The sequence below is a fragment of the Myotis daubentonii genome, chromosome 10 (genome assembly GCF_963259705.1).
Source record: "Myotis daubentonii chromosome 10, mMyoDau2.1, whole genome shotgun sequence".
Classification (NCBI taxonomy): domain Eukaryota; kingdom Metazoa; phylum Chordata; class Mammalia; order Chiroptera; family Vespertilionidae; genus Myotis; species Myotis daubentonii.
The window spans coordinates 63,814,517-63,957,668 of record NC_081849.1 but is presented as its reverse complement, the minus strand read 5'-3'; the positions used below and the strand labels follow the sequence as shown (position 1 = coordinate 63,957,668).

The 143,152-nt window shown below is 44.0% G+C and overlaps 4 protein-coding genes, 1 long non-coding RNA gene and 2 other non-coding genes across 31 annotated transcripts in view; 3 read left to right on the top strand and 4 right to left on the bottom strand.

The window, feature by feature from the left end:
• Positions 1–41,280, bottom strand: part of SNX10 (sorting nexin 10) — a 53,694-nt gene extending 12,414 nt beyond the window's left edge. The window contains exons 1-4 of one of the 6 annotated variants that reach the window (XM_059712613.1): positions 41,054–41,280; positions 23,326–23,381; positions 17,731–17,775; positions 1,042–1,128 (exon numbers count right to left, since the gene is read on the bottom strand). In XM_059712613.1, the coding sequence (XP_059568596.1) occupies positions 1,042–1,128; positions 17,731–17,775; positions 23,326–23,370 (177 nt within the window). In that variant the 5' untranslated portion in view covers positions 23,371–23,381; positions 41,054–41,280. Of the gene's footprint in view, positions 1–1,041; positions 1,129–13,827; positions 13,980–17,730; positions 17,776–23,325; positions 23,382–41,053 lie in introns of those variants that run through there. The other 5 variants (XM_059712614.1, XM_059712615.1, XM_059712616.1 and 2 more) reach the window with 5 other exon arrangements.
• Positions 41,281–55,462: 14,182 nt separating this feature from the next.
• LOC132211671 (U6 spliceosomal RNA) lies at positions 55,463–55,566 on the bottom strand. The gene has a single exon (XR_009447556.1). It is a non-coding gene; the product is annotated as a U6 spliceosomal RNA (small nuclear RNA).
• A 7,473-nt stretch (positions 55,567–63,039) lies between these two features.
• CBX3 (chromobox 3) lies at positions 63,040–75,435 on the bottom strand. 6 transcript variants are annotated; one of them, XM_059712608.1, is made up of 6 exons: positions 75,313–75,435; positions 73,360–73,411; positions 69,964–70,106; positions 67,281–67,443; positions 64,869–64,963; positions 63,040–64,323 (listed from the first exon to the last, which is right to left on the bottom strand). In XM_059712608.1, exons 2-6 carry the CDS (start codon positions 73,381–73,383, stop codon positions 64,197–64,199), a joined length of 552 nt encoding a protein of 183 aa, XP_059568591.1. In that variant the 5' UTR covers positions 73,384–73,411; positions 75,313–75,435; the 3' UTR covers positions 63,040–64,196. The 6 variants fall into 6 exon arrangements, with proteins under 6 accessions (XP_059568591.1, XP_059568593.1, XP_059568590.1 ...); XM_059712610.1 differs by lacking the exon at positions 75,313–75,435 and adding an exon at positions 74,462–74,644 and having other exon boundaries at positions 73,360–73,405; XM_059712607.1 differs by lacking the exon at positions 75,313–75,435 and adding an exon at positions 74,462–74,643.
• HNRNPA2B1 (heterogeneous nuclear ribonucleoprotein A2/B1) lies at positions 74,837–86,106 on the top strand. Of its 14 annotated transcripts, XR_009454772.1 has the most exons (14): positions 75,544–75,757; positions 78,525–78,560; positions 78,658–78,768; positions 79,107–79,253; positions 79,541–79,751; positions 79,911–80,012; positions 80,091–80,171; positions 80,825–80,887; positions 82,058–82,177; positions 82,416–82,538; positions 83,446–83,528; positions 84,379–84,607; positions 84,906–85,038; positions 85,568–86,106. XR_009454772.1 is itself a non-coding variant. In XM_059712596.1 (13 exons), exons 2-12 carry the CDS (start codon positions 75,752–75,754, stop codon positions 83,505–83,507), a joined length of 1,062 nt encoding a protein of 353 aa, XP_059568579.1. In that variant the 5' UTR covers positions 74,837–74,942; positions 75,640–75,751; the 3' UTR covers positions 83,508–83,528; positions 83,686–84,178. The 14 variants fall into 14 exon arrangements, 11 of the variants coding, with proteins under 11 accessions (XP_059568579.1, XP_059568583.1, XP_059568580.1 ...); XM_059712596.1 differs by lacking the exons at positions 84,379–84,607; positions 84,906–85,038; positions 85,568–86,106 and adding exons at positions 74,837–74,942; positions 83,686–84,178 and having other exon boundaries at positions 75,640–75,757; XM_059712597.1 differs by lacking the exons at positions 84,379–84,607; positions 84,906–85,038; positions 85,568–86,106 and adding exons at positions 74,959–75,058; positions 83,686–84,178 and having other exon boundaries at positions 75,640–75,757.
• Positions 86,107–89,495: 3,389 nt separating this feature from the next.
• On the bottom strand, positions 89,496–110,408 carry NFE2L3 (NFE2 like bZIP transcription factor 3). 2 transcript variants are annotated; one of them, XM_059712594.1, is made up of 4 exons: positions 109,608–110,404; positions 97,759–97,926; positions 92,204–92,287; positions 89,496–91,230 (listed from the first exon to the last, which is right to left on the bottom strand). In XM_059712594.1, exons 1-4 carry the CDS (start codon positions 110,172–110,174, stop codon positions 89,977–89,979), a joined length of 2,073 nt encoding a protein of 690 aa, XP_059568577.1. In that variant the 5' UTR covers positions 110,175–110,404; the 3' UTR covers positions 89,496–89,976. The 2 variants fall into 2 exon arrangements, with proteins under 2 accessions (XP_059568577.1, XP_059568578.1); XM_059712595.1 differs by lacking the exon at positions 92,204–92,287 and having other exon boundaries at positions 109,608–110,408.
• On the top strand, positions 99,429–104,144 carry LOC132243051 (uncharacterized). The gene is made up of 2 exons (XR_009454774.1): positions 99,429–102,070; positions 102,242–104,144. It is a non-coding gene; the product is annotated as an uncharacterized LOC132243051 (long non-coding RNA).
• On the top strand, positions 104,010–104,099 carry LOC132211623 (small Cajal body-specific RNA 11). Its single transcript, XR_009447523.1, has one exon. It is a non-coding gene; the product is annotated as a small Cajal body-specific RNA 11 (non-coding RNA).
• Positions 110,409–143,152: the final 32,744 nt, after the last annotated feature.

Sequence of the window (143,152 nt, the reverse complement as noted above, 5' to 3'; positions counted from 1 at the left end):
AAATATCCTTGGATGAGGATTAAAAAGAAATAAAATAAGAGTGTTTACTTTGTTTTTCTAAGTTGGAAAAACTTGGAAAGAAGGAAGGTGTATGGCCAGTGACTGCATGTCCAATACAGCATACCAACTCAGTTACTTGCAATGGGAAGACTGAAGGTGGCTAAAGGTTACTTCACTTGTGCTATGTCCTCACAGATACACCTGGGCCTGTTGCTATGCCCCCGAGGAAAGCCCCAACGAAATCAGGTGGGGAAAGTGACTAATTCATGATCAGGACCATAAAACTCTAACATGTGGGCCACGTCTGGCCGGCCACTGATCTTCACACAGAGTGTCACTGGAACACAGCTGCACTCATTCATTCATGCCTTGTTTGAGGCGGCTTCCCTCCAAGAGCAGAATCGAGGAGTGTCGAGGGAGACAGCGGAGCCCACGGAGCTGAACATATGTACCGCCTGCCCTTCACAGGGAACGTTTGCTGACCCAGCTCAAGAGGGTCCCAGAAGGCCACACGCCCAGGACATTGCTCAAGAGACTATGACAGAGCATTACTTCCAAATAAAGAACATCACTGCCAGTTACTGTGTTGATTACTCGGAATCTAGACTAAGGCAAATTAATTGCACATACCCAGTTCCGACGTTCTTACTCTACATATGAAACACTGCGCATCTCCTCTCCAGAGAACTCTACATCCTCTCAAAACAGATTTATCGGGCGATATACTTATTACCTGGAAATATGCTATCACAGATCATAAATACCATTAATGAGGTATAAATAGTCTTTAACTGTGAATTTTAGAAATATTCACATCTTCATGAAATATTAATATTAACAAAGGTATAATAAGGAATTCAAATAAGAAATATCTCAACTTTAGGAACCATCTTATTGCTTCCTTGAAGGTACAAGCATTAGCTGTGATCATTAAAATTCAGTTCTTTGAATTCAGAAGGCTTTACAAATGTCCACTGTAAGTATATCGAAGTATCCCATCAAACATATGCGACTGACAATGACTACTGACTGCATACTCACATGAATACAGATTTCATAGTCGATGTAGGAATGCCAGAAGTCCTCCTTCTGAATCCGAGGATCCCGCACCCAGACACTCACGAACTCCTGTAAGGGCGTCATAAACAAACGCGTTTCAGAACTGCAAGGAGGACTGGGGAGGGAGGAGAGGAGTGACTGTACGAGGACAAAGAGGAAATGAGCTCTGACCAACGTGGTTATGACCCTCTAAAAAAGAAGAAGTTAATGAATCGGGCACCACAGAAACTCCAAAAAAAGAACTATTTTGCCATAAAACGTAGTTTTTTAAATAATGCAATACCAAGCTGGCTGCGCGGCTGCAGAGTCTCAAAGATTATGGGAAGGCAGTTAAGAAAATATACCCTTGGGGGGGAGGTTGGGGGTTAATGGGGGGGATGAGGACACATTTGTAACACCTTAACTAATAAAAAATAAAAAAAATAAAAAAAGAAAATATACCTTAAAACAGATTCTTGATTTTTAATCTGCAGAACAGGTTCACGTTTTTCTCCAGTTTTTTGCTTTCTTCATCTCTCACAATTAAAAGTCTCTAGGCCCTGCCTGACCTGTCACTTCCCAGAACACAGGTCAGAAAGAGCAGCAAAGGTCATGTGAAGAGCAAGCCCTGAGAGTTGACAATGAGTTTGTGTACGCACCCCAGCTTCATGAGGATAAACTTCATTTAAAAATTTGATAATGTTGCCTGGCCGGTGTGGCTCAGTAGTTGAGCATCGACCTATGAATCAGATCACAGTTCCATTCCCGGTCAGGGCACATGCCCGGGTTGTGGGCTCAATCCCAGTGTGGGGCATGCAAGAGGCAGCCAATCAATGTTTCTCTCTCATCATTGATGTTTCTATCTCTCTCTTCCTCTCCCTTCCTCTCTGAAATAAGTAAAAATATATTTTAAAAATATATAATGTAAAACAAAAATGTATTATGTTTGGCATGATACATTTTAAAGTATAATTTTTCACTTGGTGATTATAAATTTGTTCATGGAATTTAATTTTCAATATTTTAACTTTTGGGCTAGAAAAGGGGAGCTCCAAGGCTGAAACTTATGCCATTTCTTACTGCTTTGCTTCGGCACGTCTGAGAGGCAGGCAGAAGCCAAGCGGTAAACACACCAGAGCAGAAGCAGAAGCAAGACTGTGGGGTTTTCTGGACAGAGCACCTCCGTCCTATTGTGCAAATACTAAAGTGAGAATTTCCACACAGAGGATTCTAGAAAGAAGAAACAGTCCACGTTCCCTGAAAATAACCTTCGCCACCTATCGAGCTTCACCTTCTGAGACAACGCGCCCTCTGCTCCTGCACTTGAGACCTCTGCCCGCCCCGTGTCCTCAGTAGATAAGGACTCTGAGTTAATGTTCCAAAAGGTCTTATTTTAACATGTTTTCGTGTGTTTTTAGTGTCATTCAGAAGACAGGCAATAACAACAAGGTCACAATATAGTGATGCTCTAAGTGTGTTGGCTATTATTTCTTAAAAGCACTTTCTAAACTGTTAGGGGCCCTACAGAAACAACTGTTAAAGCAAATTGTTAAAGCAATCGCCCCCGCTCCAGAGTGTGAATGGGTCGAGACAGAGGACCTCCTGCCCAGAGATGGGAACGGAAACAAAACCCAGGAAGCTGGCCCTCCGGCTGTCCACATTTCACGTGTGAGTGAGTGTGTGTGTGTGTGAGAGAGAGAGAGAAAGAGAGAGAGAGAGAGAGAGAGAGAGAAGACTGACTCATTGTCCTGGAGTACTTTTCACACATCCACAGTCTTGGAGGAATGAATCGATCATCAGTGAACCGATGCACACAAGGACAAACAGGCTGGGAAAAGAAGACCAGAGCATTTACCCCTCCAAACACCCCACACTCAGGGCTACATTCTGACGTTCATGGGCCCGTCTCCAAAAAAAATATTCAAAATCAGACTTTATGACTTCACTGGCATAAAGATGGATATATTACTATTATATATGAAAACCTTTTCTTTGACCTAAAAGTTCATTTTATTTTACTGATTAAAAAAAAAGAAATTTTAAAACAGCCCTGCCAGCATGACTCAGTGGTTGAGCTTCAATCTAGGAACCAGGAGATCATGGTTCGATTCCCAGTCAGGGCACATGCCCAGGTTGCGGGCTCAATCCCCAGTGTGGGGCATGCAGGAGGCAGCCGATCAATGATTCTCTCTCATCACTGATGTTTCTCTCTTTCTCCCTCTCCCTTATTCTCTGAAGTTAATAAAATGTGTATTTTTAAGTGATAAAAAAAATAAAGTGAAGCCATTTCCATGGGCTCCGAAAAGCACTGTGGGCCCAGGGCACTGTGCCTGATGGAGAGGTGGGCAGAGCCTGCCCTCTGAGCAAGGCAGAAGGCTGCCCACGGCTGACAAGGTGATGACCCCCCTTTGAACCAGGGGATCCTAGTCATCAGGTCACATGTGAGCCACACTCCCTCTCAGGGTGCTGGCAGCTGTTTTTCCGCTGGAGAGGCAGGAGTCCTTAAATAGACCCAAAGGGAAATTAAATATTTCCAGCAGCTCGATGTTCCACATTAACAGGAGCCGTGCGCCTGTCGCTGAGTCAGTGGCCTTTACGCAGATCAAACAAAAACTAGGAAAACACACTTGTCAATTGGCTACAAATTTGTGATTTTTTAAAAAAAAATGTTTCTGAACTTAAGCTTTTTAAATCCATAGCATCTCATACCTCTGACCACTCAGCATACTAGCAGGTGACGAAGGATGACTAAGCGTTCTGGAAAAAATCAGGGCTTATTGTCCCTATTGGTTTGCTACTTCCAGTCGTTAACATATAAGCATTGAGTAACATGTCCCCCACCGTGGGGAGAGCCCTGAAATGATGGTCGCAAGACTAGGGGGAAATTCTGTCACCCACTTCCTAAATTATGAACGTATTCACCGAGCCTCTGTTTCCACATCTGGAAAAGGGGAATAATGGCTGTCCATCCTACCTCAGCTGTCTACGAGGAGAATCAAATTATAAAATACTGGTGAGAACACGGGGAAATTTTTCATTAAGTGCTGCATGAATAGAAAGCAGTAGTATACTTTTCTACGTAAAGTATTATTACATAGAGAGGGAAACATCTGTAAATAGAGTCAACAATAAAAAAAGAAAAAGAAGAAAGGGAAATGCTTACAAACCCAAAGCACCGAGGTCTTCATACAAACATTGGCAATAAGAAAAGGTTAACCACATGTGTATGTGTTTGTTTGTTTTTAAGTAAAAATGATTAAGAACCCAACAGCAAACGCTCTAACACTGTAATTTTTCAGCAAAATGTGGAGTGACCTAAAAATTCCCTAGTACTTATTGGGGGCAAGGCCTTCCTTACTTGTAAAAGGGATGGGCAGCACAGATTTGTAAAGGATCGCCCCGCTGCCTCTCAGTGGGTTGGGATTCTCAGACTCTGCCATGATGGCTACTCATTAAGTCTAATCTTTAATCTTTTGGGAGAAGGGTGCATTGAAGGCATACATTAAAACCATGCTGGGGGGAAATGAATTCTAAAAACACCACGATGCATTTAAATGCACACTCAAATTTAACGATGGTGCTAAGGCTCCAACCATCTTTTCAATCCTGAAAAGCTTTAACTTGGTTAGGGCGCTAGATATCACTCTTCTTCTGTGGATGGCGAACTTTCTTCCTCCTTGTCCTCTTAAACGCTGCTGTGGCCCCCAGAGCCGTCCAGGCTGCTCCCTCTGCACACGCTGTTGCCATTCCAGGGTGACCTCAACCGAACACGGGTTCGAGCCCCAGCATGAGCTGATGATTCTACCGCCATCCCAGGCCAGGCCTCTCTCCATGCATCCAGCCTCCCGCCTACATGGCTCTGCTTCGAAGTCCCACCCTTCCCACATCACCCTGTTCCCCGTCTCACCCCCAGCGACCCCAGCCAAAAACCCAGTTACCCCAGACTTCTCTCTCTAAATCACCGCCCCAGTCCACACTGACCAAGGCCTCCACACCCACCTCCTTTGATCCCACACCCTACTCCCTTCTGCTACTACTTCGGGTGGAGTGCCGCTTGCCCAACATGACTGCAAGGGCTGCTAACTGATCTCTGGGCCGGAATCCAACTCATTCCCCACACCAAGGCGAGAATGGCTCCTCGGCACACGTCCGATGATGTCATCTTCCTGCTGAACATCCTCCAAAACCAGCCTGATAACCTTCGAGACCAACTTCCAACTCCTTGGCTAGCACCGTAGAGCCTTTCATGATCTTCATCTGCTGATCTCCAAGGCGAGGCTCAGGTACCCATCCCCAACACGATGGTGCTAAGGCTCCAACCATCTTTCCAATCCTGAAAAGCTTTAACTTGGTTAGGGCGCTAGATATCAATGGTGCAACACGCCATTGCACGCCTGCATGGCTTTGGGCAAGCTGTTCTTTCCGCCTGGACAGCTGTCCCCACCCCACTTCCTGCTTTTTCTTCCTCATTATCTTCTTCCTTTTATTTTCCAATTCATTGTTCAAAGTGCAACTCAGTCTCTGGAAATCCTCCGGTTCATCCACTCCATCCTCTGAACCCCGCCCGCCCCCCCCCCCCCCCCCCCCGCCTCTGGGCAGACCTCGAGCACCGTCCCACTCACCACAGCAATTACCCGGAGGCCTCCTCCATCAGATGCTAGCTCCTTTAGGGTAGCTTAGGCTGTCTTGTAGGACTTGAATGCCTGGCATATCCGAATGATTCTATTAATATCACTTAACGAATAAATAAATGCCTGCAGCAATGAATGAATGAATTGCCTTCAGGAGAAAAAAAAATGAGCTCAAACTTTGAAATAAAAACCTCAGCCACTTGGGCTCCTGGAGGTCATGAATAGTGGTAAGTTACTGAGCAGCTGGTCTAAAGTTTATCTTAATTGAACAAACCCCTTCCCGTAAGGGTGTGCCAATTAACGGCAGGCGCTGCAGGAGCAATGTTTAAGATCTATGCGAACTAACTGCTTCCCGGCGCCCTGAAGAACTCCAGAAGCACCTATTTACATAGAAATAATTGAAAATCATTCTGATAGCTCCAATAACTTGGGTCCCCGAAGACTGGTACCAGACAACAATTTGTTTGCTTCGTTGGAGTTAAAATACGGACTGAGAAGTAATAAAAAGTACACTTATTTTAAAATATTCTATCGTTCGGAGGAGCCGCCCCTCCCCCACCCAGCAATTAGAAGGAATTAGTGAAGTTCCTCCCTGCTTCCAGCTACGCCCAGCACACCCAGGAAGCCAAGGTTCACCTATAATCTCTTAATTAGACGCATCCCTCACGGCGCTGCCCACCATCCTTCACAGGGATGTTGACAGCCTGTCAGCCACAGAGGACAGCTCTGCGCTCCATACCTCGAATCTTATGGATTTCCTATGAAAATTGCTTCGGCGGCAGCAGTTATTCAATTTAATAACCTTATTAAACACTTTAATGACTTTTGGGGCCTAATGACGATATCTAGTATGAAGGAAGAAGCCAGGCAGAGAATTAAAAATTTAAACTAACTGATCCCTACTGTTCTCCATGGGAAAACAGGAAATACCAGACTTCTTGAAAATCTAATCCCTATGTTCTCTTTTAATAATCACTCTTTGATTTTAATATCCTCTCTCTCCCTGCCCCCACCCCCAGTTCGACCTTTGTTCCTTCATCCACCTAACTTGTCATTTTTTTCCTTAGCTCAGATACTGAGATGAAATTAACAATAAAAATAGGTGTATTGTACAAGGCACTGATAGGTGCCAGGCACTGTGATAACTGTTTTACACATGTTTTGCTTTCATCTTTACAACGATCCTAAAAAGTCAGTAATATTAACATCCCATTTTACAGATAAGAAAAACAAGGCTTCTAACGCATAAGCAACTGGCCCCAAGTCAAATGGCCAATACGCTGAGCTAGGTTTCAAATTCAGGTTCACCTTGCTCCAAAGCCCAGCCTCGCAAACATTCTTTCTATCCAGTGGCTCTTTTAGCAACAATAAGTCCAAGTCACTTCAAATGTCACTGTAATTGCATTATTTTGAAGGGGAAAACATTATCTTCTTAGCTATTGGCTAAAACAGGGGTCCTCAAACTTTTTAAACAGGGGGCCAGTTCACTGTCCCTCAGACCGTTGGAGGGCCGGACTATAGTTTAAAAAAAAACTATGAACAAATTCCTATGCACACTGCACATAACTTATTTTGAAGTAAAAAAAACAAAATGGGAACAAATACAATATTTGTATTTGCATGTGGCCCGCGGGCCATAGTTTGAGGACCCCTGGGCTAAAACGTTGGCTGAAACCACCTGCTCTTCTGAAACTCATTGTATTTCATTTTTGTATTTCTAGCACCAAGTACAGTGTTAACACATAGTCAGTGCTCATGAAATGTTTGAGAATTAGATTACAAAAGAGATTCAAAAACCAAGAATGTACAGGTTCTTCTGTGCTGAAAATTATAAGATGCTATTGAAAGAAATCAAAGAAGCATATATTTCTTTGTTTATATCTATATGTGTCATGCCTCTACTGTGTTCATGTATTAAAAGACTCAACATAATAGACAAATTCTCCCCAAACCCATCTATAGCTTTAATGCAAGTTCTGTAAAAATCTCAGTAAGATTTTTTTTTGAAGGCATAGATTGTAAAATTTACATGGAAAGTAAAAGCAATTCTGAAAAAGAATAAAGTGGGAAGAATCCCTGTTGCTGAGGCCTATACAAATATGCCCAACTGATTTCTGCCAAAGGTGTGAAAATAATTCAATGGAGGAGGGATAGTCTGTCAACAAGTAGTTCTAGAACAACTGGACATCCACAGACCAAAAGCGGAACCTCAATCTACTCCTGGCAAGCACCTTTCACAAAAATTCATGCAAAATGGATCACAGAGTTAAATGTAAACATAATATTTAATTTTTAAAAATTTCTTAAAATTGATTTTTAGAGAGAGGGGAAGGGAAGAGAGAAAAACATCCATGTGAAAGTGAAACATCGATCGACTGCCTCCCCCACCGCCCCCACAGGGGATCCAGCCTGCAACCTGGGCATGTGCCCCAACTGGAACCGGCAACCCTTGGGTACACAGGATGATGCCCAAGCAACTGAGCCACACCAGCCAGGGCAAAACCATAAAACTTTTAGAAAGAAATATAAGAGAAAAACTTTGGGACCAGGACTAGATGAAGAGGACTTAGGCTTGAAACCACAAGGACAACCCATATAAGAAAAAGGTGATAAGTTGGATCTCACCAAAACCAACACCTTTGCTCTGCAAAAGACCCCATGAGGAAGCTGAAGACACATTACACAGACTGGAGGAAGTTATTTGCAAATCACACATCCCTCAAAGGACTTGTATCTAGAATATGTAAAAGAATGCACAAAACATTTTTGAAAAGCAAAGAAATCAATTAGAAACTAGGCAAAACACATGAAGAAACATTTCACCAAGGAGGACAGACAGACGGCAAACAAGCACATGAAAAGATGTTCAGCATCACTAGCCATCAGGGAAATGCAAATCAACGTCACAGTGGTTCATCACTACACAGTTTGTAGTGGTATTATCACTACTGTTTATTTTAGCACTAGAGGCCCGGTGCACAAAAATTCGTGCACTTGGGGAGGGGGGTCTCTCAGCCCAGCTTGCGCCCTCTCACACTCTGGGAGCCTCAGGGGATGTCCTACTGATGGCTCAGGCCTGCTCCCTGCTAAGCCGCAGTGTGGCCTCCCTCTGCGGGAGGTGACCAGGTGATCAGGGAAAGGCGCTGCGCCCATCACCCTGCCGCTGCTGCCACTGCCGGCCTCCCTCTGTGGGAGATGACCGGATGGCCGATTAGGGAACAGAGCTGGCTGGCAAGGCCCCGCCCCACCCTCCCCCATCGCTCCTCCTCTGCAGCCGCTGGTTGCTGCTGCCTCCCATCCCGCCCCCATCACTGTCCCCTCCCTCTGCCTGCTGGCACGTGCCTTGGTTGGCCTGGTGCCACCTGCTCACCAGCCCTGTTCCCCACCGACTAGTCATTCTGCTGTTTGATCAATTTGCATATTATGCTTTTATTATATTGGATTTTAATGGTTGTATCATTTAAAATTTCTACTGTAGTCTAGCTTAAATCTTTACAGTACATAACCGTGCTAACTGTAAAAACATTTACTCAGATTACCAAAAAAATGAGACAAAAGCTAACAAAGCAAAGTTTCTAGGTGTTAGTGAGCATTCATTTTTCATAGCCTCGGTGAGAATTCTCTATCACAAAAATAAAAGCTTGTTTCAATTTGTGCTCACTTTCTCAGGACATTTTTTTTCCTATTCCAATTTAAACTGAAGAGTCATTCCTTCATTCATCCATTCACACAATTGAAACATATTGAATACCAACTCTGTGCCACACAGCTGATGCTTACAGAATCTAATCAATATCTTATTCACCAGAATTCTATTCAGAACTTCCACACAACAATCTCAAAACTAAAATTTAGTGCCCCGGCCGGTGTGGTTCAGTTGGTTGGGCATCATCCCATGCACTGAAAGGTTGCCAGTTTGTTTCCTGGTCAGGGCTCATGCCCAAGTTTCAGGATTGAGCCCCTCGGTGGGGCATGCAGGAGGCAGTCAATAAATGGTTTGCTCTCACATCCATGTTTCTTTCTCTCTCTCTCTCTCTCTCTCTCTCTCTCTCTCAAAAATAAAGAAATAAGTAAATAATATATTATAATTATTTAAAAGCAAAACAAAGATGAATATTTAGTAGCCATTTTACATATTACATTCTTTACAACTAGCAGGCTTGAAAGACAGAAGGACTGTATCAAGTAACCTTCCTTTGTTTCCTAATAATCCTTCTGACACCCTAAAACACATGCTGCCAGGGGTGTTACTTGCCACTTTACAGCTTGGAGTGTGTTTAGTACCACAGCCTTGCAGGTTTGAATGATGACTTTTAAGAAAGCTCTTACTACTTCGGGATAAACTGTGGATAAGGTTCAGCTAGACCTGCCTTTTACAGAACTTAGAATAGTTCATGATATTGCAAGTTTCTTTACACGAGTCATGTCCAAAATTAAGGAACTGCCTTTCTGTCCAAAATTAAGGGATTACATTAGGAGAAGTGCGACGGAAACATTGGTCTTTCGCAGGTTGAAGTAAGTGCCAACCTATGTTAAACTGCACCACGAGGACCCAATCGATGGCAAAATCCTGAGTATGGAAACCTCCACGGGACAAAAGATGCAGGTCCTTTAACAAAGAAATTGCAAAAGGGGGAAAAGGCAGAATAATCGACTTCAAGCAGTATATTAACCAAATACGGTGTGGTCCTAATTTGGGTTCTGATTAGAACAAGCAAATACATTTTTTCCAACATAATCAGGAAAACTTGAACACTGACTGCAGAGTTGATGGCATGAAGGAACTAATGTTAATTATTTAAGGTGTGATAATGTGGTTTGTTTGTAAGAAGGGTCCATTGTTGACATGTGTACTGAAATATTTACAGATGAAATTCCAGAATGTCTAGACTTTGTTTCAATATAATTCACTGTGTGGTGGCAGGAGGAAATGGGTGGGGGCGGGAGGTAGCTTGGTCATGAATTAATAATGTATTAATTATTGAAACCTTAGGTACATAAGGGTTCATTATGTTATTCTCTCTGCTTTGTGTATGTTTAAAATGTTATAATGAAAAGTTAAAACCAGAAAAAATAAAAGAAAGGAGGAAGGAGAAACGAAGGGAAGCAAGGAGGGAGGGTGGAAGAAAGGGAAGGAAGGAGGAAGGGAGGAAGAGAGGGAGGGGAGGAGGGAGGGGGCCCCAGCAGACTGCTTTAGAAGAAGGAACAGAAGTGGTACTCGAAAGTGAAAGTAAGTCATAAACATGGATCTGAAAATGTTAACCATTCATATAACATGTATTGACACATTCACATAATGATATCCTAATACTTATTGACCTTTAAAAATAATATTTTTTCATTAAATAAATAAAACATGTATGTGGTTAAAGATATATTTGTGCCAAAACCGGTTTGGCTCAGTGGATAGAGCGTCGGCTTGCGGACTGAAAGGTCCCGGGTTCAATTCCGGTCAAGGGCATGTACCTGGGTTGCGGGCACATCCCCAGTAGGAGATGTGCAGGAGGCAGCTGATGGATGTTTCACTCTCATCAATGTTTCTAACTCTCTATCCCTCTCCCTGCCTCTCTGTAAAAAATCAATAAAATATATTTTTTAAAAAAAAGATATATTTGTATTCAAATACAGATGAGTAAACCATGAAAATGAAGTCCTGCCCTACCCAGTTTGGCTCAGTGGATAGAGCGTCGCCTCCAGACTAAAGGGTCCCGGGTTTGATTCCTGTCAAGGGCACATGCCCAGGTTGTGGGCTCGATCCCCAGTAGGGGACGTGCAGGAGGCAGCCAATCAATGATTCTTATCACTGATGTTTCTATCTCTGTCTCCCTCTCCCTTCTTCTCTGGAATCAATAAAAATATATTTTTTTAAAAAAAAGAAAGAAAAGAAAATGAAGTCCTCCTACTGGGCCCTCAGTTTCTTACGTACCTACTTAGGATTTTTATACATTTTTATATTATTTATATATATATATAACTGGCATATATGTATATGTAAAATGTTTAACACAAATGGAATATGCTATAAATACTGTTTTATACCTTGCTTTAGTCACTGCACAACCTTTTTACAATTCTTTATATTTGATCATATATAATAAAATGTTGTTTTAAACAGTTTGCTTCAGAACTGTTTTAGACGCACAGAAAAATTGTGACGATAGTAGAGAATTCCCACATACCCCACTTCCAGTTTCCCCTGTTATTATATCACATCTGATAGGCAGGGAGGGAGAACAACAAATTTCGTTTCAGGGAGTGGGAGAGTGTTTTGTCTTGTCTTGTCACTTCCCTTCAAAGTCCCCGGCATCACAGGACACCAGGTGGAAGCCTGCTTATGGGATATTCTTTAATGATATTCATTGGTTATAGCTCAGTCATTTTCTAATCAATTTCCCGATATCAAAACCATGCTTTCCTCGCGCAGGTCTCAAATGTTACCATCACTCAGCAGAATGTACCTGGAAGAGGTGTGTGTCAAGCCTGGAGCCAGCACACCCAACACAGAAACACGTCCCTCCCACCTGTCCCCGCAGGGCCTGTCTCCTCCCTCTGGCAGGGTCCTCATGTGCCTGGAACTCTCCGGCCACCAGGGTCTGCTCCACTCCGGCATCCGCTGCCGCAGAGCTGGCAGACTTATTGCCACGAAGGTGTCAGTAACTGATAACTGCCATTGTGTTCAGTATGAAGTATATACCCTTTGGAGAAGAAAAAAACAAACCCTTTCCTAACGGTATAAATCTCTAGAGTCTAGAGGTAGACTTCAGCCGTCATGATCCAGGAGAGGAGATACACACACAGGGAGAGGCACACACCCTTCCCGTCGCCTCACTGCGGTAGAACTGTCCTTTAAACATAAGGTATTTTTAAATGTTGTTATTGATTTCTTTTTCTAATACACATTTTTATTGATTTCAGAGGGGAAGGGAGATGGAGAGATTTAGAAACATCAATGATGAGAGAGAATCATTGATCAGCTGCCTCCTACACGCTCCCTACTGGGGATCAAGCCCACAACACAGGCATGTGCCCTGACCTCCTGGTCCATAGGTTGACGCTCAACCGCTGAGCCAGGCGGGCTGGGCAAGAATTCCGTCATTGTGAAATAAATAAAGCATGTAGGTGGTTAAAGATATATTTATAAGATTTTTTTCATTGTCCGTCTCCTTTACAGCAAGTGAGCCCTGGGCAGAGGAACGAATGCCCTGCCTTGGAGGGGCCAGCACGTCAGACTCGATGACACAGACTGTGCAGCAGGAGGGAGCTGCGCCCCTCACAGAGCGTGCGCGCCACGTGCTGGAGCCCCGGGTCTTAGTGACGCAGGAAAACCAAACGCTCCCTCTGGACACCAGACTATACAAGGAACAAGAATGCCTGACTCCACGAAAGACGCTGTCTGGGACGTGTTCCCTGTCACAGCCACCTGCCTTTTCATTAGGATTCTGGGTTCTGTCTCATTAAACAGAAGGGTTGATTCAGTTGGGTCCACCTAATTATTCTTATTAAAATATGTAACCATAATATTTTAATTGTAAATTAAAGCTCCATGCATGAACGAATCTGAATTCATTTTCATTTCACAATGGCCCAATGCCAAGGCCATTTTTATGGGGAAGATCCATCAGCTTGGATACTGCTCTCCTGGGAATTCAAACCCATGTGCACACGGAACGCGTTTAACTAACAAGGGAGACTCGCACTCCCTGTTCCCCTCTCTCTAGATTTATTACAGTAATAAAGCTATTTTATCATGAGAGACTGCATTTGGTTTCCCGTCCACCCCCAATCTTTACAAAAAAAATTACCAAACTTCTAGACTGGCATTACCGGGTGGGTAGAAGAACGGTGTCACTCGGGCTGTTTGAATCTTGAACGAGGATGGTACAAAGCTCTCAATTCACATGCCAGCCTCATGATTAATTAGTACAGTCTGCTGTGGGCGCCGTGAGCTCACACACACACTGCCCCTTGGTCGAGATTCAAGAACAATCAGTGGTATTGCATTCAGCCCTTCCATATGCAGTTAGGTGGGACCTGCATTATTTTCCGCTGAACGAACAACCAGCCACAAGGATATTCAAAGGCTCAGCCAAAACCTCCCCCACTTCTAACTGGTAAGGAGGACAGGGAGCTGCTGGGGTAGGCGGGGAGATAAAAATACCTTTATAATTGAGGCTTTCGGAACGCCTCTTCTTGACTTCTAAGCTTAGTCAGACAACCTGGTGTGCAGTCTGGGGGAAAGACTGTTCCAGGGGGTGGGGAAACATCTGTGAGAGCCCAGGGCCCAGAGTGCAGAGCAGGCAACACCCAACTAGCTCCGAACTGAGGAGTGAGAAGTGCAAAGGGGGTGGGGGGAGGGGCAGAAGATGAGCCTGGAGAAGGAAGCAGGGTCAGATCATAAAAGGCCTTAGCAACCTCATTTAGGAGTTCTGACTTTGCTCTAAGAGTGAAGCATTAGAAGCCTGATCATTCTGGCCACATGTAAAATCCATTTTCTATGGATTGATAAGTGATGAACGTATATTACAGAACATCCAGAATCTAGCCTTGTGGGGTTATTTCTTGGTGAGGGACTTACGTAAATTTCTAAGTATTATACCTCTTTCTCCCTACAGTATATTTTCTTTTTTTAAAATATGTTTTTATTGATTTCAGAGAGGAAGGGAGAGGGACAGAGATAGAAACAACAATGATGAGAAAGAATCATTGATTGGTTGCCTCCTGCACAGCCCCTTCTGGGGATTGAGCCTGCAGCCCGGGCATATGCTCTGATCAGGAATCGAACTGTGACTTCCTGGTTCATAAGTAGAGGCACTAACTCTGAGCCACGCCGGCCAGTCTACAGTCCTTTTTTCCTTTTCAGCTGAAGGACTCTCCAGTTTAAAATTCCTTAATGCTATAATATTACTAGTGGCCCGGTGAACGGATTCATGCACATTGAAAGGAAATTAATTAGAAGAAATATTTTAATATCGCTATTTGCCCTTTCTTTATAATAGAAGTGTCAGAGATGAAAGAAAATTAGTAAAATGCATGTGAAAATAATATATAAATTGATTAATAAACAATAACATGATATAACAATAAAGACATGATATAAAAACAACAAAAACATGATATAAAAACAACATTGATAAAAAACACAATGACTAATAAATTGATTAAACTTATTATAATATCTCCCTGTACACCACATTAAGAATAATCATTTTCAGAGTGCTTGACTAATTTCCCTTGTGATGAAGTATTCACAACTTTAACTTTAACATCACATGCTCTTCAAACTCGAGAAAAAGCAACATATAACTGACCATGTCTGAAAACAGGTTCAGGTAGGAATATTCCTACTTTGTCTAGATTGGCACCAGCAAGAGCTTTATATGTATCTCGCATGCGCGAGTCAACATTTATTTTTAAATTGCCAGGGTGCGTCATATGTACCAGCTGGTCGGATGGTTGGATGGACGGTCAGTCACTTAGCCTTTTATATATATAGATTACATAGTTATTTATAATAAAGGACGTTTATAAGGTCAATAAAATGCTTTATGTAATTGGTTAAAATTTGTGTCTCATTTCTATTCATTGAACCGAGTTCATAATAAAAATCAAGTGTTAAAACCAACACACACGCCCAGAGGTCAGCGGTTCAATTCTAGGTCAGGACACATTCCCAGGTGGCAGGCTCCTCCCCCCCAGTAGGGGTGTGTGCAAGAGACAGCTGATCAATGTTTCACTCTCTTTCGCTCTCTCTCCCTCCCCCTTCTTCCTTCCTCTCTTGCTAAAATTCAATAAAAACATATTTTAAAAATAATAATTACATATGCCTTTGGAATAGTGCTGGAGAAGGCCACGACCCTGCTCCCTTGGCACAGCCTGCCCAGTGGTCAGGCCAGGTGGAGAGTGAGGAAACACTGACCCAAAGGGAGGTCTGGCCTCTGCCCTCGGCTCCTGCGTGGTGCCCTCTAGGCCCCTGCAATGTCCTGCCTGAAAGGAGTGTTCTGGCCTTTGGTCACTGGACACCCTGAAGGTGCTTAGGTTATGACCTCTAAAGGAACTGGAGACTAAAGGTGTGAACTTGACCCCAGGAGGAGAGGAGACTAAAGGTCAACTACACAGTAAACACTGAGCCCAATAAAAGCTCTGGACACCAAGGCTGGGTGGGCTCCCTGGTGCACACTGTCACACACAGACGCCAGGAAGGTGGCTCCATCCGAGAGGACAGCAGGAGCTCCGCATCTGGACCCCTCCCCGCCTCTGCCCTACGTGTCTCTTCCTTGGACGGTTCCATTGGTATCCGTTCCCTGTAAAACACCGTAACCGTGGGTGTAATCGCTCTCAGCGGGTTCCCTGAGTTCTTCCTGTGAATTATCTAATCTGAGGGTGCCTGGGGAACCCTGGACCTTGCAACTGGTGTCAGAGGTGAGGGCAGTCGTGTGGGGCCTTGCAAATTGGCCACCTTCACAGAGAAGGTATTTCCGGACCCAGCAGCTCGGCCCCAGTATTGTGTAGAGAGGGCCAGGGAAAGTATACCTGGCCTGGTAAATTGGGGGCCTGACAGGAAAGGGACACAGGTGCCTTCTGCTAAAAGCATCTATACCCTGATCCAAGTGGTGGTTACACAGGTGTAAACACAAGAAAAACTCCACTGAGCTGTACACATAAGATCAGGGCATTTTATGCATTTTACTGGGCATGTGTTAGACCCAATTTTAAAAAGTTAAAAAACAAACAGACATCGCCTTTGAAAATGGGGGAGCCCAGCCTGGAATTAAAGGGTGAAGTGGGCTGGACTATTGAGGAGAACCTGAACACAAGGGAAGGGCTGATGTGAGATCTAGCAAAGAAGTTTGTGGATGGATTCCCTGAAGTGGATTGTTTGGTGCTTTATATTTGGACAAGGGGAACTAAGGGCCATGTGGTGTGTGACTGTGTGTGACTGTGCCTGGGGCAGGGGGGGGGGGGTCTGTTTGTGTGTGTGTGACTGTGCCTGAAGGGTGGGGGGAGGTCTGTGTGCGTGTGTGTGACTGTGGGGGGGGGGGTCTGCATGCATGTGTGTTACTGGGTCTGTGTGCATGTGTGTCTGTGTGGGTGTTGGTATGCGTGTGTGTGACTGTGTGCGCCTGTGTGTGCGTGTGTGTTGGTGTGGGTGTGTGTCTGTGTGCGGCTTTTCAGTTTCATTAGGCTCACCTAATGATGATGTGTGTGGTACACAGGAGGCAAGGTAGGACAAACAGGTACGTCTGAGGGGCGGCCACTCAGCAAAGGGCTGGTGTGGCAATGGACCTACCCTCCTCCTAGTTGAACGGGAGCTCAGGAAGCTGGGACTGGAGGCCTGAGAGGCCAGGCTGGGTTTGGGAAGGGACAGCCTTCCCTGCTCAGGTGGCACCAAGCCAAGAGATCCGAGAGGCGGCAAGCAGGACAAAACTGAAAGTAATGGCAGACAGTCGCCCTGGGCTGTTACCAGAGGTGGGGGAATTCGAGGATGAGGCAACAGAGGAGAAAACCGAGAGAGCGGGCTGGGGGGAGCTGTTCCAGCAAAGGTGGAGGCAGAGTCTGGAGAATTCTGAGTCATGGAAAAGATACTTAAACAAGAGTTTGGGGAGGGGGAGAGCGAGAAACCACTCAGTCCCTGGAACCAAAGAATGAGGGTCGCCGAAACCGGTTTGGCTCAGTGGATAGAGCGTCGGCCTGCGGACTGAAGGGTCCCAGGTTCGATTCCGGTCAAGGGCATGTACCTGGGTTGCGGGCATATCCCCAGTAGGAGATGTGCAGGAGGCAGCTGATCGATGTTTCTCTCTCATCGATGTTTCTAACTATCTCTCCCCCTTCCTCACTGTAAAAAATCAATAAAATATATTTAAAAAAAAAAAGAATGAGGGTCGGGGAGGCACCACTGCTGGCAGGGGCAGGGGGTCGTGCTCAATCCTTAGCCCTCCCCTAGGAAGCCCGACAGGATCTTGACCTTGGCTCTCCACCCCAGAGCTATGGTGAGTGGTGAAGAACCACCCAGCAGCGACACAACACGCACGGATTATTTACTTTCGGATTTGTGGTGACATACCTCTTTCTGTTCTTCTGGAAGCATCTTCAGCATAACAGGATGGATCTGAAAAATAAGATGCCAGCACTCGGTGACGTGGAACCTGGAGCAGAGAGGCCCCTCAGAGCCGCCACCCAAATCCCCCCAGAGCCTGCCCAGCGCAGTCTCTGGAAAGGACACCTCTGCCGCTCTCCCCCCTCTACCCCCGCCCCCCGCCCCGTCTGCTGCTGACCAGGACGTCAGTCCACACTGGGGATGGGGAGTTTGGGACGTGGAAAGTCCAAGGCAGCTGGATGATGACAGGCCCTCAAAGTGGACGGCCAGGCAGAGCCAGGCTGGAGTTGTGGCCTTGGTACTTAGAGGAGGCTGGAGACATGGGGTGCAGAGGGGTCCTGAGAAGGCTGGAGACGTAGGGTGTGGAGGGACCCTAAGGGACAAGGGGAAGCTGACTGGCAGTGAGATGGAGAGATGGAAAAAGATGTCCAAAGAGACCCACATCTGAGAGCAGCCCTGACGGTTCTGCCAGCAACCCAACCTTTCAAGGAACAGGTCATTCCTGTGACACCTAAACTACTCCAGCGTTCAGATAACAGATGGTGTGGCCTCACGAGAGACGAAGGTCAGGACCTGGATTCCGACCTTCCAGTCAGAGTCAGCCTCTCAGCTGATTCCAGGCCCTGCACATCCTGGGTTTGTCTATTGTTCTTTAAACCCCCATTTATTACAAAAGGTCGTTGGAGCTAGCATCTGCTCCCTGCAAAAAAAAAAATTGAAATCCCCAACCCCATGCACGGTCTATATTCTTACAACCGAAAGGTGGCAATGGCTACCTGGTCACTATTTGCCTTTATTTTGATCATAGTACTTAGTCTGACTCCATTGTTCAGATAATTATTATCACCCACAAATATTTCCATCTCTACTAATGGCCCTGGCGCGGTGAGGAACATGAGGAACAGGAGCTCCGGCCTCCAGTCCACGTGGTGCCAGGGAGGCGAAGACCCACAGCAGACGGAGGAAAGGAACTCCCGCGGAGGTGAGAGAAGCCCACCGCGAGCAGCAGGCGGGTTCCCGGGGGAATGGAGCTCCTTCCACCTGAGAGGGCAGGGCCCGCAGAGAAGGCAGGGGAGAATGAGAGAAAGTCGATGTTCACGGAAAGAAGAGGAACAGAGGTGTGATGACGGCATGCACAGAGGATGGAGAAAAGCACAATGGACAATAAAGAGATGGTGACCAGGCCAGATCAGCTGAGGGAAAGGTTCCTGGAGCGTGGAGTGGGCTGAATTGTTGCCACCAAAAAGGTATATCCATGTCCTCTGGGACCTGTGAAAGTGATCGTATTTGGGAAAAGGGTCTTTGCAGCGGGCGGGCTCTAAATCCAACAACAAATGTCCTTATAGAACACCCACACACAGAGGAGACGGCACGTGAAGATGGAGTCAGCGACTGGACTGATGAACACCTGGAGCTACCAGAAGCTGGAAGAGGCGAGGAGGAACCTCCCGCCTAGCCCGTTGAGCATTGACCTGCAGACCAGGAGGTCACAGTTCAATTCCCAGTTGGGGCACATGCTCAGGTTGTGGGCTCGATCCCCAGTGGGGGGCGTGCAGGAGGCAGGTGATCAATGATTCTCTCTTATCATTGATGTTTCTCTCTCTCTCTCCCTCTCCCAAACCAATAAATATATATATATATGTTGTTGTTTTTTTAAAGGATCCTCCCCTAGAACCTATAGAGCAGTGGTTCTCAACCTTCCTAATGCCGCGACCCTTTAATACAGTTCCTTATGTTGTGGTGACCCCCAATCATAAAATTATTTTAATTGCTACTTCATAACTGTAATTTTGCTAGTGTTATGAATCATAATGTAAATATTTGATATGCAGGATGTATTTTCATTGTTACAAATTGAACATAATTAAAGCATAGTGATTAATCACAAAAACAATATGTAATTATATGTGTTTTCCGATGGTCTTAGGCGACCCCTGTGAAAGGGTCGTTCGACCCCCAAAGGGGTCGTGACCCCCAGATTGAGAACCGCTGCTATAGAGGGCGCACATCCTGCCAACACCTTGCTTTCAGATTTCTGGCCTCCAGAATGATGAGAATAAATTTCTGTTGTTTACAGGCACCAAATTTGTGGTAATTTCTCATTGCAGCCACAGGACACAATACAAAGGTTTTTGGCTATCTATATATATAAAAGGCTAATATGCTAAGTGTCCAACCATCTGGGTAATACACCACGTAGCAACACCCAGCTTCCTCTCCCTAGTAACGACTAGCCTCCTTGCAGTTTCTTCAGCCCAGGAACACAACTTGCTTTATAGTCAGGTGCAAATATTTCACATTTAACCAAATGTCTGTGAAGCATTTTCCCATGCCTCATCTCATTTGATCCTCACAGAAGTCCTGGAGTAGGTAGATAGGAGACTCAGTAGAATCCTATTTTCTTTTCATTAGCCGGAAAACGGAGATTTAGAAAGTTTAGAAACTTGGCCCGACTGAAAAGAAGAAATGGTGGGCCTTGAAAATGACTTCAGGTTTTCTCACTGCACAGAATAGTCAAACACTGCTGCAGTTTAATATTTTACCCTTTGTTCTCCCTGCGTGATCTACAATAATAATCCGCTTCGTGTTGATATTTATTATTGCTGTGTTGCTGCACAAAGGAGAGAGCTCAAGTCCATTTTCAACTCAAGCCAGTCTGCTTTCCAACCCTGTCCTTCCATTGCCCAAGGCTGTTGCCATGACTGTGTGATAGGAACCAACGGTTCAGAGTTTGGGTCTTAATTCTCTCCAAAGGGCTTGAGCTTTTTCTACCCTGCTAGGGTGTTGGCCACCCTGAGATGCTACAGACCAAGTCAAATTGTGAAAGTAGGAAGCTGAAAAGTTTAAGCCAGTCCCAAAACATCCCAGAGACCCACACTGCCAACCTTACATATCTTAAATCTGGACAGTGGGATGGATGGCTGGTTAGAGGGAGAAATACTTTCATTTTTTTTACTCCATATATATCCATATTGTTTGAATTTTTCCAGTTCACGCAATTTTATACATTTTGAAGTAACAATTATTTAAAATAAATTAAACACCACAGTTCTATCAGAAGAAATAGTGACTCTAACATAAATCATGGAAGATTTTTACTTCATGTAAAATAAAAAGCAAATTCAGATTCATGAGGAGAGCATAAAATGATGTTTGGTACTGGGCCTTGCCGTGGCAACTACTGATGGGGACAGGAAATTAAATGATAGCACAATAGTGATGAATTGAGATAAAAGGTCAACTGTTATAATTTGGCAAACCAAAACTGCTCACCAGAAATCGCCCCCTGACAAAACTATGCCTTCCTGGTGGGTTGTAAAATTTTAGATTTGTTTAGATTTGCCCAGCCCATGTATCTGGAAGAATTCTTGCCTCACTGGAAGACTTTTAGGCCAATGAGTATGGAAATCTGCCTCCAGGTGACCATCAAAAGGCTGTCCCTAGAGCATTTTATCTCCCACGCACACCTGGATGGGTCACCCACTGCAATCCATTCTCCTTCCCAATTACTTTTCTCCAAGAATTATTAGATCTCACACCATTCCAGTCGACAGGGATGGTTTCTCACACCTGTTGTTCAGGTTGGAGTTGGGTACCCACAGACCACATGTGTGTGAGCACTGGGAAACACAGCAGCTATGGAAACTCCCCCGAGAGACTCAATGTGTGTCTTCACAATCCCATTACCACCAAAAGAGTGTGATTTGCCAAAACCAAAAACTGCCTCCATTCCCACCTCGGAATATTTTTCTTCTATAAAATACAAAATGTCTGTGAAACAAAGTTAAAATTCTATAGAGCAGGGGTCTGCAATGTTTTTCTATAAAGGGCCAGATGGCCAATATTTGAGGCTTGGCAGGTCATATGGTCTCTGTTGAAACTACTCACGTCTGCGGTTTACAGTGAGAAAACGCCCACAGAGGAGTAGTAATCAAATGAACAGGGCTGTGTTCCAGTAAAACTTTATCTACAAAAACAGGTGGCAGTAGTTTGCAGGCCCTACCTATGGAACATGAAATATTGTGCTTTCAATTCTATATATATAAAGCCCCTTATTAGATCAACAGGAAAAACCCCTGCAAAGCTAAACGTGGTCTGAATACTATGGGCGGCCTCCTCTCTGAGAAGCAACCTACTGACAGTGTTTGTAGACTCTGTGTGTGGGTGGAGTGAGAAAGGACTGCATACTTTTCCAATGGTGAAATAAGGAATAACAAGTATGGTTTATATTATTCTTTAAAATGAAAATAAAGGAGAGGTGTTAAGTAGCATAGTTTTGGGTTTTCCTACCATCCCAGGTCAAAGGCTGATTAACCCAACAAGCTTGATAATCATGAAATGAGATCTGAATAGACATCAATGCCACAAGGACATCCTAAACAGAACGAAACTGGTTTTAGCAAAAGTCTGCAGTTACTGACCCACTGTAATATACAATTTCATAAACCAAATAGGCATGTTTTTCTCTATTTCCAACACAGAGGCCAAGAGAAATCTCATGTGCTCCTAGAAAACAATGCGGGTGGATTCATAACTAGCCCCAGGAGAGACAGGGCCTTTCTAAGAGTGAGGAGAGAGAAGGGTATTTTATAAGGAAACTAGAGGCCCGTTGCATGAAGAGATTTGTGCAATAGGCCTTCCCTTCCCCTGGCTGCCGGCACCGATTTTCCTCCGGCACCCGGGACCCAGGCCTTCGCTCCAGCCAGAGCCTTCAGTCTTCGCCACTCCGCCGCTTCGAGCCTATGTATGCAAATTACCCGCCATCTTTGTTGGGTTAATTTGCATACTCTCCTGATTGGCTGGTGAGCATAGCGGAGGGACGGTCAATTTACATGTTTGTCTATTATTAGGTAAGATAACTTGTGTATCTTTTCTTTGCTGTGTCAGAAGGAATAGTCAACTCTTCAACAAAATACTCTTCTCGCTTCTGGAGGTGTGGCCAGGTTCCAAGAGCTTAAGGTGGAGACAGGCTTGAAAGCTGGTGTAAAACATGATAGAATACTCAGAATTGAAGGAAATAAGCCATAGAAAGCAGATGTGGGCGAGAGGAGCTAGCCACCAGACCAGCCAAGCAGGTAATACTGGACTTCCTAACTTGTGCTGTGACATCCTCTCCTCAAAACAATCCTAACTTCAAGATCAAATCTCAAAATATTTTCTACTGTTCCCAAATGGTCTCCTTCCTTTTTTGAGCTATTAAGGTTCTCCTGATTAGTGACTCATCTGGGCTATCCATTTTCCTCTTTTAGAAAAGCAGATAAATCTCAGAAGTTAGGGGAGAGGGTATTACTAATTTAAATATTAATGTGAATTATCCAGTCAAATTGCATTCCTATTAACCTAGAGCTATCTACCTTCAACTACTGACTCCCCTCCCCCAAGCCCTCACCACCTGGAGTTTTGATTAGAATGGGAAAGAGGGAAAATCACTGATACTTGAGTACAGCATTCTTGGCAGGCTGAGGTATCCCTCGGTGCCCAGTCACAGAAAATGCCCTGATCTTTCTTCCCTGTCAACAACTGGAGATGTTTTTCAACTCCCCGTTCACTCTACCCATTTACCTGGTAAGAGGACTTTGCAGAAGTACTACCACCATGACTTCTCATCAAAATGCCACCTGCAAAATGGCATGAAAAGAATAAAATACCTAGAATTAAATTTAATAAAGAAGTGTAAAAATATTACTCTGAAAACTACAAAACATTGTTGAAAGAAATTAAAGATCTAAATAAGTCCTGGCCAGTGTGACTCAGTTGGTTGGAGAATATCCCGTAAACCAAAAGGCTGTGGGTTCAATTCCCAATCAGTGCACATACCTAGGTTGTGGGATCATTCCTGGTGGGGGTGCTTAAAAGAGGCAACCAGTAGATTTTTCTCTTCTCTTTTCCTTCTCCTCCTCCTCCTCCTTCTCCTTCTCCTCTTCCTTGATCTACAGACTTGATGCAATCTCTATCAGAATCCCAGCTGACCTCTTTGTACAAATTGACAAGCTGATTCTAAAATTCATATCTACCTAAAAGCAACCCAGAATAGCCAAAACAATCCTGAAAATGAAGAACAAAGTAGGAGGACTCCCACTTCCTGATTTCAAAACTTACTACAAAGCAACAATACTCAAGACAGTGTGCAATTGGCCTGAGAATAAACAAATAGATCAATAGAACAGAATTGAGAGTCCAGAAATAAGCCCATATCTCTATGGGCAACTGATTTTCAACACAGGTGCCAAAACCATTCAATGGGAAAATAATCGTTTTTTCAATAAATGGTGCTGGGACAAGTGGATAGCCACATGCCAAAGAGTGAAGTTCGACCCCTACCTTATACCATATATGTAAAAGTTAACTCAAAATGAATCGAACACCTAAACATAAAAACAAAAACGATGAAACTCTTAAAAGAATACAGGCCTTTATATTTAGCAAACAATTCTTAGATATGACACCAAAGGCATGAGTAAAAAAAGAAAAAATAGAAAATTAGACTTCATGAAAATTAAAAATTTCGTGTTTCAAAGGATACCATCAAGAATGTGAAAGGACAATGCACAGAATGGGAGTAGATATTTGCAGATCCTATATCTGACAAGAGACCTGACTATAGCCAGGAAAGGTCCTCTGCTTTTAGGTACCCAGTGATTAGACTGAGCCCAGCTGGCAACCCAGCATAACCTCCCCATCTCTAGGCCCTTAACTTAACCACATTTGCAAAGTCCTTTCACCATCTAAGAAAACATGTCCACCGGTTCTGGGGATTAGGGCTCAGGCACCTTTGGGGGCCATTATTCTGCCTACCACAATCTTTGTATATAAACCCTGAACACAGTGGTCTCCTGACAACTATAGAACTGAATCCCCATCATAGTTCATCTGCACCAGCCCCTTCCACTGGCCTCTGATCGTCCTTTGTCCCCAAATTGTCCAAGAGCTCTTTGAAGGACTGTCTCCCCTTTCAATAGTCCTGAATTGTGACAGTGATCGTGCATGGTGGACACATAAAGATGTCTCATAATCTGAGGAAATCAAGCAAAATTTGTTTTATATTTAATTTTCTATTAATTTTTAAAATGTATCACCTATTACAAAATAAAATAATACAAAAGGGTATAAAATAAAAATGCCTCTTTCCTCTACCTCCTAGTCATTTCTTTTATCCTTCCAAAGACATTCTATGCATATGCAAGTATATACACATATTTATTATTTGTCCCCCTCCTTTTCTGTAAATAGTAGTATCACACACAGTCCTTCCTATGCCTCACTCTTTTTTTTAAATATATTTTTTATTGATTTCAGAGAGGAAAGGAGAGGGAGAGAGAGATGGGAACATCAATGATGAGCGAGATCATTGACTGGCTGCCTCCTGCATGCCCCCTACCGGGGATCGAGCCCACAACCCAGGCATGTGCCCTTGACAGGAATCAAACCCGGGACCTTTTAGTCCACAGGCCAATGCTCTATCCCAGCAGTTCTCAACCCGTGGGTCGCGACCCCTTTGGTGGTCGAACGACCCTTTCATAGGGGTCACCTAAAACCATCCTGCATATCAGGTATTTACATGACGATTCATAACAGTAGCAACATTACAGTTATGAAGTAGCAACGAAAGTAATTTTATGGTTGGGTCACAACATGAGGAACTGTATTTAAAGGGCCAGAAGGTTGAGAACCACTGCCACTGAGCCAAACTGGCTAGGGCTCACTCTTAACAATGGAGACTGCTCCACAGCTGTCCACAATGCTCTCGTTCTCTTTTTGTGGCTACGGACTATTCCACGCGGTGCAAACACAACGTAACTCATTCCACCAGCCCCCACAGAGAGACACTCTTTTGCTATCATAAACAGTGCTCATGGATGCCTATAAACTTCTGTAAGTGGTATTTCTGAGTCAAGTAAGACCACATGAATTATTAACTCTGACAGACACTGGCAAGATGCCCCCTGCGGAAAACTAATACGCATTCACCAAGCATGTATGTGTGAGTTCTGTTTGCCCACATCCTTCCTAACATGGATGGGCTTCACATTTTTTTTTATCTTCGCCAATCCCAGATCAGTGAAATTTCATTTAATTGAATTTTTTTTAAATGTGTTGCATGAATTTATTTTATATGGGTTGTCTGTTCATAGCCTTTGACCATTTCCCTACAGAGTTAGGTTCTTTTCCTTATGAGTTGTAGTTCCTTATGCATTAGGGAAATGAATCCTTAATATCTAACATGAAGCGAAAATATATTTTTCCAATTTGTAATCTGTCTTTTGTTCTGCTTTCAGGGCTTTTACTATGCTGACTCTTCTCAAGTAATGAATTTGATCAATCTTTTCCTTATGGCTTCTAGGTTTTGCACCACACTTAGAGCTCCCCTTCCTACTGCAAAGTTACAAAAAATATGCTCCTTTGGACTACTCTAGAGGCCAGTCATCTGTGAGCAGGGAGAAGCTCTCTTCTGTGGTCATGAATTACATCCTAGCCATCATATGCATATCGGCCATTATGTATGCAACCAAGATTTAATTTTTAAGTAACCCCCGACACTGCCTCTCTTAACAAAAGGATGACATCCACATGCATTAAGATCTTAAAGGACGTCTCCAAAGTTATGTGAACAATAACTTTTCTATTAAGACAACACAGTCTTTATTTAAGTGGGTCACACAGTGGTCCAATTAGTGACTCAACCTCAATGCCATGCCAATGTTCTCACCACCTGACAGAAGTCTGTGTTCCTACGGTGTGCCTATATCACCCTACAAAATGTAACTGAAAAGAGATGTATAAAGTACAACATAGGGAATAATATTGTAATAACTGTGTACAGGTGGGTGCTTGAAATATTAGGGGGACCACTTTGGAAAGGAGATGGTTGTCTAATCATTATGCCATACACCTGAAATTAATACAAAATAATATTGAATATCAACTATCGTTGAAAAATAAAATAAAGAAAAGAGAGCCCTAGCTGGTTTGGCTCAGTGGATAGAGCAACGTCTGAAGGGTCCCAGATTCGATTTCAGTCAAGGGCACATGCCCGAGTTGTGGGAGGATCCCCAGTAGGGGGTGTGCAGGAGGCAGCCAATCAATTATTCTCTCTCATCATTGATGTTTTTCTTTCTCCCTCTCCCTGCCTCTCTGAAATCAATAAAAATATATCCAAAAAAAAAAAAAAAAGGAAAGAAAAGAGATATAATGTTCCCAGATTTCAAGACTGGGTCAGTGGCTGGATCAGGAAGGGCAGTGCTTGTCAATGTGGGGAGCGGGGAGAAGGTGAGGTATGCCCAAATCAGGAGGGCTCATTTCAAATGATCACACATACCCAAGTCTTCCCCATCACCCGCACCCCAACAGTCCCACTCCAGGAGTGCTGCGCATGCCCCCTCAGGTGTACTGATAGAAAAATTGACAAAACCATCGTTCCAGCGTCTGTATTTGCACAACCCCTACGAACCACACTCCTCTGCCCTCCAACCAACGCTTTGTCTCTCTTCTGCCCACTCAGTGTCCACGCGCCCTAACCAGGTTAGCGCCACAACTCCCACCACAGGCCTCTTGTTCCTTCTGACCTTCGTCCCACCTCCCACACCCCACCCACCACGGTGGCTCCTTCCCATCCTTCAAGTCTTGGCTTAAATGCCACCTCCTTGAGGGGCCTTCCCTGACCACCCACTAAAGCAAACTCCCCCAGTACGGCTCTAGCTACCCTTTTATTTTCTCCTTAGATGTGATCATAGTTTTGTTTGTTTGTTTGTTTTTATCCTCACTTGAGGATATTTTCTCTGTTGATTTTATTTTAGAGAGAGTGGCGGGGGGAGGTAGAAGGGGGAGTGAAACAGTGACATGAGCGGGACACATCGATTGGTTGCCCCCTGCACACTCTGATGGGGGAGGGGATAGCAAGGGGGGGAGAGGATAAAACCTGCAACTGAGGTATGTGCCCCTGACTGGGAATCAAACCCAAGGCCCTTCAGTCCGTGGGCCAATGCTCTAACCACTGAGAAAAACAGGCCAGGGCGGTTCTTATTATTTTGTTCATCTATTTTCTTGTTTATCGTCTGTCTTCTCAAAAGTCCTATGAGGGCAGGGACCTAGTCCAAGTCATTATTCTTTATAACTCTAGCACTTAGCAGAGTGCCTGGCAGATAGCAGGTGCTCAATAAATACTGGGTCCATTAAATTTGATTGGATTAACCCCAGCCATTTTTCTCCATTTCTGCAGCACCATCAAGTTTCTAAGCAGCCAAGCCACATGGGCTGGGAGGATGGGCACAAGACCAACACCGGCCTCCCCTGCCAGCCCACCTCCTCCCACTCATGGTTAACCACGTGCCAGTGAAAAAAAAAAAAAAAAAGAAAGCTTTTTAGCCAGTAAGAACCCAGAGTGGAATGTCTTGAAGGCCACATATCCTCCTCTATTGTTTTCTATCTTTCCTCCTGACTTAACTCCACTGCATTGTGGAGGATGAGATTGGGGGAACAGTGTTAAAATTACACCATTAATAATCAAAAATAGCAATCAAACTAAAAATAACTGATTGTTGTCTACATGTCAGACACTGTGTGAAGCTTGCAATATGAATAATCACATCTAATCCTCAAGAAAGCCCCAAAACCACGTCTTATTATCCCAGTTTTACAAATACAGAAACAGTGCCCAAGGTCATACAGCTGGTTAAGTGAAGGAGCCAGGATCTGAACTCAGGAAAGCCATCACTCTTCTTTTTTCCCCATTTATCTGGGGGGGGGGGGGGCGCTTGTTGCTCTAACCATCCATGCACTCATTGGTTGGTTCCTGTATGTGCCCTGGCAGGGATCAAACCCGCAGTCATGGTGTATTGGCACAATGCTCTAACCAACTGAACCTATCCATCCAGGGCAGCCCTTACTCTTAGTAACCACAAGTACCACCACCACCTAACACCTAACACGGCATCCTCCTCAGAAATAAATACTTAAAAGATAGCACTTAGTGGAGAATACCAAGCTACAAATTGAATTACTAATGTCTCGAATGCCTTAGTGATGTGAAGTTGGGGTAGAGTTCTGCCCTTCTTATGAACCTGGGAACCAACAGCCAAAGATCTGGAAATGACCTCTCATCCTTGGAAAGGAGGTAATACCGGAGAAAGTGTAGTAAAGAACTGATGTGGCTCAGTGGTTGAGCATCAACCTTTGAACCAGGAGGTCACAATTCAATTCCTGGTCAAGGGCACATGCCTGGGGTTGCAGGCTAGATCCCCAGTAGGGAACGTGCAGGAGGCAGCTGATCAATTATTCCCATCTTTGATGTTTCTATCTCTCTCTCCCTCTCCTTTTCTCTCTGAAATCAATAACAATATTTTTAAAGAACTGTTTAAAAATAATAATAAATAAAAAGAACTATTTAGGTTCTTTAGCTATAAAGGATAACTAATGAATAACTAGACAATAATGACAAATCTATTCAGTAAGTAATCATCATTCCAGGTTTGGTCCTGGGAGGGGTACTGTTTTAACTCCGTGAGTTCCAAGACCTACAGATGTCCAGATGCAGATATGAAGCACATTCACTTGCAATGCAAAGCCCCCTGTGTGTGTCAAAGGAAATAACGGGAAATAAGGAGAACGGAGAGGGACGGGTTTCATGGGAGAGGGAGGGTTAAATGAGGCTTCGGGGCTTGTGTTAGGGCACGCGGGGTGAGTAAGAAGGAATACCACTTTCAGGCGATGGAGGGGCCCAAGCCTCCAGGAGTAGAGGGCCTGTGTTGCAGACTATTGCAAGGAAGTAATACTGCAAGAAGGTAATTTGGGGGACAGTGAAACTACTCTGTGGATATTATAATGGTGGACACATGTCATACGTTTGTCAAAACCCACAGAGTGTACAACACAATGAGTGAACCTTATTGTGATGTAAAGTGTGGACTTTGGAGGATGATGATACGTCAATGTAGGTTCACTGGTTGTAATAATATATGTACTGCTCTACTGCTGAGGCTGATAATGGGGGAGGGACGCAGGTAGTAGATAAGATCTCCCCTCCCTGTACTTTCCCTTAATTTTGCTGTGAACCTAAAACTGCTCAAGTCTATTTAAATATCACACACACACACACACACACACACACACATAAAGAAGAACTTGGACACAGCACAAGGGTGAAAAGGGCATCAAGGATGACTCACCAACGGGTGACTGGAAGAAGAATGGTGCCACTGGCAGAGGAGGAAGTTGGAAAGGGGGCTGTTCATTAGAGGTAAGAAGGAAAGAAGATGAGCTCAGCTCGGAACAAGGTGGGATGGTATTGGACATCCACACAGAACAGTCTTCAGGCATTTGGACAGCAGTTTGGGGCTGAGATAAGAAAAGGGTCCAGGCGCCAGGCCGGAGTGGCTCCATCGGTTGAGCATCCTCCTGTGCACCCAAAGGTTGCCGGTTTGATTCCCAGTCAGGGCGCATGCCTGGATTGCGGGTTAGATCCCTGGTTGGTGTGCGTGGGGAGGGCAGCCAATGGTTGTTTCTCTCTCATTCACATGGTTATTTCTCTTTCACATTGATATCTCTCTCTCTCTCTCTCTCTCTCTCTCTCTCTCTCTCTCTCTTCCTTCTCTCTAAGCATGTCCTGGGGTGAGGATTTAAAAAAATAAAAAGGGTATGCAAATTAGAGACAAAAGTCAGCATTAAATGTTCCTCTTTTCCACTGAGTGATAAATGCTGTTTCGAAAAGGAAGAGCATTGTGACACTCTGGAAATAACGATCTTCCACAAAGTCCAGAGTGGCAGCCTCCGTCGCAAAGAGCTGCCGCTGGGGAGGCAATTTTGGTTTCTGTGAGGACAGCAACACCAGGGCGCGTACTCACGGGTCAAGTTCAGGTCTTCCCAAAGTGACAACCCGTCCAGACATGGAGAACGGGCAAGTGGTCTGAGGAGCAAGCCGCAAGCAGATTTCAGTTTTGAGTAAGATTTTCATTTTGAGAAGGAGCAGGAAGGACACTATGACTGAGAAAGGCAGTAGATTCGTCCCACGCTAAACGGCCTCACCGTGAATTCTTATTCTGCCCTTCGCCAAGGGGAGTCAACTGCTCTGTGCCTCAGTTGCCCCATGAATGAAAAGGGGGTAACTGCCTGCTTCATGGATCTGCTCAGCAAAGATGAAGGTGTGTGCCTGGAGCTCACTGTCAGCGATGGTTACTCTCTATTATCCTTTCTAGACTTTTCCAAACCCCAGAGGGGAAAACTACTGAGGTCTCTTCCTTAGGATCCCAGAGCACTAATTCCTTTAAATAAAAATTCTCTCCAAGTATGTTTGTCAGATGGGATTGTGATGTTTACAGAAGCAGAACATTTTAAACCTTGACGCTCTGAAACCCAGCCCATGCATAGGAAACACACTTTCCGCCGCAGCAAATCATTTACGTCCACGGCCTGGCCTTGGCCCAAGAAGGCTACGCTAAGACATGAAGAAAGTCCTTTTAAAAGTAGGTAAAATGCCAAAGTTATTATTCCTTCAACCATTTGCCTGAAGTACTGCCTGTAATCCAAGGGCATTTGACACGTGTTATCTGCAGACTGTTTGGCAAACTTCTCCCAAAACAGGTCATAGTTTCCCAATGCTTTTCAACCATCAGGAAAATGAGCTGACTAGGAAAAGCCAGCATCTGGTCTGTACCTTGTAAATCATTAAGTTGATTTCCTGAGTTTTCATGTGTGTTTGGGCAGAAGGAGACGAGATCTCAGGTTCTGAGCATCCATAAATAGCTGTTTAACAGGCTCCGGTCTCCTACTCCGAGACACCGGAACCCAGAGCTATGGTGACACTCCCCAACCCCCAAACCCCCCAAGCAGTGACCTGGGGTGTCGTGGAAACAACTGCCTTCTCCCAGCCCTTCCAAATGCCTCTGTACAATAAGAAGAGCTGCTATGTCAGTAAGAAAAGAGAAGTTAATCATCGGTAATAGCAAACCCTTTTTTGTGTGTGTGTCTTTATAATTTCTAAGGAGCGTAAATTCCCTACATACAAAGCCCCTTGTTCTGCTCTGCACTTTGGACCCTTTGGGTTGTAAGTCTGAGAGAGGAGCTGGGAATATCCACAGCCATGGAGGGAAAAGACTCAGGAGCCTCTGGGAGAAACAGGGCTGTGGCAGAGAGAGGGACCCAGAAGACCCATGAGATGGTAGATCACTTATGTCATTTTTTATCATAGGCATGCTTAAGTATTTTTTTTTTTTGGTGCCCTTTTACTGGGAATTGAACTTGAGACCCTTCGGTCCACAGGCCAATGCTCTGAACAACCGGACAGGGCACCATTTTTCTTTTCTTTTCTTTTCTTTTCTTTTTTTTTTTTTAGTACTACATACTTATTATTCTTTTTTTTTTTAAATATATTTTATTGATTTTTTACAGAGAGGAAGGGAGAGGGATAGAGAGTTAGAAACATCTGTGAGAGAGAAACATCGATCAGCTGCCTCCCGCACACTCCCCACTGGATATGTGCCTGCAACCAAGGTATATGCCCTTGACCGGAATCGAACCCAGGATCCTTGAGTTCCCAGGCCGATGCTCTATCCACTGAGCCAAACTGGTTAGAGCCATACTTATTATTCTTAAAAATAAGAGGTTTATTATTTTAGTACTTTTTCTGTAAGTTTAAACTTATTTCAAAATTTAAAAGTTTAAAAGAAATAGGCTTCTATTGATGAAATCCTCCATGTTACCATTCCCTTCCTAATCCCACTCTCCAAAAGGCAACAACTATCTATAACTAGGACTATATCCTTTCAGAAATAATATTTTTTTTAAAAATGAGATCATACTATACCTATTGTTCTGCACGATGCTTTCATTACTTAAATATATAATGGATATTCTCCATATCAGCTCGTTTATAGCAACGTCCTCCTTTACCAAGCAGGCAAGTATTTCTGAGGGATAAAGTCCTAGAAATGGAACTGATGCATCAGAAAGAATGCAAAGTTTTTAATGTCCTAAACACTGCCAAAGTACCTTTCCAAAAGGTTGTACCAATTTAGACTCCCCACAAAAGTATATGGTGACAATCTATTTTCCCACACCCTGACCAACACTGGATGTGATCAACCTAAGCAAAATTGGTATCTTTGTTGTTTTTAATCCACACTTATCTGATTATTAATCAGGTTTAACATTTTAATATTCACATGTGAATGACCTATTAATAGCCTTGGCCTGTATTTCTATTGGATTTTTATCTATTGATTCCTCTAAGAGTCCCACTATACCTATTGCAACTATTTGCTTTACTACTTTGTCATCTGCCTTTTAACTTTATGACAGCTTTTTCCTTAGAGAAGTATGCTTCCTGAAGTTAGACCACTTTTTTCCTTTAGAGTTTCTGAGTTTTATTAAATTTGGTGAGGCCTTTCCTCCTCAGGTTATTTTTTTAAATCATCTTACATATGTATATGAGCATTTTAGTATCTATAATTTTAGTTTTGACATTTAATCTTTAATCTAAATGGAATTTACTTGTGTGAATGGTGTGAGGCATATCTCATTTTTCCCTAAATAGACAGCCAACTATCCCAAAGTCTTTACTACAGTCATTTTCATCATACACTCAATTCCTACCTTTACAATAGAACTGTTCTGGACTTCCTATTCCTGGTCCTACATGACATATTTTGATGTCTGGCTGAACAATACATTAAAAAATGTACTGCCTATTAGTACAGATCTATTTTTCCAGGTGAATTTGATCCGTTTGTAAAAATCAAATGAAGTTGAAAGGCCAGCCTAAACTAACACTTAAAGGTCTCACAACCTATTAGTCTTATTTAGTCATTAGAGCATCAATCTCTGGCCTGGAGGGCTGCTTTAGCTCACTGAAGAGTCAGAGAAAAGGGGGCCCTGGAGACAAAGTCAGGGGTACGTCCAGGACAAACTGGCTGCTGCCCACTGCTCCGTGGCTGCAAGTCTCATGGGGGCCCTTAGAACTTAGAGAGAGCCCTAGCCTGTGTGGCTTAGTTGGTTGGGCATCGTCCTGTGCACTGAAAGGTTACCAGGTTCGATTCCTGTCCGGGCACATGCCCAGGTTTCAGGCTCAATCCCCACGAGGAAGCATGCCGAGGCATCCGATCAATCAATGTGTTGCTCTCATATTGATGTCTCTCTCTCTCTCTCTCTCTCTCTCTCTCTCTCTCTCTCTCTCTCTCTCCCCTCCCCCCTTCCTCTCTCTCTAAAAATCAATACAAATAATTTTAAAAAAAACTTAGGGAAGAAAGGTAAAGGTAAAGATATAGGCCTGGGGAAGAAAGGCATGGGCATGCTCCAGAGAGCCTACCCTACCACAAGCTTTTAAAAATAACAGAGCACGCTTAATTCATATTTGACAAAGGAGGCAAGAGCATATAATGGAGTCAAGACAGTGTCTTCAATAAATGGTGTTGGGAAAATTGGTCAGATACATGCAAAAAAATGAAACTAGACCACCAACTTACACCATACACAAAAATAAACTCGAAATGGATAAAGAACTTAAACGTAAGACTGGAAACCATAAAAATCTTAGAAGAACCCACAGGCAGCAAAATATCAGACATATGTCATAGCAATATCGTCACCAATACAGCTACTAGGACAATAGAAACTAAGGAGAAAATAAACAAATGACTACATCAAAATAAAAAGCTTCTGCACAGCAAAAGAAACCATCAACAAAACAAGAAAACCCACTGCATGGGAGAACATATTTGCTAATGTTATATCCAATAAGGGTCTAATCTTCAAAATTTATAAGGAACTCATACAGCTTAACAAAAGGAAGATAAACAATCTAATTTAAAAAAAATGGGCAATGGAGCCCTACCTGCTTTGGCTCAGTGGATAGAGTGTCACCTATGGACTGAAGGGTCCCAGGTTCAATTCATGGTCAAGGGCACATGCCCAGGTTGCAGGCTCGATCCCCAGTGGGGGCCTGCAGGAGGCAGCCGATCAATGATTCTCTCTCATCATTGATGTATCTATCTCTCTTTCCCGCTCCCTTCCTCTCTGAAATCAATAAAAATATATTTTTTTAAAAAAAGAGTTGACCTTGAGCCCAGCCAGTGTTGCTCAGTGGTTGGGCCTCGGCCTAGGAACCAGAAGACCACAGTTCAATCCCGGTCAGGGCACATACCAGGGTTTCGGGTTCCATCCCCAATAAGGGGTTTGCAGGAAGTAGCTGGTCAATGTCTCTCTCTCTCTCTCATCAATGTTTCTCTCTCTAAAAAGAAAAAAATCAACAATAACATATTCAGAAAAAGAGCTGCCCTTGACTGAGGCCTGGCTAAGCCCTTTACCCACACTCACAGAGAATGGCTCAGAGTACCCACTGGAGGACCAGGCTGCCTAGTGCAAATCTTGGCTCCATCATTTACTACTTGTCTGACCTGGGCTCTGTGCCTCAGTTTCTTCACTTGTAAAATAAAGGTAGAGAGGCCAAAAACAGTACTTACCTCAAGGATTGTTACTATAGAGGTAGTTGAAACAGGGTCTGGCTGTTATAGAAATCTGGGACACATGTGTTGCGTGGTTAAAATTGTGAGCTGAAGAGTGTAGGGAAGTTATAAATATCATGATGCCTTAGTTTCCCCAGTTTAATATAGAATCTGCTTCATAAATTGGTTGTGAGGATTAATGAGACTGCCACATAAAAACTCTTCTCATAATCCCTAGCATATCACAAATGCTCAATAAATTTCAGCTATTATGAGTAACAATTCTGGGCGCAAGGATTATCATTACCTTAATGTAGTTCTGAATAAAATATAAACCAGACTTAGGTTAAGTGCCCCCCTGATTGCACCTCAGCTAGCAAATGGTTGTGCCAAGATTTCATCTCTGATGATTCTGAAAGCAGAAGTTGTAACCACTACCATGCACAGCCTCTTGTTTGAACAGAGCTTAGAGAACAAATAAAGGTGACTATTACCTCCTGGATTACTAAGAGAAAGAAAGAAAGAGATTGTGGTAACAGTTCAAACTTTGGGGTATTCTCCAAGGAGGTCAACCATGACTTTGAGCCAAAGCCTTTCTTTGCCATTCTTAGAAATGACAGACTGCTTCCCTGGCCGGGTAGCTCAGTTGGTTAGAGCATCATCCCAATAAGCCAAGGTTGAAGTTCAATCTCAGATCAGGACACATACAAAAGCAACCAATGAATGCATAAATAAGTGGAACAACAAAATGATGCTTCCCCCGCCCCCCTTTCTCTCTCTCTAAAAAAAGTCAATAAATTCTAAAGGAAAGATGCCAAACCAGCATGGCTCAGTGGCTAAGCTTTGACCTATGACCCAGGAGGTCGCAGTTTGATTTCCAGTGAGGGCGCATGCCTGGGTTTCGGGCTCCATCCCCAGTGGGGGGGCATGCAGAAGGCACCCAATCAATGATTCTCTCTCATCATTGATATCTCTCTCTCTCTCCTTCTCCCTCTCCCTCTCCCTTCCTCTCTAAAATCAATAAAAATATTTTTAGGAGAAACCGAGATGGCAGCATAGGTAAACACCAGAAATTGCTGCCTCCCACAACAACTTCAAAAATACAATGAAAAGACAAAACGGACATCATCCAGAACTACAGGAAGGCAGGCTGAGTGGAAACTCTACAACTAGAAGGAAACAGAAAAGCACACTGAGACTCAGAGGAGCTGCAGAAGTCAAGTGCAGAGGTACGGAGGCGCACGTGGAAAGGGCTGGCAGCTGAGGACGCGGCTGTCTTTTTGAATCGGGAGGGAGTCACAAGCCCACGACTGCTCTGAACTCCAGTTCCAGGAAGTCTCTGGGGACCCAGACTCATACAGGGAGAAACTGGACTGTCTGGCAGCAGGCAGAACTCGGAACTTGAGGGCGTCTTTACCTCAAAGGTGCTTGCAGCGATTACCTAGGGACACTGACAGGCAGGGACTCTTAGGGCAGGGCTGAGGATCAGCCATAGCTGTTTGCTCCGCCCTGTTGATTCCCTGAGACCCCGCCCCACCCAAGCTGCAGCAGAGGCTTTTGCATATGAATGCTCTGGCTCTTTGCAATCTGAAAATTACCTAACAAACTGCAGCTGGGCCAAACAGACCCAGAACTTCCAAGAGAAGGCCCAAGACCCCACAGCAGCTTGCATTGCTTCACAGCTAGGCCTCATCTAGGCACCTCCAAACCCCAAACAAGGAAGGGGAATCTGCAGATCTCTTCATAGCTCCTGCTGGGTAGCCTCAGGCAGAGGCTAAATTAGCACCTCCTTAGATCCAAGAGCCAGTGTACCCAGTGGTCAGAGGGGGACCATCCAGATTACAACTCCTCAGATCCATAAGGGACACACTCAGGGGGCAGACTCAGTGAGCACCAAAGCTCCACTGAAGCAAGTCTTGCCCCAGAAGGGTGTCTCCAGCTCAGAAGTTCTCCCACTGCAGACACAGCTGATTCTCACAGCCAATTGGCCTGGAGGTCAATTCGTCCCAGTGATACCTACAACAATCAAAGCTTAACAACAACAAGACTGTGCACAAAGCCCACAAAGGGGTGCACCAAGAGTGTCCACCTCAGGTAATTGCGGAGGCTGAGCAACTGGGCCCTACAGGACACCTAGCACACAAAGCCACTCTACCAACACAGGGAAGCATAAAAAATGCAGAGACAAAGAAACAGGTCACAAATGACAGAAATGGAGGAAAGCAAACTCCTGAATATAGAGTTCAAAACCACACTTTTAAGGTTTTTCAAGAATTTTCTAGAAACCGCCGATAAATTTAGTAAGAACCTGGAGGATATGAAAAAACACCAACTAGAAATTAAGCATACACTGACTGAAATAAAGAATAATATACAGAGATCCAACAGCAAACAAGAGGATCCCAAGAATCAAGTCAAAGATTTGAAATATGAAGAAGTGAAAAATACCCAACCAGAAAAGCAAAAAGAAAAAAGAATCCAAAAATATGAAGATAGTGTAAGGAGCCTCTGGGACAGCTTCAAGCTCACCAACATCTGAATTATAGGGGTGCCAGAAGAAGAGAGAGAGCAAGATATTGAAAACCTAATTGAAGAAATAATGACAGAAAAAAAAAATGAGAGAAAACTTCCCCTACCTGGTGAAAGAAATAGACTTACAAGTCCAGGAAGTGCAGAGAACCCCAAACAAAAGGAATCCAAAGAGGACCACACCAAGACACATCATAATTAAAATGCCAAGAGCAAAAGACAAAGAGAATCCTAAAAGCAGCAAAAGAAAGACAGGCAGTTACCTACAAGGGAGTACCCATACGACTGTCAGCTGATTTCTCAACAGAAACTTTGTAGGCCAGAAGGGGGTGGCAAGAAATATTCAAAGTGATGAATGCCAAGAATCTACAACCAAGATTACTTTATCTAGCAAAGTTATCATTCAGAATTGAAGGTCAGATAAAGAGCTTCACAGATAAGGAAAAGCTAAAGGAGTTCATCACCATCAAACCAGTATTATATGAAATGCCGAAAGGTATCCTTTAAGAAGAGGAAGAAGAAGAAAGAGGTAAAGATACAAATTATGAACAACAAATACACATCTATCAACAAGTGAATCTAAAAATCAAGTGAATAAATAATCTTGTGAACAGAATAAACTGATTATAATAGAATCAGGGGCATAGAAAGGGAGTGGACTGACTATTCTTGGGGGGAAAGGGGTGTTAGGGATGCGGGAAGAGACTGGACAAAAATCGTGCACCTATGGATGAGGACAGTGGGGGGGGGGGGTGAGGGTGGAGGGTGGCATGGGAACCAGGTGGAGGGGAGCTATGGGGGGAAAAAAGAGGAACAACTGTAATAATCTGAACAATAAAGATTTAATCAAAATAAAAATAAAAATAAATAAATAAAATAAAAAATAAAAATCAAGTGAATAAAAAATCTGATGAACAGAGTAAACTGGTGATTATAATAGAACCAGGGGCATGGAAAGGGAGTGGACTGACAATTCTTGGGGGGAAAGGGGCGTGGGGTTGCAGAAAGAGACTGGACAAAAATCGTACACCTATGGATGAGGACAGTGGGAGGGGTAAGGGCAGAGGGTGGGGTGGGAACTGGGTGGAGGAGAGCTATGGAGGGAAAAAAGAGGAACAACTGTAATAATCTGAACAATAATGATTTAATTTTAAAAAATAAATAAAAATATTTTTAAATAAATAAATAGAAAAGAAATGAAAGATTTCAAGGTAGGACCTAGCTCTCAGCCAGTTCTAAGCTCTTCACAAGTGGTTGTTAAACCACAGCCCCAAAAATAAACAAAAGTAAATAAATAAAAAGCCATTTCTCAAAATAGCTTACCTAACTAACCAAGTGAACCCTTCAAAAACGAAAGTAGAAATCTTAAGACTGAGGAAAGATATCAAGAGTGCCCGAAAGTCACGTCCCACCGCTGCTATGAAACACAAATGTTAGTCTTTAATTCAGACGCTTTTATTTGGAAAAAGAATGAAGGTGTTTATTTCCATTTTCCAGATACCAAGCTCCAGGAAGCCTTCCCATAAGTAAAACAAGAGGAAGTTCGCACCACAGCCCGTCGTGGTGGGGAGAGAAGCGGAGAGTGTCAGTCAAGAGAGCCCTGGCTGTCACCCCAATAAATTCAATAAAAGGGGGGAGGAGAGAGGTCCCTGGTGAGGAGCAGTGTCACCTGAACCAGTCCCCACTCTTCCAACACCGCTTTCCTCACCTCAGTGAAACAGTAACCTTGACAATGAGAAGGAAACAGACGGTCAGAAGAAACAGCATGATCCGGTAAAATACAAGTCAGTGCTAATCACGTGACTTCACATCTTCCTATATTTATTTCTTTATTCAAAACAGCCCATGCCTTCAAAAAAAAAAAAAAAGCCTTAGGAACAGGCATCATTGGAAGTAATGGCAGAAGTAGCAGGAGCACCTCACTTCATCTCTATTCTCAGACTGAGGAGACCCAGCTAAGCTTGGTCAGTGGATGGAGAAGTCAGTCCTCACTAGTGGCACCCACATCACCCCCTCTGACCCAGGGGAATAAAGGGAGATTAGACACCCCACGTTTACACCCACCCCTCGCCCCCAGGTGGGGAGAACCCTGCAGCAGGAGTCAGCAGCCCATGGGAACCTAGGCCTGCTCTACTCGGGTCTGGCTGAAGGACTGCCCTCCCAGGGCCTTCTGTACCCCTCCTTCAAAGGAAAGGTTAGAATGAAATCACATGAAATCTCCTGCCTGCTCTAACTTTTGACTTCCATGAGTCTTACATGTAAACATGTCTTGCCCAAATAAAAGCCCTTCATTTTGTGAAAGAAAGAGACAACAGGCCCCAAATGGAGTCACTTAGGCTAAGCTCCACATCACCAAACCAAGATAATTCCTAATTTAATTACCGTTCTGCCTCTACCGGGAGTAAAACCTTTAATCAGTCAATCTGCAATTCCCTGGTCAGTACTGGTGAGGTAACCTGCTGGACAGACCCCTGCCTTCCCCTAAGGAAGGTGACCTCCCACAACCAATCCGATGTTTGCTGGCATCACTTCCAGGTCCGCTCCCTTGTGCCTATGAAAGTCTTCCATCTTGTACGGCTCCTGGGAGCGCCTTTCTACCCGCTACCTGTCCGATTCATGAATCACTGAATAAAGTCAGTATCTTTAAAATGTACTCGGTTGAATTTTTTTGAAAAAAAACACTTTCAAGCCCCATGTTGCTCTGAATCCCGTGACCACTCCCGTCAACAACCTGTGCCTAACCTTAACATAAGCATGAGGCATCAGAACTGCAAACCAGGCTGTTGCTCGCCGGAGGCACCAAACCTGGTACTCGGGGTCAACGTGGATTCTCTCAATCCTACCATCCCACGGGGGGGGGGGGGGGGGGGAAGCAAAAACAAAAACCAAGCCTGCTATCCTTCCCAATGCCCAAACCCAAAGCTTCCCTTTCATGAATTAAAATAATACCCACCCACCCCGGCCTGGTGCAAGGTGCCACAGCACTTCATCTGGCATCCAGGTTTGCAGCTCTGCCCCACCCGCTCTTCTAGCGGAGAAGCCCTGGGTCCGGCCTCCCGCGCCCTCCCCCGGCGGACCACCGCGTCTTCCTCCCCCTCCTCACCTCCCCCGCCACCACCACCCCCGCACAGCTCAGCTGGGGAGCAGGCTGCTCCCCGCTCCAAACCCAGGAGACCCAAACCCTTCCCAGCCCGCGGGGAGCGGCACCTGGCGCACCGGGAAGGGCCCACGCCTCTGGAAAGGCGAGGGCGGTCGACTCGCCCCCCGGCCGTGGTCCCAACCCCGGCGGCGGCGGCGCTGGCGAGGCCCCCGGCAGGTGCCCTGTCACTTACCCGCGGCGGCTCCAGGCGGCCGCGCGGGGAGGCCGGCGCGCAGCGGAGTTTGCTGACTCAAAGGCGCGGCAGCGGCGGCGAACGCCCAGGAGCGCACGCGAGCGCAGCCCCGCGCTCCCCGCGCCCGCGCGCAGCCCCGCCGCCGGGCCACTGGCTTCCGCTGTCCGGGCCGCGGCCCCGCGCCGCCCAGACCAGGTGCGGCTCCGCGTCGCCGGCTGCGCTCCGCCCTCCCGCCCGCCCGCCCGCGGGAGACCAGGCGGCCCCGCGGCCCGCTGGGCTGCGGCGAGCGGTGCAGCCGCGGGGGGGCGCCGGCGCGCCGGAGCCTGGATTCTGCCTCCCGGGCTCCTGAAGTCAGACGAGGGAGGAAATACTTGAGGCAATGGCCTCACACTGGATAGCCACCTGGAGCTTGCTACCCTCGTCCCTTACTTAGGGGTAGGATTGATGAATGGGGAGAGGGATAGGTAGATTATGTGATAAACAAAAAGGATAGAACGCTAACCGTGGGATCTAGATGGAGGGCATACGGGAGTGTACCATAGTCTTTCAACTTTTCCATATGTTTAAGACCTTTCATAATAAAACTTTTGGAGGAAAAAACTGAGATCTGTCAATCATTTCCCAAATGGTACCTTGGGCTGCGTCTGACCACTTGTTTGCATGGAAAATAAATGACTATGTTACTAGTTTATGTATTTAATATATATACCCTTTATCATTATTTTAGAATGCACTCTTTTTACTTTAATAAAAAAAAAAAAGTTTGCTGCCGGGCTGGCGTGGCTCAGTGGTTTGAGCGTTTCCGTGAATCAGGAGGTCACCGGTTCAACTCCTGGTCAGGACACATGCTGGGGGGTTACTGGCTAGTAGTCCCCAGTGTGGGGTGTGCAGGAGGCAGCGATAATGATTCTCTCTCATCACTGATGTTTCTATCTCTCTCCTCCTCTCCCTTCCTCTCTGAAATCAATAAATACCTATATATTTTTTTAAAAGTTTGCTGTAAAACTATGCCGTGTTGCCTGCAGCAGCCTCATGCATCCGATTGCATCATTTTATCTTGTGCTGGATTTAATCTCCTGTTGTTTTGTACAGTAACATGCAATACAGGCCTGTAACCTTGGAGCTATAGGATACATCATATAGCCCAGAAGTGTAGTAGGTTTTACCATCTAGCTTTGTACACTATGACATTTGCACAACGATGAAATAATATAATGACACGTTTATCAGAATTATTTTCATCTTTAAGCGCTTTATAACTGTAATCACTGAAATTGCTAATTGGTGACTATGTGGCAGAATAATAAACATAGCCTAATATTTCATTTTTCAAGCATGAATTTCCTCCTTAAAATATGGCTGGCTGCTGATTATCATTCAGGGCCACTCCAGGCCCAACTGAAAATGTACCTGGCTGCCCTCCACACCCAAATCGATTTTGCATAACAAAACTCCGAAACCTGCAATATTATGTCTTAGGTTCTTGGATACTGAACTCGCATCGCTGAAATATGAATCAGGTATTTATTTTCCTGAAATTGCACCCAAGTCATAACACACAAGTGAATGTAATCATAATCACTTTTGAAAATAAAATTAAAGTCTGTTTTTCAAATTCTTGTCTCTATGCTCCACAAAGAAAAGCATTTTGACTGGAAAACAAAATGCAGCATGTGTCTAAGGTCCTACCTAAGAGATTTTGCAAAATTTAAAACATTTTGAATTTATTATCATCAAGAACACTACCTTACAACTGTGGACAGAGCAGCAAAAACCTTTGGCAAGTCTATCAAATCATTTAAATATGTTAGAATTATGGCCCTAAGGAAAGGAAGAATATGAAAAGAATTCAAAACAGAATGAAGCAATAATGGATTGTTTAAACCCATTCCATCAGTGTAGCAGCTGGGTGGGTAGTGTTTCTGGCTTAACAATTGTAATTGAACCTGAATCCAGTCACCTGAGCTAGGCCACTGCTACCTTTTTTAGGTTGCGACTTTTTGTTACACCATCAGTAAGCAAGTAAACTGGGATTGTCTGGTACTTAAGAAATCCTAGTGTATTAATGAAATCACCATTCAATTGCCCTTAAGAAATTATTTTTTTAATATATTTTGATTGATTTCAGAGAGGGAGAGAGAGAGAGAGAGAGAGAGAGAGAGAGAGAGAGAGATCAATGATGAGAGAGAATCATTGATCAGCTGCCTCCTGCATGCCCTGCACTAGGGATTGATCCCAAAACCCAGGCATGTGCCCTGACCTGGAATCCAACCCTGACCTCCTGGTTCATAGGTCAACCACTGAGCCATGCCGGCTGGGCAAGAAATTATTTTACCTGTCCAAATCCTGCCTCAACAAGTGACTTCTACATTTACTGGGTTCAAACCCAAGCTTCACCACCTCTCACTCTGTGATCCTGGGAAAATAACAAACTCTCTGGGCCTCATTTTCCCACCTGAAAAATGGGACGATAATGATAGCAGCACTAGCCTCATAGGGTTGTTGTGGGGATTAAGAGAAATAACTCAGGTGAAGCTCTTGGAACTGTGCTGAGTACATAGTGCGTGCTTGACAGATTTTTTTGTTATGATTATAACTTTGTTATTATAACTGTTTTTATACCTTGATCCTCTTTTCTAAAAGCTAAGTGCTCATAGACATATTAAGGAAAGCCACCTCCATTCCCTGCCTCTAACTCATAAGTCATTAAAAAGACACTGAGTCCTTCCTCCATCTCCTAGGAAAATTGCAAAATCCCCAGACAGTAAAAATGAAAGTTGTCTGGACTCAGTGATTGGAAATTATAATTAACTGACATGTTATATTTAAAACTCTAAATTTATGTGAATGGTCCTGCCTTCTTGAGAAACATTGCCATGGCAGATACTCATAATATACAGAAGATGGTTTTTATTATTCATTAAAACAATAATGAAAAGTGAGCAAAAAAATTAAACAAGTGACAAATAAGATGGATTTTGATTTCTGGTCATTACAAATATAATCTTTTTTCAAGAGTATAAAGACAGCTCTAGCTGGTTTGACTCAGTGGATAGAGCGTCAGCCTGTGGACTAAAGGGTCCCAGGTTCGATTTCGGACAAGGGCACATACCTGCATTATGGGCTCAATGCCCAGTAGGGGGCATGCAGGAGGCAGCTGATCAATTATTCTCTCTCATCATTGATGTTTCTATCTCTCTCCGCCCTCTCCCTTCCTCTCTGAAATCAATAAAAATAAAAATATTTTAAGAGTATAAAGACATACAGATTAATGTGGATAAAAATAACCATTCTTGATTATCAAACTAATGTGTTTTTTCAAAATACCTCTTATGCAGCCCTCCCCAAAGAAAGACTAGAAAAAAGTTCTGAGACTGGTTACCTGTTTATAAGATAAAGGGGTGCAGACTTCTAATCTATCTTCCCACCCCTCTGTCTTCCTTACTTTTGTTAGTGGACTACTGTTCTCACAGTTAACACTCCAGACCTACTAACTTTGGCGCTGCCTTTGACCTGCTCCCTTCCCCTGATCCACTCAGGTGCAAGTCACACACATTTCATGTGGGCAGATCTTGATGTTACTCACCTGCTTTCCATCCTCCTGCCAAACTCTGACTCTCAGAATCCTGCAGTCACCTCTTCACAGTGGTTTGATTTAGTGGTTTTCAAATGTTTTTAGCAATGGGATCCTTTCTTTAAGTAAACCCCATTTAGGAGAAACCCAGATGGCGGCATAGGTTAACTCCGGAGATTGCTGCCTCGAACAACCAATCAAAAATACAACTAAAAGACAGAACGGACATCATCCAGAACCACAGGAAGGCTGGCTGATTGGAAATTCTACAACTAGGAGGAAAGAGAATATCATACCCAGACTCAGAGGAGGCGCAGTGCTGAAGGAGCGGGCTGGCGGCAGAGGGCTCGGTGGTTGTTTTCAATCGGGAGGGAGTTTCAGACTCTGAGCTCCAGATCCGGGCGAGTCTCTAGGGACCCAGACTCAAACGGGAGAAGCGGGTCTGTCTGGCTTTTGTCGGAACTCGAAGGCAGCTTTCTCTCCAAGGTTTGCAGTGGTTGGTGGGATTCTGTGAGGCAGAGCCCCTAGGGACGGAACTGAGAGCAGCCATTACTGCTCGCCCCGCCTGCCCTGTAGATCCCCCGGGACCCGCCCCGCCCAAGCCCTGCCCAGAGCCATTTGCCGGATAGCCTCAGGCAAATGCTAGATTAGCACCGCCCTAGAGATCCAGCACAGAAGTTTTCCCACTGCAGACACAGCTGACTCTCATAGCCAGTTGGCCTGGAGGTCAAATCACCCCCAGTATTGCTGACAACAATCAAGGCTTAACTATAACAAGACTGTGCACAAAGACCACAAGGGGGTGCACCAAGAAAGCATAAAAAATGCGGAGACAAAGAAACATGACAGAAATGGAGGATATAGAGCTAAAAACCACAATTTTAAGGTCTTTCAATAATTTTCTAGAAACTGCCGATAAATGTAGTGAGATCCTCAAGAAATCTAATGAGACCCTCGATGTTGTGATAAAGAACCAACTAGAAATTAAGCATACACTGACTGAAATAAAGAATATTATACAGACACCCAACAGCAGACCAGAGGAGCGCAAGAATCAAGTCAAAGATTCGAAATGCGAAGAAGCAAAACACACCCAACTGGAAAAGCAAAATGAAAAAAGAATACGAAAATAGTGTAAGGAGCCTCTGGGACAGCTTCAAGCGTACCAACATCAGAATTATAGGGGTGCAAGAAGATGAGAGAGAGCAAGATATTGAAAACCTATTTGAAGAAATAATGACAGAAAACTTCCCCCACCTGGTGAAAGAAATAGACTTACAAGTCCAGGAAGCACAGAGAACCCCAAACAAAAGGAATCCAAAGAGGACCACACCAAGACACATCATAATTAAAATGCCACAAGCAAAAGACAAAGAGAGAATCTTAAAAGCAGGAAGAGAAAGAAACCCAGTTACCTACAAGGGAATACCCATACGACTGTCAGCTGATTTCTCAACAGAAACTTTGCAGGCCAGAAGGGAATGGCAAGAAATATTCAAAGTGATGAATACCAAGAACCTACAACCAAGATTACTTTATCCAGCAAAGCTATCATTCAGAAGTGAAGGTCAGATAAAGAGCTTCACAGATAAGGAAAAGCTAAAGGAGTTCATCACCACCAAACCAGTATTATATGAAATGCTGAAAGGTATCCTTTAAGAGGAAGAAGAAGAAAAAGGTAAAGATACAAATTATGAACAACAAATATGCATCTATCAACAAGTGAATCTAAGAATCAAGTGAACAAATAATCTGGTGATCATAATAGAATCAGGGACATAGAAAGGGAATGGACTGACTATTCTTGGGGGGGAAAGGGGTGTGGGAGATGCGGGAAGAGACTGGACAAAAATCGTGCACCTATGGATGAGGACAGTGGGTGGGGAGTGAGGGCGGAGGGTGGGGCGGGAACTGGGAGGATGGGAGTTATGGGGGGAAAAAAGAGGAACAAATGTAATAATCTGAACAATAAAGATTTAATTAAAAAAAATGTAAACCCCATTTATAAAATAGAAACTGTACTTTATTACTATACACTTGAAGAATTTGATTTTGTTTATCATAAAGAAATCCATGACCACCGGAAGCTGCTTTCTTGAACACCAACATTTGAAGCCAGGGGTTTGTTAATGATTGTTCGAATGTCCTATTAGGGTCAACATCCAATTTATTTCTCTATCTGATTGCTCAATATTGGGAAAAGTCTAATCTACTCCTAGAAGTCTTTCTAACATTTGTAAATAGTTGAAGATGTTCCTCAGTCTAAGCCATTCAGAAGTTTGAAAGAGAATAGTTGAATTTTTTTGTTTCAAAGATGAAGGGCTGGAGGCTATACTTTGGGTGGTGAGCACACAGCAGAGTGTACAGATGTCATGCTATAAAGTGGTACACCTGAAATTTATATAATGCTATTAACCAATGCTACCCCAATACATTTAACAAAAATAAATTTTAAAATAGGGGGAGAAGATGAAGCACTGGGATATCTAACACATCCTCATGCTCTATCACAAATAGAGAATGCTGGTAAGAAGACCAATAGTGACAATAAATGCTAACATGTCTATAATGGGAGTTACCGCCACACAACATGCGATGTGTTCAGTTGTCTTTGCACATCTGTATAAGAAAAAACTCCGGTGCTTCTCCTTTACTCTCACACTGCTACCACACTCTTAACATTTCTGACACCAAATGTGTGGGTTTTTTTTTTTTAAATATACGTACAAAATATCTCTAAAAGGATACACTTTAGTGGGTACTCTAAATCCTTCTGAGCCTTTCAAATATTATAGAGTGACTTCAAAAATATGTAATCAAAGTGAGACAAACACTAAAGATACGAACAGACAATTCACAAAACAGGAATTACCAAGAGCTAATAAGGCATGAAAGGAGAATCCATGCCTTAGTGTAGTCGATAATTTTTAATTGGCAGTATCTCATGTTGACTACAGGTATTTTCATGCTCTGTTCATGAGAGTATAAACTCAAGAAGCAATTTTGGAGACCAATGTGGTACTGTCTTATCAAAACTAAAATTGTATGTATCCTATAAGTTAGCAATACCACTTCTCAGTATGTCTCCTACAGAAACCCGTACATGTGTGCCTGGGGACATGCATGTACAAGGATGGGCACTGCAGCATTGTTTGTAACAGCAAAAACTGGAAGCAAGTTCAATGTCCACCAATATGGGAATCTATATAAAAGCCTAAGTGACCAAACGACCATAACGACCCTAACGACCAGTCGACCAGTTGCTATGATGCACACTGACCACCAAGGGGCAGACGCTCAATGCGGGAGCTGCCCCATGGTGGTCAGTGTGCTCCCACAGTCAACTTCCCACAGTCCCTACCCCCCCCAGCCGGCTGGCCCCCCCATAGGCCTCAATCACCAGCCAGGCTGAGGGACCCCATCTGTGCACGAATTCATGCACCGGGCCTTTAGTGTTTAAATAATCCATAATATATCCATGGCATAGAATACTGTGCATCAAATCAAAGAATGAAGGAAGTCTATGTGTATTGATGTTGAAAGATCTTCAAGACACACTCAATGAAAAAATAACACAAAAGAGAAGATAATACAGAGGGCTACTATTTATATGAGCAAAATTAGATTTAGATTAGCAAAACTAGTTTCATCCAGTGTTTTTGCTTTTTAATTTTTTTTTAAACTGATTTTTAGAGAGAGGAAAAAGGCAGAGGGAGAAAGAGAGAAACTTTGATGTGAGAGCAAAACACCAATCCCTGCCTGACCTGGGATCTAACTGGCAGCCTCTAAGTGCCCGAAACAATGCCCAAACAACTGAGGTCACACCAGCTAGGGCAGTTCCATTCAGCTTTCTAAGAACATTCTGTGTGAAAGACAAGAAAGGCATCTGTATTAGTATCTATTGCTGCATAACAAATTGCTGTAAAACTAGCAGCTTAAAACAAGAAGCATTTATTATCTCTCACAGTTTCTGAGAGTCAAGGATCCCGGAGTGGCTTACCAGTGGTTCTGAGAGTCTCTCACGACATTGCCGTAAAGCTGTTGGCTGGAGCTGCAATCATCTCCAGACTCAACTGTGGCCAGAGAATCTACCTCATGAGGTTGCCGGCAGCCCTCTCGGTTCCTCACTGGCTGTTGGCTGGAAACTTCAGTTCCTCACCCGACAGGCCTCTCCATGGGACTGCTCACCGCATGGCAGCTGGCTTACCCCAGAGTCAGCGATCTGTGGTCAGGGTTGGGGATGCAGAGCACCCAGACAGGCTGCAGTCTTTTCTAACCTGTCTTAGAGGTGACCTACCATCTTTTCTGCTGTATGCTTTTGGACACACAGACAAGGCTGATACAGTTGGGAGAGAACTACCTAAGGGCACGAAGACCGAGAGGCAGTCCCTGGGGGCCCTCTTGGTTGACTACCACAGCATCTGGACACTCCCTGCCTATACAGCCAGCTTGCCTCCTGAAGATCAGAAGAAACGGGAGCACAATTTCCTTTTTAGACAATGAATATCCCCTCAGTCACCCTGGGAATTGTAAGCTTACCCTGGTTTGCCAAGTCCTATGTGGTTTGTAGAGGCATATATGGCTGGGCGGGGGGTGGGGGGGGGTGGGGTGGGGGGGGCTGTAAATTGTCTTGTTCTCTTAGTGGTATTTAATTGGCATTTTGCCATATTTCCTGTTGTGCTTATCTGTCATCTAGACATTGTTTACAAGGCACTGTTGGTATTAGTTACTTCATGACAGCTCTCTATTTCCCTACTGAAGTAACTAACCATATATAACATTCCACCAGTTCTCTACCTATGAGATTACTGGTGCGCGTGTGTTTACATTAAATGTCTTTTCCCCCTGAAGGTTTCCAACTTTATTTTAATAATTATGACATTTTTTCTTAGAGCAGTGCTTCTCAACCTTCCTAAAGCCGTGACCCTTTAATACAGTTCCTCATGTTGTGGTGACCCCCAACCATAACATTATTTTCGTTGCTACTTCATAACTGTAATTTTGCTACTGTTATGAATTGTAATGTAAATATCTGATATGCAGGGTGTATTTTCATTGTTACAAATTGAACATAATTAAAGCATCGTGATTAATCACAAAAACAATATGTAATTATATATGTGTTTTCCGATGGTCTTAGGTGACCCCTGTGAAAGAATCATTCGACCCCCAAAGGGGTTGCGAACCACAGGTTGAGAACCATTGTCTTAGAGTCTTTGTTTTACTGTGGGTACATACTCCAGTGTATATTAGAGAAGAAACACATGTACGATCGTGGGCATTTGAATGCATATAAGAATGCAGCTATACAACTTACTCTTAAATCTGCGTTTGCCTAAATAAAAGCTTCTCGTAATGTACCTACAATTTTAAAATACTGTAAATTTAAGCGATTTGTCATTCCTCCTCCCAATTTGTTGTTTTTGAAGAGTGGATTTCTTTATATCTTCTTGGGCGTCCATCCCACACTTACTAGTAGAGATGATGATTCTTCCTGAACAATGGAATTCTGTATGTAGGAACAAATGGGCTATAAATTATTGATATGGAGTCAAAAAATAATCACACCAGTGTCTCCTTTGTTGCTATGATACAGTAATGAGACAGGCTAGTAAGCCAGGACAAGCAGAATAGGGAAACTGAGACCATTAGACAAGCAGTATGCAGCCATCTGGTAAATCCTATCTTCTCTAAACCAAGGACACTTACATGGCTTACGCCAGGGTGGGAGAGGACAATGGGGGAGAAATGGGGCATACGTAGTACATTCAACAATAAAGATTAAAAAAAAAAAAAGACAAGAGTAAATGGCTTTCACTTCTCCTACCCAACCAGAAGGTAAATAGCTTAAATCACCCTTCTCAGGGAGGTGGCAGAAATCCAATAGTGTCAATGGCCAACCACACCCACGGACAGATGAAGTTAAGGGAATAAATCTCATTTTGGCACATCAGCATAAAACTGAGGAATACTAGATTAAGATCCTCCTATAAGACCTCCCCTTCACGCCCTACCTTTAAAACCCCTCAAAAGGAAGGCCCCAGGACATGCTCTCTCACCCAGGGCAGGCCCATGCCTTTCCCTTCCCTCTCTTCTTCCCCCACAGGCATGCATCTCCTAAACTCAAAGTGACCCCATGAGGCTTTCATCCAGGGCAGCAATGGGCAGTGGCAGCTCCTCCAGGTGTCAGGTGGGAAGTTAGACATGAGCGGGTGGGGTGGGGTCATGAACAGGAGTTGGACCAGCATTGCCTTCAGACAGCCTCTTTGTGGTCTGAAGCCAGCAGACTGCCAGCAGGCAGGCTCAGAGGAAAACCTCAGTGTGACCTTTCTAGGGCCCTAATTATAATAAAAATTGCATTGTGGTTTTGACATTCTCCCTCCCCCCGTGGGTTTTTCTGTATGCATTATGGGCAAGGGCATGCGCAGAAGAAATCCCATCTAATAATAGACAAACATGGTAATTGACCGTACCTTCACTACGCCTCCTATCAGCTAATCAGTGCTATATGCAAATTAACTGCCAACAAAGATGGCGGCTAATTTGCATACTACAGGCAGGGCGGGACAGCCCCATCCCGCCTGCCCTGCCACCATCCAGGCCTGCTATCTGCGACCTGGGGTGGCTGGGCGGTGCAGCAGCAATCGGCCAGCTCGCCCTGTTGGGGTCCAGCCCCAGCAGGTACAGGGGTTCCCAAAGGTGTGGATGGAGTTGGTGAGGAATGAAGGAAATGGAGGCAGCGTTCAGTTGATCAGCATAGCGAGGTTCTTTTTTTTATTGTACTGTTACGTCTATATTTATACCATTTGATCCTATAAGCATGCCTCTATAATCACATCATGGTATGTTTTGGGTAACGTTCTACAGTTCCTTGTTTCTTATCTGACCTTTGCCAAAAATCCTGTCTCTATCTAGTTCTGTTGATTTTAATCTTGTCTAGGTTAATCTCTGTGTTCCATTACAAGGGCTATTCCAAGGTCGCTGCTCTACTGATAAGCTACAAGGAAGTGACTGAAGGAGATTATCCTACCCAGTAAAGGTTATGTCCTCCCAGCCTCGCTGCTTGCCTTCCCTGGACTGCCCTGTGTCGGTGGATCTCCAGGGGTATAGGCTTTGGTGCTTTCCCTGGTGGGCAGACCCCTGGGGATGTGGGCCCAATGAAGTATGGTAGCAATCATCTCAGGTAGAAACTATAGTTTAACTTTAACCCTGCTGTTTGGTTTCTGTACTTATTTGTTTGCTAAAATAATAGAAAAGTTATTATAATTTTCTGAATTATATAAATCACCCCATTCAATTGACTACCCTATTGATTGTACTGTGAATATCCCATTGGTTGTGGTCATACTGGTCTTAGAAAGCACATTTTCCTTTACCTGGGAAGGACAGCACAGTTATCCCAAGGTCAGAAGGCTCCAGTTGACGTGTCCCTGTTGACACAGTGTTCCGGAGACCAAAAAACTGTAATTTAGATAACATGCTTAAGTCTGACCAGGTTCCTCATTCCAGACCCGAGGGCTCTAGATAATGTATTTTTGTCAATTCAGTGATCCTGATACCCAAAACTATAATTTAGATAACATGCTGCTTCTGCTTCTGTAAACTGCTTTTTTTGCAAACCAGGTTCCTCATTCCAAACCTTGGGATGTAATCAATACCTTTGTGATCTTTGCTTGTATAAGTCTGGTTTTTCGGCCATCTTATTACTATGAGATTTGGGGAATGGCCCCTCATAGTCTCCGATTGCAATAAATGTGACTCTTTAATTCGACTTCTTGAGGTGTCCTCCTGTGATTCGTGGGGTACATTACACCACCAACAAGTCCCAAATTTATTGCCAACAGTCTTTGTCCAAGTTCTTCATAAGTAGTACATGGTATTTCTGTAACACTAAGGGGATTTACTGATTTTTTTTTTTCTTCTTTTGGATTTACTGATTTATTCTCTTCCTTAGTCCTGTTAATCCCTAACCTGGGGAAACAACCTTTCTCAGGGAGGTGGTCCTGTTTAAAACACATAGCGCTAAGAAGGGGAGCAAACCATATGCCATATACGCCAGGTCCCTTGAAACATAAGCTGTGCAGATGTTTCTTCCCTACAGTGACTGTGTCAAGCAGCAAGGGTGGTCCGGCTTCTGGCACTGCCTGACCTCCATCCGGGCATCCCGTGTGCAACCAGACCCGGGGCGGCGCCCCAACCCCCAGGTCAGCCCTGCCATGTGCGCGACCCAGGAAGGCGGGGCAGGCACCAAGGGATTGGGATTGCCATCTTCCACCCAAGGAGCGGGCCTAAGCCAGCAGGTGGTTATCTAGCAAGGGGTCCCAGGCTGTGAGAGGGACACCCCCCACCCTCCCTCCCCCGCCAGTGCACAAATTTTTGTGCACCGGGCCTCTAGTATAGTTATATAACCTTTTTCTGTCAATCATCCCTGAATGCAAATGAAAGTTTTCACCCAGAAAATCCCTCATTTAAATGCTATAACCCAGGAGTTAAGGGCCATTGTCTCTCTTGACTGGCTTGCTCTTTAATTTTATTTTTGTTGGCCTTAAAATCTTTTCTGCATGGATGAGAAGAACCAAGGTCCCAGCCCCTAACCCCAATAGGTAACACAGGGCTAACCCCTGAGCCTGTCCCCAAGGCCCCCTTTTCTCTGACTTCTTAGTCCCTCTCCTGTTATCCTAGGCCCTTCCTTGCTTCACTGTTCCCAGCTTTAGTAAACGTCTCCTAAAATTCACCTGGACTCGTGTTGTGAAATTTTTTCTACACCAAGAACCCACACCTGTTCAGGGCCAGACCCGCGTTCCAGGAACAGTAACACTATGTGATCTGGATGTACTGTTATACTAGAGATATTATTTGGAATAATATACCTACATGAACTACATCTGTCTAGGGCTGGAAATGTCTGGTTTGTGAAGTGAGTTGTACTTTTGGTCAATGGCCGGTAAGGACATTGGAAAGAATGAGCCTGTAAGTTTAGGTGAAAATGGCCTTAGGCTCGGCAAGCACGTGGATGTAAATTCAAGCAATTTGTCATTCATATGCACAAAGATATGAATAAAATCTCAACCAGTTGCCTGTTCAGGCACCTGTTCAAGCTCAAAAAGTGAACAAGACACAGCCCCTGTTCCCTAGGAGCTTGTCAGAGGAAGACAGGCAAATGCAGTTGCTGTTATGATACTGTGAGGGGAGGTATGCTGGGGTAGAGACAGGAAGCTCATGGCAGGGAGCCTAACTCATACATTTATTTTTTGGAGGAAATGTAAATTAGTAGGTAGAGGGTAGCTGAAGACAGAAAAAAGTAGGTAATGTGGAGGAAATGTGGGTTTCTATGGAAAGTAATCTCATAGGGTGACCTGACCATAAATTCCTAACTGGGCAGGTCATGTCAGGTAGTTACTCCCCAGGCATTTAACTTTTAATGAAAGGTTTATCTTTGTCTGAAGCACACCCGGTCCATTGTTTCTGTGCATCTAGATTAGCACAACTTTTAAATAAACCGAAACCATCCTCAAGTGAGCACATAATCTTGTTAACTATCCTGTAATCTAATCCCTGCCTTGCTTTCTCCCGCTTTCCTGTAATCTTCCTTACCTTCTCTCCTTAGTTTCAAATACAAAATGGTTACTGTTGGGAGCATTTGAGATCTTTTTCCCCTGCCATATGTGGTCAATTTTGGCTCAAATAAACTCTTATAGAAAGTATCAACAGGTTTGGATATTTCTTACGCTGACAGTAAGAAATGGAGCAGGTCAGTAAATGAAGGGAGAGATCGCAGGATGACAGGGCATGACTGAGACTGGACAGTGAAATTTTGTGTTTGAGTCTAAGGTAAAGATTCTTAATCATTCTTTTTTTAAAAAAATATTTTTATTGATTTCAGAGAGGAAGGTAGAGGGAGAGAAAGACAGAAACATCAATAATGAGAATCATCGATTGGCTGCCTCCTGCATGCCCCCTACTGGAGATCAAGCCCGAAACCCGGGCATGTGCCCCTGACTGGAATCGAACCTGGGATACCTCAGTCCACAGGCCGACACTCTTGTCTATTGAGCCAAACCAGCTAGGGCTTAACCATTCTTTTAGAGAATGTTTATCTCTATCACTGAATCCCGTAGATCAGGGATTGGCAAATTACAGCCTTTCAGGCCAGATCTGCCTGTCTTTCTGTGTCCCAAAAGCAAATAATGGTTTTTACATTTTCAAATGGTTGAAAAAAACAGGAAGAAAAATATGTCTATCTGAAATAGACTTGCGTCCAACACCTAGAACAGTACCAAGCAAGAACAGCAAATGGGCAGTACTTCTTTCATAGTAATTGTACCATTTTTAATTTGATCCTGTTTGTTGGAAGGGATGGTAGCAATTCCACCATGGATTTAATTCATCCCTGAAAATGAACATGTACTCATAATCTCTGATATCTTTTCACTGCTTTTCCTTTCCGGCCGGTGTGGCACAGTTGGTTGCTGGCTCAGTTCCTGGTCAGGGCACATGACCAGGTTGCTGGCTTGATCCCGGGTGGGGGGCGTACAGGAGGCAGCCAGTCGATGTTTTGCTCTCACATCATTGTTTCTCTCTCTCCCTCTCCCTTTCTATCTCTCTCTAAAAATCAATAAACTATTAAGAAAAAAAAAGAAAAGAAAAATAGGACCAATCCAGACCACTTTTCTTGGAATACATACACTAAATAGGGAATGCATATTTGCTACCACAGACATATACTTGTTTTTAGACAAGTGAGGAGTAATAGGAGAAATTATCAACAGTTCAGAAAACAATGATAAGCACAAGGGAGACTATTGCAGATCGTGTGGGCTAAATTATTATTTTTTTAAATACTGGAACGCTTCACGAATTTGTGTGTCATCCTTGTGCAGGGGCCATGCTAATCTCTGTATCGTTCCAATTTTAGTATATGTGCTGCTGAAGCGAGCACTGTGTGGGCTAAATTTAAAGCAGGCTTCAGGATTTCAGGGGTTGGGGGGGGGGGGAAGTGTACATTCCCAGGTCTATTTTATTAATTCAGGCACTTGGCTTATGCAAATTGCCACACTTGAAATTTAAAAATACATAATTTTGCCCTTTCCAGCCTTTAGGTGATCTATATAATTGAGCTTCCTTTAGTTTAGGGGTTTACTCTTCTTCTGGCAGATCCTTTTTGAGTTTTTGAATGTTAGAAATGCTATCTATTTCAAGACCAAATTTAAATCCAGAGCCCTTCCTTGAATCTATACCAGGTTCTCTTCTCTGAGCTAAGGATACAGCAGTGAAAAAGTCAGAAACTGGCTCCCCTGCGCTTACATTCTAGAAGAGGGAGAAAGCTTGGGTCCTCATCTGCCCTCATTTGCATAACCACATGTAGAGAGATGAGTCTCCTATTGATTTATGACTAGAGGCCTGATGCACGAAATTTGTGCAAGAGTAGGCCTTCGCAGCCTCGACTGCCCCATGGCCCCGCCCCCACCCACTGGTGGTTCTGAAAGGTCGCCTGGAAGGTTGTTCCACCGTCCGGTCTAATTAGCATATTAGCTCTTTATTATATAGGGTAATACAAGAGAGAAGTGCAATGTAGGAGTCCTCCCTGTTAGATGTAATGCTCTGGTGCTGGGACAGTGCTGAACTTGGCTTTCCGTGAGCTGGAGAACAAACTGCAAGAAAAGCGACAGCATCCCCTCTGCACAACGTCCAAACCGTTATCCTTGTCAGCCCATCACAGGTAAGTTTCCATCACTCAGAAAGTTTTCCTGGTGCAGAGGAATCAGATGTCCATGAAAGCTAAACAAAGAGGCTGGAGGAATAAGAAGGCACAAGAGGAAAGTCATTGTGACACTATTTGCTAGGAAGATGAATTAACTTTAAAGCGAGTCCATCTTGGGATCTAGTTAAAGGCATTCGGTTACTGAAATACCAAAAAGGCCTTGGGAAGTGGTGGCATGGATCCTGAATGTAAGATCTACCTTCTCCAATGCCCATTCTCATCTAGGCTTTTCCCCTGGAGATCTGCCCGTTTCTCTTCTCACTTGACTCTCTGCGACTGCTCATCAAAGTGGCTTTGGAACTCTGAAAATATTAGCTTAATAGTTTAACAGGACTGTGCTGTGCACTTGCAACTTGGTTAAGAATGACATCGTGTGTTATGTCTTTTCTTTTTTACCACAATAAAAACCATAATTAACAAAATAAATAATAAACATATTAGTTTACTGTTCCGGAATGACCAATTCAGAATATTAAATTAGGGCGTTATCACTATCCAATAAATGCACCAGGGGAATAGGTAAAAGTTGATGGATACCACCGAGCTTGATCCTTATAGTAGATACTAAAATTATTTTAAAAAAAAAAAGGTTGCTATAAAAGGTCACTTAATATTTAGCTTCTGTGTTTTTTTCTTTAAGAAGCTAAAATGCAGAACTTCTGAATAAGGATGAAAGTCTGAGCCTATGGTTTTATCTTTAAAAAGTGAAAATTATGCATTCATGGAATAATAAGAGTAGCTTTCAACATCAATGTTCTTTCTTTCTTTTTTAAAATGTATTTTATTGAATTTTTACAGAGAAGAAGGGAGAGGGATGGAGAGTTAGAAACATTGGTCAGCTACCTCCTGCACACCTCCTACTGGGGATGTGCCTGCAACCAAGGTACATGCCCTTGACCAGAATCGAACCTGGGACCTTTCAGTCTGCAGGCCGATGCTCTATCCACTGAGCCAAACTGGTTAGGGCTCAACATTAATGTTCTTGTCCCACACTCCCTAGTCAGTTTTTCCCCAGTACTTAAATTTAAGGAGAGGGACAGATTTGAATATTCACTGGAAAAGCAGAGTTGGTAGGAAGTTCTATGATGTACCAACAGTGAAAATATTCACATTAGTTTTCTAAAAAGCAAGGACAAAGGTTAATAAAGCATTTTCAAACTGGCTGAAATTATTTGCATTAGTTTTACATTTTTATTTTATTTTTTATTTATTTATTTTTTTAAAATATATTTTATTGATTTTTTACAGAGAGAAAGGGAGAGAGTCAGAAACATCGATGAGAGAGAAACATCGATCAGCTGCCTCCTGCACATCCCCCACTGGGGAAGTGCCCACAACCCAGGTACATGCCCTAGACCTGAATCGAACCCGGGACCCTTCAGTCCGCAGGCCGACGCTCTATCCACTGAGCCAAACTGGCTTTGGCTAGTTGTACATTTTTAAATATATAAAACACCCACCCTTTTCTGGAAAACATTCTTTCTGTGATTGATCCAATCATATTTTCCCATATGTCTTATAGTTGATAATTTGAGGAGGAAGGACATCTGACCTGAGCCGGGCTAATCAGAGATCTCTTAATGAATTTTTGAATTGACCCTAGCCAGTTTGGCTCAGTGGATAGGGTCGACCAGCAGACGGAAGGGTCCTGGGTTCAATACTGGTCAAGGGCATGTACCTTGGTTGCAGGCTCTTCCCCAGCTCAGGCCCTGGTCTGGGCTCATGCAGGAGGTAACCAATCAATGTGTTTCTCTCCCATCGATATTTCTCTCTGTCTTCCACTCTCTCTAAAAATCAATGGAAAAATATCCCCAGATGAGTATTAAAAAAGAATTTTTAAATTGAACATCAGAGAGAGAGAAAAACTCAATGTCTCTATAGAGGCAGGCAGACTTGGAGATTTGGGAGCTTCTGTTTTTTTTTTTTTTTTTTTTTTTTTTTGAGAGAGAGGAAGATACAGGAGAGAGAGAGAGAATTGATTTGTTGTTCCACTTATTTATGTGTTCATTAGTTGCTTCTCATATGGGCCTTGACTGGAGATCGAACCTCAATCCCCCCTCCTTAAGTATTCTCTATTAAGAGATAAGTTAATGATACTGTGATCTGAAAAGTGCAGCACATTCATAGGAGAAACTATAATCAGAAGAGAGATCAAGCTATGAGTATTATTAACAAGAAAGACTGGCACTTACTACAACTCCCTTGATCATACCAAATCAACTACTAGATTATAGTTAGAATTTTTGTAAGTTGTTAAATTGCTCCCCTTGTTCAGTAAAAGGTACAAATTCATTTATTCAACCAAACAGGGACTCAGTATCTTACAGGCTACATACAAATACACATACTATTTATACTCCTCTGCATGTTAGAGATTCTTATTTTTTGCTTGACACCCAATTTTCATATCGGTTTAATAAAAAATAATGTATATTTGTATAAATCAAATATAATGTAAAACAGCCATTCAGCCTTACGCCTGAAAACACACACACATTCCAAAGTGAAATTAAGCACTATTCATTAGCCTTGTAGGGGAAAGTAACCAATACATATGAGCCTAGCTAGGAGCCTGGTGGATATTTAAGACAAAAAAACCCAAACTTGAGCTCTGGCTGATTTAGTTCAGTGGTTAGAGCATCGGCCTGTGGACAGGTCAGGGTTTGAGTCCCAGTCAAGCGTACATTCCTAGGTTACAAGTTCTCTGGCCCCGGTGGGGGTGCATGCAGCAGGCACCCAATCGATGTGAGACACATTGATGTTTCTCTGTCTCCTCCTCCCCTTCCTTTCTTCCACTCTCTCTTGAAATCATTGGAAAAAATATCCTCTGGTGAGGATTAAACACACACACACACACACACACACACACACACACACACACACACACACACAAACCAACCAAAAAAACAAACCCGAGCTGTTTTTTGTCAGAAATAGAAAAGGAAAATATAATGATCAAGCTCAAGCTCATGATTTTCTCATTTTCTTTCCAACCTATTACCTTCATTACCTTAAGGTTCAAGAAGTTGAAAGGGTAGGGAGACAATACTTGTAAATGTCTTCTAAGGACTACTTCCCCTTACTGCACCCCATGCAGTATCAATCAGGTCCTGTCAGTCCTGTCAGAATTACCAAGAACCGGATCTCTGGTTTATAAAGAAGGTACATTCATTTATTTTCAATTTCAAAAGGAAAGCAGAGAAGAGGGGAAAGTAGTGAGGGATCGCAATAATAAAACTTTGGAGGTTTTAAAAGCAAGCTTGTTGATAATAAACTCCAGGTCAGTGTCCCCTTCTGTCTCAATGGTATTAAACTTGGGATCTTGCCAAACCAATATTTATCCAGGTGTTCAGATTCCAGGTCCTTAATGAAAAAGAAAAAAATGGTTTTATCTGCTGGCCAACTTTTGTTGTTGTTAATTCTCACCCCAAAATATTTTTTCCATTTATTTTTAGAGAGGGAGGGAGGGAAAGGGGAAACACCAATGTGAGACACATTGGTTGGTTGCCTCCCCCATGCATCCTGACGGGGTCGGGGATTGAACCTGCAACCAAGGTAATTGCCCTTGACCAGGAATCAAACCCACGACCCTCTGGTGCACAGGCTGACACTCCAACCACTGTGACATCTGGCCAACTTTTGTAATGGTGCATGATTATTTTCTTTGAGCCATAGGATTAGGAAGACTTTGCTACTTACAGCTCTGAATTCTTCAGTGATACTGATGTCTACACTGGAAAACAAAAACCAGGAACTGCCCTGGCCAGGTGGCTCAGTTGGTTGGAGTGTTGTGCTGTACACCAAGATTGCAGGTTTGATTCCCGGTCAGGGCACATACCTAGGTTACAAGTTTGATCACTGGTAGGGTCACATACAAGAAGCAACTGATTGATGTTTCATTCTCCCTTCCTCTCTCTAAAAATCAATTAAAACATATCCTCAGGTGAAGATTAAAAACAAAACATTCAGAAACCTTCATCACAATATTCAACAAAATCTCTGATTAAAGATGTAACTATAGTCCTAGCTGGCTTGGCTCAGTGGATACAGCGTCGACCTGCTGACCGAAGGGTCCCAGTTTGATCCTGGTCAAGGGCACAAGCCCAAATTTCGGGCTCAATCCCCAGTGGGGGGACATGCAGGAAGCAGCCAATCAATGATTCTCATCATTGATGTTTCTGTCTCTCTCTCCCTCTCTGAAATCAATAAAAAATATATTTTTTAAAAAATGTGACTATAAAGATGATTCAATGAAAATTTAAAAGAATATCCATGGGGTGGAGGCAGGAGTGGGCTGGAGGGGATCAAGGGGGGAAAAAGGAGACATATGTAATACTTTCAACAATAACGAAAAAAACAGAGAATATCCATATAAATTCAATTTCAGGATATAAAAGGTATTTTTAAATGAGACACAAAATCTAGAAGACAAAGGATGACAAGAGTTGACCACAGCCCTGACCGGTTTGGCTCAGTGGCTAGAGTCAGCCTGCGGACTCAAGGGTCCCAGGTTCGATTCCGGTCAAGGGCATGTACCTTGGTTGCGGGCACATCCCCAGTAGGAGATGTGCAGGAGGTGGCTGACCGATGTTTCTAACTCTCTCTCTCCCTTCCTCTCTGTAAAAAATCAATAAAATAATAATAATAAAAAAATCCTCACCTGAGGATATTTTTGATTTTTAGAGAAACAATGACGTGAGAAACATTGATGGGTTGACTCCCTATGTGCCCAACTGGGGCCCCTTTCCAAGATCCAAGTCCCCCTCCCACCCTGTGGGAATAGAGTGAAGGCCACCTGTAGGCAGACAGACCTTGGGAGCCTGGCCAGTTTCTTGGTCAGGGAGAATCTGCTTCTGAATTTGAGCCCAAATCATAAACAACCGCAGAGAAACAGCTTGTATTGTGATTTCAGTTCGAGCCTCTTGCATGAATTTTGTGCATTAGGCCTCGTGTTAAAATAATAGCACCCAGCTGCCCCATACACACCTGTCCTAATAAAACCGTCTCTCTCACGGTTTTCGGGGTTACTTCTTTGGAACCCACAATTTTGGGCAACTCTCTTTCTGAAGCAGAGCACCCTCCCTCCCTTTTCCTAAGTTCCAACAGCTCTTCTTTTGGCTTTTGTAACTTGTTCCCTGAGCCCAGGCAGCCCAGTTGGCTCACTTTTACCTTTGTGACTTTCTAAATAAACATTTGCTTGTAAAAATGAGAACATTTTGATTGCTAAATATAAGACACTGTTCTGAGTGCCTCACATGTACACATTTCATTTTTTTTTATATTTTATTGATTTTTTACAGAGAGGAAGGGAGATAGTTAGAAACATCAATGAAAGAGAAACATCGATTAGCTGCCTCCTGCACATCTCCTTCTGGGGATGTGCCTGCAACCCAGGTACATGCCCTTGACCGGAATCAAACCTGGGACCTTTCAGTCCGCAGGCCGACGCTCTATCCACTGAGCCAAACCGGTTTTGGCCACATTTCATTTTTATAAAAACCCACAACCTATCTATTTTATAGATGAAGAACTGAGGCACAGAGAGGTGAAGAGACTATGCTACACTGCTGGTTTTGAAGATGGAAAGGGCCAGGAACCAAGGAAAGCAGACGGCCTCGAGAAACAAAAACAAGGAAATAGACTTTGCCATTAGTCTCCTTGGAAGGAACCAGCCCTGTTACCTTTAGTCCAGTGAGATAGATTTTGGACTTCTGACTTCTAGACTGTGAAGCTCATAAGTTCATGTTGTTTTAAGCAAGTTAAGTTTGTGGCAATTTTTTCACAGCACCAATAAGAAACTAATACAACATAAAGAAGGATATTTTTTTCTTTTTAAAATTGAGGTACAGTAGGTCCTCAGGTTACATCGGAGATCTGTTCCTACGGTGCCATGTAACTCGATTTTCGCTGTAAGTTGGAACCCACCTACATAAGCACCTACGTCACTCACATGGAGCACATACACAGTAGTAATGAAGTGAAATAGTAAAAAAAATTTAAAAGATAATTCCTGACCTTTATTGTGGTAAATAAAGCACGTAAGTACATACGTCGAAATGATGGAACTTTTTTTTTATAATGGGAGATGGCAACGTAACCACGAAACAACATACATCAAGTCCGAGGTAACCCAAGGACTGCCTGTATAGGTGCTCTCCCTCCCCAGAGCACACCCTTCCCTTTCTTTCCTCCCTCCCTGAGGTGAGTAACCATTACCTTCCTCTCTTCCAAACTCTAAGGGCCCTTCCTTTGCCTCTATAACTTGTTCCTAAGCCCATTTCTTTAACAAATTGATTCTTCTACCTGTGATTTTATAAAATGTTCTTATAAAAAATTGAGGTGTAATTGACATTGTTAGTTTCAGCTATACAACATAGTCCAATGTTTGCATGTTACAAAATGACTTCATTCTCTATGTGGATTTTGGACATGAGTAAACATAGATCGAACACAACCAGATCAATCCTATCAAAAGACTGTTTTTCAGATGGAATTTTAACTATATTCTAAATATTAAAATTTCACATGAAACTAATTTTCATCTTCCCACACACGAAAAAACCCCACATGTTTTTGTGGAGCCACACGTCTGTGGGTGTTTCTACATTCATGATAAAGGCAATCAGATTAAGAAAAAGTCTAATCACAAAGGAATATAAAACTATTTATTAACCACTGTTTACCAGTATTTACAATAAAGTAAACAATATACAGTTGGGTAACATTCTGTTTACTACAAAGCTATTGTTTTTCCTGGCTTTTGTTGAACCAGTACCCCAAATACTGAGACTGAGCCTACATGTAAAGACTGAGTTGGAGTAAAGAGAAAACATGCAGACCAAGAGTTTAAGATTACAAAAAGTCTGTTCGTCCATTTATTACAGCAGGTCCCAAATTGCCAAGGTCTCTAACAATCTGATTAGGTATCCATGAATAAAGTCATTCCATGACCCTATTTTTTTAGTCAATATAGCATAGGGATTTAAACTTCTTATAAAGGAACATTTTATGAGGTGAAACCTTTAAATAAGTGTTGCTTACCTAATTAAAACACATCAGGGTTTGCCTACTTTTCTCATTTGGGTGAGGAGGTTATTGGCAGTGATAAAATTTTCCTTTCAGGGGTTTTGCAAATAAACTTGCATTTATGATTGTAGATATGGATTCTGATATGTTTACTTTAAATTGTCCAATTTACACTGCTTACATTATATTTTAACTGCCCAATTAATTATAAATTATCTAATTTCAAAGGTTAAAAGCTTCAGGAAAAATTTCAATTTAACTTCAAATGATTTTTTTTCTTAGGTTGCTGAAAATGATGTCAGTTCAGAAACATGAGCTTATCTATGGTTGTGAAATGGTTTTGTTTTGGTAAAAAAAAAAAAAAAAAAAAAGGGAAAACCATTTACATATGTATACACACCTACCGCTCGCCCCCACCCCCCCTAAACAAAAAACCCACAATGATCCTTAGGCACATACAAATCTGACTGAGTAATGACTATGGAGATTTCCCTCAACATTTAGAAAAGCTTCTCTAATGCAGAGGAAAAAATACAACATGGTATCAAATGTTCTTTTCTGATAAAGGAAGCAACTACAGAAAGCTTTTGTTCAAAGTAACCAGTGCTACAGATGCAACCCCCCCAACAACTTCCCAGCACTACTTTAAAACAAACATATCAAACTTGATTTTCATTATAATGTAGTTCTTTCTTCACACTAATAAATCAAAAAAAAAAAAAAAAACCAAGACCCAGATTTTATATATATGTATAAATATATATAAAAAGCAATGCAAACAATTATTGGGCTTCGTCTTCTGGACAAGAATGCCAAGTTAGTCTTTCTTCATAGAAAGCAATTACAATTTGAGGACACTTCATATTTGCCTCTTTTGCCAGCACCAAATCAGCCTCATCTGAATCTTTCCTGTTGTGAGGGGGAAAAAAAAAAAATTAGTTAAAAGTCTAAACCCTTTCTGTCAAATGAGAATTGCTCAATATATCGCAATTTAATTAGATTATTTAACAATTCAGGAGGATTATGAGGTACTTGTGCCAGGGTTCCAATAAAATTTCATTTTATAAAACAGATCAGTTTGCTAATCTTTGCTTTGAAATATCATTAGCAAAAGTAAGTAGAATCATCCCTTCAGCAGATAATTATTCTCTATCTAAAGATAAAAACTATAAAACCCTTTCTACAAAGCCTCACAGGAAAAAAAAAAGCCCATTGCCCTGACTGGGTAGCTCAGTTGGTCAGAGCATCGTTCCAATATGTTAAGGTTGCAGGTTTGATCCCCAGGCAGGGCACCTATTAAGAATCAACCAATGAATGCATAAATAAGTGGAACAACAAATCAATGCCATCCCCCCCTCCCCCCCGGCCCCTCATTATCTGTCAAAAAAAAAAAAAAAAAAAAAAAGCCCATCTATTTATACTTTATATATAACAGTAATCACCCACACACTTACCATTTCATAAGAAACATTAACTCTCCACTGCTGTCTGTGGCACCAATTATTCGTTCAGGATCAAGACCTCTGGCAAAGCCTCTTGGTTTATCAGCCTGTTTAGAAGTTAAATGATTATTTGCATTTATGTTTCCACACAGCAAATTAATATTAACTCCCAATTTGTTTTTGTGACATATAACTTTTAAATAAAAACCTTTCAATAGTGGAACAGAAATGATTAGAACACACTCCACATTTAATTCAAAACACATCATAATTTCCATTAACCTAACCTCACATGCAGAAAAAAAAAAAAAATCTGGATGTCTAAAAGTATTCTGAACCAGAAATTAAGAAAACAGACAAACCAATACCTTTATTTCTGATAACTTTAATCATTTAATAATTACAAATCCTTAAAGTTAACATTTCAATTCACTTCCAGGAATTAGCCTAAATTACCTATATTCATGAAGCACATACAAAAATAGAAACATCAAAATAGTAAAATCCATAAAACTCAAGATTAATCAGTATTGTAATCAATCTGAATAGTAAGAAATCTTATAAAATAAAATACTTCCAATAAACTAGTGATTCTCAAAGTGTTGTCTGAGGGTTCTTGGGAATCCCTGAGACCTTTAGGGCGTCCATTTATCCATAAGGTCCCCTCTTTTCATGTACTTGTAAATTCAGATTGCCTTCGCATGCCTCCACCAATCATAACACAGCAAACCAAATATAGAACTGTCTACTATTAACCCACACATTAAAAATATTTGCAAAAATGTAAAATATGCTTCACATTTAAAGTTATTTTTTCATGGATAGTTACAAACATACAATAGATTTTGTCATTCTTAAATGAATATATAAATACTTTAGAAGTTTCTATTTTAATCCCTACTATAGTTATTTATAGGTATAACCCATATAAACAAAAGTTCTTTGGGATCCTTAATAATTTTCTGGAGACCAAAGTTTAAGAGCTGCTTAGATCAATAAATCCTTTCACTCCATCCAGACTTTTACATCAATATCCCAGACTCTGAAGTCAGATGCCTAGGTTACTTTTATCTAGAAGACTGCTTGGCACAATGTAAGGGCTAAATGCATGGAAATTCACTACTGTAATTAAACAGTGTTTCTGCAGAGCACATGGTTGACTTTTAAATTACATACAGTAGTCCTCATTTATTCACTCACGAAAATATGTTCAAGACCCAGTGGATAGTACTAAACCCTACACACGTTTTCTCCTACACATACTTACCTACAGTAAACTTTAATTTATAAATTAGGCACAGTAAGAGATTAACTAGTAATAAAAAAATCGTAACATTGTAGAAGTTATATAAATGTAGTCTCTCAAAATATCTTATTGTACTGTACTCACCCTTCTAGTGATGATGTGAGATGGTAAAATGCCTACATGACGAGATGAATGATGTAGGCATTATGATGTAGCATTAAGCTACTAAGGAATGACCTTCTGATGATATGTCAGAAGGAGGATCATCTGGCTCCAGGTGATCCTGGATCATTGAGCCATGACAATGTTGATGGTTGGATGTCAGGAGCAGAAAATGTTGGTTGGAGAAATTTAGTATTTTTGGAACTCAGTTGACCACAGGTAACTGAAACCTCGGATATAAGGGGACTAATATATACTGATTCTTCACAAAGTCACTTTTTTGTTTTGACTGCTAAAGTATCCAGAACCAAATCTATAGCCAATCTGTTTCTCCTCTGTAAAATGGGGACAATACCTATAATCTTAATAGAGATGTCATGAGCATTTAATGGATTATCTGTAAAGTATATGGCATCTAGTTCAAATGATCAAATTTAAAATATAAAGATCTTATCAAGAAGTCTGTATTGTACTTTAGTCCCCAAGCCTAAATACTAATTAAGAACAAAGACCCTTTCCCAAATTACCATGCCCAGTACAAAAAGGCAAATATAATTTGTTTTGAAGTTGAAAGTAAGCGGAGTTGTGATTTGCCTAAAGCCACAGACACCAGTTAACAAAGATTAGAGCATGTAGTGAACACTAAACCAACTGCTTCAATTCACGCCAATAAAAAAAAAAGTTATTATCAAAGATTATGTTAAAACCAAAGTACCATTTGGCATTACTTTGATAATGGAAACATCACATACCAAAGTACTTTCTGGTGGTCAAAGCTGTGATGGTCAACAATCAGGATGAGCTATGTGGATTGTTTTCAAGGACTGCTAGTCTTGGATCATAGGAACCATATCCACGAATCTACCCAAAATTACACTAGCACAATTTAAATTAAGCCTTTAAAAAAGGCGTTTCAATCATATTTTAAAAGCATTAAAGTCTTTAAAAGTATCCTAAACATCAATCCATCAACCTTTTACAAAAAGCCAGTTTGGTGGGCAATATTTTATACTTACAGCATCTCTTTTCTTCTTTGATTTGCTATCATCAGATTCACTGTCAGATAAAGACTTTCTTTTTGTACCATCTTTTTCTTTACCAGCTTTTTGAGAATTAAGAAACGCTTCAATTAACTCTGGACAATCTAAATTTTCTTCAGGTTCCCAAGTATTGTCAGCACTGCATTCAGTTAAAAAAAAGTTCATTCGATTAAACATGGTTTATCACCGTCATCCAGATTCACTTAATATATATCTGAAAAGTCCTCTGTGCTAACCACTTGTTCCCTATCCCTCAACATTCTTTTAACACAATGTGATCATACTTCCCTTATGTCTTCTTTCACAGTTCCTATCCAAGGGGGCAATCTGCTATATTACCCCAGGTTAACAAAACCTGATTCTAGCAGGATAACTGGAGCTAATATTTTTCCAAATTATGAAAACCCACTTAAAAATGTGAATTCCTAATTCCCACTGTAAATAACTTTACTAGATTAATCAGAAGATACGTAGACTTAGGGTCTCCAATATTGTGATTTAAAATAATTCTGAGGCATTCTCAAACATGAGATAGTACCGCCAATTTCTGCCGAGTGCTCAAATTGGGAAATGATATAAAGGAGGGATTGGCAACAGAAACAAAGTTAAACCCAGCCTTCTGACTTTGACATTTTTAATTGGTTGGAAAAATATTTCAAAATGAAAATTATAAAATTCGAATTTCAGGGCCCATAAACAAGGGCTGGAAAGAAAACAAGTATCAATTACCAAATGTGAAAGTATGATCATCCTTCAACAGTGATAGGCTTGCAAACTTTGTGTGCTCTGATCCAAAAAAGCCTTTACACAGATAGGATGAAACTAATCATTTTAGAGATGCTGGGAAAGGTGCTATTAACCTCTGGTTTCAACTTGGTTTGCTGATTCAGACTTCAAAATTGGCAAACCTAAATTAGAGGGTGAAGGAGGACGAAAGAGCTGAAGTGGAGCCTCCATTCTGTAGTGTGCTTTTCATTACAGCCTTCTGTATCACGGACACATAATACCACACACAGGTTCTCAATCATACTTAGTAGCCTTCAGTTTGGGGAGAAAGGGAAGAGTTAGCTTCCTAACGTTTAATGGGTGGGACACAGTTTTTACTATGCCAGGAGGCTAAAAAACAAACAATAAAAACCAACTCTCTACCATATGAAGGTTATCAATTTGGGTTAAACTGGTTAAATCTAATTCAAAAATAGTTCAGGCTTATTTGCTTGGTTCAGTTATTTACAGGAAAATTTTCTAGGGGTACATTATGAACTTATGATAAAAACTTGAATTCAACTAAGGGTACTGAGAAGATAAAATAGGAAAGCCTAAACCTTCCATTCATTTCATACTTCCCAAACTGCTAGGAGGTTGCTTTAAAATGTGAATGGTGGAGATAGGTTACAGATAGTTGAAGCCTAATAATTTGACTATCATACTCATCTCCATCATGCTCAGAAAAATTTTTGTAGATTTCTACCTATCCATTATTAATAGTTGTTGCCCATGGAGCCTCACTGTTTTTGTGGTATAAGACAGAAGAGAATTCAAGCACATTAGCACACGATAAACATTAAGAATGAAATTTCTGCATACAAGCTATTCACAAGACAACTAATATAAGCAGTTATGAGAACAACTAGTAACAAGGATCATGAGGAACCAGGGAGTTTAAAAAAATGTCCAGGCTCTACTTCTTTCTTTCTTTTTCTTTTTTTAATTAAGTGAATGATGTTTTCTCTTTTCTTTTTTTTAAATATATTTCTTTATTGATTTCAGAGAGGAAGGAAGAGGGAGAGATAGAAACATCAATGATAAGAATCATTGACTGGCTGCCTCCTGCACGCCGCCTACTGGGGATCAAGCCTGCAACTCAGGCATGTGCCCTTGGCCGGAATCGGACCTGGGACCCTTCAGTCCGCAGGCCAACACTCTATCCACTGAGCCAAACCGGCTAGGGCCAGACTCTACTTCTTATAGAGATTTAGGATACAGTAAGAACTGGATCATAACCAGCACTTCTGTTTAATACCCACTGGTCTACACTATAGACCAGCCGTGGGCAAACTATGGCCCGCGGGCCAGATCCGGCCTGTTTGAAATGAATAAAACTAAAAAAAAACTTAAAAAAAAAAAAAAAAGACCGTATCCTTTTATGTAATGATGTTTACTTTGAATTTATATTAGTTCACACAAACACTCCATCCATGCTTTTGTTCCGGCTCTCCGGTCCAGTTTAAGAACCCATTGTGGCCCTTGAGTCAAAAAGTTTGCCCACCCCTGCTATAGACCCTCCATGTTTGTTAGTGCCCTCCTCATGCAAGGAAGTGATGTAGATTGGGTATTCTAATTAATTAGTACAATAGCAACATCGAAATGCATCACAAAGCCTTGGCCCATGTGGCCCAATGGTTGGGCATCATTCTGTGCACTGAAAGGTTGCTGGAATGGAGTAGGGGGCTTGCAGGAGGCAGCTGATCAAGGGCTTGCTCTCATAGCACTGTTTCTCACTTCCTCTCCTTTCCTCTCTAAAAAATCAATTTACCCCGAATTAAAGGAATTCTAAAAATTTAAAGAAACCTATGGGAAAACTGATAAAAGATCTCAGGTTGAAAACAAGTTTTAAAAGCCGCTTAAGTGCACTTAAACATAAAAGGGATTCACTCACTCTGTGAATCCTTTCCACTTCAGGAAATACTCCACCTTCCCATTCACTACACGTCGGTCCAATACTTTTTCCACTACAAATTCTTCAGGCTCTGCCTCTTCAACTTTTTTACTCTTTCCATTCTGTTTCTTTCCCATTTTTTGCTAAAACAAAACAAATAAACAAAGAAAAAAAGAATTAAAAAATATCTTGTTTTTTGGGTACATTTTAAAGGCTAAATTAATTGCTTATATTATTGTTGAATTTGACACCTAAATTTTTACTTCTATATCCCAGGGTAGACACTTCCTGGGGGAAAAAAACTCAAAAAACCAACAGATACTAACACCAAAAGAAAAATGTAATTAAGCTGATTTCGCTTAAACCTATTACCACCTTTCAATTAAATAATACAATAAAAAACACTGTGTGGAAAATACTGTTATCTTTTCCTGGTCTATTTCTATGTCATCTACAAGATTGTGTTTACTAGTTTTCACTCAGTTTAACCACACAGCCACTAGATGGTATTAGGAGATTAGACAGAGGAGAGATAAGTAGTAGTGACAGACCTTAGTAAGTGAACCAGTGAAATCATATCCCCCACACTCTCAGACACCCTTTGCCAATTCAAATACCAATGTTAAAAGCCTCAGCAATATAGAAAAAAGTTTAACTGCAATGAAAACATGGTTCAGAATCCTAGTATCAGTCACAGGATGAATTAAGGAGACCATGACTAGATTAAAAAGGACAAGATTATTTTTCCATAATCTCTATTGATAATATATATTACTGAACAACTGGAACAAAGCTTAAATGCTGTCATTTCAAGATGTCAAAATACTGGATCAGTTTAATTGGGGGGGGGGGGGGGAGAATCCTTCTTGGTTACTCAAAAGTTTAAATTGGGCCATGGCTAGGTGGCCCAGTTGGTTGGTGTGTTGCACCATACACCAAAAGGTTTTAGGTTCAATACGCGGTCGGGGCAAGTATAGGAGGCAACCAATAAATGTTTCTCTCTCTCTAAAATCAATAAAAACATATCCCTGCGGGTGAGGATTAAAAAAAAAGTCTAAACTGGTAGCCAACAAAATTCACTTTTAGCTTAGTTTTCTTTTTTCAAAGTATAACACTTAATAGAGAAGCAGGAAACCAAGGCCAAATCACTGTTTTCTAATAATTTAAACAGATTTGTTGTAAGAGGACTGAAAATGAGTAAACTTTTAAAACTCCACATAACTAGCCCGGCCAGTGGCTCTGTGGTTGAATGTGGACCTATGAACTAGGAGGTCACAGTTCCATTCCCGGTCAGGGCACATGCCCAGGTTACGGGCTTGATTCCCCAGTGCAGGGTGTGCAGGAGGCAGCCAATCAATGATTCTCTCTCATCATTGATGTTTCTCTCCCTCTCCCCCACTTTCTTCCTCTCTGAAATCAATAAAAATATATTTTAAAAAATATAAAAGCAGAAAAAGACAACAGAATACCAGAAGATTGCAAAAGAACATTTAAACTATGTAGTTATTTAGAGGTACACACACATATTACTTGGGTGCTGCACCCAATCAGATAATTTTCTGCTTCTGTGCAGTACAAAGAAGGTAAGCATGGTAGTGGGACGAATGAAGAAAAATTGGGTGTGAACAAAAGCATATTTAGACACTAATCATAAGTGACAAACAAAATAGGTCCATGAGGATAAGAGATGTACAGAATAAAGATGACAAAAAATAAACACTGAAAATGAAAAGGATAAACCCTCAGGCTAGATAAAATTATTTAATAAAGATAAAAAAAGTTGTGTACAAAATCAATTTAATCCTATATAATAAGTTACTATGCAAATTGACCGAATGGTGGAAGGACCAGTCGCTATGACGCGCACTGACCACCAGGGGCAGACGCTAAACGCAGGAGCTGACCCCTGGTGGTCAGTGCACTCCCACAGGGGGAGCAACAGCCAGAAGCCTGGCTCGCCAAGTGGCAGTGGCAGGAGCCTCTCCTGCCTCCGCAGCAGCGCTAAGGATGTCTGACTGCCGGCTTAGCAGGGAGGGGGGTCTAAGTTATCAGTTGGACATCCCCTGAGGACTCCCAGACTTCGAGAGGGTACAGGCTGGGCTGAGGGACTGCCGCACTCTCCCCCCCACCCCCAAGCCGGACCCCAGTGCAAGAATTTTGTGCACAGGGCCTCTAGTTGGAATATAAGCATCTACTTGCTTTCTGTATTTATATTCATCCTCAAAGTACCAAGCACAGTTAGCTCCTTTCCCATCCAATATTTGGACATAGGTGACCATAAAGCCAATTCAATCACATACACTTTGGCTTACTGATTATGGAATTTGAAAGTTCAATTCTGAAGGGGCACAGAAGATGCTTTGTGCTTTTTCCACTGATGGCTTTGATGAGAATCATTTGCACTATCGGCTCACCAGACAGGCTATATATTTTATATTTCCCAGGATAGTTCATTTACATGTGCACTCTGATGATGACACAAATTATAAATCACCAACTTGTCCTTTAGTGTATAATTCAAGAAGAAAATGTACAAACCAAAACCAAATGTTTTGCTTTATTTATATGTCAATACCTTTATATACTTAAGATTATTATTAATGCAGTGTGTCAGAATTAAATACTGTGGAAATCATAACTTTGAATTTCATGATTCTCATGTGAATAGCCCAGTTTTTTAAACTTATAACTTGACCGAATGTACAATGTCTTTACACATTTGTAGAACTTTAAATGAAGCTTCAGAATAAAACTTTGGCTTTAAGAAATGGGAGAGAAAAACGTTATCTGCTCATATGCTCCATTCTTCTCTCCTTACAGGATAGATGTGCAGTTTGGTTCGTTTTGTATATTAAAAAGAATGGGCAGGGATTCAAATTTAAGGCCCTTGTGTATTTTAGAGTAAGTCTGAGATATGACAAAGTGCCCAAAGTATTTGAAAGAATCAATGAGTCTTGACCCAGTCTAACTGGGTATCTGTTCTTTAATCTGGGCAATACTGCAAATACTTGATTTCTCTAGAATTCAGTACACAGTGAGTTAGGTAATATGACAATCAACAAAGGCTTTCCTGCTTTGTCCATACTTGTAGTCTTCCATGTTACATACATTTGTGCACTTTTATTTCAAGATAAAAATCTAGTCATTAACATTCATACTGGGCTATACTCAAGTTTAGGCTCCCTTAACTTAATCAAAATATTAGGCCAAATCAATAATCATCTCCATGTAATGAGTTCGTTTTTGCAGCTAATTCTTCTTATAATACTGGGAGGAGAGGGCACTGGGGAATATAAATGGATGTAAATTTCTCAATCACTGAAATGCAAAGTTATAATTCTCAGAGGGAAAAATTTGAGTTAGATCCTTACGTATTTTAGGTTTTTATTAACTTACCAATGTAGTTTTATTGGAGGCCATTTTTTATTGCAGACTCCAAGAGCTATTACTAGAAAAATGCATGACAGTTAAAAGGAAGTTTGCATGACACAAAAAGGTAGCTAAACACAAGTGTCGTTTGGGTCCCCCCCCCCCCCCCCATGTATACAAATCCACTGTAAGTTATTAGTAACGTATTCCTGGGAGTGTATCAGTATTCCAACCGAGTAGTCCAGAAACCTCATGGGGACACCGGTACTGAGACAGCTTTACAGGGCAAAAAACTGCAGACATCCCCCCCCCCCCCCAATCTCATTTACACCACACTCAGTATTTAAGGATGGCCAAAGATTTTGGCTCAACATCAGACCCAATTACCCAATCAAAATGATAAAGTGCCGTGAATTTTCCCTCGAGGCCTCCTTCCTAACAGTTCTAAGGGTCGCCTAGGTAACCCTAACTTGGTTTCTTCTTGGAAACCTTCCCTCTTTCCAGTCACTCGTTAAAAAAACTAAATGGAAAACACACCACGATGCTTCAGTACCGTTTGGTGCCGCTTGAAAACAAACCCGCTCCGAGGCACCTCCGTCCGCCCCCCGGGCCCTCGCCCGCCGCAGGAAGCCAGGCTCCCGGCCCCGCCCCCGCCCCCACTCGGGAGCTCGGGCCTCGTGGTCAGCGCATCCGCGGGGAGAAACAAAGGCCACGGCGCGGGGGCTCAAGGGCACTGCGCCACGGGGCCCGCGCCTCCCCCCGCCCGCCCGCGGCGGCCACGTAACGGAGCGCCGGCCGCAGCCGGAGAACGCGCCGCCCTCCCCATAAGAGGCCCCTGTCGCGACCACGCTGGGGAGGGGGAGGGGGACCTCCCGTTTGGATCGGCGATGGGGGAGGGGAGAGATAAATGCGCTTTGTCTCAAAATTAGGCGGCTGTCGCCGGTCCTCTGCCCTCTCAAGGAATCTCATCCCCACGACCGACGCTGGCCCCGCGCCAGGCCCGCGGCGGGGTCTCCCCTCGCCTCTGCGCTCCTCACCCCCACACCCCGCCTCGAGGTCGGGTGGGGACTGGCTGGGAACTGGGGACCGGCTGAGGGGGGGGGTCCCCAAGACGCATCTTAAGCACCACCTCCGTGCGATCGCTGGAGAGAGAGACACCGACTTAACCGCCTCCGAGCAGCTCCGCGTCCCGAGGCTCCGGCTCCTCCGACGTCTCCGGCCCTGCGCGCCTTCGGCTCCAGCCACTAACGAGGGGGAGGGGGCCGGGGAAACGCGCGCGGGGCTGCGCCGCGAGAGGGATTGGCGCCGCCCAACGCTAGGCGACCGCGAGGGGCGGGGCTGGCGGGCGCGCGCAGGGGAGGGGGCGGGGCCGCGGGCCGCGCGGTGCCCGACGGGAGTCGCAGCCCAGGCCCAGGCCCAGGCCCAGGGGGAGGGTGCTGGCCGCAGCGGCGCTCACGGTTCGCGGGGCGGTGCCAGGGGGTCCTGGGAGGGGCGGGAGAGGGAAGGAGGGGCGAGGGCGAGGACCAAGGTCTTCAGGGCGGGGACGTTTCGGCTGCGCTGCGGCGGCGCTGGCGCCAAAACCGGACTCCGCCCACTTCCTCGCTCTGGGGGTGGGTATCTCCGGTGCCGGGAGGTGGGTGGTGAAGGGGGGGCGGGATCGGGAACGACGAAGGGTGCCCTTCGGCCCCCGAGACTGGACCCCGCAGATCCTCCTGGCCAGGGTCAGGTTGGCGGAGCGCGCAGTGTAACGTGTTGGCTAGAAGCGGCTTCGGGTGTACCCGGAAGGGGCCGAGTCAGCCCTCGGCGCCGGGGGAAGGGAGGGGGGAAGGGGAAGAGCTGCGGGGAGGCGACGCAGATTTCCGCGGGGCAGCAGGCCAGGAGGGAGCCCTGCCCAAGGCTGTGCTGAGGGAGGGGGCCTCGGGGCTGCGGATCCAGCTCCACCCGACAGCTTTAGTCTCCAAGGGCGCGACCGTTTCTCACCTGCCCTGCGCTCAGGCGGGGGCTGAACCCGGTTCCAGCGGGGGAACTGCGCCGCCGCGAGCCTCCGGCAATTCACGGAGCCGGCTTACGCCAGTGACGCCCCGCGCTCCCCGGGGCGGGGAGGAGGGCGGAGTACACCTTCGGCGTAAGGAGGGCGTGGAGGGTTCCCGCCATTGGCGGCAGTTAGGGCGTTCACGCAGCGCCCTGACGTAGGGACGCGTCGGTGGGAGGGAAGGTTCTAGAAAAGCGGCGGCCGCGACTGGAGCGGCATTAGCAGCGGCGCCGGCTCAGCGTGCGGACGTGCCTCTAGCCTTGTTGTTTCTCCAGCGGCGGCAGTTCTCACTACAGCGCCAGGACGAGTCCGGTTCGCGTGCGACCGCGGAGATCTCTCTCATCTCGCTCGGCTGCGGGAAATCGGGCTGAAGCGACTGAGTCCGCGATGGAGGTAACGGGTTTGAAATCAATGAGTTCTTGGAGAGGGCATGGCGCGGCCGTTGGCGCCTTTGTGGAAGCCGGCCCCCCCAACCCCCGTCTCGCGGGAGAGCGGCCGCGGAACTGGGCCACTCCAGAAGCGGTTGGTCCCTGGACACGGCCGCAGAGGGGCCCTTGGCCGAGGCCTGTGTGTGCACACGTTCCCCACCCTTCAGCCTCCCGGCGCCATTTCCCTGGGCTGGGGGTGGGGGATGGGGATCGCCCACATGGCGGACGCAGCCCCGCTTTAGGGAAAGTGAGGCGTGGAGGCGGGAGGTGCTCCGGCCCCGTTACCGCAGGCGGGCGTGGGGGCCCCGCGAGCGAGCGCTCCGGCGGGTCCGGGGCCCCCCGGAGCGAGGCTGCGGCGCCTCCCCTCCCCCTCCCCCGGGAACCGGATTTGGCGGCCGCCATTTTCATTCCTCTCCGTCCTCGCCGCGTTTTTCTTTTTAACTGTCCGAATGCTATTACGTGGCCTCCCTTACCAAAGAATAGAAGTAGGCCACTGTTTTCCTTCCTCCCCGGGCCGGTTTCGTGCGGTTTTGAGGCGGGTGCCGAGTGTTTTGGGCGCCCGGCTCTGAAAGTGCTGCGCACCTCGTTAGAGGCGCGCTCCCTTCCTCTCGATGAAATGGCGCCATTGCGTTCAGAGCCACCGCGAAGGGCGGGCGGGGGGGGGCGCTGGTCGCGCCGCTGGAGAGCCTCGCGGTGAATGAAGCGTTGATCCCAGTTTTCAGGCGAACCAAAGCACAAAGGGAACGTTTTGTTTTGCAGTGCTTATTTCTCTGAGTAACGGTTTTTTTTTTCTGGTCTGCGGTGACTAAAAAGTCAGTTTTGCAACCAACTTTACAATTAGAAATGAAACCAAAATTAGGACCCATCAGATTAGTGCCCGTTATGGGTAGCTGTGGGGAAGGTTATACCTGGGGGCGTATTCATTTTTGAAAACTTTTTTTTTCTGAAGGCCTCCCTTTGAATTGTATTTTTCGTAGTCTAAAAAATACTTGTACCTGTAAAATTATTCTTTACTGGTTAAGACCATGCATTCTTGTAAGTAATCGGAAGTGAAATAGAAATGATTATCCTTCAGGCTTTTTTAAAAACACGGCTCAGTCCTTGAGTGCGTGTATTGCTGTAGAGAGGTTTTTGGCTGTGCCGCTATGTGTTTGAACTTTGTCACTTGCTTTTTTCATTTATGTTTGCAATCATGGTTGATCATTACATTGATAAGTATAAGGTCTCAAGCGAAGCGGGGGGAGGTCTACCTGGGCATTTTCTTTGACCCTATGCTCCCTTGTAAAATAAATTTGTAATCGATAGTGGACATCAGGTAAGTTTGGAGAAAACTGAGGTAAGTAACAAGCTTTTGCTTTTGTTGATTTGAAAAAATTGTATATGCACTTTTTTAATCTCAGTAATTTACTTGGGGTTTAAAACACCTGTTTTTCTGACAATCCTGTGTTTAGCAAGTAAAATCAGCTTTAAGAATTCATATACCAATATGCAAAGTAATCACTTTAATATATTAACATTTAAATGTATTAGGAGCTAATTTGACAATTGGTTAATCTTGAAATTTTTTTCCAGATTCCTGAAAGCAGTTAACAGTAAAAAAAAATTGTCTGACTTGCTTATCAGTGTATTTTTTGTTACTGGGATAATGTCACGCGCTCAGGGAGAAGTCTGCATGTAACTGGGTTGAGTTATAATGCTATTTGGGAATAAAATTTCCTGTTGTATCGAAAGTCACATTAATTTGATCTTTTAGTTTATATTGCACATTCATAGCAGTTCGTCATGGACAGCAGAACTGATTTTTAAAAAAATGTATTCGCCTGAAAACCAAATGACTTCCAATCCATACTTTTCAGCTCCAAATTCAGGACTGATAAAAACAGCTAGTTATTTGCTTGCTGGTTTGTGGGGATTAAGAGGTTTCATCCCAGGCTTTTATCCTTTTTGCTTGTAAAATTATAGAAACTCACGTTGTATAGCTTGTCAGATGTCCAATAATAAGTTCAATATGCTTGAGCTTTCTGTGTGTTTTTTCCCCAGTGGTAGTAGTCACAGTGCTCATTTAAATATTTTTATGTTAAAATTTTAGGAAAGTGAAGTTATTACAGTGAATGTATTTTACTGACTTAATAATGGTTGTTAGCCCTATATTCAGCTTGTTTCTGAATTGTCAATTTAAATACCAGAAATTGGAGTGCCCACGAAATCATGGTTATTACTTTTTAAGATATAAACAATCTTTAGTTGGTCATGAAAATTAGTCTGTGTTGGTCAGAGAGTGAATTTTAAGGATATTTTGCTACATATATTGAACATTTAAATTTTCATCCTAATCGAAAGTAGTTGGTAAATGGGGAAAGGATTTTTTCTTATTGCAATACATTAAATCCCCACTAGAGGGAGCAAATGAAAAAAAGAAACACAAAACTAAATCCTAAATAGTAAAAACTGAGTATTTAATGTTAAATTCTGTTCTAGGATATAGGGTTGAATGCAAATTCTGATGAGAATTGCTTAACTCTTCAATGACCAGGGAATAGATTTGCTCCTTTCTCTTCAGAAAGTATTTTAAGTGATACTGAATGTATGAGAATTAATGTCAAGTAAGTTTAAATGAAGCATATGACTTTGAAACGTGTAGTACCTCTGACGAAATTTTTTGGTGTAACACAACTAAATATACAGTTTAACATATGGTTTAAATTTGATGTAAGTTTTTTTTTTCCCTCCAGAAAACTTTAGAAACTGTTCCTTTGGAGAGGAAAAAGGTACTCTGCCAGCAGGTCACCTTATATTTAAGAATTTAAATTCCTGCATACAAAGAGAAAATGTAAATAAAAATTGAAATGGTGTTTTCCTTTGCAGAGAGAAAAGGAACAGTTCCGTAAACTCTTTATTGGTGGCTTGAGCTTTGAAACCACAGAAGAAAGTTTGAGGAACTACTATGAGCAATGGGGGAAACTTACAGACTGTGTGGTACGTTCAATACACATAATTGCCTTTACATACTAGTCCTTCAACTGTTGGGCTGATTTGTTTAACCCTTTGAGTGCCAACCAATATCCTAGGAACTATGCTAAAGTTGCCAAGGCATTTTTGCTGATTTTACAGCAGTTTAGGATAAAAATTATGATAGCGCTCCCGGCACTTTTGGCGAAAGTCAGGAGCAGCGCGATCACCCTCTCCGGCACTCTAGGGGTTAAAATACTGAGTGAATCCTGGAGAAAATAACTCAACTCTAGGTTCTTAATTTAAAAATGCTCTTAATTGGACAGATAACTAGATCAAATGCTGGTTTCCCTTTGGTTTTAAAGGTAATGAGAGATCCTGCAAGCAAAAGATCAAGAGGATTTGGTTTTGTAACTTTTTCATCCATGGCTGAGGTTGATGCCGCCATGGCTGCAAGACCTCATTCAATTGATGGAAGAGTGGTTGAGCCAAAACGTGCTGTTGCAAGAGAGGTGAGCATAGCATAACTTCGTGCAATAAATGTGAAGAAAATTTTGTCCTACCGAAGATAAAATGTGAATTTTGAAAGAACTTAATTCTTTTTATCCAGCTCAATTTAAGCTATGGTGGTTTCCCTGGAGTAGCTTATTTCCTAAAGACGAGTTTCTTATTCATAAGCTGTTGCTTTACCTGGTATTTTATCATAGGATAGAAACAATTTATGGTAGTATCAGAGATGCTTTCAATCATGTCTAGTTTCTGTGGTCATGAATTGACTCCCCCTACCTTTCTACTACAGGAATCTGGAAAGCCAGGGGCTCATGTAACTGTGAAGAAGCTGTTTGTTGGTGGGATTAAAGAAGATACTGAGGAACATCATCTTAGAGATTACTTCGAAGAATATGGAAAAATTGATACCATTGAGATCATTACTGATAGGCAGTCTGGAAAGAAGAGAGGCTTTGGATTTGTTACTTTTGATGACCATGATCCTGTGGATAAGATTGTGTGTAAGTGTATAAGATTGTGTGTAAGCACTAGATGTATGCCCCTTTTATAGATCAAGTTTTGGATATGTTAATACCTTTATCTTTATTAAAAAGCAAACTTTAAAGTAAGTTATAATTTATAGAATGCTGATTTACTTAAGTTTGAATTTTCCCTTCCAGTGCAGAAATACCATACCATCAATGGTCATAATGCAGAAGTAAGAAAGGCTTTGTCTAGACAAGAAATGCAGGAAGTTCAAAGTTCTAGAAGTGGAAGAGGAGGTACCTTTTAGTTACATTTTTTTCTTTTAAGGATTTCTTTGTGTAAGTGCTTGTTACTAATTAGGGCACTTATTGTAGGCAACTTTGGTTTTGGAGACTCTCGAGGTGGTGGTGGAAATTTTGGACCAGGACCAGGAAGTAACTTTAGAGGAGGATCTGGTAAGTTTTAAGTTCTAAATATTGAAGGATGATTGATTGGAAAACTGCGACTCATACTTGATTAGAATAATGAAATCAGCTTAATTTTAAGATGATATTCTTAACTTTTTATAAGTAGATGGGATATTCTGATTTGGCTAGGTAAGAGGTAGTAGTTCACACATAATCTTAAAGCTAATAAAGGACAGTTACAGAAATCCCTTTTGTGGTCTTTAAGAACATTTAAAATGGCTTTAGAACCACCTTAAAAAACTACCAAATAACCCTGAATAGTGAGTGGAAATATAGAAAGTTTACCTGTGGGCTTAAAAACGTTTATATCTTTGTTAATTGTTTTTTTATTTAGACTTCAAGTAATTAATCTGAATAGAATAATGTGGACCCCATTAAATGTCATTCTTGTGTAAATAAATGGAATCTCTTAAATTGAGGTTTGCCAAGTCCAAGCCTGCAAATCAGGCAGTTATCTTCACAGTGAGGTTTAATGAGTTACACTTTGGTGTGTTTATTTTGAAGAATAAAGTACTGATACCAATGTTCAGCATAAAGGGAGATGGTTCCTAATCATCCATAGGTAATAATAGAGAATATGGAGGAAAGGAAGATAAACTGAATAGGGTATATTAATCATAATTTTTTTCCCCTCCTAACAGATGGCTATGGAAGTGGTCGTGGATTTGGGGATGGCTATAATGGGTATGGAGGAGGGCCTGGAGGTCAGTTTCTTAAACATTTTGATTTATGGGGCTTAATAAGATTAAATCATGCTGTGTGTCCAGTTTAATATATACATGAGGTTTTTCTGTGTCTTCCATTTTACCTTTGATGAAAAGCTTGAAGTGATGGTGGTTTTAGTCATTTATTTGGTTTTTCCTGTAATTCACACCTTAGCTTTTGTATAGCTGAAGGAAAGAGTATACTAGTGGTATAGGGTGCAAGATCATTTGGGTGAATTTTAAATGAGAATTTAAAGATGCCATCCTGTTTCTCAAGCAAAAGAATTGGACATAGATGTGATACTTTATGTATTGATTCCCTGAAAAAGTATAGGGCATTAGATTTGACCATTATCAACGTGTAAGGGGAATATATGTAATAGCAATGATGTTGCTTTAATTCTTAATAAGATTAGTCCCCCAGGATAACTTCCCAAATGTCACCAAAGGAACATTTTCAAAATACACAAGGGTGCTGTTGGCTTCAGCTAAGGATATGAGCCACTGTTACATATCAAGTGATATATTAGATGTTTTGTTGGAATACAGAAAAGGTTGACACCTGCTGGCAAATTCCTAGTAAAGACATTTCAAAATGAGCTAGCAAAAGGCCGATTTTGTCACAAATTACACATAACTAAATTATACCTACATATTTCCAACTTTGCTTTGAAATCCAAATTAATTGCCCATCAGTGTGCTAATTTCTGATACCCCTCATTTCTACTCAGGTGAAGGGTGTAGTGAGCATATTATTAGGAAACACAAATCTGAATTGGGAACTTTGAATCTTTTGGACCACTTAAGGTGATGGGGGTGGCTCTTCTTTTATTAGCTTACACCTCATCTACCCTTAAGAAACATTAACACAAAATACAAGGTATCTTAAAGAGAACCATTAATACCTTTAATTTCAGGGAAGAGCAGTGACACTAATAGGTATTTGTCTCGAACGGTTTTGTCAAGTTGGTTGTGGGTGTGTGCTTCCCACCCCAGATGTTTAACAGGGATACTTCGTTCTGCCCTTGAGGCTGTTCTAGGAGAGATTCCATAGAACAAATACATTACTTACAAAAAACATGTTATGGAAAGCTGGAAGTGGGTTTGATAAGACAGTTCAAATGGCATTGAAAATATTAAGTAATTACTTAAAGGCTTATTTTATAATAGGTGGCAATTTTGGAGGTAGCCCTGGTTATGGAGGAGGAAGAGGAGGATATGGTGGTGGAGGACCTGGATATGGCAACCAGGGTGGGGGCTACGGAGGTGGTTATGACAACTATGGAGGAGGTAATAAATTCACCTGCAACCTTTATGTGGGAATTTGAAGTGGAATTAATGACTTTTCTTTCATTTCAATGTTGTCAATAGTTGCCTTAAAATTGTAGAATTATAGATAGGTGTTTTGCATTTATTCTGATTTGCTTTTTTGGGAGATTTGTTGTAAATACTTGGCATGTATCACTGTTTAATGTTGGTTAATTCTGAGGTTCATTATGCACAACTTGAATTTAAACTTTTTTTACAGGAAATTATGGAAGTGGAAATTACAATGATTTTGGAAATTATAACCAGCAACCATCTAACTATGGTCCAATGAAGAGTGGAAATTTTGGTGGTAGCAGGAACATGGGGGGACCATATGGTGGAGGTAATTTGTTACATTCTTTAAGTCATTTTGTGGGGTTAAAGGGAAGGATTAGTCTGACATGATTTGAATGGCAAAGATAACGTGCTCATGGTTTATAGCGGGGGATGGGGAACTTTTTTCTGCCAAGAGCCATTAGGATGTTTATAACATTCAGGACAATACAAAATTATCAACTTAAAAAGTAGCCTGCTATATTTGGCCAAACATTCAGTTTACTCCCCTAATGCCTTGCAGGACCAGATCAAATGATTTTGAGGGTTGGAAGTTCCCCACCCCTGGTTTAAAAGGCCACTGAAATTCCCAGAAATAATTCAGTTGTAACTTCAGCTTGGATTTGGTGTGATGGATGGTGGGATGTTAAGTAGCATAAAATACAGGGTGGGGCAAAAGGAGGTTTACAATTCATAGGGAAAATAATACAATAATTAATAGAAGAATAAATACTGTTTAATGTATTCACAACTGTAACCCTACTTGTACTCCACCCTGTATTTACAAGTTGGGAAAGTAGGTTAGATATTTTGTGGGGGGGGGTTGTTTTTTTTTCCCCTTGGCTGATATGGGAGCCAAATAAAATTGCCAAGCACATAGCTAAGTGTTTTAAATTTGTATGAGTTGTCTCTTAAATGTTAACTTAGTAAGTTAATCATAAATCTTTATTCAAGTTTTTATGTAGCAGGGCCAAATAGATTTCTTATGCCTCAGTATTTTTTTAAATACACCTTCCTTACTGGCTCCAAATGATAACCCTCTAAAAGAGTAGGTTCAGTCATACCTGGATAATTAACTTTGGAGATAATTAGAAACAATTGGGTTCTGAAATGTTTAAAGCCCATATATAAATAAAAGGTAGGATTAATTATGCTGATTATGGAAAATGAAGTAAGTTTCCTTTGTCCTGTTCTAGGAAACTATGGTCCTGGAGGAAGTGGAGGAAGTGGGGGCTATGGAGGGAGAAGCCGATATTGAGCTTCTTCCTATTTGCCATGGGTAAGTAGCTTTTGAGTTTTACATTATTACTGTCTTGGGGAGACCTAGCTGTCAGGAGTAAAAGCTTTTTAGGATCATGTTATCTTTCCTTAAAACCTGGTTAGATGGATAATTTCATAACCTATTTTTTTTTTACTCTTTACTTCTGTTGAAACAGGCTTCACTGTATAAATAGGAGAGGATGAGAGCCCAGAGGTAACAGAACAGCTTCAGGTTATCGAATAACAATGTTAAGGAAACTCTTATCTCAGTCATGCATAAGTATGCAGTGATATGGCAGAAGACACCAGAGCAGATGCAGAGAGCCATTTTGTGAATGGATTGGATTATTTAATAACATTACCTTACTGTGGAGGAAGGATTGTAAAAAAAATGCCTTTGAGACAGTTTCTTAGCTTTTTAATTGTTGTTTATTTCTAGTGGTCTTTGTAAGAGTGTAGAAGCATTCCTTCTTTGATAATGTTAAATTTGTAAGTTTCAGGTGACATGTGAAACCTTTTTTAAGATTTTTCTCAAAGTTTTGAAAAGCTATTAGCCAGGATCATGGTGTAATAAGACATAACGTTTTTCCTTTAAAAAAATTTAAGTGCGTGTGTAGAGTTAAGAAGCTGTTGTACATTTATGATTTAATAAAATAATTCTAAAGGAAATTGTGTAATTATAGACTTTTTATTTTAAATAAGTTAAGGAGTGGGTAGTATAACTAAGGTCCATTGCAAAGCTGTTGTTATATTTGTGTAAGATAAATGCTGGTCAGATATAAGTGTGTTGTCTTATAAGTGCAATTCATCAGGATTAAATTATCTAGATAACTTAAGGGATATCTCTGCAAGGAGAAACACCTTTTTAGATCTTTTAGATGCTGCTTCTTCAATGCAAGGAAAGGAAATAACCCCAGCGAGGTACTCTTCAGGGATACAGGTCTAGTACAAGAAAACTCTTGGCGGCTACTAAGTTCAGCCAGTCTTAAAAAATTGTGCTGTTTCTACAAAGCTTTTAACTACAGTAGTTTATAAGGATGCCAACGAAAGCTGAGGGTGTAGAGCAAATAGTTCTAAGCTTCAGTTAAACTTCTTTAGGTAAGATCTTATTTACTTTTCCTTTCTTAATTTTCCTCCCCAAAAGATAAAACTAATACTCTTCAATGGTCTTTCAGTATAGTGGTTCTTAGTAGTTTAACATAGCTATAAATTGAGTTTAACAATTTATAAACTCAAGAGAATAATTTCATAAACCCTGTCTTCCAGTCTGTCATTTAAATTATTTTGGTTGTGTTCTCCCCCCCCCCCCTCCCCTTTTCTTTCTTTCCCATCCCCCTCTCCCTCTATGAAGATTCAGGTGCTTAACATATCATTTTTTTCCCTGCTGGAATTTTAGCATTGATATGAACCATGGACAAGTATATTCTGCTGCCACAAAGACTGTAAAGTGCTTCATTTCAACAGCTGAGGCAAGCCAAGTGATTAATAAAGCTTTTCTTGGTTCCTTCAGTGGTGTTGGTAGTAAAATGGTAGGTAAAAGTTAGGCTGCAAGCTCAATAAACCATGAAATTTCCCATCCTTAACATCCACATGTATTCACATTTCTTGGATCAAGCATTTTGAGTGAACTGGGGTTTTTATTAAAACATTTTGCTTTATTCGACAGGGTTCTAGTTTTACATGCTTATCAGGACTAGGCTAAGGAGATAGGTAGGGCTAAATGGTTGAATCAGATAATAGTTTATATTTACAGTGTCTGTCTACATTATGAATCCTGTATGCATTTAATACTAAATACTGGGGTATGAATGTGGTAATTCTTTCCCAATTCCCTATCTTATAGGCGAGATATAGGTTCGCTGCTGAAATTCATTTCTTAAATGTCATCAGAGTTTGATTGCCTGGCTTTATTGCCTTTTCAGGAAAGTGATAATCAGGGCATATTCTGCTGTATGCACCAGTGAGTCTTCTTTGATCCTAAGACCACCACAGAAGTTATTTAGGTTCTTTGGACAAACATGATAAACTTCTTCAGATACTTTTTTTTTCCTTTGGCAGGAAGGTGTCTTGCTGCAGGTAACTAATGAAGAAGTGGTCAACCACAGAGTCTTCGAGAAATAAGAAATTCTGTACCATCTGAAAGTAGTTGTTGGTGCCTTCATTATAAAAAGCACTCTTTAAGATTAAAGGCAAATGTTTTCTGATAAAATACAAACTTCATTTAGTATAGGTTCTTAATATAAAACAATTACAAGTTGAGTATTGTTTGTAAAAATAACATCAAATCAGCCAGAGAGAGAAATGTATCATGTTTCAAATTAGGTTTTGTGAGTAGACAGATTAAAGTTCTATTTTAAATATAAAGTTTTATAAAATAAATACTTTTGTATCCAAATACTTGGTGTAATGTTTACACATAAAATGTGTGAATCTTGTTCTATAAACATTCAGTTGTCTAAGAATTGCCATCCTTTAGGTTTTTAAAGCAGTTCCAAAAAACTGTACATATTGCCATTTTTTTCTTTTAATAGACATGAGAAAACCATTGTGGACATTATTGGCTGTCCCTAATAAAAATGCCATTCTTTTATACACTATATTCAGCGTTGGAATGCTGCTATAGTTTTCTGGCTTTACCATGTGCGTTCAACGTCCCTGGTGCCGTTTTAAAAATGTATTACAGGCTTTTAAACAGAGTGGTCCAAATTAAGTGGTTATGCAAAGCACCAAGATACAAAATTTGTCGTTCTAGTTTCTTAAAGTGGTATTGCATTTTACACCGAGTATTGGGTAGCTGTCTTTAAAGGATTTAAGTATTGTGGATAAAATTTAGTGACTTCAATATTTACCTAAAATAACAAAAAGCATAAAAACATGAAATACCAAGGCTGTCTCATTTTCTTTGGTTTTGATAATATGAAGTATCAGGTAAGTCAAACTAAGGATGGCTAACAAAAGCTGTTTTTGCTTCAAATAACTATTCAAGTAAACTGTTGAATACTCACATTAGGAAAATAACTTTGAAGGTTTCAGAAGTCTCTAGCTTGACAACTAAGTTGGACTTTGAGGTATAAATGAAGTCAGAAACCTTAAAACACCCAACCCTTAACCAGCAGATATGCACTGTTTTGGATCAGTGGGTAGAGCATCAGACCACAGACTAAAGGGTTACAGGTTCAATTCTGGTCAAGGGCATGTACCTGGGTTGCAGGCTTGATCCCGGCCCCAACCAGGGCCGAACTTCAGGAGGCAATGAGTCATTTTTCTCTCCCCTCTCTCTAAAAATCAATGGGAAAAATACCCTCTGGTGAGGATTTTCAAGTGTTAATACCTAATAAACTTAATGAAGTGGCTATTGAAACAATTTCCCTTCTAAAAGGAAGGTAACTTTGGGGCAGTACTTTAAACCTTTTTCGTCGGCATATCAAAAGTATTGTGGGTAGGACAAAAATAGGCATAAGAAACAATGCTGCACAAAGACCAATAAACTTGTGATCTCAGTATTTACAAGTTAACAATTTGAAAGCAATTTACCTGATCCTGGTTGAAGGTCAAAATCGCAGTGGTGACAACTGGGAAGTTTCATCCAAATGGCATGACAGGGCTGGCAAGCTGGTTTTGGCTATTTTCCCTCAGCAATCCCAAGAACAAGAAATAATCAAAATAGGGCCAATGCTACTAAGTCTCACTATTGTGTATTCTGATGGTTGCATAGTTTACTCATGATTACTGAGGAGCAAGCATGATTAGAGGCTGGCTCCCACATGGATCTTTAGGTCTTCATGTGAGATTTTCAATAACCCAGTTTGGTTTAGGAATGCAAGTCAAGTCGCCCTCTAAAAATTATTCTAACAATTAGTATTTGTACTAAGTGTTTAATGTTTAAATTCAGTAATTTTTAGGGAGGCTTTAAAAGAAAGTTCTTTAATAACAGTTCAAAAGTGGGTGCACATCTTTCCAGAGATGACACTAATAGCTAGAGGGTCTTGTTGAGCTCAACATGTTGATTTTATATACTTGCCCCAAAATTTCATCTCGCTTGTTGAGGATGTTCAGTAGGACCTTTTGATGGGTGCAGGAAGGAAATGAGATGCCAAGCCTGGGATACTCTACTGGATTTGTTATAAACAAATTGGAGTTTTATGATGAATAATTTCAGGACTAATACTATATTTGAAGGAGGTAATACCTTTGTTAGAATTTAAAATGGAATTTTGGTTTGGGTCAGTCAAGGAACGTGCCATAGAAAATGCTTTAAGGAAGCCAAGGGCTAACTGCAAGCAAAGTTGCTCATCTTAGGGGTCTAGATCTCATGGGCCACTTAAGGTTTGTTTTCAAACGTCATACCATATGGGAACACATTTTCTACAAACCTTGTTTCGATGGAATTGTTTTTCAGTTCAATGTCTTAACTGCCTACTCATGTTAAGATTAACTGGTCTGGTTTAGCTATTAAAGGAGGAATGGGTCAATAGTTCCACCTTGTAAAGTGCACACTTCAGTTAGAGGTTGGCCTTTTGAAAATGATCAGTTCCTGATGTCTGAAGCTGTATAGATTGGATTCCTCTTTCTGATAACTACCCTCAAATTCAGAATAACATGTAGAGACTACTGAACTAGTAAAGCAGTTAAGTCAACCTATGTGTGTTATGTTCCTTAATCTAAAATACAGACTTCACACTAAAATCTTGGAGATTTCCATTGCTAACACTGGGTTGTCAATGACAGTTGAGTAAGCAGCCTCAATTTACCCTGAATATGATTTTAATTGTGTGGGGTAACGGGAAATTTGAGGTTTGACTTGTTGACCTTAGGTCATAATGGACCAAAGTAACTTCAAGAGTGGTAGTTTTGTTGTTAAAAAGCTAGCGCCACTACATGCCTTTTTTTTTTTTTTGGCCAATTTGATGTCCACCTATATTTTATTGTAGTCTTGGTAGTCCCAGGGGTTTGGAGAGTCTGACAGACAATATTTGAGTAATAGGATTAACAGTTTTGAAAACTTCATGTAAATCAGTACTGTAGAGTCCTACATTGTAGATTTGAAATCATTTGTCATAAAGTGCCCTAAATAACAGACATCTAGAGAGTACTCCTTTGCAGAGCCAGCCTATCAACATTTAATGTGATTATACAAAACTGAAGAGTGATGTATCTAGGAGCATTATTGTGGCAAAATCTAGGGTTTGAAAGAAATGGTTAGGCCCAATTAAAAGTGGAGAAAAGTTTATTATAAAAAATCCACTCTTACAAAACTGCATTTTTTTGCAAACCAAGATAATACTTTGACTTTTGATTTTTACATTGTTAAGGTTGTCAGATGAGATTTGCCTATTTTGAAATCAAACATTAAGTGTTCATGTTAACTTACTTGGATTTCAATTCCATTATTTCTAGGATTAGTGGCTTTTACGTTCAAGTCCATCCACTTATTTTACTGTCCTGTTTCATGTGGTTTCAGTATTTTCAGTTCTTTGGTTGTAGTCTATGCTTATCGACTCTTGCCCTGCCGTTTGGTGTGTTCATGTATGGCCTCTGTTTTCACATGAATCTATGTGAGTTTTGTGGTGAGACATCTGTTATGGATGTGAGGTCATGCCTACAGGCTGCCTTACTTGCCTGGCAGTGACGAGCTATACACTGGTAGCCTTGCTCTATCTCTAAAACCTGTGACTGTAGAGGTCTTTATTCTCAGCCATTAAGGCCTAATGCATTTTTTTTTTTTGACACCATGGTTTATAATTTGGCCATTTATAGCCTTTATTTCACATAGTATTGTTAAGTCCAAGTGGGGATTTCCCTTACTAGTTTAACAGACTATGTTGAGTTCAACTTGGATTGAGTCTTAATATGCTGCCCTATTTTGCTAGATATTTACCTGTATTTCTGAATGGGTATTTTGGGGAAATAATAGCCAAGGTAAATTTGCTTAGAATTTCTGTATATAAGGGAAAAGTTAACTTTTTAAATAAATTCAAGTATAAAATTCATTTCCACAGAGAAAAAGTTACAATTTAAGTATTAATAAAATAGCTTTTGAAAAGTTCATTATACTTCAGTGCTAACTAAATGAGAATGTTAAGGCTACTTTGCACTTCAAGTTAAAAACTAAAATACATTTTAAAATAATTACACCCAGTGTTAATGTTTAAAGTGACCATATTACTAGAAAATGGCTACCAAAGTGAGTAGATAGTCCTAGCAAGGTTTTGTCACCTACTCTGTACATATTTATGAATTGTGCACATAACATAGGAGGACTTGACGGGGAGAAGAGGCTTTCCCAGATTTCCCACGTCTGCTCTTGAAGTCCTAAACTTGTCCATATAAGCTTCAGAATGTAGCCTTAAGTGATTCAAGTAACAGTGCTTAAAAGATGCTTGAGCAAACCTTGAAGCAGTTTCAAAGGTTTGTGATCTATATAGCATTATTACTACTTTATACATATTAATGGAATCAGTCTATTTTCAATTTCTTCTCTCACTTTTTCTCTTTCCCTTTTGAGTTTCCTTTGTGTAGCCTGAGGTCATCAGTTCCTTGGGTACAATCAAAATACTTCCGTCATGGCTGCATTGAAGAGCATATTGGTTTGGATTGACGGGCCGACCTTCATCATCTCTTAACCTGCTAAGAATATCATGATAAAGGTCGTGCAGTTTCTGTTTCATGATATTAATGGCTTTGTTACACTGGGCTCGCTCGCTCTTGAGGGTTTCCTTCTTCGCTTGCAAGTTACATACATCATCTTCTAGATTCAAAATTATGTCCAGTTTGCGCTTTCGACAGTTCTGAGCGGCAACTTTATTTTTCCCTCTTCGTCTGATATCACGGATGAGTGACACTTGTAAATCTGTCAGGTAGTACCTGCTTAGCATACTATTGAAAGAATCAACAGGCATGTGGACAATTTCATCTACAGAAAAAGGGATGTGCAGAGCTTTAGCACGGCGTTCATCACGGCTTAAGTTTCTGTCTGTGTCATTCAGGTACCTGCTTTTTATTTTCTGTGACTTCCCAGGCCATAAAAAGTCAGAAGCGGATTCTGGTACACTTGACTGTAAGTGGTAAGTGTGGTTATGGAATATGTGTTGAAATGCAAGGTCCCCGTGGAAAGTAGAATCACTACTAAGATCAATGTGACGGATCTTACTGGGCTCTGGGTAGTAGCCGCCTACAGCCCCTTCTAAAGCATGGTGGGAAAGAGATTCAAGGTCACTACTAGAACCTATAGCACTGTCACAAACACAGGAATTAGGATTGGTGACAGAGGTGCTATTATGGCTTGAATTTAAGGAAAGCCCAGAATCAGAATCGGGTTCTCCAAAAAGGTGAGAAACCTCCATTGCATCAAAACCTGTCGCCAAAGACATTGAATTTATCTCATCAAATATATTTATATCAAGGTCATATAGAAGGTCGTGGCTTGTTAGATTCCTTATCTGATGGTCAACAGGTGGAAGAAATCCTGTCAAATTAGTTCCAGGAAGGGTCTGTGCAGGGTTGGTGGTGTGAGAATTTAACTGCAGAAATGGTTCCTGTGGCTGTGAAGTCCTTCCTACTGGGTCTCTTCTAAATGTATTGTCTGGACATAGCAACATGGCCTCATGGAGATTGACATCATGACTTACAGCCTGGCTAAAATTCACATTGTAGTATGCTGAAGAATTCATGCCATCATTGATACTTCCTGAGAGAAGAGGAATATCTCCCAGGGAGATGCCCTGAAAAAGGGAAAAGAGCACTTTAATATACATAGCTCAATTTCAATAGTTCTAGTACCCAATACACCATTTTCTTTCCTCAGTTTTGTCTGCTCCTCTGTGTGGGATATGCTGTTGGCTATAACAACTTCACCCAGTTAAATAATATGGGCAACTCAATACATTGTGTGAACCCAAGTCAAGATATGCCATATTTGGGGAAAGGTTGGTTCTAATACGGCAATTTGTAATTAGGTTATAACATTCTAATGTTATACTCTTACTGTATATTTTACTACTATATAAGATGCCACTCTCGTCCTAGCTGTTGGCAATCTAAATCCACACTGGAGGATCATAGATAATAGCAATAGTGAAGTAGTGTTGGTTGGGTGTGTGTGTGTGTCTTTTAAAAAAGATCAGACCAATAAAGTATGACAGAAATGCTACCAGGAAAATAAAGCTATGGCTTAGTTTGTCAAATGTTTACTGCCATTTTGATTTTATGTGAATTATATAAATTTGATTCAATATGAATTATGCTAATTTGATTAGAGCTTTGCGATTACTTGGAGGAATAGTATTTACATATTTGGCTAATTCTCCAAAGTGTTTATAAAAAAAGTAATCCTGCCCTGGCCAGTTTGGCTCAGTGGATAGCGTCAGCCAGCGGACTCAAGGGTCCCAGGTTCGATTCTGGTCAAGGGCATGTACCTTGGTTGGGGGCACACTCCAGTAGGGAGTGTGCAGGAGGCAGCTGATCGATGCTTCTCTCTCATTGACGTTTCTAATTTTCTATCCCTCTCCCTCTCGGTAAAAAATCAATAAAAAAAAAATATATATATATATAAAGTAAAAGGTAATCCTAAGTCTGTGTGCTCAAATAGTAATAATGAATTAGTTTAAACTATATCATCCAGGTATAAAGGTTCTATTAATTGAGAGGTCAGTGCAGAGATATTCCTGCAAGGATACAAGCCAATCTTCCAGTTACCTCCATTGAATTTTCAGGCTGTGATGAAAGCAACTGAAGTAAGTCTTCCAGAGAGAGAGATGTGTCAGTCTCATTTAGATACCTCTAGAAAAACACAAAAGATGCATCAGTCATTAAAAGGCTGAAGTGGTTGCCTGGGGCTCTAGGTTTTATCTGGAAAGGACAACAAGATCTTATCTCTGTATTTTTAGCCTGATCTTGCTAAAAATAAGGTTTTTATACCCCTCCTTTAGGTATCAATATTCTCATACCCTTAAATAAGAACCTTCAACTCCTCCCCTATTCCTGCCCTAACCATCTTCATATAGCTTTTGGCTAGAATTGTTCCAACTTTGCCCTTCCACAGCTGACTCTCCAAATCTGCTACAGAATTTTGTGACTTTACAGTCAAGTATGTATTTAGATGTACCAAAATAACCAACTCATTTACTCACCATTGTGTCATCTCCTGCCTTCAAAGTTCCTTCTTTGCTGAAATAGCTCCTTTGATAGCTTTTTAGAGCCCCAAGTAGTAAGTGCTAGTTTTTATAACGTGGAGTTATTTTGTTTCATCTTTAAATAATAGTCTATTTGGTGAGATGATCAGGTTTAAGGTTTTCCCTCAGTACTTTCGTCCCATGGCATTTATTACTATTGATTTGCTTGCAGTCTGTCATTTTATAGCCAATTTTTTTCCTCAGCTAACTTAAATGATTTTTTTAATTCTTTCTTGTCCTACCATTTCACTTTGATATGTTTGGAATTTTGTATTTAGTCGGCTTGGGACTATATTCCATTAATCTGAGTCAGGATCATTTTAATTTTGGAAATATTTTGCTGGAATCTTCAAAACTGCTTCTCTTTCATGCTTTCTAATCTCTCCTGGGACTACCAGAGAGCTCAGCTTTGTTGAGAGCTATTTCTGTAGGAATCGCACATTTCAAGGGCTACCAACTTATCAAGCAGTTTTATTTTTCTCTGCAAAGACCAGTCTGCATCATTTTCTCCACTTTGCTTTGCTCAGGGTTCCTGATGGTAATGGTGTGGATCAGACTCTATAGCTGGCTTTGGAGCCCATTTGGGGTTCTGTTTTCTAAGGGGTAGACAGTTTCCTTGCTCTGTCTCCTAGTCCAGTGGTCGGCAAACTGCGGCTTGTGAGCCACATGCGGTTCTTTGGCCCCTTGAGTGTGGCCACGAAGTTTCAATCGCACTGTACGTGCGCGCCCGCACGTGGTATTTTGTGGAAGAGCCACAATCAAGGGGCCGCAGTTTGCTGACCACTGGCCTAGTCCCTATTTCCTGAACCAAAGAGCTCATAAGCAGGGAACCCAGGTGACCCAGGCACAGGCTTGAGGTATTTTCCATTCATTTAACCCCACTCTCATGACATCTGGATCCAATTCCTCCTTGAGGTTCCTCAGTTTGGTGCCCAATTATTTTAAATTGTAGGTTTGAGTCCCTTCTTTGTTTCTTGTATCTGTGGACTTTTGCTTTCTTGCTTTTGAGTTCCACTGTGCACTGAAACTGTTGCCTGTTAAATTTTATCCAGGATTACTGCTTTTGGTGTGCCATGGCGATTATCATTACAGGTTAGTAAGTTCACATTCCTGACTTGTGCTGTGCATCACTTCTACCCCTAACTTTTTACTTTAGGGTTTTCAGTTTTGAAGATTCACACCAGTTGGTCTGCGGTGTATGTGTGTACAAATACTTTGTTTCCTTTCCTACCAAACATCTTGGTTCTATGAAGCCATGTTTTCAAGCTATTTCATTGTAATACAAGGAATAAATGCAAGGCTTTCTATGGTTGCTGTAGGAATGTTTAAGCTAAATTGGTGGGTAAGATTTCTTGCTCTTCTTTAACTGGCAATTATACATTCTTATTGGGTAGCGGACTTCTTCACCAATTGAATTGTTATTTGAAATGATTCCTAATTTCTGGAGAAATTATAGAAGTATTCTATTACTTCTGTTGAGGACCCCAAACTTGCTTAGTCCTGGCCAAATGTTTACCAAAGTTTGCTGATGGTCACAAGTGTCTGAGAATAGATAACATCAGCATACATCTGGATTCCTGCAAAAACAATCCTTAGTGGTGGGTAAGTAACATTATTTGCAGTAAAGAAAGCCTTAATATTTAGAATATAGAAGTAAGGGTATGAGGATCATTCTGCTTAAAATAAATTATGGACTGACTGACCCCTTCAGGCTAGTCAAAAATGTGTTTCATTGAATATTTTTCCTGTTCCCTCTTCTTCAATGCCCCTGGACACGGTGGGCCAACGTGTTAACCCCTACTGATCCAGCCCTCTGGTTGGGTCCACAGGAGACAGAGGCAAGAGATGGGAGGAGCAACAGAGTACCTTAGAGACAATAGCTTCTGCTGATCAATTCCAGCTCTCACTGAGCTCTATGCCTCCCAGGTCCCCTTTTGTCCTGATGGTAGTAATGGTAGTTATGGCTTCATGTCGTTGCAAGTCCCTGGGAGCGGGACTCCCTATTACCTCAGTGTTTCCCTTAAACCTGCCCTCACCTGTTTTTAAAAAAACACAATCCCCTCATTCACTTCAGAATCTCATGGGCATGTGCCTTGTTTCTGAGAGCCTCAGCTGTGGACATCATTCTGTTAGAAACATTTGTTTTCATAGAACTTGGTTAATCCATTTCTAAATCTAATTGCTGAGTTTTTTCTGTTCAGGTGAGTACAGATCTTGCACAAAAATGGACACTCAGCTATTCTTACAATTAATCCAAAAGACATATTACATTAAATTTGATTTAGATTGCCAGGGAGTGGTCAGTCTTCTTTCTTAAGACCGACTCTTAGAAATCTTAGCATAAAATACAAACATACACTTCTGTTTTGGGTCAAAAAATACACTGCATTTTGAACAGAGATCACTAGGATATTTAAAGAATATGGTGGACACACTTAACTTTATGACATATCTTTTAAAGGTGAAACATTACTGTAAACTTCAAATTGTCTTTAGTAAGAAAATCTCTTCAGACCAGTTAACCTACATTTATGGTATTAATTCTTCATTAATAGCCAGCAGTCTAAGTCGGCCTACAGTGGGGCTAGAAGGAGGTCCCGGTTAAGTAGCAAGTCATGTCATTTGTCCTAGTTATCACCCAGGATTGTCACCTGAAGGGAAATAAATACTATTTCAACAAACTGTCAGAGTACCTACTAAGTAACATCTCAGTGAGAGAATTTTGTAAACTGATGCTAACTAAACAAGATATACCCACCAGGCACATGGAGGTGCAGTGAGGAGCCAAACCTGAACGTAAGGACTGAGGCACAAATGCCTTTCTTTGAGTGATTAATGTATTTCTGGAAAGTTCTGTCCGAATTGATATTTTCCCTAATTTAAATTGCATCCTCTAAGGAAGCTCCCTACTTGGATCCCTTCATTAGCATGTGAAGAATGCCACTCTGTATCTAGCAGTGAGTCACTTCAGGTAATTCACAGAAGTAAAAAACAGTTCTCGCTCTTCTGGGAAGCTCAGTGAGGGAGCAAAGACAAAGGCACACCCAGGAGAAAAATGAAGCAACAGCACAAATCTGTAAAACAATGAACTGATAAGACTGCGATAAAAACATCTTCTCCCTCAAAAAAATAGACTTTGGGACGCTCAGGAGTAAAGTGGAAAGTGGGCTGAAATGTGTCCTTTCGAAAAAACGCCTTTCAGCATTTTGTTAATATGAAAGTTCATTGGCATTGATGTGACGATACTGCTGTGTGTGTGCGGGGGGTGGGTGGGTGGGGTGGTAGGGTAGGGGAGTGCCACACCAAGGGTACATAAATTATGAGGAAATACAGGCCTGGGAGAAGACGTGGGTGAAAGCACAGGCAGGAGCAACTACCTCTGCACTTCAAAGTGAAATGCAAGCCTGAATGGGGTCTTCACTTAATTGGGAGGGTTCCTTGGAGTGAGCTCCTCACCCCTCTCTCCTTAAGAGGGACAAAAAGGGACCCTAGAAGACCACTTAGAAATGTGGCGAGTGTATTCCCTGCAGTTTGGGAAACACAGTAGATGAGTGTCCAGAGCTTGCCTGAGAAACAAAAGGCAAGAGGCTGAGCAAGGGCTGAGCTTAGGGGAGGGACTGGACTGACAAAGGGGCTGAGGGGCATGTTTCCAAGACCAGCTGCTGGAGGGGGTCACCTGGGGGTGGAGATGCGTTTGTCCTTGTCAAGAGATGGGCAAGAGAAGGACTCCCATTTGTGGGGGTCTCCAAAGAGCCTATGGAATGAAAGTGCCCACCCAACAAAATCAGTTTAAACATACCCTATGGTCAAGAGCAACCAGTATCACATCGTGCCTTTCCTGAGCCCTTATTATCCCACCACACCCCAGAGAAGGCAGCTTAGTGAGCAAGGGAGGAGGGACTGGGGAAAGGACAAACAGGCCACGCGCAGGTGTACACACCCACCCACACACACTTTCCTCCTCGGACAGGCTCAGGCTGCAGCCGATGAGTCAGGAGCGGAGAAGCCGAGTTTCTGTTCAGAGTTTTTAGAATTACACTGGATTATATTATTGACCAAATTGCTGCAGTGGGATGATCAGAGAGATTTTTATTATCTGTAAGTCATGGGGACTGCCCCAATTTCACTCCAGGTATAGGGAAGAATTCACTCTCCTAGAATAGGATAGGACAGGCTGGGGGTGGGCATAGTGGGTGGGCAAAGAGCAAAGCTGTTTTCTGATTTCACTCCATCAATCATGTAATGTTTGATGTAATGTCACATGGTCAAGGAGATAGTGATGGACTCTCTGAAAAGGGCCAAGGCCTGGTACCTCCCATCCTCCAAGGCAGGTCAAAGCACAGCCCCAAACTCCACCTGGGGCAGTCATAGCTGAGAAGCCATTGGGACACCTTTTAGGTGAGTGCCAAGTGGTTTAAAGTCTGGAGCCTCCATGCCCGTCTTTGGAGCACTTGTTTGCCAGGCTTGTGGGCTAGGACCCCAGCAGGGCTGAGAAGAAACCAGAGTATGGCCCACGTGGAAGAAGGGGCAGCACAGGTTGCAGGAAGAATCCACTCCATCAGCCTGGCTCCTGGTGTTCACCCTCCTATTCCTCTTCTCACGGCCAAGAGTGTGGTTAGACACGAGCGAAGGAGGCTGTCCCCACTGGGCCTGGCCGTAACTCTAGGTGGAGCGGTACAACATGGGCTCCCGGATGGATGCCCGTGGGGCATGGCCCAGCAGGACACTGGGTGAGGATTTCTGGATGCAGGACATCAGCCATCTCTTTATCCCTTGCCATGGCAAATGCAACTAATAAAACCTGCTAGCAGGTTCCTGGAGGGGTTGGGGGTACACCTGAGCACGCACACACTATCTTGAGTTTAAACAGAGTTAACTAATTCTATGGGTTGATTCCTTTGTAAACCAAATCACCACTCCGACAATAAAAAACAAAAGCTGAGTGTTTTCCATATATCAGATTTGCTTAGAGTAGGTCATACGTATATACAAAATTCATTCTCAACACATACTGACAAAGCCTTAGAAAATCTACCTTTCGGCCAGAATGGTCAGGCTGGGGTATTCTGACATGCTTACCTCATTCCTAGTGTCAGTGGTCTTTTCTGCCTCCCACTCGGGCGTATCTGCTGTTTTAGTTTCATCTTCACCCTGCTGCTGTAGCGATTTGTCCTTCTGGGCTGACACACTTTGCTCATTGTCCTCCTGCTGGGAACTGTGACCCGTAGCTCTTAATACCTCATTCTCCTATAAAAATACCCAAAAAATGTTCTAAGTAGAAATCCATATTCCATCAAGTAAGTTGAATTTATAGCAAAGGTTTGAACTGGAGGTATAAATGGGGAATACATCAACCCACGCACACAGGAACCAATGGGACTCCAGGAGAGCACAAGGCAGCAAGGGCTGAATAGTACTGCTGCCTCCATTCGGAGACGTGACAGGAAGTGAGGTGGGGTGGGGGAGAGCCCGGGGACAGCCATGTCCATGGGTCCAAGTGTTTCAAAAGAATGGAGTGGTTGAGTGCAACGAATGCTGCTTGGGGATTGCACAAGGACGGACAAAAGTATCCATTGGATTTGGCAATAGGAAGGCTGTTGGTGGCCTTTGAAAAATCAGTGTAGGGAGGAAGCCAAATGATACTGTGTGGAGGAGTAATGGGAGGTGACAAGTGAAACAGTACAGTTGATTCAAGGATTTTGGCTATGAAGTGGAGAAGTGGGTCAGAGTAGAGTTTTGTTTTGAAGATGAGAGACACTAGAGTACGTTCGTAAGGGGATGACTTCGGAGAAAGGGCAACTGCAGAGCAAGGCCCACCGGAAGACAGGATGAACTCCAAAGCACCAGGGGCAGGAGTGACTTTGAAAGAAAAAACACATCGAGCCTTTATTTCAAGATATTTCAAGCGGATGCAAGATATTTGAGGATTTGGGTAGAAGATCTACCTATTCTTATTTCTGAATGGTGTTTTTAAAAAGCAGAAATGGACGTTGACCAGTAAGGTGGTTTTACAATACGTCCACAAATAATTTGACACTCTTTTCTCAAGGAGCTAAAGCTTAGTCCCCCTCCCGCTGAGTGGGGGCTAGACTTAGTGAATTGCTTCTAACAGAATAAGGTGGAAGTGACCTTTTTAAAATATATTTTTATTGATTTCAAAGAAGAAGGGAGAGGAAGAGAAGAGAGAGAAACATCAATGGTGAGAGAGAATCATCGATTGGCTGCCTCCCACAGGCGTCCCAACAGAGGTTGAACCCCCCAACCTGCTTATGTGCCCTGACTGGGAATCTAACTGCCCGCCTTTTGGAGTATGGGACAACGCTCCAACCACCTGAGCCACCCAGCCAGGCCCGAGTCCTCTTAAAGATGGAGGCAGGTGGAGCTACAGGAGCCCGGGAGCCAAGTCCCAGAGCGGGAATTTGAGCTTTGTTGCCTGCCACTTCCTTGATCTCTTTGGCCCTTAGAGAGAAGCAGCAGAGACAGAAGGTGAGCCCTGGGGCGGGGCGGGTTGCTCTAGTGCTGAAGTTCTGAGAGGGTCCATTCCAGTTCCCAGGCTCCAGTGGTACAAATAAATAGCTACATCACTGATCGCCCAAACCCATCCACTTCTGAGGGTAAGAAGGTGCTAGAAACAATTAAGCTGGACAACAGGCATACGCCAAGACTGTCCCAAATGGTCCCTCTGTCTCTGAGGCCACAGGGGAAAGCGGAGGCTGCATATCAACCAAGAACCGCGATGGCAGACGTTCACTTGCACAGGGTTACGTAGTCAATAAATACCTTGTTGGCCAGTCCTTCACTTCGTCACTCAACTATCAGTTACCGCAAGCCCACCACAAAGCTAGGAGAAACGTGCTACAAGCAGTGAGCAAGGGGAGGACTTCCCCCAGGTGAGTGTGACGCACAAGGAGGGGCAGGGGCAGCTGCTGGGGACCTGTGGGGGGACCACTTCCAGCTGTGCCTTCACAGAGGCCTCAACTGCTGAGGGCGACTTCACCTAAGGTCACACCCTTCCCGGGCACTCGGATCCCTCCCTCAACTGGACAGGGAGGGTACAGAGGCCTGGCCACCTGGCTCAGTGTGGGACAATCGTGATGTGGGCCGCTTTAGCCCTCAAGCTCCTGGTTTCAGTACCTGCATCACAGCTTGGCTTCTGCTTCGGGTCAATCCTGCTTTCGTTCCTCCCCTCCACAGCGGTAGCTGCCTAGGTACTTCCTTATGAACATTCTGCCCCTCAACTCAGCCTCAGCATCCCCTTTCCAATTTACAACAGCAGGGAGAGGGGAGAGGCCAGGACCTGAAGGCAGGAGGGGTGGGGATCCACATTATATCCATTTAGAAAGTGAAAAAGGACTATCATGCTTGTAACATAATTGGCAGAGTCTGCAAACCCCACCAAAGCCTTGTGGCTAGGAGGGCAAAGGCCCCAAAACTGCTGTTAAAAAGGCTCATCCTACTCTTACCAGCTGTGTGACTGCGGGCCACTTTGACCCTCAGTTTCCTTGTCTGTGAAAAGACATTTTCACATTTTAAGAAATTAGTTGAGAAAAAGCACGTTTTACATTTTAAGATGCTGTACAGACATTACTGCTCCTTTCAACTGCTTTTTGATTCTGAAGAGTTGCCATTAATGCCTAACTGCTGGCAACTCAATCAGAATGTCAAGAGAAAGCGATGCCAGCCACTGGTGGCCAGTAATTACTGTTCTCTTTTCCTGTTTTTCTCAACTCAGTGACATGAGGCTGAGATAGAGCGTATGTGTTTTACGAGTACACTGCAGAGTTATGGTCCATGCTCTTAATTTAAAGACTGGGTACATGAAACCCATCATTAACCTACTTTTTATTTGTACGTAGGTGATACTTACTCTTGTGAGGCTGGGACTCAATAAAAATAAAAAGAAAAAAGAAAGTTTCCACGCTTGCCATAGGAAGCCATCGTAAACCTGAGCTGGGGGTCGAATCACAACGAGAAATTCAGTGACTTGTTCTGAACTGGCCCCTGCTGGAAAGGCCGCCCCCCACGGCGCTCTGCCGGGAAGACCCCCATCTCACCCTCCACACGGATCCACAGCCTCAGCGTGGGCACCTCAGCTAGAACCGGGTTCTCCTGTGTCTAAAATCCCACGGCCCCGCGTTTCCTCTCATGGCACTTATCCTATTCTATCTAAAACTACAACTATCTGGATCGTTTCTTTCCTACTGGGCTGTGAAGGTATGATGCGTGTCCCCCAGCTGTTAGATCCCCGTTGCCACTGATGTAAGCCCATGGGAAGGCTTGCCGAGTTGATGAAGGCAGTGGGGAGGGGAAGAAAGGAGCCAGGCTTTTCTCTTCCTGCTACCTCTCCGAAGCTCTGCTAACCGGCAACCTGATTTCTAAGTCTGTACTGGGCCCTGAACACTGTGATGGCGAGGCTGACACTGAAAACACTCTTTGTGCACAGTCCCCGCTGGCTTCGCTGGCCCTTTCATTTCCTCATCTGGGGGAGGGAGGACTGAGACCTGCTTTGGCATTTAGGTCGGAGGAACCTTCAACGACCAAGAGCGGTGTGGTGCCTATGAGAAAGATGACATCCGAGGGACAGGGGTGAAGGCCAGAGAATTCTGAGACTGGTCTCTAGGCTGGAGGCAAGCTGGAGTCATCGGGTCTCAGAGACTCGAGGAGCCAGAGAAAGAGAGAGGTGTCCTGTTTGGCCTGGGTGGTTTTTAATGGCAGTTTATAATAATTATAGCTCAGATTTACGGAGCGCTCACTCAGGGCCAGGCACCACATACATGATCTCAATTAAGTTGCTCAGCATTCTTACAGGAGGAAACTGAGGCACAGAGAGCTCCAGCAACTTGCCTTGAAGTCACACAGCTGGCACGCAACAGAATCAGGATTTGGTTGCAGGCATTTCTGCTTCAGAGCCATTTCTCAGGCGCTATCTTGCTATTTGCTTGCGTCTCTAGAACCATGGGTGTCTCCCAGAAGCTGTCCCCTGAAAACTGGGGGCTCCTGTGCTGGCTGGCTTCGGGCAGGGTTCACCAGTGGGAGAGGGAGCAGGAGACTGGAGGGCAAGCAAAGGGGAGGCCAAGGCATTTCTTTTCCAATCTCCTCCTCACCTCACTGAGCTCCCCTAACTCTCTTTCCACCCCTGCCTGCTGGTAGTCTCTGGGTACCCCCACCCCTGCCTGCTCCTGCAAGAAGTCATTCATGAAGTCCCTTCAGGGAGCCATCTAGGGCGAATGCTGCTTCCCGCCGGCACCACCACTACTCACACGGCTCCCACCTGCTTCACACCGTGTCACACACAGGAGACCGGCAGTGGTGGGAAGAGCTGGCTCCACGCGAATAAATGAAGCTGCTGTCTGATCACGTTATCATGCAGGACAGCTGGCCACAACACAAGGTATGAATCCCGTTTGGATCGTGAGTCCAACAAACCACCTGTGGAAAACTGCCCATGACATAACTGGGGAATCAATACGAATTGCATATTTAATGATACCAAGAATGATTGATTTTCCTTAGGTGTACTAATGGCATTGTGGTTATACTTACGAGAGTCCTTATATTTCAGGTACGTATACAGAAATATTTATAGAAGGGCTCTGCCTCCTCCAGAGCCTGGGGCCTCCTTCCCATCACAGCTCTTCAAATATTTGAGCTGGCGATCTTGTTCCCTCTTCAGTCTGACCATCTCCACTTGGAACATCCCCATTCTGGTCAATCGTTTCCCGAATGATTTCCCACCCTGGGGGCAGAAGGGTTCCTGTCTGGAACCAAAGCAAGTTCCAGAATGACCCAGAAGGACAGGAGTTTCCTGGAGATTCAACCCCCAGCTTTGGGGCAATAAGAGCAAAGCGTCTGTTGAACTATAACGTGCCACGAACTATACGAATGCACCGTGCTATTTAATTCCCACCAGAGCTCTTCCAGAAAGGCTGCCCGGGTAGAATGGAGCGGGGAGGGTGTGACCATCAGCTGTGCGTGTTAACGTGGCATGTGGCTGGCTAGGCTGAATTGTAGTACACAGCTGCTTAATCAAACACCAACCGAGGTGTTGAAGGTATTTGGTAGATGTGGCTGATAGCTACAACCAATCAGGTGACTTTGAAGCAGCGGTTCTCAACCTGTGGGTCGCGACCCCTTTGGGGGTCGAACGGCCCTTTCACAGGGGTCGCCTAAGACCATTGGAAAACACATATATAATTACATATTGTTTTTGCGATTAATCACTATGCTTTAATTATGTTCAGTTTGTAACAATGAAATTGGGGGTCACCACAACATGAGGAACTGTATTAAAGGGTCGCGGCATTAGGAAGGTTGAGAACCACTGCTTTAAAGAGATCATCTTCGATAATCTGAGTGAGCCTCACCCAAGCAGTTGACAGGCCTTCGGAGCAAAACTGAGGGAGGTTTCCCTGAGGAAGAGGAAATCCTGCCTCAAGCCTGCTGAATTCCAACTACCCTAGAGTTCGGACTTGCCAGCCTCTACAACCGCGGCAGCCACTGCCTTGAAATCAATCGTATGTATGTGTGTGTGTGTGTGTGTGTGTGTGTGTGTGTGTATCATAGCTTCAAGTTATATTGGTATAATATATATTATTCGTATTTTACTGCTTCTGTTCCTTGGAGAGCCCTTATTGATAGAGTCATACCCAATCTCAAAAGGTCACACCCCTGTGACCATAGGTCAAGCCTCTATGCCACTACTTATACTGTGCCCTCCACCACCTGCAACTGAACCCAAACAACCCTGGTGTGTACCTGAGTCTCCCCAGTGTCAGCTGCCCACCAGTGTATTTGAACAGTAACATGGATCCTTAGCTAGATTTTGAGAATAAACTATTCAGATAGAAAGGCACAAATGTATGGGAGAAGTTTGTTTTTATAGCGCGTCATTCTGTAGTGGGTGGGAAGTAGGGTTAACTCAGTGCTTAAGAACAGTAACCTGTTCTATTCTGGGCAAGGGCGCTAACTTGCTGTGTAACTTTGGGCAATCCTGTTTCACCACTTGATTCATTATAATGCCAACCTGAAAGCCTGCTGCCCCCATCCACTCAAATTGGCATTAAGTGGTCAGATGGCCCATCAGGATTTGGATCTGACCTACTTTCTAGTTGGACTCCATCCATGAAGGGACCCACGACATATTCAAGTTCATGGTATCAAGCCAACATGGAGGGATGGATGAGAATTGCTCAGCAGACGCTGGCTGAACCCGCCTGCGTTCCTCACCCCGTCCTGGGTGCCACCTGGGGGTTAAAGTGAAGACCCAGTTTCCACACTCCAGACACTGCCATGCAACAGAGAGTGCCACTTGTCCTGGCCTGTATGCTCTCTGCGCCCCTGTGCTCTGTTCCAATCTCCCTCATGGTGTAGGAGGGCCGTCCTGAGTATAGGGCTGGCTCTTAAAGGCACAAAAGGACAATTTAAAATGAAAGAAAAAGAAAAAAAAGTAGAGAATGCCAAGTCCCATAAAAGAAATATTACAGAGTGTCATAGGGCTCGAAGGACAGAATAGGAAATGCTTGTAGATGAGGTGATTGTTGACATGAGTCTGGGCAAACAAAGGTAACAGATTAAGAGGCAGGAAAGCAGGAGGCTGTCTGGGAAAAGAAAGGGAGAAAGTTTCAGCTGGAAAGAAGGCTACAGGCAGAGGATCACGGGGGATGAGCTCAGCTAGGTCAGCTACGGAGCTGGGTCACACTGGCCACATGAAGAGCCTTGATGACAAAATATCAGATTGGTAGGTAATGAGGGACTGGGGGAGGCTCTCCAAATGAAGGTGGAGAGAACCAAGGCATGTTTTAGAAACCTGCACCTGGCATCAGACCGGACTGAAATAAACGGGGGAAGGGGCATCACAGAGCCCCGGGAGCCGAACCAATAGCAGGCGCTAACGTCATGGGAGGCTTACCACGTACCAACCCGCTGAACTTGCATGATCTCCTTTCATCCTCACAGCTCCCCAAGGCCCTCTTCCCATCCATTGTACAGACAGGGAACCGAGGTGCAGAGAGGTTAAGAAGTGTGCTCCGCTCTTACCGCAGGTCAGGGTGGGGCCGAGATCGACGGCCCGCAGCTGGTCTGACTCCAGTCTGGAGCACTCGACCACTAGGCCAGCCTGCCTCTGAGTCAGGGCCTGGGCCCTGCACTCTGATGATCTCAGATGAGCTGAGAAATGGGGGGAATGGAGAGAAGAATGATACGGGGGACACTGCAGAGATGGTCTGCCTGTAACCTAACCACGAGGTGAAGGACTGACTGGAGAAAGTTGGAAACACGGTTCCTCAGGGTTGCTTCACATGAAGGTAGTAATCCTACCCCCCACCCCCAGAGGTGCTTATGAACATATACCACATCCTGCTGCCAATGACCCTGCTTCCAGAAACAGCTTAGTTTTCAACAGGTAGAGCCTCTTGCTAAGCAAGCTGAGCACCCCATTGTTGGCAGGAAAAGGGAGCCGGTGACTGTGTAACAAAACGGACTGGAACCCTCGAGACCACACGTGGAAGTTATCAGTGTGACCGTATTTGGAATCTGAAGCCTTGTGGATGTCATTAGTAAAGACGAACAGGGCGGGACCCTAATCCGACACGACACTGGTGACCTTACGGAAAGGAAACTGGGATACTGACACGCACAAGGAGAACGCCATCGGAAGATGAAGGCAGAGATTGGGGCGAGGGTTGCCAGAGATTGCCAGCCAAGTGCCAGAGGCCAGGGCCTGGAACCGCCTCTCCCTCATGGCCCTCGGAAGGAACCAACCCTGCCAACACCTTCATCTCCAGAACTGGAGACGGTACGTTCCTACTCCTTAAGCCACCCAGGTGGCGGCACGAGGACACTCATGCTGTGATCTATGCCACCCTTTCCTATACCAGGCCAGAGGTGCTTCAAAGAGAGGAGCCTGCTGTGCGGCTTGGTAGCACTGCGAAGTATGTACTCACCGAGCAATTTCCGAATCCTAGTTGTGCATTAAAAACTGGCAAGGGTTTGAAATCCCATCTACCTGCCACTGCCTAGGCACCGGGGACTCTCTCTGCTTTTGAAAGGAAAAACAATTATTTCCTTTACCCATCAAGGACCCTCCTCTTCCCCTTCTTCTTAGAGGCAAGTATTGATCGTATCGGATTCTTCCCGTGCCCCGAAAACACACAGTCCACTGCACGAAGTGAACCAAGAGGTCCTGCGGGGCCCCCTCACCTGGCAGGGGGCGCCCATTCCAGGGCAGGAAACCACATCAAGAGGACCCCAGGCCCTCTCGGTCTCCAAGTGGCACCAGCTCCCGGAACACGGGAGCCGGCTGCGAGCAGTCACCCGTCCTCAGGGAAGCTCACACTCACTCATGCAGGCACTGTCCGTGTCTCTGCTTCGCCCATGCGTTTCTCCGAAGAACATGCGCTTCCTGGTTGTGAGTGAATGGCTGTGGTCACGGAGGGAAGCATGTCTGCCCTGGGGAATTCCGGGCAGTGCTTTCAGACAGTGCGGAGCCCCACTCAGAAGTGAAACCAAAGCCGTGCTTCTCTTGATACTTGGAAAATCCCCGACTTCAGAATCTTTTTGCACATGTACAGAAATTATGAAAAACTGTACTATAAAACCAGAGTTTCCTACAACGCAAATGTAAGCCACCAGAACGATCTATTTAAAAACATAACAAACCGATGATGGTCTATGGGGCAAAGCACTCGCCCTCTTTGAAGTTCACAGTCACTAACAGTCATTAAGCCCTTAAGATGTGACAGGCACGGTTCTAAGCCAGTTGTGTGGAATGAACTGATTCTCAGAACAGCCCTCTGTGTAAGCACCCTTACCACTCCCACTGTGCAGGTGAGGAGAATGCAGCACAGAGAGGGTGAGAAACTGGCCCACCGTCACAGAGCTATCGTGGGAGAGCTGGGTTTCAAAGCCAGGCAGTCTGGTTCCAACACACCCCACCCCCTTGACAAACAAAACAACCAAGCCAGACAGACAGACAAATAAAAGGGAATAAAGTGAGCGGGGACAGGTTAAGGAGGGTGGGTTGAGGATGGAGGCGGAATAAGAGAACACCAATTCCATTCCAGGCGCTGGGCTGGCATGTCACACATGCTTTTCCCATTTAATTGGCACAACACCCCCGAGGTAAGCATTACGCTTCCACTGATGGGACACTGAGGCTTGGAGTGACCTGTATGAGGGCACCTTAGTAAATGATGCCCCTAGACCAGCGGTCGGCGAACTCATTAGTCAGCAGAGCCAAATATCAACAGTACAACGATTGAAATTTCTTTTGAGAGCCACATTTTTTAAACTTAAACTATATAGGTAGGTACATTGTTATTAACTTAATTAGGGTACTCCTAAGCTGGCCTTTGCTAAAAACGTCCTCATTCTGATTGAGGTAGGTTCGCTGAGGTCGACCGCTTCCAACTCTCCCATCCACACTCGTCTTGTATACTTGTTTCTATCTCCTTTCCGAAAACCGACTTCTGCGCATGGGCCACGAAGTTTCAATTGCACTGTAAGTGCGCGCCCGCACATGGTATTTTGTGGAAGAGCCACACTCAAGGGGTCAAAGAGCCACATGTGGCTCGCGAGCCGAGGTTTGCCGACCACTGCCCTAGACCCAGGTTTGCGTAGTGCAAAACCGTTGTCATTTTCCCAGCCCAATTTCTCCCAGAGTCATGGCTCCAAATGATAGCCTGGGCATTATGGATGGTGTAACCTGCTCTTTAAAGTCAATCAGCATTGAGCCCTGACCGGTTGATTGAGTGGATAGAGCGTTGGTCTGCGGACTGAAGGGTCCCGGTTCAATTCAAGTGAAGGGCATGTACCCTGGTTGCCGGCACATCCCCAGTAGGGGGTGTGCAGGAGGCAGCTGATGGATGTTTCTCTCTGATGGATGTTTCTCTGTCTATCCCTCTCCCTTCCTCTGTGTAAAAAAAATCAATAAAAATATTTGAAAAAAAAAGTCAATCTGCATTGAAGAGCAGTGGGCCTGGGGACAGGCGTGAGGGGCAGCACCCACGCAGCTGCACAATCGTCCAGAGAACCTGAGTGCAGGGTCAGGAAGCTCAGGTTCTAGTCCCACTTCTTGTACTAAAACTGTGTGGCTTTAACCAAGTCCCCTAATCTCACTGGGCCTCCATTTTCATCAAGTACAAACTGAATACAACCCTCGGTCTGCCGAGGACAAATAGTGCTTGACTAATTATAATGCTAACCTGAAAGCCTGGCACTGGGGACTCTCAATGCTGCCTGGCCCGTGTACCTCACAAGGTTGAGGTGGAGAAGGCATGGCCGATAAAGGTGAGCTGCCTGTGAACACTGATGCTCCACAGCTGACCATCGCTGAAACAATATAACCAGGTCATCCTCACACCTGCCAGGTGCAGCAGGTCCACACCTGCCACGGGGAGGCCCCACCAGAATGGCTTCCTGTGAACTTCACCCTCTTCCCTTGGAACGCCGGGCTCAAGGACTCCAAGGTCGGGCTGGGCCCAGGCCCCTGGAACTCCCCCCCCCCCCACTTCCCCAGGCTGGCCTGTCCAAACAGGCATCAACCAGGTGATGCTGGGAAGGAAGGGGAGGGAGTCCTGCAGAGAGAACTGTCTGCCTCCCTCCAGGTCCCTGTGTACTCTGCCAGCCAGTTGGCACTCAGCCGTGAGGGGGCAGGGTGCCACCTGGTACCGCATCCAGCACTGGGTTTCACCCTGTGGGCTGTTACGTCACGCACCTCAGGTTAGGAGGTGGAGGGTAGAGTAGGGTCCAGATTGGATGAGTGTGGGTGGGAAGAACCTTCCACTGTTGGGAACAGACAGCAGCCCACCGAGACTCCCACGAACTCCCACCCGCTCCAGCCCCGGGAAGAGGAAGGACTCAGACCTGGGGAACAGTGAGTCACCCAGCACCCGGCACAGTGACCCCTCCAGGAGGTGGAGAAGCTCGTCTGACAACTGCCTACACACCAGGCAGTTCCAAGAGCAGCAAACAAACCAGTCCGGCCCCGGCCCCCATTTTGCATAAGATTGCACTCCACAAAAACATCGTCCAAGGAGCACTTGTTGATCGATACCAATTGTGAACACCAAGGTTTGGGCCACGAAGAACGAGGAGGTCCCTCTGAAGGCACTGTGGATGAGGCGCTTTGTGGAAACCCGTACCAAGTTGTCCCGGGGCTGGAAGGGGCAGTGAGTGGGGGGCCACACAGATACTTCCATGAACAGATCTCTGTTTCAAAAGAAAGTTAAGCCAAAGCGCTTGACCCTATATACATACCAAAGGGAACGCGTTAGTCACTAGGTGAGGGTCGGGTTCCTGTTTATGCTAATCGGCGAGTACGCGCGTTCTAAGAGGGAGGCGCACCGTTCGCGCGGGCGGAGCGGGGTCACGTGCGGCGGTCTGCGGGCCGGCCGGCCTCCGCCTGGACCCTGTCCACCGCTCCTTCAGCCAGGGAAGCAGCAACAATGCACTCAACGGGGTTAAAGACCCGGGCGGGGGCCATCGCGTTAGGCCGGGAGCGTGGTTCCTAAAGAGAAACCTGCGTCCTCCCGGGGGCCAAGTCCTGCTTCCGCTCCTCTGAGTCCCGCACGGGTTCCAGGACAAAAGACAACCCGGGGTACACAGGTACTCAGGGAAGACAGAAGGCAAGCATTCTACCAGCATCTCGCCCGGCCCCAGCCCCCCGAGAGAGCTATCAAGGTGTCCCCTACAGCGGAAACGGGTGACTTCACCCACTTCTTTCTCAAAAGCCCGAAAGCCACGGCGACGGCACGAATAGCCTCATTCAGAGCCACGAAAAGGAGAGGTGCCGAGTCGTCCGCGACCCTGCAACCACCCAGGGGCGGAGGGGGGAAGGCCAGCGGTGTGTCCCCTCCCCAGGTCCCTCACACCCTCGCGGGCTCCCGGCCAGCGCACCCCGCGCCGCGCCCGCGTCCTCGCTCTCCGGTTACCTGGCTCGCGCGTCCGCTGGCGTCCGGCACCTGAGCCGTGGGTTCCGCGGGTGCCTTCTCCTCCTCCCCAGCGGCCAGGGGGCTACTCGGAGCCGCTCGGGGGTCCCCGCCGCCCCCCAGCGCAGCCTGGCCGCCGCCGTCCGCGCTGGCGCCGACTCCTCCGGCCGACGAGGCTGCGGCGGCGCCGAGCAGCCCGTGCGCCCCGTCGGTGTCCCCGGCCACCACGCTGTGCACCAGCCACGCATCCACGTGGGTGCGGGGGATGAAAGGGACCCCCAGCGTGCGCACCTCCCGGAGCAGCTGGCCCTCGGGCTCGGCCGCGGGGTCCGGCCCCCGTCCTTTGGGGTGCAGGGGGTCCGCGCGTCCCCACCCTCCTGAGGCCGGGAAGGGGCTGAGCGCGTAGGCGGGGCTGGTCTGGCCGCCCCAAAGCAGCAGCTCATCCCGTAGCGGCGGGAGCAGCAGGTAGAGATCCAGGTCCAGGTCCAGGTGGAGCCCCGCCAAGCTCAACAGGACGGTGAGGTGCAGGAGGCCGCCGCCGTCCGACCACCACGGCTTCAGGTACTTCATCTCCCGGCGCAGCCCGGGACGCCCCAGCCGGCGCCCGCGGGTCCCCGGCTCCAGCCGCCGTGTGACACGTGCGGGCCCCGCGCACAGCCAACGCTTGCCCGGAAGAGGCACAGAAGCGAAACAATGGAGCCGGACGCGAGCGGCCGTCGCGGATCCCCGGAGCCCGCACAAAGGCGATCCCTCGCCGGTCCGCACCGGGCCGAGCTCAGGCGAGATGGAGGAGGAGCCACCTGCGCGCCGGCCCCGCCGGCCCCGCAGCTCCGCACCTCGGCCAGGCCCCGCCTCCGGCCGCGGGCGCAGCCGCCGGGGACACGCCCGCTGCCGCCGGGGGCCCGGGCCTGTGGGAGGGGCCTGCGGAGGGCGGGGCGGGGCTCCCCAGCTCAAAGGCTCTTTATTCCCGGGGAGCGCAAAGCTTTCTGGGAGCAGGGGTTGTGGGCGCTCAGTGGCTCCCAACCTTGTGCGGGTAGGCTGGGCGGTCGAGGCTGAATGCCCGGGTGGGAGTGAGGGGTCAGGAGTCAGGGAGAAGTCCGGTGGGAAGGGGCAGGATGTGTAGACTGGGGGACAAGTCGAGGCACAGGCAGCATGCAGAGGGCTTCCACCCACCCGAGAACACTGGGCTCCCCCAGTGGGTGCAGGAGGCTGATCCCTGGATTCGGATGCTTGCCAGGCGTGTGGCTTTGAGTAAGTTACTTAAGTTCCCTGTGCCTCAGTTTTCTTATCTGTAAAATGGGGAGAATGGTACCTGTCAAAGAGAGAGGTTGTGAGGTCAGAGGAAATATTATATATAAAGTCCAGAGTTTGACATATAGATTCCACAGCTGCCATTGCGCTTAAAGAGCACCTCCCTTCCCCGCCTGCTTCAGCCTCACAGACTCCTCTCAATGCTAGGCCTTCCCTCGTGGTCTCCTTTGCTCCTTAAGTGAGGGTTCAGAGCACCAGCTCTAAAGTTACCCTGTATGAGCTCACATACCCTCTTCACCACTTACTAGCCTGTACCTTGAACAAACTGCTCACTCTTTGTGTGCCTCAGTTTATTCACTGTAAAATGGGACTAATAATAGCACCTTCCCAACAGGCCTTTTGTGAGCCCCAATGAGATGCACGCCAACCACCAACCACAGCACTTGGTAGGTAGGAAGTTCTCTCCGAGTGTCACCCATTATTGGTGTTATCCATTCTCCAAGGCTTAACCCAAAGATATATCCTCTGAGTTTGCACCATTTGAAATTAATCACGTTCCCCATCTGCTCTCCCACGGTGCTTTCTCCATAGGCCAACGTTGCAACACTAGTCACCTTCCACTTTGTATTCTAGTTGCGGATTGGTGTGCTTCAGCTTTTGGAAATTCTCGAGGGCAAAAAACCCGTTTGGCCCACCTTTGTGCCTGCAGAGTTGCCTGCACTGGGCTTTCAAATGCAGGTGCTATTCACCTCATTCCCTTCCTTGGGGAGGAGGGAAGGGATGCCCAACTGAGCGCTGGCAGCTGTGTAGGGAGTTGAGCACCACTGGTTTTTAAAGGCCCCTCCCTCCACCTGGCGTTCTCTTCTCTCTGGGGGAGAGTGTGGTAACTGCACAGGAGATTGACGTTTGCCCGGGAAGAGCCAGGGAGCAGAGTCCGCTTCTGCTTTAAGTGTTGGTGGATGAGATGGGGGTGGTGAAGAGGCTGGAAGAGAGAGGAAGAGAGATGCTGGCCAGATGTGGGGGATTTGGGACAGGAGCCCTGCTCACACCCCTTTGTTCCCTGGACAGGGGTTTCTGGTTCTGGGCCTGGTAAATGCCAGCTGAATTCATTTTCTACTGAGGCTCCGCTAAACTGCCTGAGGCTGTGCTGGAGGCTGGGGAGGGTATGAAATGAGTACCTTTGCTCGGTGAGTTAATGGTTTCATTAAGATGAGATGTTTGAAACACCTAGAAACAAACCTGGAGGGTAGGGAAAGATGTGGCACGCTCCCGCGAGCGAGAGCACGGCCTGAGGTGTTTGGAGGGATCGGAACAGACTGGGAAGGGCATTCAAACTTCATCTCTGACGTTAGTTGGTGAGGGGGCCGACTTGTAAAATGTGAATTGGTGATCACAGTATCCGTCGGACCGCTCAGTTAAGTGTGGCTTCATTCTAGCTTCCAGACGGCGAAAAGGAAAAGGAGGCACACAGAAGACTTCGGGGTAAAATATTAAATTGGAGACTCATCATCCCACACACCCTAGACTTTAATTGTAACAAAAGGTCCCATTTTTAGGACTACAGAGAGTGGAGTGAGATTAGTTTTCTTTTTTTTTTTCTCCCCTAGAATCCCTCCATCCAGGAATAGCCAAGAGAATAGCGCAAATCATGAAAAAGCCTTGAAAAGTCATCTGTGTTTTTTAAATCCTTAATCGGCACTGATCCAAAGACAGCCCAAGACTGATAGCAGTCCACAACCATTTGCATCTGGTCCAGATGAGGTAAGCAGCAGAATGGAGATTGTTTAGACATTTTTATAGCAATTTGACCTTGTTGCAACATCCAACAGGTGGATCAATAGGTTTTTTTTTATGTCTTTGTTATTTTATTTTTCTAGAAATTAATTTTTAGTTATTTTACAAAAATTGTGACCTACAACAGATTAGAAATGAAAAGATAACCAGAAAAAACGAAAAACCAAAACAAAAAGCAAGCTGGTCCTTCAGTGGGATTAGCTTGAGAAGCCTGCCTTCCTGGGGTTTCTGTGCGGAAGGCCGGGTCTGGGATGAATCCAGAACTCCCCGTTTCTCAGGTGTGGGCTGAACCTCATGACTTGCTTCTAACAAATAGAATATGGCAAAAGTGATGGAATGTCATTTCCAAGATTAGGTTCTGATAAGACTCGAGTGGCTTCTGTTTTGCTTACTGTCTTAGTCTGTTTGGGCCACTACAGCAAAAATACCATAGAACGGGGTGGCTTATGAAAAGCAGGAATGTATTGCTCACAGTCTGGAAGCTGGAAGTCCAAGATCAGGGTGCCAGCACGGTTGGGTTCTAGTGAGAGCCTCGTCTGGGTTGCACACTGCTGACTTCCTGTGCGTCCTCACATGGCAGAAGGGTCCAGGGAGCTTTTTCAGTGGCTTTCATGGGCCCCGCATCCCATTCTTGAGGGCTCTATCTGCATGACCTAATCACTTTCCAGAGGCCTAATTTGCTACCTCATTTCCTAAGACCATCATCTTGGGGGTTAGATTTCAACAAATGAATTTTGGGGGACATAAACACTCAGTCTATAGCACTTATGTTCTCTCTCTCCATCTCTGGTTCTCTCCTTCTTAGAGAGGGTGTGATGCTGTGAGCAAGCAACCCTTTGTAGCAGCTGATGTGACAGGCATTGGTGTCTTTGGCCACTAGCCAGTGAGAACCTGGGGCCTGCCAGCAGCCACTTGAGGGAGCTTAGAAGCAGATCCTTCCCTGGCTGAGTTTTGAGATGACTGTAAGCCCTAGCCAGCTCCCCGATCAAACCTAAGGATGTAGCTAAGCGACACGTGGATTCCTGACCCAGAAATGACTCCAAGATAATAGATGTTGTTTCAAGCCACTACATTTTGGGGTAATTTGTTACACAGCCTAGATAACTAACACACTGTTTTGTAAGACGTGGACATCAGATAAGTGGAAGGGAACACTAAAAATGCAACTTCAGGGATAGTCAATGAATAATTTGCAATCCGGTTTACCCCTTGAAATGTGAGATTGTAACTTGGCATGAAACATAGTTACTACTAAAACACAGCCACCAGTCAGCTGGTGGGAGGTGAGCACACCTGCTTTCTTCCCTGGCAGTTTCTTATAACTATCTATCCAAACTCCGCAAGAAAGAAAACAGATCCGAGTCTTGGCACCCTTCTTTTAGAAAGTTTCTGCTAAGATTAGCCACAGGAAATTAAAATTCGTGGTGGAAATTCCAAGATTAAACAAAATAGCCTATTAAAAATCTAAGACATTAGTTAATATAAAAGAAATATTATCCCAGAGAAAGATAATGTTAAGATAGAATTGGCACAGTCACTAGAATTTAAATGACTCTGCAGTTACTGAGACATTTTGCCAAAGGCTTCTGCAAAACAGATTTATGAATGGCCTACTTTGCTCTCTCATACCAGTCTGATGAATTAACTGAATAAAGAGGAAGAGTTTATCCTCTTTCTCTTGTTAGCCTGCGATCTTAAAGAAAGTTTGGCGTTCTCTTGGACAGTATAGTGATGATGCTCACCATCTATCTGCTCACACACAGCATTTACAATAGAAGCTTGAGCCTGGCTCTGTGCTGGGCCCTTTCCAGGCATAATCTCATTGACTCCTTGCAGCAGCTCGATGAAGTAGGTATCGCCACTCTTTTATATTGTCTAGATGAGGACACGGAGGCTCAGGCACAGGACACCCTGTGCCCAAGGACATGCCCTTGGTAAATGGCAGAGTCAGAATCCAGACCCGCAGTCTCTCCACTTCCCACTGCAGTCCCCTCCCCGGCGCTGTTTTGCTTGTTGATTCATGTCTCCTCCTCCTCCTCAGGCAGGAGGAAAATGCCCTTTTCAATAATGCATTCTTCCCACAGCTTTTGAGTGTGTAAAATCTGCTAAAACCCTGTCTTCTCTGCAAAGTTCCAGGGGAAATGGGGTATTGCTTTTGTCCCTCCATGTGGTGCTCCTCCTTCTTGATCTGTAACCCCAAAATAACCCGCTGTGTATTTAGGGAACCTCTCATGTTAGGCCCTTTGGTGACCCTCGCACAGTTTTGATTCCTGTTGCTCTGTGCCTGCCTCATTTCCATCAAGGACACATATTACTAGTGAGCACCTGGTTGGTGGCAGTCACTGGGATACAAGACTCTCAAGACAAAAGTTGCAGTCTTACTAGGGAAGCAGGATGTGCACAGGTTGAAATGCGTGCCACTGGTTTGGGAGCCTCAGGCCAGACCTGTGCCAGGGAACTCACAAGATAAGTCGCTTTGCTGCCTCCCACCTCATCTCTGTAGTATGAACTGAATATTCAGGCCAAGGTTCCAGATTTTGCCGTTGCAGTGTGTGTGTGTGTGTGATTGCAGAGGCAGAAGGGGACTTAGGAAGTGAGGTAGAGAGGTCTAGGGGACACTGGAGGCAGGCTGACCAGCAGGGAATGAGAAGTCTGCAAATTCGCAGCATATACACGTTGAGAGTAAAGAGCAACTACCATTGTCTGCCTTTGTCTATCAATTCCAAAGTGCTGGACCCTAAACTGTTCTGGGCCTGGCTCTGTTTAATCTCCCCCACACACCTAATCAGGGTGGCTAACCACTAAAATAAACAGCCTCCAGATTTCAGTGGCTGAACCCAAAGAAAGTTTCCTTTTTTTCTCATTTCACAGTTCAAAAAGGGTTTGGGATCAGGGAGTCAGCTCTTTGGAGTCGATTTGAGAAGACAGGCCTTTTGCGCATATATTCTAGGTCATCAGTCCTAAAAACATCACTGCATAGCTTTGGAAAAGGAAGCAAAAGAAAAATAAAATAAAGTACTCCATTCACCTTTAAAAAAAAAAAAGAAAAGAAAAGGCAGCAAAAAGTAATACCCTCTACTCTTTTTTTATTTATTTATACATTTTATTGATTTTTTACAGAGAGGAAGGGAGAGGGATAGAGAGTTAGAAACATTGATGAGAGAGAAACATCGATCAGCTGCCTCCTGCACACCCCCCACTGGGGATGTGCCCACAACCAAGGCACATGCCCTTGACTGGAATCGAACCTGGGACCCTCAGTCCACAGGCCCACGCTCCGTCCACTGATCCAACCTGGCTAGGGCTTTAAGTGTTTGGTTTTTTTAGAACAGTATACCCAAGTTTTGAATTTTAGTAAATTGTCTCTGATTTTCTGAGTAAAACTAATATAACCTTGCTGTTGTAGATTAGAAAGGATCTTTAAAAAAAAAACTTCATCTGATACTTTAAAATTTTTCAGAGAGCCTTTTTCTTCAGCTATCTCCTCTCTGCCTTCCTATCCTGTCTCATTTCTGTTTGAAAGTACTTTGTGATCACAGTGTATTACTTGCTATTTTGTGACTTTCACAAGCATCAGTTAGATATGAACATTACTCTCCTTGACATAGATCTTTGTAAATTCAGTGGCAAGTGCATTTTCCCAATTCCGTGGAACCGCAGACCCCCAAACCTTCAGGATTGCCAAGATGAGTTGGGAAGAAAGCGAACCTGGACCTGCTTCCTGCAAAAATGTCAATATTTTCTACAACAAACAGGGAGGGGAGGACCCTCGCTGGAATGCCATCTGTCCTTGTCTGTGGGAGCCGGCCGGAGAACGTTTTCACAGCCAAGAGATTACTTGGCATCACTGACACAGACATTCAGCAGGGTGGCTTACAGGCCAGGAGCTGGCTGATTTAAAGAGATACTTTGCTATGTGAAAACTGGAAGCATAGGAATGTGTTTCAGTTGTGAAACTGCTAGACTTATTCAAAGTGTTTCTCATAGGAATCTTTTTTTAAAAAGATATTTTTTATTGATTTCAGAGAGGAGGAGACAGAGAGGGAGAGAGAGAAACATCAATGATGAGAGAGAATCATTGATTGGCTGCCTTCTGCACGCCCCCTACTGGGGATCGAGCCAGCAACCTGGGCATGTGCCCTTGACCGGAATCGAACCCAGGACCCTTCAGTCTGCAGGCCGATGCTCTATCCACTGTGCCAAATTGGCTAGGGCTCTCATAGGAATCTTTTAGTCAGCAGAATCGCTTAATTTATTTAAATATTAGATTATTAACAAGTTATTTTGTTGCTCAGCCTTTTAGGAAGTGAGCAGCTGATAAAACGAGATACGGTTCCCCTTATATAGTTTCATTATTTCAGTTTCATTATACTATGCTGTTTCTTAAGCAAATAAACACCCTTCTTTTTTTAAAAAAATATATATATTTTATTGATTTTTTACAGAGAGGCAGGGAGAGGGATAGAGAGTTAGAAACATCGATGAGAGAGAAACATCGATCAGCTGCCTCCTGCATACCCCCCACTGGGGATGTGCCTGCAGCCAAGGTACATGCCCTTGACTGGAATCAAACCTGGGACCCTTTAGTCCTAAACGCCCTTCTATTACATATGGAAACTCAGTTCTGTTGCAGTTTGAGGTTCAACACACAAAGCCCAGCTTCTGACATATGTATGGTCAGTTGCCTAAACTGAGTTCCAAAGAAGGGTCTTAGCTGCCTGGTTTCCTGTGGAGGAAACCCAGACCACTTTGAACAGCAACCCGAAGAGGAATTCACCAGGTCATCTTGGGTGGGAGTGAAATTCTTTCAAATTCATTTGGCAGCTTTCAGGGCCCAGCTCCCTTCCTGGGGAGTGTTGCTCTGTGGGATGGTTGCCACTCAGTGTCTAATCCATCTGTGTGGGTCCAGCTCTTCCTGAAAACATACTCATTTGAAAAAATAAAAATAGCCCAGCCGGTGTGACTCAGGGGCTTAGTGTTGACCTATGAACCAGGAGGTCTCGGTTGCATTCCCGGTCAGGGCACATGCCCGGGTTGCGGGCTCAATCTCCAGTGTGGGGCGTGCAGGAGGCAGCCGATCAATGATTCTCTCTCATCGTTGATGTTTCTATCTCTCTCCCTCCCTCTCTGAAATAAATAAAAATATATTTTAAAATAAATATATAAAAATAAAAGCATGTTCATTTGGGAACCTTGAACCATCTGTAGCATCTGAGTCCACATCATTCTTGTGGCCCCAACGCACCCCATCCAGCTGTGTTATTTCTCCCGAGCTTACTTACAGCAGATGCCACTGCCGCTCAGGAACGGAGCAGCCATCCCAGCCTCAGCAGGGCTCTCGGCCATCTCCTCCAGGTCCCTCCCGTAGGCTGGAAGGGATCAGGGGTGCACATCTTCTCTCACTGCAAGGCATTGGGCTGCGCTGCAGACATCCTAGCCTAGTTCAGTGAGATCCAGCCAATGCAGCAGTGTTTGACCACGATGGGAACACATATTCCAGCCCCAAAGATACATGGGCACGCTTACCTAAAAGGTTTTTGGTATGGCCTACAGTCATTCATGCATTCATTAAGTATTTACTAGTAATGAGCATCTACTCTGTGTCAGACATTGTTCGGAGAACGTTTTTCTGTGAATAAAACGAAGCCCCACGTCTAATGACGTTTGCAGTGCACTTGGGGGAAACAGACAAATAATTTGTCAGGGGTAATAAATGGAGAGAGAGAGAGAGAGAGAGAGAGAGAGAGAGAGAGAGAGAGAGAGAGAGAGAAAGAAGAAGGAGGAGGAGGAGGAGGAGGAGGAGGAGAAAAGAGAGGAAGGGTGCACAGCACACAGTATTTTCCCTGCTCAGTGTCTAAGGGGCCTGCGCTGCTTCCCGGTGCCTCACACTCTGGGCGAGGAGAAAGGCAGTGACATGCTTCCGCGGCCACACACATGACGCCTCCCTTTGATGACCGTCTGCAGACAGGGGTTCAGGGTAGGGTCCCAAACCATGTCTTCTGAGGGGAGAAGTGATTCCACAACAGAAAGAAGTTGCCTCATGACAATGAAAGGACAGCTTCAAACACGCTGTCCGCAACTCATCAAATGACAGCGGTGAAGCAACCCGTTCAGGTCATGCCGGGCTGTCAGCTGATCCGGCTGGAAGATTAATGGCAGATGAAAGGAGGAAGCACACCTGAGCCAACTTGCTCAGGAGCTGAAATATTCAAATGTGGGTACAAAGTGGTTACCTAATTCCTGCACCTGTTCTGACTCAGCACCCACTGAAGTGCTGAGCCAAGATTAGGCATGACGCAGGGCCAGCAGCAGAAGCGGGCCATTTCACAGTGACACCACCCAGATGGGGCAGAGCGCCCATGGGCTGCGCCCTCAGCGGGGGAGGACTTTTGAGGCCTTTCTCCTACCATCAGGCAGGACGTGGACTGACGTCGGACGTCCCTGGAGTAGCTTGCCAAATAACATACCGTGGCCCCGACATTTAAAACATTGCCAGTTGTAGATTTTAAAAGTGAATCAATGGGGTATTGGGTACATCCGTATTGATTTTCTTCTTCTCCTTCTTCTCCTCCTTCTCCTCCTCCTCCTCCTCCTCCTCCTCCTCCTCCTCCTCCTCCTCCTTCTTCTTCTTCTTCTCTCTCTCTCTCTCTCTCTCTCTCTCTCTCTCTCTCTCTCTCTCTCTCTGGACCGGAGGGCCAGAACAAAAGCATGGATGGAGTGTTTGTGTGAACTGATTTTAGCAGCCTTTAGTGGTTTTAAAGTGACATCTACTTAGCCGATTTATTTGTGGTGCCTTCTTCATGACCTTGTAGGACAGTATCGCAAAAGATCTGCCCACGGCTGTTTCTATAAATCTTTAAGTTCAGTACCCGTGGGCTTTCACTAGAGGGTAAAGGGGGGATAGAGGGTGTTGGAGGAGACTTGACTTGGGGTGGTGAACACACAATGCAATATACAGATGATGTGTTCTAGGATTGTACACCTGAAACTTATATAATTTTATTAACCAATGTCACCCCCAATGGATTCAATAACAATTCTTTTTAAAAACGTAATGGAAGAATTTTTGTTTGCAGAATATGGCAGCGCTTTATAGTAGTTGTGGGAGGGAATCTTGAAAAGATGGCAGCCAAGTATGACCTGTCTGGAATATGGGGGGCGGGGGGAGGGATGAAAGCATCTGCTTGAAGTAGCGTTTTACTAGTGGACTGCATGGCTTACTTCATGAATAGTCAAACCTAAGTCTTGGCAGCAGTTTTAATTCTCTAGGGACCACACTTTTGTTAAAAGGGGTAATATGGGTTGTGGTAAGATGAGAATGGGTTATAGACTAATGAGACAGAAAACCCAACTCAGATGTTGAGTGAGCATGTTACTGGCGGGTGGATGCCAACCACTTGGATGCATTTGAGTCATCAGCAGAGACTGGGGGAGGGCCTTGGTCATCTCCTCTAGCTACCCCAGCCTCCAGTCCTGGACTCTGACAGTCTAGATGGTAGAATATGTCCAAGACCTCACAGGCAGCCTATCTCATGGGTGCTTGCCCAGATCTAAGTTTATAAAGTTCCCCTTTGACCTCTAACACTTTGGCTTGCTCTCTGGAACTTCTTAGGGTGAATCTGTTGCTATAAGAAAGGTTTTCTGCCAAAATCGGTTTGGCTCAGTGGATGGAACGTCGGCCTTCGGACTGAGGGGTCCCAGGTTCGATTCCGGTCGGGGGCATGTGCCTGGGTTGCGGGCGCATCCCCAGTGGGAGATGTGCAGGAGGCGGCTGATCGATGTTTCTCTCTCGTCGATGTTTCTAGCTCTCTATCTCTTCTCTCCCTTCCTCTCTGTAAAAAATCAATAAAATATATTTTTTTTTTTAAAAAAAGAAAGGTTTTCTAATAGTTGAAGTTAGGTCGCTTGTGTTCACTAGCTTGCTGTTTTCCTCTTCCAGGCTCACTCTGTGGGTCTGGATCCTTCCGAGGTTCTCACTTAATCAAAGACAATGGACTTCCCAGAGAGGAGAACAACCCTTTAGCCAAGCAAAGAGCAGTATTTGTGCTTATGAACTACACTCCCCAAAGAGCCCATGAGCACGTTGCCAGACCAGTACCCCATCTCATTCAGCTTTCCCTCCCTCAGAGTTCCCAGACCTTCCGCCCTCCTAGAGGTCCACCATTGCTGACATCAGTTAGCCAATGTTCTGGAAAGGGGTGCCCAGCAAAGGAATGAAATGTGGCAGCTATTGTCTGGATGGAGCCCTGTTTTCTGGGCAGTATACTTCTAGATGGTTGGGTAAGTTGAGAAATTCAAGTACTTCTTTTTGGCTATAATTTAACATTTCCTGAAGATCTTTTTATAAATTATCATTTTATGATATAATTTATATCCAATAGCACAACCATTTTGAAAAGTAATTTGGCATAGTATAGTTGACCCAGCAATTCCATTTTTAGGTATATACTCTACAGTATCTCTTGCATGTATGTGCCATCAGACATGGAAAAGAACGTTCATGGTAGCATTGTCTACAACAGAGACAAAAACAAATCGGTGAACAAACAATACTAGAAACACATTGCTCGTTCATTTTTAAAAGTTGTGGTAAAATATACATAACATAAAATTTACCATTTTAACCATTTTTAAGTGTATAGTTTTGTGGCATTAAGTGCTTTCATATTGTAGTGTAACCATCGCCACCATCCAGCTTCCCTTTTCATCTTCCCCCACTGAAACTCTGTACCCATTAGACACTAACTACCCAGTTACCTTTCCCCTTGGCCCCTGACAACTTCTATTCTTACTTTCTGTCTCCATGAATTTGGCTATTCTAGTCCTAGTCACCTCATATAAGTGGGATCCTACAATATTTGTCCTTTTGTGACTGGCTTATTTTATTTAGCTTAATGTTTTCGAAGTTCATCCATGTTGTAGCATGTAGCAGAATTTTCTTTTTAAAGCTGAATAATATTGAGTATATCATGTATAATATATATATATATCTCCAACATTTTGTTTCTCCATTCATCTATTTATGGATGCTTGGATTGCTTCCACCTTTGGCTCTTGTGAATAAGGATGCTATGAACATGGGTGTACAGATATTTGTTCAAGTTCTTTATTTCACTTCTTTTGGGTATATACCCAGAAGTGGAATTGCTGGGTCATATGGCAATTCCATGTTTTGAGGAATTGTACTGTTTTCCACAGTGGCTACACCTGTTCATTCACTTTTTTAACTGCATATAATGTGCTATATAACTATATAACTATAACATAACTTATTAGATATTGCCAAACTTTTCTGTAAAATGGTTTGTAAGATATATACCTACCAGAGTTCCTAGTGATCCATATATTTGACAACAGTATAATCAGGTTTCTTAATTTTTTCCAATTTAGTGGTTTAAAAATGATTATCTTATCATAATCTTAATTTTTATTTCCCTGATTAGCATTGCAATTGCTTATCATTTTATATGTTTGAAAGTTCTGTTTTTTACATGGAGATCTTTAATCTATTAAGAATTGATTTTTGTGTATGGTGGATGACATGGGCCTAATTTCCTTCCTTTTTACATGAGTAACTGTATGCTGGCTCCAATCTTTTCTTATTGCCACCAATCTCATCTGTCAAGTTTCTACCAGTGGTTGGTCTGCCTCTGAGCTCTCTATTTGTTCACTTGGTTAATTAGTCCACCCACGTTAATGGCATCTGTTTTCTTTATGAAGTGACAATGATGTATTGAGAGAGTCTGGTGTGGGGTTAATTGGGCACTTATTGTCCAGTATGGTAATTGCACCTGGGTATGGACTAGGTGGTTAGACTTGGCCTGTTGGTTGGGTTATGTATGGTCCATGCACTCATGGTGCTCACAGATACATATTTAAGTCCTGATGATGCAATGTGATGTGTGGTAATAGGGGAATAGTTGACGTCGGAAGATAAGAAGAAACAATGAAGGAAACAACTAATTCTAATCTGAAAGTGTTCAAGGAGGTCACAGTCAAGGAGATTGACTGTTTCAAATAGGAAGTGTATAGTATTGTGATTGAGAGCTAAGCTGTAGAGGTTGATAAACTCAAATTTCAACCACATTTAGCTGTGTGACCTTGACAAATTCTTGAAACCTCATAAGCCTCAAGTTTCTTATCTTATTCATTAGAGGTAATAATAATAATAATAATACCTACCTCAGGGAGTTGTTGGAAAGATTGAAAACTGACCATGTATCAGGAGCACTCAGCCCAGTCTGAGGGAACACAGTGGAAGTATTCAATAAGTCTAAACCGCCCAACAGGTGTGGCTCAGTGGTTGAGTGTTGACTTATGACCCAGGAGATCATGGTTCAATTCCCTGTCAGGGCACATGCCCAGGTTGCGGACTTGATCCTCAATGAGGGGCATGCAGGAGGCAGCTGATCAATGATTCTCATCATTGATGTTTCTTTCTTTCACTCCCTCTCCCTTCCTCTCTGAAATAAATAAAAATATCCTATATAATAAAAGGCTAATATGCAATTTGTCCCCTCGACCCAGAGTTCGACCACGAGTTTGACCAGGGGGCGGGGCCAACTGGCCAACTGCCCGTGGCCCCACCTTCGATCAACACCCCCCCCACCCCCACCCATCAGGGTGGGCCGGCTGGACCCAACTGTGCACGAATTCGTGCACTGGGACTCTAGTATATTAAAAAAATGTAAACCTGTTAATTTTTTCACTTCATAGTATTGAGTATTTACTATGTGCCGGACATGGTAATAGGCTATAAATACAAGTGTGAGCAAAGCAGATGGTCTCTACCCTCATGTAGCTTTCTGTGATAAAATAATCACATAAATATGTCATTAGAGACTTTGATGAGTGCTATAAAGGAAAATTATGGCATGCTAGGACAGAACAGAAGAGGGAACCCTGCTTTATTATTATTTTTTGTCTCGCTACCTCTGAGCTGGAACTTGAAGGATGAATAGGAGTTTGTGGGTGTGGCAGGCAGGGAAGGTCATTCCAGGCATTCTGAACTCTAAAGGAAAAGGCATGGCGATGTGGAAGTTTTTCACATGGTCAGGGGCAAGGGCCTGGGCACCCCTTGCTTCACAGAGGCTTTGGAGGGTTTCTCCTGCCCACCTTTCCCAGGGGACTGGCAGGAGAAGGAGGCTGAATGATGCCTTTGGTCCCCAAACATGCCTTATGGCTCAGTGAGCCCTGATCTTTGGTCAGTGTGGAAAGTTATCCTCAATGCCACTGATAGTTCCTTGGCAATGACAGACAGATAATGAATGTGAAAATGGCTCATATGAGCTGGAGTAAAGTGAAGCCCTTTTGATGTTAGTGCTGGTCAAGAAGAGTTTAGGACTGACCTCAGTTTGGCGATCCAAAACTCAAAAATAAAAAGTGCTCAGAGAAAAGACAGTTAAGTAATTAAACGTTTTTCTAAGACATAAGTGATATATTTTTACAAGATGATGGCAATACTGTTGTTCATTTACAGTAGATGTGGCATTATGTTTGCAAGAAGGGCAAATTAGGTGATTGGGGGTGTTAGTGCTGGTCAAGGAGAGTTTAGGACTGACCTCAGTTTGGCGATCCAAAACTCAAAAATAAAAAGTGCTCAGAGAAAAGACAGTTAAGTAATTAAACGTTTTTCTAAGACATAAGTGATATATTTTTACAAGATGATGGCAATACTGTTGTTCATTTACAGTAGATGTGGCATTATGTTTGCAAGAAGGGCAAATTAGGTGATTGGGGGTTTTCTGGAACAACTACCATTCAAGTTCTCAAATGTTAGTGTATATCAGAACCCCCCTGGGAGCTTGTTAAACATTTATTGTGGTCCTTAGGTTGATGAAGGAAAAGAACCTGAGGTTTTGCAAGGCTCTCTGCAGGAGGGATTGAGGAGAAGGACCAGGACTGGGTCCTGCCAGCACCAGACATCCACAGACTTGGCCTTTGCTGGAGAGCAGGGACGTTTCGCAGGACCATTGCTCTGCACAGATGGCTCGCAACTGCAGTTTAGAGCCAGAGCCCATGACCACGTGACCTGGCCTGCCTTGAGGAGAGAAAGTGGCCTGGTGGCTTTTAGCTGTGAGGTTGGTAATACTTACCTTGAAAGAGAAGGTCACATAGTCACTAACCCTGTTTCCTCCCAATTCCATTAAAAAACCTGATGTTGCTAAATAGGAACGTGGGCCCTTACTCATTTCTCAAGTAGAATGAAATAAAATTGATTGTCTATAAAATATTTATCAGATCTAGGCTAGTGTTTGAATTATAATATCTCCTGCAGGCTTTAAAGTGTCCTATCTCTGCTTATTTCATTATTGATTAGACAATTTTACTGAATGCGGTGACTATGATGTGTTTACTGGGATTCATTTACTCACTCTTGAGGATTAATTTAATTCCTTTATGGTAACAATTTTTCCTGAGGACTTTTTTTCCTCTCACAGGGACACATCCAAATTTATTAGACTGTTCTATGGTTCACAATAATTTGGGTGTAACTGAATAATTTATACCTGTGTTTGCCAAGCCTGGCTGCCCATCAGAATTACCCGGGGAGTGTCTTAAAAATGTAGATTTCCAGGTTCCATCCCAGACCCCAGTGCAGCAGAACCCTAGGCCTTCTTGGACTAGGATTTGGGAGCTGATCAATGTAGTTTAGTCTTGGGTAATTTTAAGGTAAAATGCTATTGTTATTAAACGTAGAATTTTCTGTTGCTTACACCACCTGTCCTTATTTCTTTGCATCCTACCGCCTGCTAGAATGACCCAAGCATCCCTCCATAGATTAGAGGTGGGCTTCAGGTGAGGACACCTGAGGCACAGGCGGCTGGCAGCGGAACTGCGTTGTCACTGATGGTAGTCACTGTGAAGGGAGGAGCCAGCTAAAGCAAGCAGAACGGCCACCCTCCTCCCTCCTGCTGGCCTGGCCTGGACCAAGCTCTTTGGGTCCGTGTCACCCATTTGACTGGGTCCCTGAAGACACTCAGGAAAACTAGGTCACTCTGGGTTACGTGCCAGCAGGCTTCACCCTGTTCGATGACATGGATTGGCCACAGGCCTTGAAGAGTCCGGACCTATAAAGTCAGTCGATGAGGAGAGACACAGTCATACCATTTCAGAGCTATCAAGACTGAAACACAAGTGTAACCACAACATTGACAATAACACACCAACAACACTAAGGTGTTGTTTCCCTCCCCGTCATGTCCATGAATAAATAGGCTTTTCTTTACTGAACAAAGGCCATCCATCTATTTGAACTCAATATCAGTCTCCTGGTTTGATCAAGGATTTCATGAAGATAAATTGATCTATTAGAAAAGCCTTGCGTGTGGTACAAAAAAGTAAATCACATTTCAAGGCATGCATTGGGGGCGCACGGCAAATTTCAACGGTACAAAAGGCATATGATGACAAACAAGCTCCTTTCTTCCTGTCCAGATCTTGTCCCTCAGGGGCACATACTAAGACAAATTTCTTGACTATTCTTTGAAAAACATTTTATGCTGATGTTGTATAATACCACCTCATGCATCAGCATTGGCAGCCTTTTATTTATTATCTATTTGTTTAAAGATTTTTATTGATTTTTAGAGAGAGGGGAAGGGAAAGGGGAGAGAAACATTGATAGGAAAAGCAAAACATTGATCGGCTGCCTCCTGCATGTCCCCTACCAGGGATTGAGCCCATAACCCCAGCACGTGCTCTGACTGGGAATCAAACCGGCAACCTTTTGGTGCATAGGACCCACTGCGCCACACCAGCCAGGGCTAGGCAGCCTTTTAAAAAACGAGTTGTTTCCAGCCTTTTTGCTATCGTAGGACCCGCTTTAATGGGCATGTTTGTATCTATACACACATATAGGGTGGAGCAAAAGTGGTGTACAGTTGTGGGTATGTGAAACACAGAATTTATTCTTGTATTATTGTTTAGTAACTGCTGTATTATTTTCCATACAAACAATTGTAAACCTACTTTTGCCCCACCCTATATACATATCTTGGCCATGAGTCTCTGAGCCCATGGTTGGTATATTTGAAAGATACCTTCTGAAAGTAGAATTTCCAGGCTCAGTGGGCATGTGCACACATAGTCTTGATAGATGGTCCAAATTGTACCCCCCCCACGCCCCCCCAAGGAGTTGCACCAGTTTGCCAGTCACCAAGAATATAGGAGAGTCATCTTACCGGACGCTCTTATTGTTTGTAACAGCTCTTCTGTTGATTTTCTGTCTGTGTGCTTTCCAGTTACACAATGCATCATTGCATATAAGGATAATTTGACCTACTTTTAATTTTCATACCTCTGTTTATTTTTGATTTTTTTGCATGTAATTCTAGAGCAATGCTAAATAGCAGGGAGAGCGCGTCTTTGTCTTTTTCTGGACTCTAATGGGAAAGTTTCTATTATTTCCTTATTGAGGCTGAAAATTAAAAAACTTTTTTCTTCTTCTGAGAATTAAAAAAAAAAAATGAAATGGTAAGTTTTGTAAAATGCCTTTCTGAAATCTATACAAATTATTTTATTGAAAATAATTAATTATATTGAATTAAGATGTCTCAGGAAATCTAAAACTCCTGGTTTCCCTGAATCCACCAGAAAAGGTTATGGTTACATTATTTGTGGTATAAAAAACAAAAAATATAGAAACTGGAAAATGTCTCTCAATAGGGAAATGGTTAAATAAATTACAGCACTTTCATATAGTGGGAAACTATTCAGCTCTTTAAAAAGATAATGAAGTAGATTGTTTATGCCAAGGTCTGAGGTCTGAGGTCCAGTAAAAACAGCAAGTGCAGTATAGCGTGTGCCTCGTTTGTGCTAACAACGAAAAGGGGAACACACACATGCAAACATGCATGTAGCTGCAAAGGAAAACTCTGGAAGGACCCAGAAGAAACGATTGGCAACGTTTGCTTCTTAATGAAGGATAGAGTCCTGGGAACTAAGAGAATCTGCTCTGTGTTTGGATTTATTTAAAAAAAACCACATGCATGTATTCCTTATTTCATTGTAAAAAGAATGAGCAAAACGTGTTATTTTAAAAGAAAAATTTTTTTTATTGTGTTAAAGGTTTAAATGCTAGTAACCAAAAGGTGAAAGACAAGCAGCATTAAACATAGGTACTTATGGGTCAGATTTTTCATGGAGAGGTTTTTGTTTGTTTTTGCACCTCACTCCTCTAATCCTACTCTCTGTTCTACAATGGAGCTCCAGCTTCTGGAATTTTCCACAAGCCCCTGCACCCTCTGCAGTGGGAGCTCATTCCACCTGAGTTGGCCTCACGCTTGCATCTGGGTGAGTCATGTAGATCTTTTGTAGCAAATGTGCTCCAAATTGGGTTCCCAGCTCCAATCTTAAGAGCAAACAGAAGCCTCTGTGGCCTTGTGCTGACAGACTCTTCCAGCCTGATGAGCGGTAGGGAAATGATTTACTAAATCAGGGCCAGCGATATGAGGACATAAGCTTTCGTTAAAAATTATGATTGAAACGGGGAAAATGCTTGCCATAATGATCACTGAAAAGAACAGATGAAGGGATCACATACACACAATGACTTTAACGTTGCAGAAATAAAAGGGGAGGGGAGGGTTTGATGAGGTAGTGTTGGTAGCGTGGTTTGGTAGAGAGATGGGTTTTCCCCAAATATCTTCTTAATTTTGGCATTTCATCAGTGTATTTTATTTAAAAATTGTTTTTGAGTTCCTGATATGAAAAAGAGGAAATCTATTTTCTTGTTTCCTTTGAATGTCCACTATGGAGAAGGGAAGTGCTCAGGCTCAAGGTCACACAGCCAAGAAACTCAGCACCACCCTTCAGGGTGGATTTCTATTGTCGCCATGGCAAGGCTGGGCACGGCTCTGAGTGCAGAATCCCATTAAGGAGGGGTCCCGCTTTGGAGTCTCCTAATGAATGGCCGCTACCCTGGTTATAGTTTATATCAGCATGGCTCGTCCCGCTGCTCATTTATCATTTCACGTCTTGATGCCAGGCTCTACTGTTCTCTTGGTTGATGAAAATTGTTTGTTGGGGGGAGGTGATTGTTTAGCAACTTAGCGAAAGCTTTAGAAATGCTCCCTGAATGTCCAGAGAGCCTTGACTCTCAGGAAGCCGATTGGTCACCATTGTCAGGAACAATATTTGCCTCCTTTTATTCCCCTGCACATCTTCCCTCTCAGCTAACGTGGTAAACAGCACTGACCTCCGCTCATTAATTACCAGGCATATCAGGCGAGACCCAACCATCCTGAACTTCTTTCTTCCTATTGTAACAGAAGAAAGAATGCCCAGGGGTTCCTATATTTCTGCCTCCTTCCTGGAGACGACTGTATCTACACAGGCAGATAAAGCACGAGCGTGCTTCTGGTTAGTGATAAACTGCTTTGCTGCTTTGCTGACCGCTGCAGGAGGCTGGCCTCGCCTGGAATCAATCCTCTTCCCCTTGCGACACTGGGTCCTTTGGTCTGATCACTAGGAAAGGTAGTTTCATAAAATGGCATGGGACCTGCCTGGCTGGTGTGGCTCAGTGGTTGAGCGTCGACCTATGAGCCAGGAGGCCACAGTTTGGTTCCTGGTCAGGGCACATGCCTGGGTTGTGGGCTCAATCCCCAGTAGGGGGCGTGCAGGAGGTAGCCAATCAATGATTCTCTCTCATCATTGATGTTTCTATCTCTCTCTCCCTCTCCCGTCCTCTCTGAAATCAATAAAAATATATTTTTAAAAAATGACATGAGACCTTCCGACTTTGGTCAGTTCAGGGAATGACCAGATTGTGAGCCACGCTCCACCACTGAGGTTTTATGAATTTACAGCTGGGAGATTCCTTATATTGTAGGGAAAAGTGAAAACATGAAGTTTGAATTGGGAAACAGGCAGAGTTTGGGGAAATATGATATTTGGGGACATGTTTTTGCATCCAACTCTTAGTCACATAATGAACATTCCACGGAAAGCAGAGGATAGCTGTGGAAAGCAATCAATGGAGAAATCTCAGGGAATGATGGGAAAATCTTAGTAAAAGCAGCAGAGTGCTTATGGGGCAATGCTGACTATCTCAGCCAAGTGCCGTTTCCACTGCGCCTAATGATTTTTGCTTCTTTCTGCCTCATGCGGTCCTCTGAGGGCTTCGGTGGGCAGGGCCGAGGCGGAAGGCACTCCCTCAATCTGGGCCTGGCCATTCTCAATGGTCAGTTTCACTGCAACCCTCACACTCTTCCAATCTCCACTTGCTTTGGTGATGTCATCACCAACCTTTTCTGGGAGACAGGTCCAGGGGGCCGATCTTGGGGGCCAGGGCAGACATGGCGCCGACTTCCCCACCGGTGCACCTCAGGTAGTCTCGTTGGGGCTGCAATGCAGCGGCATGGTGGTGGGGGTGCTGTCAGGTGAACCTGGGTTCATTCTGGAGGACCGAAGAAAGTTGCACCCAAGCCTCCTCCGAGCCGAAAGCCGGAAGCCATATGACAGCAAAGGCACGTTTCCATGTAACATCTGGGCATTTTTCAATGGTCTGTTTTTACTTAGCCGCCTCTTGTGCCACCTCTTGTGCCTCCAGAATGAACCCAGGTTCACCTGACAGCAGCCCCCCAACACCATGCCGCTGCTGCATTTCGGCCCCAACGAGACTAAAGGGGATACCTGAGGTGCACCAGTGGGGAAGTCGGTGCCATGTCTGCCTTGGCCCCAAAGATCGGCCCCCTGGATCTGTCTCCCAAAAAAGGTTGGTGATGACATCACCAAAGCAATGATTAGATTTGGGTCAGTTTTGGTGCTTGCAGTGGACATCTGTTGTTTTGAGCTGACTAGCATCCCTTTCCCTGCCCTTGGGAAACAGTAGCCAGACACTCCTTTGGGAGAACTACCCTACTCCACTGCAGTCCTGGTGAAGTTGTCAATCAAGGGGGAGAGGCGGAATCTGAGACCCAAGCCAGGCCAATAAGACTCTTCTGGGAATTTTAATCACAAGTGGAATAACATCAGGCAAGAAAAAATAATTCAAGTCCAGTGAGGCACCATTAATTCCTACTACATAAAAGAGCATACTGAGGAGGCAGTGTAGCCTTGAGAGTATGAGCTGTAGAGATAGTCTTCGAAACCCAGTTCTGCCACTTTCTGAATACGGCCTTGGGCAAGCTAATGGACCTCCCGTGACTCAGTTTCCTCAGATTGTAAATAAGGGATCATAGTTCTTCCTCATAGGATTGTTAGCGTTACATGAATCGAGCAGAGCTCTTTTTAGGACCTAAGAACCACTCTTGAGTATTTGTAGCAGAAGAGGAATTTGATGCACGGAATCAGGAATATAAAAATCAATGAAAGCCTGGAGAAGCAGCTTCTGGAACACACTTCCTAACTGGCCTGCCAGGGAACCCGCCTCTTGTGCCACCATCAGAAAGGCAGACCATTAGCGGGTCATCACAGGGACAGCCGACTTCAAGAACACAAGGCCACCGCTGCGACCCAGGAACCAGGAAGGCGCTTGACTGCTACTGTGGCCACCTTTCATCACTCAAGAGGTTGGAGACTGGACAGAGGGCAGGACTTTATCAAGAGCGTCAAGATCACCGAGGGTTAGATTTTAAGGTTAAAACGATGCTAGTAAAAGTGTTTGCATTTGTAAACAGGTGGTGCAACTTCGAACTGAATGACCTGAGGACCCTTTCAGCTCTATGATTTCATAATTCCCAAGTCACACGCAAAATTCAGTCTCATTAACTTGTAATTATGTTTCATTTGTGTGATTGCAAAGAGGGAAGATAGTAATTCCTGGGCCCTGCAGCAAAACAGCAGCATTTATTGCTTGCATCGTCCTGACTCCCTTGAAATGCAGTTTTAGAATCCTGGCCTGGTGAACTGGAGACTTCAGCAATAGTGACATATACCGTCTTCCACTGAATCAAAGTGGATGAGTTTAGGGGTGTCCACAGAGCAGGACCTCCCTAGTGTGGAGGGGGTGCTGGCATGTGAGAAGAGGGAGGTGTGAGGATTAAGAGCTGAGCCGGCTGTCAGAGCCCCTCCTCCTGCAGGTCGCTCCTGGGATCTAGGCTGAGCACGTTACCTGGAGCAGAAACCACTAAAGCAGCATTTTTCTCTTGAATAGACTACAGATCTTTTTGCTTGTTTGTTTAATCAGGAAAGAAATTCTGTGTTAATTAGACTTATTATAGTTACCATTTTGCAATTATATGCAACTATTAAATCACTAGAGGCCCGATGCATGAAAATTTGTACAAGTGTAGGCCTTCCTTCCCCTGGCTGCCAGCACCAGCTTCCCTCCAGCACCTGGGACCCGGGCTTTGCTCTGGCCCCGGCTTCTTCCAGAAAGATATCAGTCTAATTAGCATATTACCCTTTTATTATTATGGATTATGTTGTAAAACTAAAACCAATGTAATATTTCAGTTAAACCTCAATTTAAAAAAAGAAAATAAATTCTCACAAGCTGAATATTGGATTAAGTGGTTTTTACTATAACTACTTAAGTATGTAAAATTACAGTTATGTAAAATTTTGCGCCGAAACCGGTTTGGCTCAGTGGATAGAGCGTCGGCCTGCGGACTGAAAGGTCCCAGGTTCGATTCCGGTCAAGGGCATGTACCTGGGTTGTGGGCATATCTCCAATGGGAGATGTGCAGGAGGCAGCTGATCGATGTTTCTCTCTCATCGATGTTTCTAACTCTCTATCTCTCTCCCTTCCTCTCTGTAAAAAATCAATAAAATATATTTAAAAAAAAATAAAAAAAAATAAAAAAATAAAATTTTGCATATAACATTTACATAATTCCAAATTTCCATTTGTATATATGGAATATATATTCTATGACATGCCAGTCCCATTTTATATATATACTAGAGGCCCAATGCACCAAATTTGTGCACGAGGGTGGGGTGGGTCCCTCAGCCCAGCTTGCACCCTCTCGCAATCTGGGACCTTCGCTCCTTACCACCGCCTGCTCTCTCCTTACTGCTTGGCTCGCCACTCCTTAGTGCTGCCGTGGAGGTGGGAGGGGCTCAGCCATTACTTTGCTCTCGCCAGCCATGAGTCCACTGTGGGAGCACACTGACCATCAGGGGGCAGCTCCTGCATTGAGTTTCTGCCCCCTGGTGGTCAGTGTGCATCATAGTGACCGGTTGTTCTGGTCATTCCGGTCGTTGTGCCATAACAGTTGCTGGGCTTTTATATATATACTAGTAGCCCTGTGCACGAATCCGTGCGCCAGTAGCTCTCTGCGGGGCCTGGCCACTCCACGCCCGCTGCCCAGAGGCTCTCCGTGGCCCAGAGGCCCATCTGTGGCTGGGTGCAAAACGCTTGCCTCGTTGCCACGGCGATGAAGCAAACATTCTGCCAGGCCTCTCACGCTACCTGCTCTCAGTGGCCACCCCCACCCCTGGGACTGGGGGATTCCAGCGGGGCTGAAAGGACTGGGCACCTCCATCTTGTGACTATGGGCGCCACCATCTTTGTGACAGAGTGATGGTTAATTTGCATATTACCCTTTTATTAGATAGGATAGACTAGAGGCCCGATGCACGAAATTCGTGCAAGGGGCTCAGCCCTGGCAGCCCCGACTTCGTCTGGAAGATCATCCAGAAGGTCATTTGGCTGTTCGGTCTAATTAGCATATTATGTTTTTATTATAGACTAGAGGTCCAGTGCATGAAATTTGTGCACTCAGAGGGGGAGGGTCCCTCAGCTCTGCCTGCACCCTTTCACAATCCGGGACCCCTCGGGGGATGGACTGCTGGACATCCCTCTTGCAATCTGGGACCGCTAGCTTCTAACCACTCGCCTGCCTGCCTCATCATCCCTAAACACTCTGCCTGCCTGTATCATCGCCCCTAACCTCTCTGCCTGCCTGCCTGATCGCCCCTAACCACTCGCCTGCCTGCCTGATCGCCCCTAACTGCGTCTGCCTGCCTGTATCATCGCCCCTAACCACTCGCCTGCCTACCTGATCGCCCCTAACCACTCGCCTGCCTGCCTGATCACCCCTAACTGCGTGCCTGCCTACCTGATTGCCCCTAACTGCCTCTGCCTTGGCCCCCAATGCTGAGGCTTCATCCAGAAGGATGTCCGGAAGATCGTTCGGCTGTTCGGTCTAATTAGCATATTAAGCTTTTATTATTATAGGTATCTTCTGTATATATAAAAAGATATAATCATAAAACAGTACAGTGTTATGGTTAAGAACACAGGTTCTGGACCTGGACCTGTTTGGTTTCAAATCCTAGAGCTACCACCTACTTATATGTTTCCTTAGGTAAGTTCATCTCTCTGTGCCTCGGTTTACTTACTGGTAAAATGCAGATAACAGTACTGATCTCACAGAGTAGTTGTGAAGATTAAGTGAGTTAAACCATGTAAAGTGCTTAGTACAGTGCCTGGCATATCATAAGCTCTCAGTCCGCACGAGCTATTCCATTATCATAAAAACAAAGTCAGTGAATGAAGGAAGCACAAACGTCTGCAGAGCCAGTATCGTCCAGGTAAGCCGCCATTAGTGTAAGATGGCAGATGATGCTGTTGTTTTGAAACTAATTGGTCATGTCTCGAGGCCAGTTCTGATTTGCTTTGGCTTTCGGGTTCAATGCTAATGCAGAGAAGGCCTGCTAGCCTGGCCTTGTTTGCTAGTTCAAAATCATCACAGTTGATTACAACTCTGCCCTTGAGCATTCCCGAGATGCCGATGTCAATGACACGCCACTTGATAACTCTGTGGAACTGTCTTGCTCATTCAAAAGTAAAGCTAGCGTTGCCACATCTGGAAATCTGCATTAAGTGAGCGTCTAATTGCATTATCGCTAGAACGAGAAACAGAAAGATTCTTTCTTGTTCATTTACTGCTACATTCACAATAAATGGACTTTTACAAGCTGGTAGGTACAAGATAGGGTCGATGGACAGAATGAGAATGTGGTTCTGATTACTACAAGGTTCCTTTGAGCTTGGCATCCAAAACACTTGGCATCCTAACTACTTAAATTATTCCACTTATTTTGGACTCTTCATTGTTTATCACAACGCAATATCATTAGGCCTTTACTTCGTAAGAATTTATTTACAGATATAAACTCTGAATTATATGGCAGAATATCAGGTGTTTTTTTTTAAAAAAAATTATCACCAAAATGAAAATAGAAAATTAAAATAATTAACAACCACCGGCACTCTTGTGGAGACTTGAAAACCCCTCTCACTTTGCTTATTCGGTGCTTGGTATACAATGGGTGCTCAATAAATGTGTCTGAATGAAGAAAAGAAACTAGTAAGGGATATGAAGGCAACAGCCCTTCCTGTGGTCTGGGTCAGTATGGCAAGGGCAGGTAAGGTGCTGGGACTTAGGGATTTGTGGGCCACTGGGCTCACAGGGAACAATTAGGAGCAGGGTTGAGGTCTGGAGAGAATGACCCAATTGTCAGCCCGGTCTGTACAGGGTGGGGCTGCGATCCTGCCATTGGGATTGCAGCAGAAACTGGGGCTGCCCGGCCCTGCAGCTGGGGCCTGTGAGTAAAACAGAGTCTGGGAAAACCTGTCCAGTGTGCAGGCAGGAGCGAGGTAACTTCCACCCATGGACCACATCTCACTGAACCCTGTCAACTTCCAAAATAAAATAGCCAGCCCGATAAACCCAGGTCCCCGCAAAGTGAGTTTATTTGGGAATAGCAGAGAATTGCAAGTTGGCACAAGCAAGCTATGGCAAACCAGAGGCAAGTCTGAAGAGAAAAAGGGAAGGTTAGCTTTCATTCGGTTTTAGGAGGAAATCAGAGAGGGGTGTTTTGAACAAAAGTTAATTGGAGGAGAGCAAGAGTTTGAGGTTGTGGTCGTTTCTCGTTGGCCACAAGCAGTGGTTAGTGCATTGGTGCCGGGCAGGGAGGGAACTTCCTTTTCTTCAAAGCAGGAGATGAAATTTCTATGGAAAAAATGTCCTCCCTCTTCAAAAGAAATCTTATCTCGCTTCTTCCTGTTGGTCATGCAGATTGCGAGGAATGGTAAGTGCATGAGAGCTCCCCCTTCAGGGCTCCCGACGCCATTAGAAGTGCGATTTCCTTCCTTTTCACACCCAGATGTGCTTATGTGAATCCTGTCAATGCCCCCAGTTTGTTCAACTGGAGAAAAAAAAATCACTTTTACCCGAAGTTCAAGGCAAATAGAATCCAATAGGCAACAGTTTCCCATTCGATCAGGATGGTCCCCATCCACAGCGCGCAGCCCACAGTGTGGTACAGCTGTATTTTGAACAACTCCCGGAGCTCAGGATTCTGTATTTTCAATGGTGTCTGCATTTTGAGCGAGCTCCCTTCTGAGCCGGGGGGCTGTGGCCCTCACTGACACACTGATCCACGTTTTCCTCGGAGGGGCAGCAGGCCTGGTTTGGCTAAATAAGCTGAGTTAATTAATGAAACAGCCAGACGATCTTCATTGATTTCCTGCCCGTGCAGGGCTCAGTGGCTGGGTCTCTGCAAGAGAGGCAATTGTTCAACCGCGTCGCCAGCCCTCCCCTCGCTGTGCGCCCCACATTCGCTGACTGCTCTCTTTTTCCTGTAATGAAGCTTCCCTCTTGTGCCCCAGTTTTACTCCCTGGGTCCCTGAATCGTTCCCCTGTGCTGGGATTCGGCTCGTTGTCCCTCCGGGACTTCCTGGGGCTGCAGGGGTCACTTGAGTCTGGGGAACTTGTCTGCTCTGAGCCCCGATGACTGAGAAGCCATGCTGGTCCTGGGGGGGCGGGCGGGGGGGGGGGTCTGTTCCCCTTCCCAGCCTCAGCCAACTGGAACCATGACCCAAAGACACCCCATTCCGGTGGGGCTGGGGGCGGCCGGCCACTGGGAGACAGGAGCTGGTTCCTTTCTTGGGAATTTGGAGTCTAGTGATGAGTGCGGAAATGCCACTAGGACAGCGGTTCTCAACCTGTGGGTCGCGACCCCTTTGGGGGTCGAACGACCCTTTCACAAGGTTTGCCTAAGACCATCGGAAAACACATATATAATTACATTTTGTTTTGGTGATTAATCACTATGCTTTAATTATGTTCAATTTGTAACAATGAAAATACATCCTGCATATCAGATATTTACATGACGATTCATAACAGTAGCAAAATTATAGTTATGAAGTAGCAACGAAAATAATTTCATGGTTGGGGGTCACCACAACATGAGGGACTGTATTAAAGGGTCGCGGCATGAGGAAGGTTGAGAACCACTGCACTAGGAACTTGGGTGCTAGTGTTGCAGATTCGGTTTAACTTTGAAGTTGCTTAATTTATACCTGGTTGTTTTAAAAAATATTTTTATTGATTTCAGAGAGGAAGAGAGAGGGAAGGAGAGATAGAAACATCAATGATGAGAGAGAATCATTGACCGCTGCCTCCTGCACACATACACTGGGGATGGAGCCCGAAACCTGGGCAGATGCCCTGACTGGGATTCGAACCATGACCTCCCTGTTCATAGGTCGATGCTCAACCATGGAGCCACATCAGCTGGGCTATACCTAGTTTTAAGGACAATAGAAAGTATGGTCTGTAGAAAAGAGAGTGTCTAGCCCAGCCGTGGGCAAACTACGGCCTGCGGGCCGGATCCGGCCAGTTTGAAATGAATAAAACTAAAAAAAAAAAAAGACCGTACCCTTTTATGTAATGATGTTTACTTTGAATTTATATTAGTTCACACAAACACTCCATCCATGCTTTTGTTCCGGCCCTCCGGTCCAGTTTAAGAACCCATTGTGGCCCTCGAGTCAAAAAGTTTGCCCACCCCTGGGTTAGACCATCAGCCCTCAGACGAAGGGATCTTGTGTTTGATTCCTAATCAAGGGCATGTACCTGGGTTACAGGCTTGATCCCCACCCCTTTGGGGGTGCGTGTGGTTGATGTATCTCTCTCACATCAATGTTTCTCTCTCTCTCCCCCTTCCCAACCTCCCCTCCACTCTCTCTAAAAATCAATGCAAAAAATACCCTCAGGTGAGGATTAACAACAACATAAAAGAGTGAGGCCAGTTCTCAGCTCCCGCTGGTCTGCCCTTCCTGAGATCTGGCTGCCCAGCTCATCCTGGGGTTCCGCGCAGGTGTGTCCTTCCCTAAACCTTGCTGTGGCTGGGCAGTGAGGCCCATCTGCCTGCCTCACTGAGGCTGTGTGTCTCCACTTGCTCTGCAGTTGTGTCCCTCCCCACCAGCCTGGACGTGCTCGGGGTGAGCCAGTGAGTGACTGGGGAGTGACTGTGAAGGCCCAGGACATCACTGTCTGCTACTGTAGACCTTGTACACACTGAGCACTTAGGCTGCACTAAAGCTACAAAACAATGTGAGATTACGTCAAGCACAAGAAAAATGATGCAATTAAGAGTCTCGCCGAAACCGGTTTGGCTCAGTGGATAGAGCGTCGGCCTGCGGACTGAAAGGTCCCAGGTTCGATTCCGGTCAAGGGCATGTACCTGGGTTGCGGGCACATCCCCAGTGGGAGATGTGCCGGAGGCAGCTGATCGATGTTTCTCTCTCATCGATGTTTCTAGCTCTCTATCTCTCTCCCTTCCTCTCTGTAAAAAATCAATAAAATATATATATATATATAAAAAAAGAATGGCAAAAAATATAAAACAGTGTCAGTCTTTAAAAAAAAAAAAAAAAAGAGTCGCCGTAAACACGGCATGTGAGGCTGCTGCTAGTGTAACATGGCTACGGTTTCACAGCAAACTTTTATTTATTTTTATTTTGTTATTGTCTAAAGTTTTACATATGTCTCCGTTTTCCCCGATTGACCGTGCCCCCCTCCCCAGCCATTCCCAGCAAACTTTTAATAAGTAGAAAGAGTGCACTCTAAAATAACGGTGCAAAGTATAGTCTAGTAATGCATGAACCAGTGCCATAGCTGTGCGTTGTCATGATCAACTATTCTGCATTGTTCCCAATGGTATGTGCTGTGCTTTCCAATGACTGGCAGCCCAGTTGTGTGTTTACACCAGCATCGCCACAAACATGTGAGTAATGCCTTGCACCATGACTTAAGGCGGCCATGACATCACTAGGTGATAGGGGATTCTCAGCTGCATTATAATGGGACCACCTTTGTATATGTGGTGCACCTTTGGCTGAAACGTCATCATTTGGGGTACAGGACTGTACTATGTGTCTTCCAGTACATACATGACCTTTTCACTTAAAGGAAGCACCTTCCCGCTTCTCTTGGCATGTCCCGATTGCTAGCATCCCCCCTCCTGCACTGTGGGTCATTGCTAAGTAAAATAAGGGTTACTGGAACACAAGCTCTGTGACCCCGCCGCAGTCCATCTGACGACTGAGGGCTACCAAGTGACGACGGACGTCTGCAGCATGGACACGCTGCACAAGGGAGAGTTCACGCACGTCCCGGTCGGAAGGAGTAGGATAGCGAGAGATTTCATCACGTGACTCTGAAGAGCAGGACATTTAAAACATAAGAATTGTTTATTTCTGGAATTTTTCCATTTAATATTTTCAGGCCGCTGTTGACCACAGAAAGGGAAACTGTGGATATGCAGGGACAGCTGTATTCTGATGCGATGACTATTTCTGGAAAGGACTGGAGGTGAGCAATGCTAAGAAATGATGACTCTAAGGGCAATAACAAAGATACTTAATTTGGAATCAGGAATGTATATTTCTTGTGGCCTTTGCGTTTCCTCTTCCCCCTTTCGTTCTGTTGGGTTAGCCTGTGAGGAGGATGAGGAGGTTTCACTCAGCCCAGTGTCACCTGGTTGAAAGATCACTTCCCTGTTCCCCATACTGAGCTGGCACCTTTACCTCTAAATCACATCCTTTATCTTGAGGCCCTTGTGGGTTTGGGGAGACTTCCTAACTGCTAGGGATTGATTTTGAGAGACAGTGGAAGGGAGGGGGAGAGGCAGAGAGAGAGAAACATGTGAGATCTGAGAGAGACACATGGATTGGTTGCCTCCCACGCACGCCCTGACTAGGACTGGGGATCGAGCCTGCCACTGAAGTGTGTGCCCTTGACGAGAATCGAACCCGTGACTCTTCAATCCATGGCCTCAATGTTGTATTTTGTGGATGCTTTTCGAGGGTGAACACATCATCACGGTCTGTACTCAGACCCGGGACAGGCAGTTGGGAAGGGCAAAGGCAGGTCTGTGATGCTGAGGCAGGTGGCACGGATAAGTCCTAACACCGGTGTGGAGTATAGTGACGCTTGCGGTGTGATCTTCGTGCTGGTTTGTTCCCTCTCTGGGAGCAGGAAGAGTTACCAAATCCACCCTCCAAAACCAGTTCTGGAACTGTTTCTTTGGGTTTGCTTTTAGAGCCAGCTTATCAGCCATGTAAGAAAATTAATTCTCATTACACCATCATCACAGTCTCCTTTTTGGTTTATAACTTAGACTACCCATTGCCCACCTGTTCTGATGCCTTTTCAACTGTCAAAATGAATCAAAGTTACCCTCCAAATATGAAAATTTGCCACTGTAACAGATATTAAAATAACAGGCCTCAGGCTCTGTCTAAAGTTTCCAGGGAGGAATTTTCAAATGCTTCGAGCAGTGGTTATCATTGTTGGAATTCGCAGCCCCCTCAGGTGTGCACTCATGAGCCTGTGTAAGTGTTGCTGCGACGGTTGAAAAGTCTGTCAGATTACTTCAGACTCTCTCTCTCTCTCTCTCTGGACTCAAACAATGCAAATGACTGGAACCATGTGTCACTTTGCTGTTGTTTGCAAGCTCAGCCCTCGGTCTGAGGGGATACACACGTGGCTCTCTAAATTATTCTTCATGGAGCATGAACATTTTCTGTGGCTCAGAATGATCATGCCATGTGATCTCATGGGATTCTTCATCTTTTTGTGACTTGAAATTGTTATGCCGGCCTAGTTCTTGGGACCCGTTTCGTGGACATTAGGACAGATTTGAGCACATAAAGTAATGCATTGAGCCACATAGTAAACACTCACTGAGCACGTAGTCCGTGCGTGGCTATGGGGAAGGCAGGACTCAAATGCCCCATGGTTCTAATGAGTTGGATTTCCCTGTGTTTGAGAACTTCCTCTAACCTCAGACCTGAAGTGAAATTCAAGGACTGTGAGAACAAAAAAGTCCCACAAGTCCTCTGTGAAGTGAAACCTGGCTTCTCCCGCAAGCAGGAGAATTCTCAGATGGCACCGGTTATGTTTTTCTTCCTTGGACTCCACTCATCAAAGCGTTAATTCGTCTTAGACAAGCTTTACCCAGCCGTGGCACCTTTCATCTCCGCTGCCGCGGCTCTCCATAAACAGCAATTATGTCTCGTCACACCCTTGTTAGCCCATTTGATGGAGAAGAAGAGCGAGGCAGAGCAGGATTTCATAGCTTACAGAGGAGCCAGCAGGGAGGGAAGGGGCCCGCCTGCTGAGTCTGGCTCTGTCTGTCTGTAACTGAAAAGCAACAAGGAACTCATTCCACTCCAGGGTCACAGCTCAGTAGATTAAATACTCTGGCTTCTTGGATTGGTTTTCTGACCAGCTGCGTTCACAAAGTGGGCTTTTACACATCCACCCTAGGGAATAGGAGGGGACTGGGATGAGGTTCTGGAAATCTTTCCCCAAACACTCCCCTTCTCTTTGTAGGCAAGATATGGAAAAACTGCCCTGGCCTCTCTGGGAATGGGAATAGAAAGGAATACGGACCATATCTTCAGAACCAAACATTGGGGTACAATTGTGTGAAAAAATATGAGTGAATTTATAGAACTGACAGAGGAGAGATTCGACGTTAGGGTTGTAGTGGAAAATCCTGAGTGTGTGGCCATCCTGGGCCCAGGAAGTGTCAGTGTCGTTAGGAGCATTATCAGCAATAGACAAGATTTGGGAGCTGCCACGGTGAACAATATGGCATCAGCAAAAGTTGGGTGTGAGCTGGGGTGGGGAACAAAACTTGCCTGACCTTCAAAGTTCAGGCAAAAAGTCAATGAAGGAAAAATACCACATGATCTCACTCATTCATGGATAATAGAGACCATTATAAACTTTTGAACAATAATAGATACAGAGGCAGAGCAGCCTCAAACAGATTGTCAAACTGTAGTGGGAAGGCCAGGGAGGGGTGGGGGGCAGGAGGTAGGGGGGTAAGAGATCAACCAAAGGACTTGTATGCATGCATATAAGCATAACCAATGGACATAAGACACTGGGGGGTAGGGGAGGCCAGGGGATTGTCAAGGGCGGGGGGGGGGGAGGGGAAGGGACACATATGTAATACCCTTTGTAAGACTGTAAGCAATAAAATAAATTAAAAAAAAAAACAACAAAAAAACAAAGTTCAGACAAAAGAGGAGTTTGATGACAAATTCATGATGCGCATTGACAGAAGTGGGAAGAGGTTCTGATCATCAGATTTATTTATGCAAATATGTGTATTAAGCTCAATTTAACTGCCGATGATTAAAGATTTTCTGGGTTTCTGCTGTAAGTAACCCAGAAATCAATGCTCATAAGTAATCATCATTTTGCCTTTACCTGCTGATGTTTGGGAAGCCTTGATAATCACACACACACACACACACACACACACACACACACACCTCTAGCTCCTCTTCCTTGGAGGCCCGCTGGGTTCTTTCTTTAGCTGAAGGACTACCACGTCCCCTAGACGAAAGTAGCCCGGGTGCTTTGGGCTGAGGAGTGAGACGAGGGGGTGGGAGAAGTTCTGCAGAGGAAGAAGGGGTCATGGGTGAAGGTGGGCCTAGCTTGTAGGATTAGCACCGCTGTCACTAGTTGTTCCTTGAAGGGGAACATGCACAGACTCTCAAAAAATACGTTGGGAGGTACTTTTCTAATTTGCCCGAGAGAACAGAATTGCTTTGGACTATGTGAATTATTACGGTGGTAACAATGACAAGGCTGGTGAAATAATTATACTGATAGTAATATCTACTTTTTCCTGAGTACCTATACCATGTCAGGCATTTTCATCAGTTTAATTCCTAAACATCTTTTATATCAGCATTGCAAATCCACTCACACCAACACACTCATATTTGCAAGGAAATGTGGTATCTTTATTTCTTTATAACTGACCTGGTCTTTATCCCCATTCCACCAAGTATACAAACGCTTCCATATTTAAGTCTAAACTTAGTCCAGTTCAATAAACAAAACCACCTTTTGGGGATGAATCTTCTATCTGTTGGGTAAAATGGTCTATCTGAGTTCCACTTTACCCCAAGAAATCTCCCAAATGCCATCTCTGTGGGGCTACATGGCCTGCAAAACCTCATGGCCATGGCCTGGTATTGTGCCTTGGACGTGTGCTTGTTGATGTCCAGTGAGCGGTGGTTGGCCCAGCTCCATTCCCCGTTCTGCTAGTTCCCTGTGCTTAAATGTCACCTCATTCAGGGCGTGGTGGCTCTCTCTGCCAAACAAACCTTGCCTCGTTTGGGGAGTATGATCGATCGTCCTGAAATTTTGGCCGTGACTCCCATTTGGGACAGCTCTGCCCCCTGACCCACGCTACAGAGCCTCCTCACCCCACTGTGGGGCATCTGAGAA

Excerpts from the sequence above, each read along its gene's own strand:
- NFE2L3 (XM_059712594.1), bottom strand. The coding sequence starts at position 110,174 with ATGAAGTACCTGAAGCCGTGGTGGTCGGACGGCGGCGGCCTCCTGCAC. Across the intron at positions 97,927-109,607 it reads CCAGCGGACGCGCGAGCCAG|GAGAATGAGGTATTAAGAGC; the intron begins GTAACCGGAGAG and ends GTATTTTTATAG. Across the intron at positions 91,231-92,203 it reads AGCCTGAAAATTCAATGGAG|GGCATCTCCCTGGGAGATAT; the intron begins GTAACTGGAAGA and ends TCCCTTTTTCAG.
- HNRNPA2B1 (XM_059712598.1), top strand. Across the intron at positions 80,172-80,824 it reads TAACTTTAGAGGAGGATCTG|ATGGCTATGGAAGTGGTCGT; the intron begins GTAAGTTTTAAG and ends CCCTCCTAACAG. Across the intron at positions 82,539-83,445 it reads GGGGGGACCATATGGTGGAG|GAAACTATGGTCCTGGAGGA; the intron begins GTAATTTGTTAC and ends GTCCTGTTCTAG.
- CBX3 (XM_059712608.1), bottom strand. The coding sequence starts at position 73,383 with ATGGCCTCCAATAAAACTACATTG. Across the intron at positions 70,107-73,359 it reads CCTCCAATAAAACTACATTG|CAAAAAATGGGAAAGAAACA; the intron begins GTAAGTTAATAA and ends GTTTTGTTTTAG. Across the intron at positions 64,964-67,280 it reads CAAAGAAGAAAAGAGATGCT|GCTGATAAACCAAGAGGCTT; the intron begins GTAAGTATAAAA and ends ACTTCTAAACAG.